At 42.6% G+C, this 121,896-nt stretch overlaps 2 protein-coding genes and 1 long non-coding RNA gene across 14 annotated transcripts; 2 read left to right on the forward strand and 1 right to left on the reverse strand.

The window, feature by feature from the left end:
- Nucleotides 1-15,023: 15,023 nt before the first annotated feature.
- LOC147358405 (uncharacterized) lies at nucleotides 15,024-20,898 on the reverse strand. Its single transcript, XR_015142249.1, has 2 exons — nucleotides 20,688-20,898; nucleotides 15,024-16,540 (listed from the first exon to the last, which is right to left on the reverse strand). It is a non-coding gene; the product is annotated as an uncharacterized LOC147358405 (long non-coding RNA).
- Nucleotides 20,899-42,092: 21,194 nt separating this feature from the next.
- CAPRIN1 (cell cycle associated protein 1) lies at nucleotides 42,093-78,601 on the forward strand. Its single transcript, XM_086341122.1, has 19 exons — nucleotides 42,093-42,238; nucleotides 42,810-43,019; nucleotides 55,656-55,718; nucleotides 55,823-55,909; nucleotides 58,253-58,491; nucleotides 58,568-58,650; nucleotides 62,745-62,882; nucleotides 64,114-64,166; nucleotides 64,244-64,330; nucleotides 65,653-65,808; nucleotides 65,931-66,039; nucleotides 67,916-67,977; nucleotides 68,453-68,563; nucleotides 68,766-68,915; nucleotides 69,975-70,125; nucleotides 73,992-74,186; nucleotides 74,673-74,776; nucleotides 75,173-75,236; nucleotides 76,767-78,601. The coding sequence occupies exons 2-19, from the start codon at nucleotides 42,810-42,812 to the stop codon at nucleotides 76,829-76,831; spliced, it is 2,127 nt and encodes a 708-aa protein (XP_086197248.1). The 5' UTR covers nucleotides 42,093-42,238; the 3' UTR covers nucleotides 76,832-78,601.
- Nucleotides 78,602-82,965: 4,364 nt separating this feature from the next.
- Nucleotides 82,966-121,695, forward strand: NAT10 (N-acetyltransferase 10). Of its 12 annotated transcripts, none has more exons than XM_086341116.1 (31): nucleotides 82,966-83,021; nucleotides 85,304-85,418; nucleotides 85,792-85,914; nucleotides 86,255-86,346; nucleotides 87,772-87,823; nucleotides 88,942-89,602; nucleotides 90,947-91,069; nucleotides 92,738-92,799; nucleotides 94,191-94,305; nucleotides 94,401-94,508; nucleotides 97,476-97,609; nucleotides 99,595-99,688; nucleotides 99,826-99,924; nucleotides 102,658-102,794; nucleotides 105,227-105,351; nucleotides 105,811-105,961; nucleotides 106,245-106,341; nucleotides 107,221-107,337; nucleotides 108,203-108,304; nucleotides 108,400-108,474; nucleotides 109,036-109,152; nucleotides 109,992-110,125; nucleotides 110,292-110,340; nucleotides 113,150-113,246; nucleotides 113,332-113,442; nucleotides 114,372-114,544; nucleotides 115,062-115,181; nucleotides 115,492-115,590; nucleotides 115,957-116,030; nucleotides 116,975-117,058; nucleotides 120,890-121,695. In XM_086341116.1, exons 6-31 carry the CDS (start codon nucleotides 89,399-89,401, stop codon nucleotides 120,999-121,001), a joined length of 2,913 nt encoding a protein of 970 aa, XP_086197242.1. In that variant the 5' UTR covers nucleotides 82,966-83,021; nucleotides 85,304-85,418; nucleotides 85,792-85,914; nucleotides 86,255-86,346; nucleotides 87,772-87,823; nucleotides 88,942-89,398; the 3' UTR covers nucleotides 121,002-121,695. The 12 variants fall into 12 exon arrangements, with proteins under 12 accessions (XP_086197242.1, XP_086197243.1, XP_086197237.1 ...); XM_086341117.1 differs by having other exon boundaries at nucleotides 85,310-85,418; XM_086341111.1 differs by lacking the exon at nucleotides 87,772-87,823 and having other exon boundaries at nucleotides 89,431-89,602.
- Nucleotides 121,696-121,896: the final 201 nt, after the last annotated feature.

The raw sequence follows: 121,896 nt of genomic DNA on the forward strand, positions 1-121,896 counted from the left end.
AGGAGAGAGATGCAAAGGTAACTTCTGAGATCCACAGATTAATCCATCCGATGCAAAACTAGACTACATTTCCAATAAAGAACAGAGGAGACAAGCAGTCACTTTTTGAACTGACAGGATGTATAAAAGATGTGAATATACTGTACATAACAGATGAAAGTGTTCTGTGTCATACTAGTGACCTTTAGCTTGTCAAGGTGAACTGAAACCCAGATCTGTCCAGCCTCTAAGAAGCAACTGCCTATGATCTGAATTCAGCTTTATGGGAAATCACCAAATGTGACAAGTTCCACTGATGCCCCTCTCTTGGTGTGGTGATGGTAGTGCGGTTCTTCATTTCTCCAAGTTGTCTGGCATAGGACTTACATTTCCTAAGAAGGACACAAAACTTACCAACAGTTCTTTTCTTTTCCCCAAATTAAAGTCAGGCATTTGTTAGCTTCATATGTTTAAAGAGGAAGTAAGAATATGTTGCTTGGGAGACTTCTGACATAGACGATCTTTTGCTACATGTTAAAGGGTTTCCTGGAGAAGGCAATGGCACCCCACTCCAGTACTCTTGCCTGGAAAATCCCATGGATGGAGGAGCCTGGTAGGCTGCAGTCCATGGGGTCGCTAAAAGTCTGACACGACTGAGCAACTTCACTTTCACTTTTAACTTTCATGCATTGGAGAAGGAAATGGCAACCCACTCCAGTGTTCTTGCCTGGAGAATCTCAGGGACGGGGGAGCCTGGTGGGCTGCTGTCTATGGGGTCACACAGAGTCGGACACGACTGAAGTGACTTAGCATAGCATAGCAAAGGGTTTCCAATCCAAGTGAAGATTAGAACCTCACTTGTGACCTTCAAGGTCCCAGCAGAGCAGGGAGCATCTCTGTGGGGGAGAGGTTCCAGGTGCATCTCAGTGCACATAGCACGCATCCCCGAGGACTTGGCTGAGCCCAGTACTTTGCTAAACTCATCACAAACATCACCACAGTTAACTATCACAACAACCCTATGAAGACAGGGACTATTATTATGCACATTTTATAGATGATGAATGTGAAGCTTGGAGATATTAACTTTCCCAAAGTTACATGGCTAGTAAGTAGCGGAGCCAGATTAGAACTCAGGGTGGTATGACTCCACGTCCTGAGCTGTTTAACCACTTAGTTCTATGAGCTCTGTTCCACCTCAGTGGAGAACTGAGTTTCACTACATTTTTTTTTTCCACCTCTTGCTCTGCTTTCGTGTAGGCTGACTTTGTCCTCAAATGGGCGTTTTCTTTTCTTTTTCAATTTTATTGGAGTAGAATTGATTTACAATGTTGTGTTAGTTTCAGCTTCACAGTAAAATGAAACTAACAATGTTGTGTTAGTTTCAAGTGTATGTATATATGTGCTTTTTTTTTTTTTTCATTCTATGAAAAAGCAGGCTTTTTCTACATGGTGGCAAAGATGGTCCCAGCAGCTCTAGGTTTCCATGATTCGTGGCATCTGTGCTTTCCTGAAGGAGACTAGATATCATAATTGTCCTGGGGAGGGCTCTGTGGCAGGTTCCCTGAATATGCTCCCCCGAACAACTCTTCCCTTTCCTATGTAAGCACACCAGTCCTCCATTAAGACATGGAGTCTGTTTTCTTTCCCACTGAACCTGAGATGGTTATCCTCAGGCCAATACAAGGTGATGAAAATGACCTTCAGGAATGTCAGAGTTCAAGCCTTTAAAATACCAGCAGCCTTTGTTTTCATTCTCATGCCGTAAAGAATCTTGGGCTATACTACTGGAGAAAGACCACACGGGGCAACCCTGCAGGTTGAGATGTCATGTGGAAGGAGCCCTATGGAGGAAAATCAAGGCCCCAGAGCTGAAGGTCATCAATCACCATGGCCCAGACCTTCCAGCTCAGCCCAGCTGCCAGCTAAACCAGTTGTATGAGTAAACCCAGCCAACACCATGGGGCAGAAAAATGCCCAGTCAACCCACAGAATCATGAGAAATAGCTAATCGTGGTTGTTTAAAGGTGCCAAGTTGGGAGGCATGGTTATGCAGTGATTGGCTTGGCATGGGTGACATCACATGTCCAGGGGCACACGGGCCTCTGATTAGAAAGGTGTGCTTTTCCAGTGTCCTCCCTTGAAACCTCAGTGGCTACTCACAGAAATGCTCAGCAGCTGGGAAAAAACCTATGTCACCTGCTTCCTGTGGGTTTATATTAATGTGGCCTTCAGAAGAAGCAAGGACACTGGGGTCCAGATATTAATACTTGGATGTGAATATTTGGCTCTCTCTCTTTCCAATGAGTCACAATGAAGAAGACATATTGCCTCTCTGCGTCTCTCTAAAAACTAGAAATAAGCTGAATTTTGCATATAAGCTTCTTTTGTGGAGCTGAAGTGAGAGTTATTCCACAAACATTTACTGAGCTCTCCCAACAGACTTGACAGTACCCATTACATTGTCAGCTCATGGAGAACAAGCTCTTTGTATTGTCATGTTTTCTAAAGTTCCAAAATTACTTATTGAATGGATGGATGGTGACAGATCCTAGCGATACAAAGACAAATGGAGAAATGATGTCTGAAAAGTTCAAAGTTAATGGTAAAGAATGTGTGCAAAACTACAAAGTGGGGGAAATGAACACATTTTCAATAGGTTTCCCGTATTTTTCTACCTTTGCTTCTTTTTGTCCCCCTTCTCTACAAGGATAGTGTTTAAAAAAAATTAATACACATTTAATTGTCTTAAAAGTTTTATTTTTATTATTTTAACCTTTTAAATACAATGATTTGCTACCTCAATAATTAGATTTGCTGGATCTTCCCACCTCATTCCCAAGGATATTTGCAGAAGCTTTAAAAAAAGAATCATCAAATGTAACAGGATAAAATGTAAGAAAATTAGGGCAAAGGGAAAATAAAGTTCAGAACAGTGATTTGTTAATCTGTAACTTAAATTACAACACACCTTGGCTTTTTTTTTTAGGCTGGTATCTTCACTTAAGGTAATTAATTTATCACTGGTGCCAAGATTTCTAGAAGCAATAAAATCCATTAAATTAGCCACCTGTAGTTTTGCTATAAAAAGGTCCACTCAAATTTCATTCTACACATCGATTGGTAAGAAAGGTCCTGAGAACTGCCCCTCCTCCAGTTGGGCTAAGTTGACCAGTTCAGCCTAGGAATGTAACCATTGTGCATATGGTGACCAGGAAGGAAGCCGTGGAGACTAGTAGGTGAAAACTAGAAAGCGGCTAACAGCTAAGGCTTCAGGCTCATGACTCTATGACTTACCAGATATATGACCTTGAGCAGTCATCTTTCTAATCTTCAGCTTCCTTATCAGTAAAATGGCTGAATTATAGTACTAAGTGAAGTGAGTGAAAGTCGCTCAGTCGTGTCTTACTCTTTGCAACCCCATGGACTATAGAGTCCATGGAATTCTTCAGGCCAGAATACTGGAGTGGGTAGCCTTTCCCTTCTCCAGGGGATCTTCCTGACCCAGTAATCAAACCAGGGTCTCCTGCATTGCAGGCGGATTGTTTAACAACTGAGCTATGAGGGAAGCAACACATAAAAGATGCTCAGCATTGCTGATAGAGAGATGCAAATCAAAACTACAATGAGGTACCACCTCACATTGGTTGGAATGAACATCATTAAAAAGTCTACAACTAATAAATGCTGGAGAGGGTGTGGAGAAAAGAGAGTCCTCTCATGGTGTTGATAGGAATGCAAATTGGTGCAGCCACTATAGAAAACTGTATGGAGTTCTCACAAAAAACTAAAAATAGAGTTGCCATATGATCCAGTAATCCCACTTTGGGGCATATACACAGATAAAATTATAATTCAGAGAAATAATGCACCCCTATGTTCATATCACTATTCGCAATAGCCAAGACACGGAAGAAAACCTAAATGTCCATTGACAGATGAATGGATAAAGAAGATTTTATATATATATATATATATATAGTTCAGCCACTGAAAAGAATGAAATAATACCATTTGCAGCAACATGGATGAACCTAGAGATTATCATTGTTGTTGTTCATTCACTAAATCGTGTCCAACTCTGTGATCCCATGGACTGTAGCACAGTAGGCTTCCCTGTCCTTCACTATCTCCCAGAGTTTGCTCAAACTCATGTCCATTGAGTTGGTGATGCCATCCAACCATTTCATCCTCTGTTGGCCCCTTCTTCTCCTGCCCTCAGTTTTTCCCAGCATCAAGGTCTTTTCCAGTGAGTTGGCTCTTTGCATGAGGTGGCCAAAGTATTGGAGCTTCAGTTTCAGTATCATCCTTCTACTGAATATTCAGGGTTGATTTCCTTTAGGATTGACTGATTTGATCTCCTTGCAGTCCAAGGGACTCTCAAGAGTCTTCTCCAACACCACAATTCAGAAGCATTTATTCTTCAGTGCTCAGCCCTTATCGTCCAATTCTCACATCCATACATGACTACTGGAAAAACCATAGCTTTGACTACATGGACCTTTGTCAGCAAAGTGATGTCTCTGCTTTTTAATACACTGTCTAGGTTTATCATAGCTTTACTTCCAAAGAGCAAGCATCTTTTAATTTCATGGCTATAGTCACCATCCACAGTGATTTTGGAACTTAAAAAAATAAAATCTGTTACTGTTAAAGATTATCATACTAAGCAAAGTAAGTCAGAAAGGGAAAGACAAATACCATATGATATCACTTATATGCGGAATCTAAAATATGACTATATGAACCTATCTACAAACCAGAAACAGACCCACAAAGAGAGCAGATTTGTGGTTGCCAAGGGGGTGGGGCCTGGGGGAGGGAAGGACTGGGTATTTGGGATTAGCAGATGCAAACTATTATATATAGAATGGATAAACAACAAGGTCCTACTGTATGGACTTCCCTGGTAGCTCAGCTGGTAAAGAATCCGCCTGCAGTGTGGGAGACCTGGGTTCGATCCCTGGGTTGGGAAGATCCCCTGGAGAAGGGAAGGGCTACCTGCTCCAGTATTCTGGCCTGGAAAATTCCATGGATTGTATAGCCCATGGGGTTGCAAAGAGTCAGCCATGACTGAATGACTTTCACTTTCACTTTCCTACTGTATACCACAGGGAACTGAATTCAATATCCTGTGATAACCATAATGAAAAAGAATATGTATATATATATATATACACACACACATATATAACTGAGTCATTTGCTGTCCAGCAGAAATGAATGCAACATTGAAAATCAACTATACTTCAATAACATTTTAAAAAATAGTATTGAAACATAGGATTGCTGTGAGAGTTAAATGAGATAATCTGCCTAGCAGATAGTGCATTTTCTTAAGCATTAGTATTATCACCATTGTAGTAAAGAGCAGATGGATTGTGGAAGGGAGAGGGTCTCTGGATCTTGGGCAAGTGTAATTTCATTTTAAGTCTGAATGAGTGGGTATTACTTAGGACATTTTTGGTGGCAAGTGGAATGGAGGTATTATTGATAGTTTGAAAATTATTAAGGTGCTTTTATATTTAGTTTGTCAGAACACATGATATTCACCTTAGTCTTCCTGGGGCATCCTTCTGCCTAGAGAGATTGAAAGGTTCTTGTTGAATCACGCGAAGACACCGGGATTCTTGGTCCCCGGAGGAGAAGAATTCAATCCGGGGCCAGAGACGAGGCTTGATTGCTCAGAGCTTTTGTGTAATAAAGTTTTATTAAAGTATAAAGGAGATAGAGAAAGCTTCTGACATAGGCATCAGAAGGGGGCAGAAAGAGTACCCGCTTGCTAGTGTTAACAATGAGGTTATATAATCCAAAGAATGTCTGGAGGTTGTAAAGACCTCATCAGACCTACTCCCATAATTTACATTTTAAGATAACACTGTCCTCAGGCAAGATACATCCTTGTAAAGACCAGGTCTACTCCCATAATTAACATTTTAAGATAATGGAAGGTTTAATCCAAAGACTGTCCTTAGGCAGGATACATTATTGTTATATAATCCTAAGGAATGTGGAGAAAGAAAAAAAGTTTGTCCTTTCTTCCTCCTTGAGAATTCCAGACCCCTCTCTCCTTGGGGACCCCTAGACTCCCTATCAACCTGCCTAGGAAATGACTCTCTCAAGATCGAAAGTGTTACAGAGGAATGTAAAGAGGAAATCCAGGTTCTGGCACTCAAAAATGGGATTTTTCTATATTACTCTAGCTTTGCAAGTCAGACTATTATGAGAGAATTGCATATTTACCTTTATCTCCATCTTTATTTTTCAAGCTCTAGTCTTGTTGAGTTCCAAGGAAGAAGAAGGGAAAGCCTGCCCTTTTCTTGGCCCCAGAGGTGTTATAGAAGGGAGGAGAAAGAAAAAGAAGCAAACTGTGTTTAAACATGGGGTCCAATTTTCCCTCTCTGGGCTTCAGCAAGAGGCTTTTGCCCCGCTACCCATTTGGGTCTCTGGAGACACCTTGATCGCGGTTCTAAAGCAATCAGGAAAGCAGTCACATCGCGTCCACTAGATTTGGTAGCTCAGCTGGGTCAGACAGAGGCAGTCCTGAGGTTAAGGCTTTCTGAGCAGCTCTCAAGCATCGAGGGGCTGCAATAAAACTGCCGTGCTGGAGCAAAGCCATTCTCCCTGTCCCCAAAGCTGGTGGGACACCAGAGAGAGTGGACCTCTGGCTGGGGGCCAGATGGAAGCTGAGGCAGAGTTTCATGGGTCTGCAGCTGGGGATGATGAGAGAAAGCCAAGACAGCAAAGAGAACAGACTGTATCCTCACTATAATGCCTCGTCACCACCACCCCAAATAATGTTGAAAGAAACCTCTTCAGTGTGACCTCAGACCCCTTAACCACTCTGGGCATCCATTTCCTCGTCTCTAAAATGAAGAGGTAGTTGGTATAATCTCCAAAGCTCCCTCTAGTCATGAAAGTTTGTGATTCTACCATTTAAATCAATGTCAAACCTCCTAATGCATACAGTTTGCAGTATGAAGACAACCTAATTAAAGTTACAGGTACCCCAAGAGTTGCAAAGGAGTTATAAGGCCTCATACTTAATAAATTTCAGGGATACTACCTTGACAAAAACGTCCTCTGTTATCATATCAAGTAACCAATTAAACAGAATTAATGAGCTTCTACTTTATGAATTTTAAGGTCAGATATTAAAACTCTATATTCCTTACTACTCAGCAATAAAATGCAGGAAACTATTGATATATAAATCAACATGGATGAATCTCTAAATAATTATTGAGTGAAGGAAGCCAAGCACAAAAGATTATGTACTGACTGATTCCATTGTATTAAACTTTCTGTCCATCACAACAGAGGCAGATCAGTGGTTGCTTGGGAGGGCGATTTGCAGAAGGGATTACAGAAAGTGCTTGAGGAAACTTTCGGTAGTGATGGATGTATTCACTATCTTGATTATTGGTGATGGCTTCGTGAGTGTATATATATGTCACACTCAGGAAATTCTACATTTTAAATATGTGCAGCTTTGTCGTTTAGTCGCTCAGTCATGTCAGACTCTTTTGCAACCCCATGGACTGTAGCCAACGAGGCTCCTCTAGGCAGGGATTTCCCAGGACAGAATACTGGAGTGGGTTGCCATTTCCCTCCCCAGTATGTGTAGCTTACTGTATGTCATTTATACTTCAATAAGTCTGTATTTTAAAAAGTTTGCATTTTACAAAGCAAAAGAAACTTTATATATTTTTTCATTTGTCAACTTCAGTAGGAAATATGCACTGAAATAAAATTTTAACTCCGTTATTATATTGATAAAAATAAAACAGTAAGAATATATGAATATAGCATAATATAAATATACACAATACATAATATGTATGTTATATGCACGTGCTCAGTCATGTCCAACTCTTTCATGACCCCATGGACTGTAGCCTACCAGGTTCCTCTGTCCATGGGGTTTTCCAAGCAAGAGTACTGGAGTGGGTTGCCATTTCCTCCTCCAGGGGATCTTCCTGACCCAGGGTTTGAACCCTCATCTCTTGAGCCTCCTGCATTGGCAGACAGATTCTTTACCACTGTGCTAGCTGGGAAGTCATGTATGATTATATGGACTCCAAATAAATTTTGGAGCATATAATCAACATGCTTTGTGTTTTCAGGGTGCTAAGCTAGTGGGCAACAAGATTAAGGCCATATCCATTAGACTTCACGTGTCCGGAGTCAAAAGTTGATTATAGATTCTATCTATATTGTAGATTCTATTTAGATTCTTCTGCTTTAATGGGTCACAACACTGAAATCAGATTTGCTAGACTTGAGTAGAAAGTGGTCATCCTATAAAGCAACAAAATATTAAATCATGAGATGCCATACATGTCTAAAGTATATATGGTCCAAGATCCTTAAGCTTCAAGATTTAAGTAATCATATTGTCATTTGTTTAGATTTTGTTCCATCAGCACTGAGATGCTGTTTACTTCCTTTTGAATGCTTTGCCTGCAACTAAAATATAGTCATCAGTGAGCAGTTATGTCTCAGGTATCATCAACAGGTGTACATGGCAAGTCTTCCATCTCAGGTGTGGGTCACTGAAAGAGAGCAGCAGAGAGGAGCACTCGTCTTTAAAAAACTAAGCAAAAACTCTCTCTAAAATGATATTTATCAATATTGGTTATGTGCATTTGTTTTAACTTCAAAAGCAATTTTAGAAATCAGTATTGAAGTATAATGGGATTCTTGCAAATTCCTAATTGTCACACCTTTTGGTCTTCTTTGGAAAGGAAAGCTTTTTAAGAAACAGGCACTGCAACTCACAGAGAGAGCGGGAGAAAAGTGTGTCAGAGTGGCCAAAAACAAAAGTCCCTTGTTCTGAAGAAATGTGTGGATTTGAAAAGATTAGCAGAAGAACAACTCAATTCACATAATGGCATACACATTCTCCACAAGAATTCAAATGCTTTGTGTTTTCAGGGTGCTAAGCTAGGGTGCAACAGATTAAGGCCATATCTGTCAGATTTTGTGTGTGTCTGGAGTCGAAAGTTGATTTTAGATTCTAAAGTTTTCTTCTCCGTTAGGCAATGAGATTTTCAAAGATGAGTTTCAGGGCACGTGGTGACTCAATTTTTGTGGGGACAGGTTGACAATTGCAGCTATATTTTGAATTCATTGAAGGACCCTTTCATTCTGGAGTAGTTGAGAACTTGAAACTCATCAGGTCAGGACTAGCCATGTCTCATCATTCTGTTGTTAAATGAATAGCAGTGGAGAATGAGGCCAGAATACCAGCAAGGGAGAAGAGTCTGCTGCAATATGGATAAAAGAGGACAAAACACGTGAAATCATCCTGTTTGGGAAGGTGGGTGGGAAGTCTTGGGAGACCAGGACAGAGTGTTTGCAGTGGCCATTTCCTCTGCTGGTAAGAGCCCTCAGGTTTTATTTTGAGGAAAGCACCCCTCTGCCATTATCAGCTATGTGGTTTGCGTGGGATTGACCCCGGCTTCAATTCTGGGATGGACTGTAATTGGTTTAAGCCACCCTCTGCCCTTTGATCACCATCATCTTTCCAAAATAGGCACACAATGCAATCTTAGACTAGGTGCAAAGAGATACCATGATATGGGGGGTGTGAGGAGGGCTGGGTTCCTTCTATTCATTGGGAACTCTCTTCCCCTGAAGAGTGATTATAAGGAATTCCCTGGCGATCCAGTGGTTAGAATTCAGTTTTCACTGCTGTGGCCTGGGTTCAATCCCTGGTCGGGGAATGAAGATCTAATAAGCCACACGGCATTGCCAGGAAAAGAAAAAAAGAGAGAGATTATAAAAGCTAGAGGCCCGGCCCACTTGGTAGTCATTTTCTTAACTGAGTTCGGGGGTGCCCAGAGCTGCCAGGAAGGCCCTTTATGGAGGATAGAGTCAGCCCAGCAGAGGGCAGAGGGAAAACGTGAAGAAAAACAAATCCTTAAAGTCATTTGAGCTACTGGATCAAAATATCCCCAATATCAGATACCACTGTACTTTCAGTTAAATAAACCAATAAACTCCATTTATTGCCTAAATGAATTTTCTATGACTTGAAACTAAAGGGTCCTAACTAATCACTGATCATTTTATAAGGTTTGTGGATATCCCTAAAACATGCATAAGATTAAAATGGTTAAATGGTAAGTTGTATGTTGTGCTGTGCTGTGCTTAGTCAGTCAGTTGTGTCCGACTCTTTGTGACCCTATGGACTGTAGCCCCTGGGCTCCTCTGTCCGTGGGGATTCTCCAGGCAAGAATACTGGAGTGGGTTGCCAAGCCCTCCTCCAGAGGACTTTCCTAACCCAGGGATTGAACCCAGGTCTCCCACATTGCAGGCGGATTCTTTACTGTCTGAGCCACCAGAGAAGCCCAAGAATAATGGAGTGGGTACCCTATTCCTTCTCTGGGAGTTCTTCCCGACCCAGGAATCGAAATGTTATGTATATTTTAACATAATTTTTTACATGCAGCAATATCTAGAAAAAAATGCCCAAGCTTATGAGTCTAGAGCTTCTGAGTGTACCTAAAAATCCCTGGAGAGGTCACCTACTAATTGTTCAAAATTCATCTTTGCCAGAGTCCTCTAAAAAGGCTTTTTTTTTTTTTCCCCCCAGCAGGTCTGTATAGGCATCCCTTCAATGGTAGCAGCTTTTTTTTAACCATTCTTTTTTTTTTATTGAAATATAATTTATAATGTGACAGTTTCAAGTGTACAGTAAAGGGATTCAGTTATATATACATGCATATAAATAAATTCTTTTTCAGATTCTTTTCCATTAGAGGTTATTACAAGATATAGAATATAATCCCCTGTGCTATACATTAGGCCCTTGTTGATTTATTTTATATATAGTATTGTAATATATGTTAACACTAAACTTCTCATTTATCTCTCTCCCTCCCTACAATCTCTTTGGTAACCATACATTTGTTTTCTATGTATGTGAGTCTATTTCTCTTTTGTAAATAAGTTCATTTGTATCATGTTTTTAGATTCCACTTATAAGTGATGTGAAATGATATTTATCTTCCCCTATCTGGCTTACTTCATTGAATATGATAATCTCTAGCTCCATGAATATTGCTGCAAATGGCATTATTTCATTCTTTGTTATGGCTGAGTAATATTCCATGTGTGTGTGTGTGTATGTATACTCCATTGTATATATGTACCATATTTTCTTCATTCATTCATCTGTCAAAGAATATTTGGGTTTGCTTCCATGTGCTGGTTCTTGTACATAATACTGCTATGAACATTGGGGTGCATGTATCTTTTCAAATTAGAGTTTTCTCCAGATATATATGCCCAGGAATCAGGCTGAAGGATTGTATGATAACTCTATTTTTAGTTTTTTTAAGGAACCTCCATACTATTCTCCATAGTTGTGTAGCTTGTATTCTTTTATTGTTTCCAAACCATTTGGGCCCTGTAAAAACACACACATAAACACACAACAACAACAAAATTAGGACTAGCTCTCATTCAGTTGGGTGCTTGTTCTGTACAGGTACTGTGCTGATTAATTTATGTGTATCATTCAATTTTTTAGTAACTATTATTCTTATTATCATAACTACTTTATACATGGAAAAACTGAAGACTGGAGGAATTAAGAAACATGCCATGCTTGCACAGGAAGCAAATTACAAGGCTATGACTTGAACCCTTTCAGGACCATATTGAAGAGTAAAAGCTCCCTCTAACAACGTTAGGTACCACTGGAAGAAGCCAAAGAGGCTGGTCCAAAGCCTCTGAGGCATAGAGATGCTCTAGCCCATGTTTCCTCTTCTCCAGGCAACAAAAACAGAAAAGCCAGCATTGGTTAGCAGCACACACACTTGCACATAAATTACATGAAACCCCAGGATCGTTTATTTCTGATTAGAAATTTCCCAACAAGCTCACTTTGTTCTGCTTTTGTTACTTTTGTACAGTCAGTATATGTGCTAGATTTGTGGTCAGCTGTGGGGTAAAGGAGATGAGCACGGAACAGGACAAGAGCGGGGAAGGGAGACCGAAGAGAATCTTGAAGGGTCCCGAATAGTTTGCCAAGGTTGTGGATTTTGATCACAGTAGTGACTTGGACAATTACCCAAGGACACAGGTGAATTTGAGATATTGCATGAGTTGGGCTCCAAGGATATGAGCTGAGGATGCCTCAAATTCTAAAATGGGCAGATTCTATAGCAGAGAATGGGCAGACCAGTGTCCAGATCTCCAAGTCTCGTTGTTGTTCTTTAGTCACTGAGTCGTGTCTGACTTTTTAGTGACCCCATGGACTGTATCCCACCAGGCTCCTCTGTCCATGGGGTTCTCCAGGCAAGAATACTAGAGTGGGTTGCCATTTCCTTCTCCAGGGGATCTTCCCTACCCTGGAATCGAACCCAGGTCTCCTGTGGCTCCAACATTGGCAGACAAACTCTTTACCACTGAGCCACCTGGGTAGACCCAAGTTTTACTTATCGTGTCTCATTTAATCCTCATCTATGATATAGGTATGGATGAGGAAAGTGTAATTTAGAAATCCATTTAACTCACCAAGTTAACTCAGTTAACTTACCAAGATGTCCCGTCTGTCTAGCTACAGACACCTGGTCCTTGACATAGTCTCCCTCGGTGAGGAACTGAGATGAGGCCTTGGGATTAGGAAGAGCATCTTGGCTATTGGTCTGGGGATGAAAGCTGTGGTTTTCAGTTAATGAGAATAAGTCAGACTCTGGAGGTCCTGATAATTGCTAAAGCAGAATTGATTTTTTGGGTAGTCATAACTTTCATAACTTTTATGCAGATGACACCATCCTTATGGCAGAAAGTGAAGAGGAACTAAAAAGCCTCTTGATGAAAGTGAAAGAGGAGAGTGAAAAAGTTGGCTTAAAGCTCAACATTCAAAAAACGAAGATCATGGCATCTGGTCCCACCACTTCATGGGAAATAGATGGGGAAACAGTGGAAACAGTGTCAGACTTTATTTTTGGGGGCTCCAAAATCACTGCAGATGGTGACTGCAGCCATGAAATTAAAAGATGCTTACTCCTTGGAAGCAAAGTTATGACCAACCTAGATAGCATATTAAAAAGCAGAGACATCACTTTGCCAACAAAGGTCTGTCTAGTCAAGGCTATGGTTTTTCCTGTGGTCATGTATGGATGTGAGAGTTGGACTGTGAGGAAGGCTGAGCGCCAAAGAGTTGATGCTTTTGAATTGTGGTGTCGGAAAAGACTCTTGAGAGTCCCTTGGACTGCAAGGAGATCCAACCAGTCCATTCTGAAGGACATCAGCCCTGGGATTTCTTTGGAAGGAATGATGCTAAAGCTGAAACTCCAGTACTTTGGCCACCTCATGCGAAGAGTTGACTCATTGGAAAAGACTCTGATGCTGGGAGGGATTGGGGGCAAGAGGAGAAGGGGACGACAGAGGATGAGATGTCTGGATGGCATCACTGACTCGATGGACGTGAGTCTGGGTGAACTCTGGGAGTTGGTGATGGACAGGGAGGCCTGGCGTGCTGTGATTCATGGGGTCGCAAAGAGTCGGACACGACTGAGCGACTGAACTGAACTGAACTTTCATAATTTGACCAAAAAGAAATTGCTGAGATGTATCATAGCTAATTATCATAAATTATAGTGCTTTGAAATTTTCCATCTCTTGCATCATATGTAGGTGTATTGATTCATTCAACAAAGATGCCTTGATGTCCTACTGTGTGCTGGACACTGTCCTAGGAGCTGGGGGTATAAAGATTAACAGGATTCGGCCTCTGTTTTCAAGTTTACAGTCTATTGAAGAAAATAAATATTGTAGAAAATAAAATACTATGTGCCAAGTGCTATAATAGAGATATTTGAATAACTCTGCGGCAGAAGCTTCAAAAAGGTAATGCTAGAACTGGACCTTAAAGAATAAGCAGAAATGCTTCAATAACATTGTTGTTGTTTAGTTGCTATGTTGTACCTGATTCTGCGACCCCATGGATCATAGCTTGCCAGGCTCCTCTGTCCATGGGATTCTCCAGGTAAGAATATAGGAGTGGCTTGCCATTTCCTTCTCCAGGGGATCTTCCCAACCCAGTGATTGAACCCACATCTCTTGCATTAGCAGACGGATTCTTTACCACTGAGCCACCAGGGAAGCCCTCAAGGACATTACAGGAAGGAAAGATTCTAGGCAGAGAGGAATTGGGGTCTGCAAGGGTGTGGCAGAACAGTCTGTCTATAGATCAACATCAGAGCTTGTGATACTGGAGTATAGGTTACATCAAGAAGGATTTGCTGGGGGAAGTGGGTAGTATGGAGGAAGTAAAACCCAGCACAATTCAGAAATCAAACAGGGATTAAAATGCAGTGCATGTGTTCATCCTTTTTGAGTTGGCTGAGAGGTAAGATAGCAGGGTATAAGTTATGATTTGTACCAAGGTAAAGCAGTCTGGGTATAATCAAGGGAGATAAACCATATAGTAATTAGTAGGGAAAGCCTAATATAAAGAATTATTAACTATAACAGGAGTTTGGAGTCATGAGGATTGGCTCTAAAGAATATGGAAACAGTAGATTTACTGTATAACAGCATGTCTATTTTATAATATCTAATAGCCCTCACCCCTAGGATTGAGTTAGAGCACTGAAGGAAGACCCCCAGGGCCACCAAGGCTGAGATCCAGATCTTGTTGGAGAGGGCATGACCATGGCTCTCTGGATGGCACAGAGATACTGGGATGCTGCACCAGCAGGACTTTTCAGCTGTGTCATATCATTATGCTGGACACTTCCAACTTACACAGTGCAGGACATTGCTGAAAGAAAAAGATTAAATGGAAAAAAGATGTGTGTCTTGAAGTAAAATATAAACAGGTAGATAGATAAATAGAAGCTTCTTGAAGGCACTAATTACTTGCTGGCTAGGCCAGAAATAGAATTCTGATTTCAAGTTTTAGTTGAATATTCTTTCTACTAAACCCTGAAGTGTGAAGAATGGTCATTAACTCACACTGTGTGAGCTTTTAAAAATGATCAAGGAGGGTAATTTTGCTTGAAAAGGACAATTCGCAGTTATTTGGGCTTTAAATTAATATTCAATTTATTAAAATTATACATCAAAAGCAATTATCTTAGATTTTTTTAAACTTTACCTTGTAAGTGTTATTTTAGTTACAAATCTAGTAATATTTTTTGACACTCAATTACTTAAAGTTTAGCAGGTTTAATTCTCCCAAATAACTAGTTTCAAATTTACCGTGTGTTAGTCACTTAGTTGGGAGAAGACAATGGCACCTCACTCCAGTATTCTTGCCTGAAGAATCCCATGGACAGAGGGGCCTGGTGGGCTACAGTCCATGGGGTCGCACAGAGTCAAACATGACTGACGCGACCCAGCAGCAGCAGCAGCAGCAGCAGTCACTTACTTGTGTCCAACTCTTTGCCACCCCATGGACTGTAGCCCACCAGGCTCCGCTATCCATGGAATTCTCCAGGCAAGAAATACTGGAGGGGGTTGCCATGCCCTTCTCCAGGAATCTTCCTGACCCAGAGATCGAACCTCCCCAGTGCAGGCAGATTCTTTACCATCTGAGCCACTGGGGGAGCACCTCAAATTTACACATGTAATAAATACTTTAAGCAGAATTTGCATAATATCTCCCCAAGCACTTCAAATAATTTATAGGTAAGACTTACAACCTTATTTGCAAAATCTTTTTAAGCACTTAAGCACTTCTTACAAATGCAGTGAATAAAATGCTTTAATGTAGTAAATCATTTTCTCTTGCAAAGAGTAGTTCTGTTAATAATTATCATATCCTTCAGCTTAAAATAACAAGTCTAAAATAAGTCATATATTTCAGATAAAATAAGCTGTCTGATTCTCTGATATGCCAGATTCTCTCACTGTATGAGGCACTGTATCAGTCAGACGTTATTGCTCAGTAGGAAACAATTCCAAAAATCTTAGTGACTTAAAACAAGAATTTGATTTTTCTTTTTTTTTTTTTTCTTAAGGAACATCAGTGCCTGTACCAATTTATATTCCCACCAACAGTGAAGAAGGATTCCATTTTCTCTACACCCTCTCTAGCATTTATTATTTATAGGTTTTTTTCACTCATATATCATGTTCACTTTGTGTTGACTGGGGGGTCTGCTGCAGGCCCTCCTCACTCTTGGACACAGGCTGATGGAGAAGTCACTAAATGCAGTGTTGCTGGTGGCAGAGTGAGAGAAAGGGGCAAACTGTGTCCTAGTTCTTAAAGCTGTCACACCAACGTGACATGTTATTTCTGCTCACATTTGCTTTGCTAAAGAAGTTACTTGGCCACCCCGAATTCCAAAAAGGCAAGAAAGTACAATCTTTACCGTATTTCTCTGCTCTGAAGTGGAGAGCTAGAAACACTTTGTAAGGACAGCATCAGTAGTCATCATAGACACTATAAACAGGAAATGTACATGTGATCCTAATGACTAAAAGCCACAATAGTAAACGTGTTGTTACTGATTTGACTTACCCAGCGGTCTGTTGGAGAAACCAACTTGTACCCACTTTTAGAGCTGATTGTAAAATTTACAGGAAATTTGCAAACCTATAGTTAAACAATCACTATTAAAAATTATTTTTTTAATTATTTAAACTTACCATTAAATAAATTATATTTAAAACAGAAGTAATAAATACTCAAAACACTTTATTTTCAAATTATTTACATATTTTAATGTTATCTCTTTTCTTGAGGTTATTTCCATCTATTCTATCTGTAATGGTAGAAATAATTTATAATTTTGATGTTTTATGGTGCATCCTTTTCCAACTCTGCACTCAGTAACATCTCATTAGATTATAATTGGCCATGGTAGGAGTATATATACCATGGAAATCAGCAAACACTATAAATCAGGGTTTGATTTATTGTTTTGTCAATTACCTAGACTTAAGGTAGTCTAGGGAACAACTGTTAGTAACACAGTTTAAATTTCAAAGCGTATGATGTCTGTAACCATTGCACTGTGACTAGCACAAAAAAACTGAAGAAATATTCCTCCAGTGTTTTAAAACCATTATCTCATTCAGTAAAGATGTTAATCATGTTATCGACATGATTAATAAGAGAAGTCCTGACACCCATCTTTTTTGTTTTGTTTTCATCCTACCAGTTCATGTGAAGGAAAATATTTACCAACATTCATGTTGAAACTGTACTTATCAGCAGCAACCAGTGGTTAGCTGTGGCTGTAAGATTTAGGTAAAAATCCAGAGCGTTTTGTGACAACCCATTGTTATATAGAATTTAAAATAAGTATTATATCTTATTATAGGTTATGTTCTAGCCTTTCATAGCCTTAAAAAATAGCAATAAAAAATATATATCTATGTATATAACATACACACATGCAATCACACACTTTCCTCCAGAGAACTGGTTGTTGATAATTCAACAGCACCATGGGGCTTATCTCATCTCAATACACCTTACTGAATTTGCAGTCTTCTGGAAAAAGTTCAAATCCTCAATTCTTTGAGTCTGACATTGGAAGTCATTAAAATTTACCAGAGGGTTTAAAAAAAAAATCTACCAGGGTGTACTTAGGTAATCCTTGGGTTCTTGTGATAGGAAATTAAAAAAAAAAAAATCACAGTAATAAAATTCTCCATGAAGAAAGACCCTGAACCATGGACTTGCTTCTGTGTTATGCAAAGGAAAATGAAGATACTGGGTCCGTGAGAAGGCCCTGACTCGCCCTCCTAAAGAAGCAGTCTTTAAGAGAATGATGGTGTGGATGACGCTGAGTGGCTGTGGCATCGGGAATTCAGGGTGATCTTGGCCTAGAGCACCTTGGGGATAAAGACCGGCAGCCCTAGCCTTGCCTCTGCCCTGCCAGGGTTTCAGCAGGCCTAGCCCCACGGCAACAGTATTGAGCAAAAACTTCTCCACACAGAGGGCCAGTTTTGATGCTGAAAACTTGGCCTCTGTGCACTGGTGCTGAATCGATTCTTGGAGGCAGAGTTTGGGGTGAAGTAGAAAATAATAGCTTTACTGCTTTGCCAGGCAGAGGGGGACACAGCAGCCTGGTGCCCTCAAAAACTGTGTGTCCCAACCTGGGAGGATTTGCTGAGTTTTCAGGGTGGGATTCAAGGTTCAAGGGTGGGGTTGCTGATAAAGGCCTGCACACCTTTCCTCTAGCCTCAGGTTCTCCTAATCTTGATGCTCTTCTCCGGTTCCATTAATCTTGCCTCAGGTGGTTTCTTGGCTGCTCAGTATCTCCTCCCTTCCCCAACTAGCAACTGTTCCAATCTGCCCTTTGGAACACAGGGAAGATCACGGAGGCTGAAGTCTGTTCCCTACAAACAAGAAAGATAGAAAGGTTTCTGTGCTCAGGAGCCCCACAGTTTCCCTTTTAACTGAGTGAGCAGATAGCATCCAGGAGCAAATGTAGCAAACTTGAGACTCCAGCAGGTCGTCTGACTTTCAGCTGCAAAGCTTCAGAAGCCAAGCTATGCTAATGACCCAAGGCCTGAAGGGTTTTGACTCTGACTAAAGTTTTTGTATCAGATGAGATTCTTTTTCTAGAGATGTAGCAGAAGTTTGACTCTGAGAAGGAAGAGGGGAGGAGGAAAGAGAAAGAAGAGAAAGATAAGCAGGAAAAACTTGGTCTTTAAGACCAACATGAAGTTGGGATTGAAATCCAGCACCAGGGCAAAGGGCAAGATATTCACTCTTTAAAAAAAAATTTTTTTTTAATTATTTATTTATTTGGCTGCACCTGGTCTTAGTTGCAGAATGTGGGATCTAGTTCCTTGACCAGGGATCAAACCCAGGCCACCTACTTTGGGACCATGGCGTCTTTGTTAGCCCTGGACCACCAGGGAAGTCCCAAGGACATTCACTATTAGTAGAATGGGAATGAAGGTACTCCATACATAGACAAATCCTGGTAGGTTGCCAAACGGCAATGTCCCAGCCTACAGGGGAGCTTGCTACCAAAGCCAGAAGTACAGAAATATAATGTTTCTTAAAGAAAGAAGTACTTTAAAATATATAGTCTTTTAAAAGAACTGTTTTCTTGCTCTCTAAAGTTTAGGCCCAACATCAGACAAAGCCTCAGTTACTCTGACCTAAATTATAGCTCTAGATCTTGCCTGAGTGCTCAGTCATGTCTGATTCTGTGTGACACCATGGACTGTAGCCTGCCAGGCTCCTCTGTCCATGGGGTTCTCCAAGCAAGAATACTGGAGTGGTTTGTCATTTCCTACTCCAGGGGATCTTCCCAACTCAGGGATTGATCTTAGTCTCCTGCAGTGGCAGGCAGATTCTTTACCACTGAGCCACCTGGGAAGCCTAACTGTAGATCTTAGATAAGTCATTAAACTCTCTGATTCTCCATTTTCTCATATTGATAAAAGAACACCCACCTCGCTGAATTATTGTGAAGATTAAGTGAAAACACATATGAAGTGTTTGGGCATTGTTAAGTGGCCAATAATTGGTAACCATGATTATTTCTACTTAGGCCTTTCAATCAGAATTAGACTAGCAGTACTTCATACTACATATCTTTTTTAAGTCGAAGAAAGTACTGGATATTACTCAGGGCTTATTTTTTAATTATTTCCTTAAAATTTATAATTGCTTCATTAATGATTTGTAAAGAAAAATTTATTAAGAAATCTTGATTAAGGACTTCCCTGGCTGTCCAGTGGTTGGAACTTCGGTTTCCAATGAAGGGGGTGCGGGTTTGATCCCTTCTCTGGGAGCTAGGATCTCATGTCCTTGTAGCCAAATAAACCAAAACAGAAAACAGAAGCAATATTGTAGCAAATTTAATTAAGACTTTGAAAATGGTCCACATCAAAAATCTTAAAGAGGAAAAAAAAAAAAATGATTAGAGGAGGTTACCTGGGACTTGGGAAAACAACCCAGTTTGACATATAGTCCTATACAGGTACCATTACATCTTTTTTATGTTACCTAAATTTCAGGTATCAGAGAAGGCAATGGCACCCCACTCCAGTACTCTTGCCTGGAAAATCCCATGGATGGAGGAGCCTGGTAGGCTGCAGTCCATGGGGTCGATAGAGTCAGACACAACTGAGCAACTTCACTTTCACTTTTCACTTTCATGCATTGGAGAAGGAAATGGCAACCCACTCCAGTGTTCTTGCCTGGAGAATCCCAGGGACGGGGAAGCCTGGTGGGCTGCCGTCTATGGGGTCGCACAGAGTTGGACACGACTGAAAAGACTTAGCAGTAGCAAATTTCAGGTATAGTGTATAAACAGAGGGTGACAGAGGATGAGATGGTTGAATGGCGTCATCAACTCAGTGGACTTGAGTTTGAGCAAAGTCTGGGAGATAGTGAAGGTCAGGGAAGCCTGGTATGCTGCAGTCCATGGAATCACAAAGAGTCGTCGGACAAGACTCAGCGACTGAACAACAATAAGAAGGAAAAAGTAGCCTCTGAAGGACTATGCAGAGCAAACTCATTAAGATGTGTGATTTTGCGGAAAAAATACTCCTGGTGATTGTGATGTGTGCTCATAAATATTAATTTGAATGAATGGATTTCCAGTCCCCTAGACTCCACGGTGTAGAACCTCTGGGAGCAAAGTCAAATTCTGTTGCCAAGTTGTGCTTAGTTGCCCTCATTTCCAGTTAACTTTATCATGCCCAGAGGGTACACGGCAGACTTCAGACCTTTTAAAGACTTATCAGACAGGAAAAAAAAAAAGACTTACCAAACAGATATTTTACTTCCTGGTAGGTCCTTGCCTCTGCAAGGGCTTGTCCTGCCCTTGCCTGGAGCCAGAGTACACAAAGGTACTCCGGAGTGTCCCCTTTCTTTCCCATAGCCAATCAAAGGGAAGGGAGGGCCCCATATAAATCCAGTCTTGTCTGGAGAAGTTACACAAGTAAGCTTATTTTTTCTCTTTTCATGGAGACTAACAGACTAAGTTAGTGTAGCTTTGGGTCATCAGTCTCCTCTAAAGACCCCATGGAGGTTTTTGTTCCCCTTTAGAACACTGGTGTCAGAAGTGGGGGATTCTACCCTCCATCCCCAGAGAGTTGGTTGGGCTCTGACTCAAAATGCCACTCCTTTCTCTACTGTACTTCCTGCTCTGTGCTCAGACTGAACTTCCAGCATTAGTTTGACTCGCACTCCAGTGTTTCGGTTTGAAAGAACTCACATGACTTTTCCCTCTACCTAGCAGCAAATGATGGCCAGGAGTGATTCACAGACATGTGTGATTTTTCCCTGGGAACTTCACAAGCATTAGGAGAGAGAGGGAAATCTGAGAAGTACCATACCATCTTCATACCAACTATTAATAAGTTAGGGCTTGGAGATTCTGGAGTTTAGGATCAAAGGTGTTGCTAGAATTCAAGTCAAGTGTCAATGAGGTTACTCTTACATGAATATTCCAAATATCACGTCTCCAATCCTTCTCAGATAGTTTCAGGGAAAACATTAGAAACTATTTGGGTCCCTGCCAATCAATTAGGTAAGGTCTTGGAGCATCAAGATAACAGTTATTGGTGTAATTGTGACTCCACTTATATAATTCAGCTTGTGAAGTCTGAGATCTCAAGAGTTATCAGTAGTTCTTGGTGGTTCAGGCAATCTCAGTGCTTCTTAGTGGAGCCAGACGCCTGATTCAATCACTGCTGAGCCTTCACAATCAAAGCCCAACAATTCCACTGGGATGCGGCTTTAGGCCAGCCTCTAATTCTACTGGATGCAGTACAAATCTTTAATTCATTAGGTAGTGCTGCTCTGTGCTAGGCTCCTGAGGCAGTTGCTCCAAAATGTATTTCTGGGCTCCATAGTATATTCTCTGGAACTAAGCTGACATCATTTGAATTAAGACCAGATCCTCATACTGCCCCCATGCTGAATGTATTAAGGTCACTGGCATCAAGTTGATACCATCTAGAGTGAGTGGCACCAAGCCCTTTGTGCATTCAGTCAGAACCTGACATCCTCTGGGAGGTGGCTGGGACTAATCTACTCTGCACTTTCATCCCTGTTTTCACTGCCACATTAGTGACTGGTCTTCCATTACATCCATAGTCTGAGAGTGTGGTCCTTGGATCAAAATAGCCACACCAGCTGGGAACTTGTAGTTCGAATTCTCAGCTACTCAATCAGAAACTGTGGGAGTGGAGCCTGGCAATCTGTGTTTTAACAAGCCCTCCCCCTGATTCTGATGTACTGGAAAGTTTGAGAATGACTACACTATGCCGTCACCCCCATAATCCTCCCTATTTTCTTGTTCCTGTATTGGTTCCCCACTGTTCTAATACACACCTCCCCACCCAAACTTTTCAGTGTGCCCTCTGGAGCACCTGCCCTATGATCAGAAAATCCCCCTGTAGCTACTACAGTTTCCAGGAATGTTCTCCATATCTCCTGGCATCAGTTGAAACCTGCTTCCTTCTAGAGCAGCCCTCTGTGATGGTGGATCAAACTCATATCTGTTTACTCTGGGACAGGCCCTTGTCCTCCTTCTCCCCATCACCATCTCTAGGCCATTACTTCTACCCCATCCTCTTGTAAAATCTCCTATTCCTTTGAGGCTCATGCCCTGTGGTTAATCCACCCTTCCCCTCCTCATCATTCAAGTCTTTTGTACCAGGTTCATCCTGGGCCACTTCAAAGTCCATAGTGATGGCTAACACCCAAGCCCCTCAATTTCTTGACCATCTTATCTCCAATGACCTTCTCCTTTGTCCTATACTACTGACTTCCACAGTTACACTGAGAACCTTTGCACTTTGAAATTGCTTTCCCTCTCAAATCACAAATATAAGCATCCCATTCCCCAACCACAGATTCTTGCGTTACAGTTTGCTTGGTCAGGTGTTTCCATTATGACCAGTCTCTAACCTCTTTGGGATACCTCGGCCCAAAAGCTCCCCTTTAACTCTATTTACGTTGTCAACTCCTTGGTTCCTTACCCAACTTTGATCGGATGGTCTATCACTGCAATCAGTCTCTTGCAATTATCTTCATTTGCTTTGTTTTTCTGATCTTTTATCACTACTCTGGTCAAACCCAACATGGTTATCAACCATCGATACATCACATATTGAATAAGCATCCACTTTGTGACGGGTGCTTTTATAGACACTGAAGATGCAAAATGAACAAGACAGATCATGGCCCTGACCTTGTGGAATTTATATCCTGCAGAGGTGGGGGGTGGGGGTTGCTGGTGGTGGCAGAAAATAGACATACAGAAGTTTGATGCACTTTAGCTCATGATAAGTGCTTCGAGGAAATATAAGTGCAGGGAAAGGGGACAGAAAGCAATGAGGATAGGAGGGCAGAGAGTGGATGGGCAGTGCTATTTTAGATGTAATGAAATACATTTCATTAAATGTACCACCATTCATTAAATGTTCATGAAAAGAACCACCAAAGAAGTGGCTTTTAGCAGAGAATTGCAGTGAGGTGAGAACCATGGCGAGGGAGGACATTCTCAAGAAGACCGGGTGCAAACAAAGACCTTGCAGTGGGAGTGTGCTTTGCTGTAAGAAGAGCAAGAGGACAGGTTGCCTGGAATGCAGAGAAGAGTAGAAGATGAGGTTGGAAAGACACCCAGAGCCCACATCATGAAGGCATTACAGACCCCAATGAGGACTTGGGACTTGGTTTGTCCAAAGAAGCCACTGAAAAGTTTTAAGCAGCTGATCAAAATTGTCTGACTTTTCTTTGAAAAAAATACTGTGTAGAAAATATTCTGTGGGGAAAGCATGGATGTAGCTGGGACATAGTGATGGGAATGTCACTGTGGTCCAACCCCAATTGGGAGATAAAGGTATTCAACTGTGGAGGTAACTGATGAGGCAGTCCCAGCGTGGGCTGGAAAAGAATTACCAGACACAGGGCATTTCAGAAGGGAGTGAGTCAATTAAGAATAAAGAGCAGAGATAATGTGGGCACTGTGAGGGCAGTGGGCCAACCTCCTGACAGACCAGGGAGAGTCAACCATCTTTGTGAGTTAATAGTCAGTTTTTATAGCCTCAAGACAAAGAAAATTCCTGCTTCAAGCTTGGCATCAGGTGCTTGGTTGGGGCACTATAGGTGTGTACTGGAGTGGGCATCTTTGCCTAATTGGGAGTCAGGAAGCTTGTTAGTGATTATCAGAGGGCTTTTGGCAACAGTTACAGAGGGGTTCAGTCAGCTTTGGAGGTGTCCTTGGTTCTGGACTCCTCTTCTGTGCTCTTGGTGCAAGGCCTCGCACCTGTGGCTGGGGCAGGACTCAGCAGTACCCATGTGCTTTCTCCGTACTGCTCTCTGAAAGTGCAGGCCCTGAACTAGCATCATCCGTATCCCGTGGAAATTTAGAAAGCAAATTCCTAAAGCACCCCTAACTCATTTACCTACATTTATTAAATTTCTGATCTCTTACCTCTCCCTTCATTCTCAGCAATTAGCCCTCACTTTCTGCTTCATGGTGGGGAGGGGGTGTGATAAAAGAATCTATCATGCAAAAATTCCTTCAATTTGTGGCTGCTGCTGCTGCTAAGTCACTTCAGTCGTGCCCGACTCTGTGCGACCCCATCCCTGGGATTCTCCAGCAAGAACACTGGAGTGGGTTGCCATTTCCTTCTCCAGTGCATGAAAGTGAAAAGTGAAAGTGAAGTTGCTCAGTCGCATCCAACTCTTGGTGACCCCATGGAGTGTAGCCTACCAGGCTCCTCCGTCCATGGGATTTTCCAGGCAAGAGTACTGGAGTGGGTCGCCATTGCCTTCTCCCAATTTGTGGCTACCATATCTATAAAATTATTTCCTTCTATTCATACTAAATAGGTATCCCTCCTTCTAACTGTAGCCTTTCCTTCTACCTGTGAATGGCATTCATGAAGCCTTGTCTGCCAGAATGTTAAAAGTAAATAATTTCCCTCACTTCGACCACCAGCCACTAGTCTATCTCAAAGCCAAATATCTTAGAACATGTACTCTCTCTATCCTACAATCACCTTACTTTCTTTTTTTTTAAATTTTTAAAATAATTTTATTTATTTATTTTTGGCTACACTGGGTCTTCATTGCTGCACATGGGCTTTCTCTTAGTTTCAGCAATCGGGACTACTGTCCATTGCGTAGGCTTCTGATTGCAGTGCACCTTACCTTCCTAACCTGCTTGAACCTGACTTTGATTCCCACCATTCTTCTGAAAGATCTCTCACCAGGGTCCCCAATGATCTCTTGCTGCTAGAACAATAGAGAGCATTCAGCCTTGTCCCACAAGTATGCCTGTATCTCAGATTAAATTATTAGAATAATTTTGTATCAGTTTTATAAAGAGCTGCCACCCCAACTCCACCCCAATACTTCCACACTTCTCACTCAGACCCTTCCCCTTAGTTATCATCATCTAATAACTAAGAGGTTAATGCCAGGACCAGAAAGAGTCTCCTTACCCAACTCCTACGTCAGGCTAATATGCATTCTCCTTGGTTTGTGCCCAGCCACACCAGTTGTTAAACATTTAAAAAAAAAAAAAAAAAACTCATCCAAGTTAAAATCAACACGTTTTCAAGACCCCATCATCTTCACTGTTTAGAATTATTTAGCACAATCAACTATTTAAAACAATCTCTTCCTTTGATTTCTGTGATGCTACATTCTCCTGGTCTTCTTCCTGTGCCTCTCAGTTTCCTATTTTGACTTTCCTTGTTGACATCACCTTTATTTATTTATTTTTATTGGAGTACAGTTGCTTTACAGTGCTGAGTCAGTTTCTGCTGTATGGCAAAGTGAATCAGCCATATGATATATATATGTTAGTCACTCAATCGTGTCTGACCAACTCTTTTCAACCCCATGGGCTGTAGCCCGCCATTCTCCTCTGTCTATGGAATTCTCCAGGCAAGAATACTGGAGTGGGTAGCCATACCCTTCTCCAGGGAATCTTTCTGACCCAGGGATCAAACACAGGTCTCCTACAGTGTAGGCAGACTCTTTACTGTCTGAGCCACCAGGGAAGCCCATATGTATGTATGTATCCCCTCTTTGGGGGACTTTCTTCCCATTTAGGTCACCATGGAGCACTGAGTAGAGTTCCCTGTGCCGTACAATAGGTTCTCGTTATTTATTTTGACTGAGTGACTTCACTTTCACTTTTCACTTTCATGCATTGGAGAAGGAAATGGCAACCCACTCCAGTGTTCTTGCCTTGAGAATCCCAGGGATGGGGGAGCCTGGTGGGCTGCCGTTTATGGGGTCACACAGGGTCGGACACAACTGAAGCGACTTAGCAGCAGCAGCAGCAGTGTATATATGTCAACCCCAAACTCCCAAGTCATTCCATCCATCTTCCCCTTTGGTGTCCATATGTTTTTTCTCTACATATATGTCTCTATTTCTGCTTTGCAAATAAGATCATCTATACCATTTTTCTAGATTCCACATATATGCATTAACATTTAATATTTGTTTTTTTCTTTCTGACTCACTTCATTCTGTATGACAGTCTCCAGGTCTATCCACATCTCTGCAAATGACACAGTTTTGTTCCTTTTTATGGCTGAGTAATATTCCATTGTATATGTGTACCACAACTTTATCCATTTCTCTGTTGATAGAAATTTAGTTGCTTTCATGTCCTGGCAATTTTAAATAGTGCTGCAATAAGCACTGGAGGGCATGAATCTTTTTGAATTATGGTTTTCTCTAGGTATATGCCCAGGAATGGGATTGCTGGGTCACACGGTAGTTCTGTTTTTAGTTTTCAGAAAAACTTCAATACTGTTCTCCATATTGGCTGTATCCATTTACATTCCCACCAACAGTGTAAAAGAGTTCCCTTTTCTCCACACCCTCTCCAGCATTTACTATTTGTAGATTTTTGATGATGGCCATCCTGATTGATTGAAATTTCTCAAAAGATATGTTTGTCATTCTGATCATTCAGGCCTCCTTTATTCTAATGATACTATCCACATGAATGGGCAATTTCATAACGATTTAACCTTCCTTTCCTCTCATGCAGTGGCAGGCTGTGGAGTCATCAAGCTTTAAGGAATAGAAGAATAATACTGACTTTGTCTTACTTCTACAGGTTTACAGTATTTCTGGTGAGAAAGGGCATAGATTGTATTCCTTAGCCGCGAGACATCATCTTTAAATGTTGGTATTGTCCTGGGTTTTCTTCTCTTTCTCAATAGATCTCACTTATTCTTACCTCAGAACTTCAATTAATATCTGTACGTGAATGAACCCCACATTAAACATTTAAGACCTCTCCTCCAAGCTCCTGACCTAACTTATATATGTGCTTAGCAAGTCATTTGGTGTCTCATAAAACCTACAAATGAAATGTATGAACTTGAACTTTCTGTCTTCTGGTTTCCCATCTGGTCCTGCTGCAGAGATGGTTCTATATCCACCTAGTTGCACAAAGCAGAAACCTGGGAGTCATCTGTGACTTCTCTCCCTCACCATCCCCTCATATTCCATCAATTACCACATTCTATTTGTTCACCCTCTAAGATACATGGAATATTTATTAAATCCATTCCCCCTTTATCCACTACCAGTCTCTGGTTCAACCCATGATCACCTCTCGCCTCACTGATTAAAGTAGCCTCTTGTATTCCTACATATTTGCCTCCCTCCAAATCCATTTTCTATAAAACAGCCAGAGTGATCTTTTAAAAATGCAAATCTGATTAAACCTATATATCCGGTTTCACTCGCCTGGGGTTCAAAATACGGTCACATTCCTCTTCATGTTCAAATCAGGTGACTGGGAGCCTTCAACTTGTCTCTCTTGTGTGATAACTTCACATTCCAAAGGTTCAGATTGTCTTAAGAAATGGAACTGGAAAACCTGATCATATTCTTTTTTCAAATTTTATTTATTTATGGCTGTGCTGGATCTTTGATGCTGTGTGCAGGCTTTTCTCTAGTTGCAGTGAGCAAGGGCTACTCTGCAGTGCTTGGGCTTATTGCGGTGGCTTCCCTTGTTGAGGACCATGGGGGTCTAGGGCACATGGGCTTCAGTAGTTGTGGTGAATGGGTTCAGTAGTTGCGGCTCTCAAGGCTCTAGAGCACAGGCACAGTCACGGTGCACAGGCTTACATGCTCTGTGGCATGTGGGATCTTCCTGCATCAGGGATCAAACCCATGTCTCCTGCATTGGCAGGTGGATTCTTTACCACTCAGCCGCCAGGAAAGCCCAGCTCATGTTCTTTTTGACTGCTGTGACTGTCAGTGAAACACCAGACTCCACTGGTCCTCTGTCCTTGTCTAGTCCTTATCTGTTGTTGCATGATCTGCAGTGACTAGGCACAAATGTCCACCAGATAGCCCAAGGTAAGCCTTATTCAGGAAAAGAGAGTATTTTGATGATCTAGGTTCAATAGTATTTCAGTTCTGGAAATAGGGGAAAATATCTTTCTTTCCAAGTGTTATATTCATCTATAACAGCACAATGACATGGTGGGCCTGGGACTCAAGTGTTCAAGCTCTTCCCTCACACAGCTCATTTTGTTCACAAACATGGGTTAGAAGCGCTGCTGCTGCTGCTGCTAAGTCACTTCAGTTGTGTCCGACTCTGTGCGACCCCATAGACGGCAGCCCACCAGGCTCCCCCATTCCTGGGATTCTCCAGGCAAGAACGCTGGAGTGGGTTGCCATTTCCTTCTCCAATGCATGAAAGTGAAAAGTGAAAGTGAAGTCTCTCAGTGGTGTCCAACTCTTAGTGACCCCACGGACCACAGCCTACCAGGCTGCTGGTAGGTGTCAAAAATTGCTTACATTTCCCTGGGGCAAAACGTTAATGCTTTTATGAATTGAGTTCAGTTCAGTTTAGTCACTCGGGTCTGACTCTTGGTGACCCCATGGACTGCAGCATGCCAGGCCTCCCTGTCCATCACCAACTCCCAGAGTCTACCCAAACTCATGTCCATTGAGTTGGTGATGCCATCCAACCATCTCATCCTCTGTTGTCCCCTCCTCTTCCTGCCCTCAATCTTTTCCAGCATCAGGTCTTTTCAAATAAGTCAGTTCTTCGCATTAGGTGGTCAAAGTATTGGAGTTTCAGCTTCAACATTAGTCCTTCCATTGAATATCCAGAACTGATTTTTCTTTAGGATGGACTGGTTGGATCTCCTTGCAGTCCAAGGGACTCTCAAGAGTCTTCTCCAATACCACACTTCAAAAGCATCAATTCTTCAGCGCTCAGCCTTCTTCACAGTCCAACTCTCACATTCATACATGACTACTCGAAAAACCATAGCCTTGACTAGATGGACCTTTGTTGGCAAAGTAATGTCTCTGCTTTTTAATATGCTGTCTAGATTGGTCATAACTTTCCTTCCAAGGAGTAAGTGTCTTTTAATTTCATGGCTGCAGTCACCATCTGCAGTGATTTTGGAGCCCAAACAAATAAAGTCTGTCACTGTTTCCACTGTTTCCCTATCTATTTGCCATGAAGTGATGGGATTAGATGCCATGATCTTCGTTTTCTGAATGTTGAGCTTTAAGCCAACTTTTTCACTCTCCTCTTTCGCTTTCATCAAGAGGCTCTTTAGTTTTTCACTTTCTGCCATAAGGGTGGTGTCATCTGCATATCTGAGTTATTGATATTTCCCCCAGCAATCTTGATTCCAGCTTGTGCTTCTTCCAGCCCAGCATTTCTCATGAGGTACTCTGCATATAAGTTAAATAAGCAGGGTGACAATATACAGCCTTGACGTACTCCTTTTCCTATTTGGAACCAATCTGTTGTTCCATGTCCAGTTCTAACTGTTGCTTTCTGACCTGCATACAGATTTCTCAAGAGGCAGGTCAGGTGGTCTGGTATTCCCATCTCTTTCAGAATTTGCCAGTTTATTGTGACTTATGAATTAGTGTATGCAAATTGATTTGTTCCTGCTCAAGTTTACTCCTGTAACATTTAAGGCCTAAATGCAAAGGATGTCACCAGAGGCTGGCAGTGTGACGTCCAATGCTAATCAGGATGCACTTGAAGCTAAGGAGTTAGTTTAAGGGTCTACTTATTTCTGAGAAGTATTATATAAGTTTAAAGTGTACAGCTTAATGAGTTGGCTTACAAACATCATGAAATGATGATTTTAGTGAATAACCATCATCTCATATAGGCACAAAATTGAAGAAATAAAAGACAAATTTCTTTCCTTGTGATGAATATTCTTAGGATTTACTCTCTTTCATGGATAACATACAGAAGTGTTAATTATGTTTATCATATTGTACATTACATCCCTAGTACTTAAAACTGTAAATTTGTACCTTTCAACTGCCTTCAAATAATTCCCCCTCCCTCCAAATCTCTGCCTCTGGTAACCACAAATTTGATGACTTTTTCTTTTCCTTTTTTTCGGCCATGCTGTGAGGCATGTGGGATCTTAGTTCCGTAACCAGGGATTGAACTCATGTCCCCTGCATTGGGAGCATGGAGTCTTAACCACTGGACCATCAGGGAAGTCCCTTTAAGTTTTTTTCTCCAAGTTTGTTTTTGAAATACAGTTGACCTACAACACTATACTAATTCTTGTATACAACATAGTGATTCGATATTTCTTTCAAATATATATATCTTTCAAATATATGATATACCTTTCAAAGTGATCAACAAGAAACTCATTTTTAACCAAAATGTTCCTGTCACCTTCTAGTTCCTATCTTTGGTAGGCTGTCTGATAATTAACTCACAGGAGAATCCCAGAAGCTATCACTTCCTAACTCCTCATATCTCATCAGCCACTAATCCTTCCTTGATGATTCTATCTATGAATATCCTTAGAATTCAGCTCTGACATTGTTTTAGTTCAAGCCTTTATCTGTTCCTGCAGGTCATATTGTCTCAACTTCCAATCCAACCTCCATGCTGCATTCACTGATCTTTCTGAAACATGAATGGTCCCACCTCTGTTCTCTTTAAAACTTTTTAATTAACACCCAGTGCCTATTGCAAGGATAGGATTCTTAATCCAAGAAGCATGAAGTGAAGTCCAAATGAATGGGCATCAGAAGAACTGTGGATTATATACATATTTTATGTGTGCATTTTCCCAATGAGATGACCCATTTTAATCAGAACTTTAGGGGAATATATTTCCATAGAAAAGCTAAGACCTACAGTTTGAGCTCAAGTTGTTTAGCTGAGATGAAAAGTTTTTTCATGACCTGGCCAGTCTTACCATCTGTATCTCCCTCCTGCCGTCTCTCCCCAGTTCTACTCCAACCATGTAGAACTGCTATGATTCCTAAAACATGCTATATGACTTTATGCCTCCATGTGCTTTTGAGCAAAGGTCCGTCTAGTCAAGGCTATGGTTTTTCCAGTAGTCATGTATGGGTGTGAGAGTTGGACTGTGAAGAAAGCTGAGCGCCGAAGAATTGATGCTTTTGAACTGTGGTGTTGGAGAAGACTCTTGAGAGTCCCTTGAACTGCAAGGAGATCCAACCAGTCTATCCAAAAGATCAGTCCTGAGTGTTCATTGGAATGACTGATGTTGAAGCTGAAACTCCAATACTTTGGCCACCTGATGCGAAGAGCTGACTTATTTGAAAAGACTCTGGTGCTGGGAAAGATTGAAGGTGGGAGGAGAAGGGGATAACAGAGGATGAGATGGTTGGATGGCATCACCGACTCAGTGGACATGAGTTTGGGTAGACTCTGGGAGTTGGTGATGGACAGGGAGGTCTGGCATGCTGCAGTCCATGGGGTCACCAAGAGTCAGACACAACTGAGTGACTGAACCGAACTGAACTGAACTGTGCTTTTAAGCATGTCGATCTCTTTGCAATGTCTTTCCTCTTTCCTTTATCAACTTTTGTCTGCTTGTAAAATTTATCTTTCAAATCCAGCTCTGGCAACATTTCCAGACAGCCTTCCCTGGTTCACTCCTACAAAGAGTTAACCAATCCCAGTTATAAGCCACCTTTCTTTGATATACAGGCATCCAGTTTTGCCTGTATTTTTGATCATAAAAAATGGAAATATTTTAAGGAGACATTTTTTATGCTATATAACATACCTGCAGAAGTGATCAAACCATAAACATGTAGCAGCTCAATAATTTTTACAAAGTGAATTTTACCTGTGTAACTACACCTATGATCAAGAACTAGAACATTTCCAGGACCCCCAAAGCCCCTCTTTTGCTTCATCCTAGTCATTGCTGCTGCTGCTGCTAAGTTGCTTCAGTCGTGTCCAACTCTGTGTGACCCCATAGAGGGCAGCCCACCAGGTTTCCCCGTCCCTGGGATTCTCCAGGCAAGAACATTGGAGTGGGGTGCCATTTCCTCTTCCAATGCATGAAAGTGAAAAGTGAAAGTGAAGTCACTCATTTGTGTCCGACTCTTTACAATCCTATGGACTGCAGCCTACCAGGCTCCTCCATCCATAGGATTCTCCAGGCAAGAGTACTGGAGTGGGGTGCCACTGCCTTCTCCGATCTTAGTCATTACCTAACCCCTGTTCTGATTTCTGTTCTGATTTCTTTTCATCACAAATTAGCGTGCTCATTTAAAAAAGTCTCATACTCTTGTATCTAGTTTCCTTGATTCAACATTCTGGATATTAGACTGGTCCATGTTGTTTCTAATGGAGGTGGCTTGTTGATTTTCAGGGCTGTATAGCACTTCTTTGTATGAATATACCACTTATATAGCCTTTTTCATTATTGATGGACATTTGAATTGTTTCCATTTTTAGTTAGTAAGACCAGTGTTGCTCTGAACATTCTTGATCATGTCTTTCAGTTACCATATATATGCATTTCTATTAGGTGTATGTCAAAAAGTGAATTTTCTCCTTTAAAGGGTATGTGAATATGCAGCATTAGGAGACACTGCCAAATACTGTTCTAAAATGGTGAGGTCAATGCATATTCCTGTTAATATTGTATAAGTATTCCAGTTTCTCTACATTCTCATCATTATTCATCCATTTCAGTTTCCAAATTTTAGCCACTTTAGTGAAAGTATAGTAGTACCATGAGATATATTACACTTTTATCTCTTTATATGTCTGTCTACACATTCCCCTTTTTTTCTGTCTATCCTTTTCAATCCTACTTTCCTTGAGGTCATGAGACTATGTCTCATTCAGCATTGTGTGTTAACATGGACGGTTTCTGGCACACGCAAAGTACTAAGGAAGTGTTTCCTGAGTGACTACACTGTTTTCTGAGAAGTAATAAGGATCTGAGAAGACTTTCAAATGCCAAAATCAAGTTTTTAGGTAACCATCCATCTACTCTGCCTAAGTTTAAGTCGAGTGCTAATCATCATACATGTTTGAGTGTCTGTCCACTGCTAGGACTATTCTTCTGGTACTTTCTCAAGGATTCCCTAGCTAGGTACTTTATAGCATTGGCCAGGAATGTAAATACCAGAACTGTGACAGTTCTAAACACAGAGTTAAAAGAGAGCTTGAAAATTGAAAATACAATTGTATTTTCCCTGCTTTCTGGCAAAATCTGAGCCAACCAAAGCAGGGAAGAAGCTCTTCTTGTTTAAAGATACCCAATGAAGCCAATCAAACCCACAATGAGATACCACTTCTCACTGAGACACATTCACTAGGATGACTATAATAAAAAGGATGGATGATAGCAAATATTGGCAAGGATTGGAGAAATTGGAAATTTCATACCAGACACGTAAGAGCATAAAATGATGTGGCTGCTTTGGAAATCAGTTTGGTAACTTCTCAGAAAGTTAAAGGTAGAGTTACCAGAAGACCCAGAAATTGTACTCTACGTATATACCTAGAGAATTGAAAGTATGTTCACATAAAAACTTGTATGTGAATGCTCACAGCAGCATTATTCATAATAACCAAAGAGTGGAAATAAGCCAAATGTGCATCAGCTAATGAGTGATTAAACAAATTGTTATATGTACATACAATGGAAAATCATTCAGCCATTAAAAGGAATGAAATGCATGCTACAACATGAATGAATCTTGAAAATATTGTGCTAAGTGAAATAAATGAGACACAAGGCTGCATATTGTATGTGTGCTAAGTCACTTTAGTCATGTCCGACTCCTCGCGACCCCATGGACTGTAGCCTACCAGGCTTCTCTGTCCATGGGGTTTTCCAGGCAAGAATACTGGAGTGGGTTGCCATTTCCTCCTCCAGGGGATCTTCCCAACCCATGGATCAAACCAGCGTCTCTTAGTTCTCCTACATTGGCAGGCAGGTTCTTTACTACTAGCACCACCTGGGAAAGTGAAAATTGCTCAGTCATGTCTTACTCTGTGACCTCCATGGGCTGTACAGTCCATGGCATTCTCAAAGCCAGAATACTGGAGGGGGTAGCCTTTTCCTTCTCCAGGGGATCTTCCCAAGCCTGGGATCGAACCCAGGTCTCCCGCATTATAGGCAGATTCTTTAACCCAGCTGAGCCACCAGGGAAGCCCAGCACCACCCACGAAGCCCCACCTATATTGTATGGTCCCATCTATATAGAATATCCCAAAAAGGCAATCCATACAAACAAATTAGTAGTAGCCAGGGGCTGGAGGAAGGGAAAATGGGGAATGATCACTTATGAGTACATGCTACCTTTAGAGTAATACAAATATGTTAAAATTGGATAATGATGATTGCATTACTTTGTGAATACACAAAAAACTACTGAACTGTACACTTGAACAGGGTGACTTATATGGTGTTTTAATTACACCTCAATATAGCTATTATACAACACATTAAATTTTTTTGCATATTTTACTTATTTGAATCATTTGTATAAACTTCTGTAATTTAAAAACGTTTAAAAATATATTTATTTGTATTTTTCCTCTTGTGAAGATGTTGCACAAACATATTATCACATTAACACCTCTCCTTTTCCTCTCATCAACCCAGCCTAGAATCCTAAAGCACTGGTGCCTTTCTTTTGTTGGTGGTTATGTTTATAATTAACTAATTTTTGGTTGTGCTGGGTCTTTGTTGCAGTACTTGGGCTTCTCATTGCGGTGGCTACTCCTTGTTGCAGAGCACAGGCTCCATGGGCTTTAGCAGTTGTGGCTCATGGGCCCTACAACACACAGGCTCCAGAAGTTGAGGTACTGGGCTTCATTTGCTTTGAGGCATGTGGAATCTTCCCAGAACAGGGATCGAACCCATGTACCCTGCATCAGCAGGTCGATTCTTATTCACCGTACCACCAAGAAAGTCCTGGTGTCTTTTTTCTTTAGGTGAATGTTAATACTGCATTCATGAAGTGTCACCAGCTCTATCCCAGATGAATGCCAAGGAATGTGATCTTGCAGTAGGACAGTGTAGTGAGCAGCATTTGGTTTATACAAGAGCAGCCTAGGCAAAGGAGGGGCTGGTTCCTTCCCTCAGTGTCCTTTGGAACAGTGGCTTAATGGAGTTTGACTAACCTGTCCAATATCCCCATCTATTTAAAAAATTTTAAAACATTATTTAAAAAGGATTTTATTGGAGTATAGTTGATTTATAATGCTGTTAGTTTCAGGTATACAGCAAATCGAATCAGTTATACACATAACCATTCTTTTTTAGATTCTTTTCCTGCAACATCTATTTTCTTCTGGCCTGTTAAAGAGGAAAATACAAAACAAACAGCAGCAGAAACTGTGATATTCTGATATATTAGAATATATTAGTTATCATTGATGACTTTTAAAAATTTGTTTTTATTTGCTCCAATCTTTAAAGAAAAAATTCCTCTAATCCTGTGCTTCTCAAAATGTGGTTTCTAGACCCACAGCAGCAGCACTAGAGGACTTGTTAGAAATGAAAATCATGGGCCTGTCCCACATCTGCACCATGCTTCTGACACCGTGGGGGTGAGGCCCCATGAGCCCAGTGTTGGGAAGTCCTCCTAGTGATTCTGAAGCACAGCCCATGCTGTAGTATCACTAAATCGTGCCCCGCCTTTTTTAGCCAGCAGCTTTTCAGTATAATATACAGAAGTAGGCAGTATAGATTTGCTGAGTCACCTCCCTTTCCCTTAACCCTGAGCAGTCCATTCACCACTCTGGATTCTCTCCAGAGAATGTTTCCTCAACATTTTCTCTCCAATCTTGGAATCCGATTGCTCCTTTCTGAATAGAATTTGTGGTGCTTTCCATTGTTTCTGGGGATTGCCAACAATGCCCTACTTAAGAGATCCTCATAGCACTTCCTGGCAAGAAAGATAAGAGGATGTCATGAAAAGAGGTATTTTTGTTTGAATCTTTATGAAATGTTATGAAACATTTTTTTGTGAAAATAAGTGCTCCACTTCAATTCACAAACTTGAATGTGCAAAGGGGAATTTGATTTTTAAAATACATATCCCTAAGTCTCAGATTCTGGGATTTAGATGTACTATCTGGGGTGGAGTCCAGCCTGTCTTCACACTCACAAGTGACCCTGGTGATTCTGAAGGTGGTGGGCCTTGTTGCCTTTGAGAAACACCACACAAAGCAGGAGATTTAGGGTGGGGGTGGGGCTTCCAGAACTCTCCTCTTTGCAAAGTTGACACTCACTGGAAAATTCTACAGTTAAAAAAAAAAAAGTAACACAGGGCCTATACCTTTTCAGGACCTTTTCCATATCTTTAGTGACTTAATGTTTAAGAAATCTTTTAGTCAAGTTCTTTGACTCTTAAGATTAAAAAAAAAAATTAACACCTGAAAAGTAAACCATTAATGTAGCAGCTGTTTGATGTGAAAGTTATTCTTGAATAATACATATCCTGACCAGTTGTAGAAACTATCCTGAATAAAGTACCTTTATTCTATACTTATATTCTCTTAATAACTTTGAGACATGGAAAGTTATATTCCTTCTAAAGTTTGTGTGGCAGTTGTCACTGTGAAGGATATTCTTTTTCTTAGATTATTGTTCAAAGTGGATCATATATATCAATATGAGTGGGTGAAATGAATACAGTCTGAAAGAGACCATGATTATGCCTCAATTGCTAGGATTCAAGGTGATTATCTGTTCCCAGTTTAGCGTTACATCCTTTCACACTTTCTAAGGATTTTTTTCTGCCAATGTCATTTCAATATTTTTACTTGTAAAGCACTGCAAAAACGACTGCATTTTAAGTCTCATAAAATAGAACAGAGTTGCCAACCTCCCCATTATTGGCATTTGGACTTTGATAATACTGCAGGATATTCAGAAGCATCCGTGGGCTCCACCCACTAGATGTCAGTAGCACCTCCACCTCAAGCTGTGACAACTTATACTCCAGACATTGCCAAATATCTTTAGGGGGGCAATATTACAAGTTGAGAACCATTGAAATAGAAACATCAAGTTAAAAGAATGTACAATTCACTTAAGTAGCCATACAGAATATTTTAATGCCCGTGGTCAAAGTATTTTTGCTTTTATGTTGAAAACAGTGTCGCGTCTAGGAGTGTTCAATAAGAAACAACACTATTTTGTGAAATCTGAAAAAACTATTCTGGACACATTGTACCTCTGTTAAATAAGAAGCGGATTTTGAAACATAACATTACAATTAAGAAAAAGCGGACATCAGAAAATGTAAGTGGAAAAGAAGATTATCACAATAGAAGAGGGAAAAGAGCAGTATGGACCAGTGATAGCAATGTTGCAGTGATACAATGACATACTAGTAGGCAATACTTATTGACAAAATATTTGTGCCAGGCATGCTATTGCTTCTGCAGATAGAGATGAAAATGTTTTCTTCCATTGAAAAGCTCAGAGTTCAGGGACACAGACAAATTATATTATCATAAAAAAAGAATGTACTGCAAAAATTATGATAGAAATGTCTACTTCTGACTTGTAATAAGATGACTGAAAAATAAGAATCCTAGCTGTGTGAGCAGGGTGGTTCACACTTGGCCAGGTTTCCGTCAACTTGACACAGAAAATCAGTTAAAATAATTCAGACAAAAGTTCTCTTCTGCAACAAAGAAGCTTGAAACATTAGCTTACTGGGTGATGTGAGTTGAAGCAGCTGAACTATTTTGCCAAAATGATCAGGGTAAGTGGTTCAATTATTCACTTCTCTAGACTGTGGAGATGTCAGAGTGCTATTGTCTAATGAATTAAACAAATAAACTTCAACTTGGGAGATTTGTGTTTTTAAAACATATTAATATTGGGTATAACTTTAATACCAGGGTTTTTGGAGAAAGTATTTCCATTTATAGACATATTCTGCTCTCCCACTGGCTTACTGGGAAAACCCTTTAATTTTCCTATTTCTTCAGTGATACTATAACTCCAAGTACCACGTGGCTCTTCAGCAGAAGAAAAGGCAAAAAGACAAAGTATTAAAAATTCACATAAATGTAGCTTCAGTTGCCTTTTTGGCAGGTGGGATATAGGCAAATTTGGTTTGCTGGGATGGTGGCTTTGGGCTGAGTGAGGTTAAAGACACTGCTTTATCTTTCTGGACCTGCTGACCTGAATAAACAACTACAAGAATGTCAGAAAACCAAGGACATGGGACTGGGATAACACTGTTGGAAGTGAGAACACAACAGCTATTATGTCTACCAAGTATTTCTGGTTCACCTGGCTTCCTTTTGGGCATCTGATAGGATAGCATCTCTTGGTTGGATGGGGTCTTGTGATTCTTTTTAGCTAATGAGGTGTGAGCACACAGGACCCAAGTCTACTCTCTGGGGTATCCAACTGCTTGAGAAACCCTTAAGCTCTTTCTCCTCGTGGCATGCTGCTGCTGCTGCTACTAAGTCGCTTCAGTCGTGTCCGACTCTGTGCGACCCCAGAGATGGCAGCCCACCAGGCTCCCCCGTCCCTGGGATTCTCCAGGCAAGAACACTGGAGTGGGTTGCCATTTCCTTCTCCTCGTGGCATAGTAATTAGCAATAGTTGAGACATGGTTTCTCTATCAGCTTCAATCTGAGTGCTGTGAGCAGAGCCCTCTGCTGAACCATGATGGGTATGGGTCATTTGTTTTAAGCCAGAGTTTGGAAAAGTTCTTCTGTAAAGGATGAGACAGTATTTTAGGTTTTGCACGTCATAATGTCTCTATCACTATTCCTCTACTCTGCGGTTCTGTGGCATGAGAGGCCGTAAAAAAATATGTATAAGAATGGATGTGGCTGTGTCCCCTACCTCCCCAAACTATTTACAAAAGCAGACAGAGGGCCACTTGGTTCAGGGACTATAGTTTGCAGATCCCTATTTTAAGTCACAGTTTTCAGGACTATTCAGTCAGTCAGTTCAGTCGCTTAGTCGTGTCCGACTCTTTGCGACCGCATGAATTGCAGCACGCCAGGCCTCTCTGTCCATCACCAACTCCCGGAGTTCACTCAAACTCACGTCCATCGAGTCGGTGATGCCATCCAGCCATCTCTTCCTCTGTCGTCCCCTTCTCCTCCTGCCTCCAATCCCGCCCAGCATCAGAGTCTTTTCCAATGAGTCAACTCTTCGCATGAGGTGGCCAAAGTATTCGAGTTTCAGCTTTAGCATCATTCCTTCCAAAGAACACCCAGGACTCATCTCCTTTAGAATGGACTGGTTGGATCTCCTTGCAGTCCAAGGGACTCTCAAGAGTCTTCTCAAACACCACAGTTCAAAAACATCAATTCTTCGGCGCTCAGCTTTCTTCACAGTCCAACTCTCACATCCGTACATGACTACTGGAAAAACCATAGCCTCGACTAGACGGACCTTTGTTGGCAAAGTAATGTCTCTGCTTTTGAATATGCTATCTAGGTTGGTCATAACTTTCCTTCCAAGGAGAAGCGTCTTCAGGACTGTTACTGCAGCATAATAACCTAGCCTATCATGATATCCTGTGGGCTGAGATGAATCCCCAAATGACAGTCTTTATCATGTGTTGTCATCTATCCTCTTTCAACAATCCACTTTCTCTTTTCTTGAAGCCTAATTTAACTGACCAGTCTCTTCATGTTCTTGTAACTGCTATTTCATAATGTGCCAAAGAAAAGCAGAAAAGGCGTTTCCTTCTTAATACCTAATCACAAGACTTCTTCAGCTCAAACCTGAATCACCAAATGTCTCCAAGGCACTGGTTCTCATATTTTAGCAGGTATCAGAATCACCCAGAGGGCACAGATTGCTGGGTTTTACCTTAAGTTTTTGATTTTATAGGTTTGGGAAGAATTTGTCTAGTAGTTCATGTCTGATCTTAAAGGCAACAATCAAGTTCTAATAAAGCAGTAAAAAACTTTTAGATTTCACTGGGCATACAAATTGGCTGAAAAGCTTGTTAAAATGCAGATTACCTCTGCAGATTTGGGGTGGGGCCTGAGATTTTGATAGTGATAGTGGCCAGGCTGAGGACACTAATCGCTGCAAGAAGCTAAAAGATTCTTCCTTTATAGCACTTAGCATAGTGTTTATATTAGAGCCAAGCACAGTTCTGTGCTTAAGTCTTGAATAACCTCAGGTCAACTTTGACTTCACTCACACCTAATGAATTAGCAAATCCTTTTGGTTCTGCTATCATAATGTATTTATAAAGCATCCAACCACTTGTCACCACCTTTACTGTAACACCCTGACCTTGGCCACCACCATCTCTGGACTGGATTATTTCAACAGCCTCTTAATTGGGCTCCCAGCCTCCGTTCTTGCTCCACCCTCCCTCTCACTTATCCCATTTACTGTAAATTCTTTACATAGCAGCAAGAAGGTTTCTTTAAAACCCAGGTTGATTAGGTTACTCCCTTGTTTAAGACTATGCACACAGTGACTCCCCATTTCATTCAGCAAAAGCCAAAGTGCTCAGTGGTCTATCAGACTTTACCTGCTGGCTCTCTTTTATATCTTAGACTTCATCTTCTACTCTGCTCTTGCCACTCTGGCCTCCTTGCTGTTCCTTGAACCCACCAAACACACTCCCATCTCAGACCCTGGCACATGGCTTTCCCTCTACCTGGAAAATTCTTCCTCCAAGATAAGTGAGTGACCTTTTTCCTTCAGTCTTGGCTCAAATGTCACTAACGCTTTTCCTGACCAGCTTTTTTTTCCTCTACCTCTTCACTCTGATATCTCCTCCTGACTTAGAATGAAGCTCCATGCACATAGAAATTGTTTACAATCCCTAGCGTTAAAGAGTTCCTAAGGCATAGTAAGGTGCCCTATAAATATTTGAATGAATAGACAACAGACTGCAACTAACTGGAATATCTTGAGGATGTAGGCTGCTGCTTCTCCAGGCTCCCTCAGGATACACGTTGCCAACCAGTATTACTCATTTTATTCTCCAGTAAACAGTGGGTTTGGTAGCATCCTTTCCTAAATCCTTTTCTTGGAATTTAAATAATAAACTGGGTCATTTACTGTTGTCATACATTGTGTTGCTGAATTTTCCACTGCTTAAATTCCTTTTAATACATTTTCCTCCAGCATTTGGCCTTTCTTTTGTTCACCGTCCACAACCTTATTCCAAGGCTGGAATATTTCCCTTGGAGGAAAAAAAGAATCTCATGTTCATTTAACATTCGCTTAAAGTTTTAGGTAAATCTAAAACAAAACGAAAAAAGTCTGATCCATAATACTCAGGCCTATTGGGTACATGTTATCTTAAGACAGCTGAAGATTATTTGTAACATGAGTCCAGAGTTTTATAACTTAAAACCATCCATCTTGCTCATTTCCAGCGCGTTCTACAGAGAACTCCTAGGTTACCAGGTGATTGTGTTGTAGGGGAAGCGGCAACTTCTCTTTAGACCTTTTGAGGTGTGGGTTTGCTCGCTCTGCATATAAAGGAATTCTAGAAGCTGGGATTGCACCACCCACCCCACGCACCCCTTACTTGCAGAAACCTTTTTCTCCCCCCCCCCCGAACCCCCCCGCATAAGGGCTCTCCGTGGGGCAGTTGCCAGCTCCAGATACAGCTGCTTGACACCTATTGTCCCAGTTTGGACGTCCAGCGATTTCGCCTGAAGGACCCTAGCTTCGATTTCGCCCCAAACTCAAGCAACCGCTCCGGCAGCCTCCCTGGGGCCCTGCCGACCTGTACCGGGCGGCCGCCCCTCAGGCCAGGGCCTCGGGCAGGGCGGACCGGCGGCCAGGCGCGTCCTTCCTCGCAGGCGTTCGCGCCGGGCAGCCCGAGCGGCCACGAAGGCCCCCGCCCGCCGCTTCTCCCGCCCCCTCCGCCCCAGAGGGCTGGCTGCCTAAGTCCCTCCCGCTCCCGGCTCTCCGCCTCACTAGCAGCGGCTCTCGGTGCAGCGGGGACCGGGCGCAGAAGCCTGTGCCCACGGAGCGCACGACACTGCTCGGAACGCACCACCACCCTTGTCCCCTCAGCCGCCCACTCGGGATCTCCAGCAGCCTCCGCGCGCGCACGGTGAGCGCCACCCCGGGCGCTGAAGGGGAAGCGGGTCGCTGCCCCGAGTGTCCTTTACCTCCGGATCGTCTGGACCTGCGCAAGGGGCTTGCTCCTCAAGTCTCCTCTTCCCCACCCCCACCCCCGATCATTTCCAGTGCCCTTCACCCTACTCCGCCTCTCAGCCCCGACCTCTCTCTTCCCTCCCTTCCTCGCAGGGAGGCGAGGCCCGGGTCTCCCCAGTGGGGACCGTTGCTCTGGCCGTTGGCGGCCGGCGCTGCGAGGCCCCGCCCCCGGCGCGAGTCTTGGTGCCCCGGGGCCGGTAGGCCGAGCCGGAGGCTCGCGCGGGGGAGGGGCGGGGCGGGGCGGGGGGCGGTGCGAGGCCTGTCCGGGCGCCCCGCTGGCGGGTCGCGCGCGCGCCCGCGGCCCCTTCCTGCCCCGGCGGCGCGCGCCGGCCCCGTCCCCACCCCCACCCGCTCGCGCAGGCTCCCGCCCGCTGCGCGTTTTGTCCCGCGTCTCGCCCCGTCCGCCGATTGACTCGCCGCTCTTGTCCTTCCTCCCGCTCTTTCTTCTCTCCCCTTACGGTTTCAAGATGCCTTCGGCCACCAGCCACAGCGGAAGCGGCAGCAAGTCGTCCGGACCGCCACCGCCGTCGGGTTCCTCCGGGAATGAGGCGGGGGCCGGGGCCGCCGCGCCGGCTTCCCAACACCCCATGACCGGCACCGGGGCTGTCCAGACCGAGGCCATGAAGCAGATTCTCGGGGTGATCGACAAGAAACTTCGGAACCTGGAGAAGAAAAAGGTGCCAGGAGCTGGCGGGGAAGGGAGGGTTTGGTGCTCGGACCCTGACTTGCCGCAAGCAGGCTTTACCCTCCCAGCCTCGGACGCTTCCCCTTCGCCCAGGCCCGGCCTCCGCAGTTAAGCGGAGCTTCGAGCCCAGGAAACGGGCTCCGCGGGGAGGTGCTTGTCACCTGATGCGGACGCGGCGCTGGCCCCCAGGCCTCTTTATTACCGTCCTCCCGCAGGGGCCAGGCCTCCGGCCTCGGCGACTGGGTTGTGTGAGGGTGGGGGCCTGTCCCGTCGCCAGGCATTTAACTGTGATGCCCTGCTCTCGCTGGCGGAAGCCCTTTTTCTGTGACGGGTGTCAACGAGGGGAAAGGAAGAGGTCCCGGGGCGGGGGGCGTTCAGGGTCCAACCGACTGCCTCGTGGAGTCGGGGCGGCCTGCGTCCTGGAGCCTTGGGGCTGGTCCGCTCCGTTGCCGCGTACTTGAGGCCTGCGCAGCGGCCCCTCTGCTCCCTCGGGAGGGAAGTGCTTGGGGTTCTTAAACGAGAGTCGCTTTTCCCTCAGGCCCCTCTCAGGCAGGCTTTGGATTTGCTACCCCTGCCCCCCCTCTGACGGGCGCCCCTTCCTTCTTTGTTTCAATTGTCCGGGTGTCCCCCCGAGCCTCACGCTTCACCCGACCCCGAGAAGATTTTCTGCAGCCGCTCTTTGCCCCTTGGGGACGCACTCAAGAGGGCTGGGAGGGAGACTGCACGGGTCGAGACTCGCGGTGGGGTGGGTCCGGGTTGGACGGAGGGGCTCTCTAGGTCTCTGGGCACATGGAGAGCGCGTCTAACATGGCGGCGGCTGCGGGGAGAGGGAAGCGCTGTACGGGAGCTGCATTGTGAGCACAAAGCGAAAGAGGGGGAGGGCAGAGGCCAGGCAGTCGCCCGGCTGGCCTCCCTCGGTCCCCCCTCCAAAAGAAAAATCGAGCCACACCCACAAATTTTGGATTGAATATTTAACCATTCCTAGGTCACACTGTGAGGTTTATCTTCAAGTGGGCCTTTTGTTTTATGTTTTCAGCGCAGGACTGTGCCAGCTCTGTTTAGAGGGACACGTGTGTGTGTGTGTGTGCGCGCGCGCCTGTGTGTGTTTGTGTGTACGTGTAGAGAAAGGGTCTTAGCAGAATGAATAATTCAGCCTTCAGTAAGATTGGAGGTGGAAAGGGAAAACAAATCAGTAGTACAAAAAAAAATGGAGTAGTTACATCTGTAACTATTATGCAAACTTTTGCCTTTTACCTTAAAAAGGAAATAACTTGGTTTCAAACAGATACAATAAATCATTTAGTAGCTTTTGTTTATCTGCCTCTAGTAAAACATTTATTGTAACATCTTGAATTTTGAAGAAGTTACTTTAAAATGTTTATTTTGCCAGCCACCAAATAGTGTTAAGATGTAATAGTAACTACTTGGCTAAAATTTGGGCTGTAGGAAATAACTTGAAAACTGGTTATATTTAGGCCTTCATTATTTTGATCGCTTGTTTAATGATTCATTTTACATTTTTCGGGGGAGTTTTAAAGCATTTTTAGAGTTTTAAAGACTGTCTTCTATGTTTGGAAATTTACTTGAACTTTATTTGAAATTGAGAGATGTGCTAGTTGTGGATTTCTACCTTTTGCTGATCCTTTATTTTGATTAAATAAGTGTGATTTATTATAACTTTGAAATAATAGTTTTATCAGTGCTACCAAAGCAACAAAAGCATTTTTATTGTTAAGGAGCTACATTCAAGTATGTAATAAGATAAGCGTGCTCCAGACCAGTGTCGTTTGTCTGCCATCTTTGTAAACTGTATTTGAAATTGAGACTTAACTACATTATAAAAACCTCTTAATTCAGTAAATAACCCTGTCAATCTGGTATTTAATACCCAAATGAAGAACAGTATTAATGATGTAATATTTTAAGACATCTTAATATAGATACTTATGTTTTAATGACTGAAAAGTGATTCTTGAAAGATATAATATAAAGTCATGCACTGATTACCACATAACTTGGTTGTGAGGTAGGTTGGATTCTAGTGTTCAAGTGTATCTGAAAAAATTAGTAAGCTAGTTTTATGAACCCTGTGAGGGCCTGAGCTGTGACAGGTCTTTCCTGTGTATAGGTTTGTAGTACTATACATTGCCTACCCCCTTTCCCCCAATTATAAAGGAGAAAATAATGTAGTTATTATTACAGAGATTATAGACAAGGCTAGCAAGTAGTGAAAAATTCCCTTGTAATGATGGAGATTTAGTACACTACACAAAGCAACAAATGCTTTTCTGTCTTTTTTCCCTGTCTTCCCAGTGTTAGGGTGCTAGGTAGCAGAAAGGTCAAATTTCAGTTACGTGAGGCTTTTTGGTAACTCAGAGACTGAGCTACCTACTTGTTAAATAGTTGAGTTGGTAGTACCAATGTTGTGACTTACTATTAAAACTGTAGGTTTTAATTTTTGAGAAACTCGGGGCATTCGGGTTTTCCTCTATAATTTAATGACATCTAGTTTCTAGTTTAAATATAAATTTTCTATATCTAGATGATTACTGTATGAATGGATTTAACTAGGATCCATTTTTTAATAGTGTTTCTAATACACCTAAAGTAGGATTTACGTTACAAATCAGTTTTCAGTCTTCAGCTTCTTGAGCAAGTTAGATTTGAGTCGTATTTTAGTTTTGACCTTTTCATAGGTGCCTTCTGGACAAAATGCCTTTTTCCAGGGATTCTGAAATTAAGTATCCCGATAAAAATTAATGCTTGATAGGTAATACCACAAGACAGAGAAAATTGAAATAATTTTGTTATACTTCAATGAAAAAACAAAGTTATTTAGAGGAAAGCTAAGCATCTGTTCAGTGAGAATGCATACTTAACTTTGATGAAATATGATCCTATTATGTAATGCAACTAAGTGGCCTGGTGGTTTTTTGAAATTTGGGCTTTTAAACTATGTGAGTGTTCAGCAAAGAGAAGAAACACAGCTATAATAAACAGAATCGTGTCAAATTCCATTTACCAGTCTTTCAACTGATTAAAGCACAAGTAACAATGAACTGAGTGATTGTCTAGTTCATCAATTGGCATAGAACTGGGCCCTAGGCTATGCAAGATGATATTTTGAAACCAAGTCTTAATTTTAACTTAAGGTGGTGGGTTTAGTCACTAAGTTGTGTACAACCCTTGCAACCTCATGGACTGTAGCCTGCCAGGCTCCTCTGTTTATGAGATTTTCCAGGCAAGAATACTGGAGTGGATTGCCATTTCCTTCTTCAGGGGATCTTCCAGACCCAGGAATTGAACCCTGGTCTCCTGCATTGCAGGCAGATTCTTTACCAACTAAACTACCAGGGAAGCTGCTTTAACTCAAGGGGGAGCTCTTTTATATGGTAACAGGTAATCATTTTTGAGATAGAATAAAGGATGTTTTAATAGATGACATTTAAAATTGTTAAACTCCATTGCAAGTATAGTAAGTTTAGACAGTAGTGAGTTTGGTAGGTGAAAGATTAATCAGTGCTGTCTAGCAAAATGACCTGGCAGTTTTTAACCAATATGACCAGAAGTGATAGACAAGGATACTGTTTTTCATACCTCCTAAAGTCTTTTTGTTCTGTATTTCTTTGCAGTTCATATTATTCTGAAAAAAGGATTGCTTATTGTTAGGATAACATTTCTTTACAGAGCAATGCAGTGTGCCTCTCTTAAGGATTTTCAGTGCAGGTGTTGTACAGAATTCTCAGTCTTTTGAAATAAAAACGTTATAACTTGTATAAGCAAACCCTTTTCTTGGGGATAACATCTGAAGTTTTTCTTGACAGTTAAAATCTCTGAAGTGCTAGTTTTTCCATTGGTTGCATGGACTATTCCTCTGCAATGCAGAGAGCAAGATTACTTTGTTTTGCATTCACCTTGTCACAGAAGAAAAAGTATAATGCTTAGTTTGTTTCCCTCTGCTTGTCTGGGTGTGCTCTGTGAGTGTGTGACATAGAAAAGTATTTAAAAATTGAGTTTGAAAAGAAAATGATGTGAATTATCTCATGTGATGACGCAAATACCTTTTTCTGCAATGAGAATAGAATCCTAAGTATGATAATAAGAATGTGTTGTTTTAAGCTGGCCATATTTTATTCTAGGATAATTCCTATGTTTGTATCAGAATATTTGTATCAGATATTTATATCATAATAAGTTTTGTCTGAGTTAGAGGTTAAGCATACAGTTTGTCATAATTTTATGTAATTTCTTAGTTTACGTTTAGAACTAGACAAGGACTAACCTAGTACTACTTCATCTTTTAAAAAATTAATATTTGCAAAAGTTTAAACTTAAAAAACAGTGTGGTCTTTTATTATCATACTGTTATAGAATCTTTGAAATATGTTAAGAGCTTAAAGCCATTTTAGAATTTATTCCAGTTCATTTTACAGAGGAAGAAATTGAGGTGCTCATGTGAAATGACCCAGGTTAAAATAGGTGAACTCCAAGGTCTCTCGTAATGTTTTAGAGGGGTTAATTAGAATCTGTAATGCTTTGCAACATAGTGTAGTTTTTCAAGTTACAGCTGATCCTGTGGAACCAAGCCTTTTACTTCAAATAACTGAATTTTATTATTATTTTTAAATTTTTTATGTATTTTTTGGCCACACTGTGACATGCCAAATCTTAGTTCCCAATGGGATTGAACCCTTTCCCCTTGATTTGGGATCATGGAGTCTAAATCACTGGATTGCCAGAGAAGTCCCCCCACATACTTTATTTTATTTTATTTTTTTTCCCACATACTTTAATTTTAGAGTTTCTCTATTTAGAAAAGGTGAAAGCAAAAGAAAAAGGCTTTTTTATTCTTCTGTAGACCTATATAGTAACATCTCATTGCTAAATTTGTGTTTGTAGGCTGTCTAGGTAATGGCCTCCAGTGACTAGCAGTACAGGTGAAGTTCCATTTAAAGTCTGTCTTCATGCTTGCTTAAGCCCCAGATGCACATTTGCTAGTCTCTACTCAAGCTTGGTATGTTATAGGCCAGAAAATCTGGGGATAACATTACCAGTAGAGAGAAGTAGGAGATGTGTCAATATTTACATCTTAATTCTTGTATTCCAAGTTTCTGGATTTTTTTTTTTTTAATAATTTGTTCCTTTGGGGAGAGGAAATGAATAGTATGTATGCAGTAGAGGAGAATGAGAGGAGTAGCAAAAGAGAAAGTCAGTCAAAGTTGAAATTGTAAGGTGCTTGACTTCTCATCTTTTTATTTCTCCAAGTAGCTGTATACTGGTGCTTTAGTTGGACAGAGTATGAATATAAACACACAGATGACAGAGACCTTACTGCACCTCTGCTCAATTGCTATTTCTGAGGAAAGAGTAAGGTGTGCTTCTTGACCATGCAGTCTGTTTCCTTTAACTTCTTGTGCTACCCGTTGTCTGTACACTTTCTTTGCATTTTTATATTGTCTTATGTTCTCACCTTATGTATTTTTTCTAATAGGTAGTAAACTGCTGGAGGGCAGAGACTGTTACTAGTATCATACTGTGCCTTGTACATGGCGTATGCTAAATAAATATTTGATAGATTGACTAAATCATTACATAGCAATACTTGTATTTTCATCAATAAAATCCTGTTAAAATGGATTAATCCATGAGGGGGAAAATGCTTTTTTGTATAGAGCTGTTTACTTGCACTTTTTTTTTTTAATTGGGTTTTTTTCCTGAAGGATTTTTTTTTTTTTTAAGTGAGTAGAGTTGATGAATAAGCAATTAGAAAACTCCTATCTTAAAATCTAGGTAGTGTAAACAAGATTTGTTAATAGTCTTAGGAAGGAGGACAGATGATTTTTGGTATTTGAACTATTGTAGATTATTAGAAATTTCACTGCATTCCCCTTAATACTCTTATCCAAATACAGAGATAGCTGAAATATACTAATCATTGGGGAAAAAAATTTTTGGTCTCCATTTTAAATGAATTAAAAAGTTCACATCTTTCTATCAATAATTGAAGTCCCTGCTGAGTATATAAACCATTTAGTTGTACCAACTCATTGGCTGAAGCAACTAATAATTCAAAAGACACTTGTTAAGATTATCTTTGTCAATTGTTTCTTTCTTTTTTGGATCATTTGTTTTCAGGTTCACAAGCTTTATACTTTATAAGAATATAAATCAAAGTAGGTGATGTTGGAACTCTAAACTTTTTCATTTTCTTACTAAGGTTAGGTGCATTCTTTCATTCAGACTTAACTACATAATTACTGCCATGGACAAGGAATAAGTTTTTATAGGATTGTCTTTTTTCCCCCTCCAGTTGAACAAGTGAAAGTGAAAGTTGCTCAGTCATGTCCGACTCTTAGCGACCCCAAGGATTATATAGTCCATGGAATTCTCTAGGCCAGAATACTGGAGTGGGTAGACTTTCTTTTCTCCGGGGGATCTTCCCATCCCAGGGATAGAACCCAGGTCTGCTGCACTGCAGGCAGATTGTTTACCAGCAGAGCCACAAGGGAAGCCCAGTTGGACAAAAGTCTTGTCAGATTATAACTCCTGGTTAGGTACTTGCCTAAAAAATTATCTTACAACGGGACATTAGATAACAACTGATTTAGCATCCTTTTACTGTTCTTCAGTGTTAAGGATTCCTGCAGTCTTGATACTCAGTGAGCTTCTGTATTAATCAGTCTTCTAGGGCCTGGTGAAATGCTCATTTCTCAGTGAAAGTCTATTTCATTTTTGGACAACTCTTAAGTTCATGATGTTGGAGTTACATCCCTGACACCACTGTTAAATATTTTTTCTGTAACAGCTCAGACTCCTGCAACATGTGAAGGCTTCTAGCATTTGGAGAGAGCTGCTATGAATCTTCTATGAATTGTACTCTATGTTATCTATACCCTCCTTTTAAAAATTGAAGGAACTTGATTCTTGATGCCTTTCCTGTCTGCTGTGAATTTTACTAGCAACTCAGTCTCAGTTGAATTGAACGTTTGTTGGAGGCAGTCAGGTGCCTACCACTATGTAGGCAAAGTCAGAACTCATGTTTCTAGATGAAGAACAGGAATGCAGGGATTAGGGACTTGAAATGTCTAGAAAGGGCCACTGAAGATTATGGAAAGATGAGAGGAAAAGAAATCTTTGTCTTGTTGTATTTACATTATCACTCTACAAGTTCTTTCAGTACTACAGAAGTGATTTATTTGGCCTGGAGAGAAAGTAATATGAGATATAGCTAGGTATTACTACTATTTTTGTTATTTTAAGCTTCATTTTTAAGTAATCTCCCACAGTTTAGAGATTTCCTTAATTGAGAATGAGAATAACATAGTTTCCTAGGTAGTCAAGCTAAAGATGTTGTCTTTGCTAATTTTTCTTGTTGTTACTGTTTACTAGTTGTCTACTAGTAACTAGTTGTTATTGTTTACTAATTGTCTACTAGTAACTAGTTGTTACTGTTGTCTAGTTGGTAAAGAATCTGCCTGTAATGCAGGAGATCCGAGTTTGATTTCTGGGTTGGGAAGATCTCCTGGAGAAGGGAATGGCAACCCACTCCAGTATTCTTGCCTGGAGAATCCCACGGACAGAGGGACCTGGCAGGCTACAGTCCATGGGGTCACAAGAAATGGACACGACTTAGCGACTAAACCCACCCCCACACCACCACAGTTGTCTGGTTGAAGAATTAGTGGTTTTTTGAGTCTCTCATTTTTTTTACTATTTCTTTTTAACTGTCATTTTTTTCCAGTTATTCACTTACGGAATTTGTTGGTTATAACAGGAAGGAAGGGAATCTCTGGAGAACAGTCATTTTGAATATCTTATGCCGCCCTCATAGCTTCCCAGGTGATGCTACTTGTAAAGAACCCGCCTGCCAATTCAGGAGACCTAAGAGATGCAGGTTCGATTACTGGCTTGTGAAGATCCCCTGGAGGGGGTCATGGCAACCCATTCCAGTATTCTTGCCTGGAGAATCCTCAGGGACAGAGGAGCCGGGGGGCTACAGTCTATAGGGTTAGAGAGTCTAACATGACTGAGCGACTTAGCACACAGCCCTGTAGCACCTAGTGAATTTTTTAAAAAAATGTTTAGATAAAGCAGCTTTGCTGATGAAAAAAATCTTGGGGGGGGGTGATGGAAGATCTGGGTGTACTGCAGTTCTGGAGAAAGGAAGAAGATAGCAGCAGAAGGGCAGAAATGAAGTGTAGCAATAGCTGGAATAGAGTGGAAATACAGTGCTGAGGCACAAGTGGTTTTTCTGGGATAGGTGACCTTCAGTTCAGTTCATTCGCTCGGATGTGTCCGACTCTGCGACCCCATGGACTGCAACACGCCAGACTTGCCTGTCTGTCTTATTATCACCAACTCCTGGAGCTTGCTCAAACTCATATCCATAGAGTTGGTGATGTCATCCAACCATCTCATCTCATAGATGACCTTAGGCAAGTTATTTAATTGCCCTTTCAGTTTCCATTTAAATGAAATGTGATTGATAATAGTGCCTGCATGATACTTTAAATTTGAATGCCTGTCATAACAAATACTCTGAACTGTTACAGGCAACAAAGAAACCGAAGAGTGGGACTGGTTTCTCGGTACTACATAACAGTATAGTCTTAGTCTTTGACATGTACTGGGTATCGTCTAATTCCATGGTTCTGCTTTAGAGATTCTGATTACGAGTAACCTGGAAAATGGCCCGATTTTTATCTTGCTCATGTGTGCTGTGCTCAGTCACTCAGTTGTGTCCAACTTGTTGGAGCCCCATGGGCTCTCTGTCCATGGAATTTTCCAGGCAAGAATACTGGAGCGGGTTGCCATTTCCTATTCCAGGGGATCTTCCTGACCAAGGGATCAAACCTCCATCTCTTATGTCTCCTGTATTGGCAGGCAAATTCTTCACCACTGTGCCATCTTGCTCATATGTGGTGCTATAAATGAATTTTTAATACATTAGGGATGCTCAGTTGAAAAAGGAACCCTGAATTGAATTTTCAAGATGGATATTTCAAGATAGAATCTAAGAGGGCAGGTTTTCAGTTATATCAGTATTGTGGTAGGCTTTCTGACGAAGATATCTAATGCTAGAAAAACAACTCCATTCTGCTGGGAAAAAAACTTAATATTCATTTTATGTGGATGATACGAATATTTAACAAATTTGTAACACTATGTTAGAAACTGTCTTGGAGCTTAGGGAATGAAAAAGCTGTGTTTGTCTAGAGTACTTTATTCCTGTCTTTGCCCCTCTGTTTTTGTGGGGGTTAATGTTGGACCTGTCAGTTTGACAAGCAAATCCTTATTTATGTAATGATCTTAGTTTGTACTGCAAATTTTAACCCCAAGTGGGCAATTTTTCTATTTGTATTTAATGCATAGATCTTTATTTTGGCTACACAGAGATCTTGTGGGTGACAGTATTTCAAGAATTTGTGTACCATGAAGCCCAGTTTGCATAGTAGCTGCTTTCTCTTGTCATTGACCTCTTAACCGTCCAGTTATTGCTGTGTGACAGATTACTCCGGGACTTACCTCATTTTATCATGCACACAGATGATGCCTGTTAGGGATTTAGGGCATACAGTGGAGCTGACCTGCTCTGTGATGCCTGGGGTCTCAGCTGGGAAGACTCAACCTTGTTTCCTCACATGTCTCATGCTTGGGCTCGGATGACGTAACGCTAGAATTGCTGACCAGAATTCTTAATTGAGACCTCTCTTCATAGCTTAGCTTCCTCATAGCATGGCAATCCCAGGGTTATTGGACGTGTTAAATGATGGCTCAGGGCTCCAAACATGATTGGTTTTAGTGACCAGCAAACAGGGCAGAGATGCATTGTTATTATGACTCAACCCTGGAAGTCACATAGGATCATTTCCACTGTTCTCTTGGTTGAAGCCCGCTCAGTACTATGGCAGAGGAATTAGACTAGTTTTTAATGAGAAGTGCCAAGGTCACGTTGTAGAACAGTACAACGTGAGTTGTCTTTAGAAAATGTAATCTGACGTAGATCTTGGGGTTGGATGAACAGCAAATTTCCTGCTGTGTAGAAAATTGGAGCTTTTCTGCCATATCTCGTCCTAGGATAATATAGATGCATACTCAAGGATTCTTGTAGGTGAAAGTCCTGACAGTATCCTGCAATCTGACAATCTTAACATTTTTGTGTAGCACAAGATTTTAATTTTTTTTTATCACTATTATATAAGCTATGTCTTTGCAAAATAAGTGTACAAAACAGAAGGAAAAGATTCTGCCTGTAATTCTACCACTCAGGTACCATTCTTAACACCTTAAAAAATATTTATATATATGTGTACATATACACACACACATACACACACAGTTTTTAGGAGTTTTAAGTTCTCCAGACATTTAATGGTAATGCTAGGTATGTGAAACCATCCCCTGTGGATTTGTAGAGCATTCATTATGTGCTAATGTCCTGATTTAGCAACAGTTTTCTTGAAAAATGTATAATGCTATTAAAAGGGGGAGATAATAAATGTATAAGCTAACAGCAGTTTTTCTTTTGCCTAGGTGCTAGAACTTTAACTGTGTACTGGCACTAAATTTCAGGCATTCCTGTTGGCATATCTTTATTTGTATATTTCTAAGTACTGGAATACAGATTATAATGCTATTATTACATCATAAATCATAATTAAAAGCAAATCTTTAACTTGTTTAGTTTTTTTTTTAAGTAGCCTGTCCTTTTAAAAACATGAACTGTCTTTGTTCATCCTCAGTGTTTAAGGCAGTTTAACTTCTCTCTTAGGGGTTAGGTGTACCGTATCAGTGTAAAAATCTTGATTCATTTTCTTAAAGATTAAGCTTTCTTTTTAAACAGAGTAAGTACCACAAAGTCTCTCATGGTTGGAAGAAATTCAGAATAATATGGTTCACTTTCATAAAGTGTCAGATTTTTTAGGTAATACATGGACATGTATTAGTAAAGTTTTCTTTCGTCTGATTACTAAAGAAAATCTCAAATTGTTGACATTGTAATTCTAGACTTGAATTTTATATTAACTTAGTTGGAGGCTTATTTTTTTAATGTATATATTTAACGTTTTAATTATATAAACGTATTTATTTTTGGCTGTGCTGGGTCTTCATTGCTGTGCAGGGGCTTTCTCTAGTTGTGGAGAGCAAGCTTTCCTTAGTTGCTGAGAGCAGAGGCTGTCCCTAATTGTGGTGTGTAGGCTTCTCTTGTTGCAGAGCATAGGCTCTAGGGTGCAGGTTCATTGGTGTGGTGCCTAGGCTTGGTTGCCCTGGGACATGTGGGATCTTTCTGGACCAGAGATTGAACTGGTATCCCTTGCATTGCAAAGTGGATTCTTAATAACCATTGGGCCACCAGGGAAGCCCTGGGGGCTTACTGTTGTATAAATAGTTCACCTAAGTAAGATTGAATAGTTTCATCATCCATTGATGTTTTAATGATTGTACTGATTTTATTTACCTTTAGTATACCTAAAGTGTGATAAACTTTAAAGTAAAATGATTATGAAAGTTGAATACTGTTTTCTGGTACAAACAAAATGGATCATTTGAAAACAACTTTTGAACACTGCTTTTAAGCTTGTTTCTGTGCCTGAGTTTTATCAGAACCTTAGTTTGTATCTGTTTTCTTGATTTCTTTTTTTTTTTTTTTTACTGTTGCCAAGGGTAAGGAATAACTACGTATGTTTGTAATTTATTGTGATTATTTAAGGTTTTTCTTCCTTAATTTATATTTCTATTTATTTCTCCTCTGACCCTTAAAACAATTGAATTTTTGACTATACCTTATTACCTGAGTATGTTTGTGGGGGAGTTTTTTAAATTTAAGAATAGTAGCCTAGGAAACCTCCAACTTTGGGCGGGTGGAGGGATAGGAGAATGATCTTAAACCAGAGGCTTAATTTTCTTCCCCCACTCTTGCTCATTTAGTTACGTTTGTGAGAAAATAAAGAGCAAAGCTGATGACTAGTGTACTGTGACTGTAAGTGATAGCTTGAATTTACTTCATTTTTAAGGGGAATGAGTGGGGCACATCAAAGACAGTATGCACATGTCTTGAGAAAAACAAATATACAACGTACATGAATTCTTTGGCGAGGAGGGGAAGAACAAAAATTTAACACTTAGTAAAATAAGGTATCTGATATGGTCACTTGAGTGTAAGTGGACTCCTCATTGAATTGTGGCTGTCACTCATGTGGATGGGTATCATAAGCTTGGGCCATCTGGTGCACATCTTATTTGAGAAGCCCAAGGATGGGGAGGGACACACGTATACCTGTGGCTGATTCATGTTGATGTATGGCAAAAATCATCATAACATTGTAAAGTAATTACTCTCCAATTAAAATAATTTTGAAAATAAGCAGTAACGTATCATTGACTTATAATACAATATTTGGTATCAGCATGGCAGGGATATTTAAATTCATTTTTTAAATTCACAATTAAACTAATGCTATTTTACATACTAACTTAAACTGTAGTTTATCTAAAAAGTATGTAAAAAGTATGTTTAGGGCAAGATTTCAGACAAACTTAAAGAATTATATGGGTTTGTTATTTTAGCATTGTTAAGCTGGTATATACTTCCAGTATGGAATATAATTATTTTTTTCTTTTAATATAGGGCAAGCTTGATGATTATCAGGAACGAATGAACAAAGGGGAAAGGCTTAATCAAGATCAGCTGGTAAATATGTTATATTTTATTTAGATTTTATGTAACTTAATAAGATTAATTTTGTGTTTCTTTGTGTTTCCAGTAAAAGTTGGATTTCCTTTTTGTTATTTTAGGATGCCGTGTCTAAGTACCAGGAAGTCACAAATAACTTGGAGTTTGCAAAAGAATTACAGAGGAGTTTCATGGCATTAAGCCAAGATGTAAGTAAAAGGTGGCATATCTGTTTATAAAATATTAAAAATGAAGGCAGAAAATTTTGTTGTATTTTTTGAGTTTTAGTTTTTGCATTACTGTTGATAAGTTCTCTGCAAGGCGGAGAGGATTGGATCCAATTATATCTAAGTTTCTTTACAATTTTGTAAAGTTTAATGTAACACCTTGAAGATGCCCTTTAAAAGGACCGAGTTTCATATATGACGGACATGTATCATTGGTCTAAAAATTATCTGTGCAAATATATACAGTCAGCCTTCTGTATCTGCAGGGGTCTGGATCCGAGGATTGAAATCCTAGGTTGGTTGAATCCACAGATACAGAGGGTGTACTATGAGGCGCTTGGAACACCTATAGATGTTTTGGCATCCATGAGGTGTGGAGTAGTGTGTCCCGGAGTTGAGTCCCCTTGCATACCAAGAGATGGTTGTATAAACGTGATAGACTTCTGTCTTTCACGTATTCCCTTATGCCTCAGGACTATCTTACAATACTGTTAACTATCAGAAAATAAAGAGGCTTGTTTATATAATTGGTTACGACTTTCTCCATTAGGGATCTTAAGGTATGTGGCCGGCTGATATGTTGCACTTGTTTCAGCTCTTGATTCAACGAAGGGGTGTGTTTTTCCCCAACATCTTTTGATGTGACCAAAGTCTTTGGGAACAGGATAAAAAGTACGAGCAGAGTCAAATACTTTTCTTGATAGTTTAGACCAGAAAGTTAATATCCTTCTGAATTAGTGTTGGCTCCTTGGAGAAGGGCTTGCAACAACTTTGAAATATAAAGTTGCCTCTGATTTGTTGAAATAGTTTATTATGTGATGAGAGACAATGTAGTACGTAGATGAAAAGTTCTGATTCTGGAACCAAGCTGCCTGGTTTGAATCCTGATTCTGCCACTTTTACTTAATAGTTGTAAGACTTTAGAGAAAGGATTACTTAACTTTCCTATACCTATATCAGTCAGGGTTTTCCAGAGAAAGAGCCAGTAGTTTAGAAAGGAAAGGGAGAAAAAGAGGGACAAGGCTGTCACATTGCTTCAGTTTTCTTATCTGTAAAAAAAAAACAAAACAATTAGTGCCTACCTCATTATAGGGTTGTGCTTAGAACAGTATTTGAAACGTAACTAATGGTTCATGCACTTAATATAATGGTTCATGCACTTAATATTATTGTTACTTATTAAATTTTATTGAAGGTGGGAAATATTGATGATACTCCTGAAAATGGAATGGGGTTATTTGATTTACATCCAAGTAGGGATTTGTTCCATTTAACTTAGGTCAAAGCCTCAGGCTTGAAGAACCCTGCCCAATTTCTTGTTTCTGATTTTTTTTTTAATGAGTCATAGAAGTAGAATTACCATATACAATTTAATATAGAGTATCTATTTCTGAAGCTACTGTCACAGTGTAAATGAAGATACTTATATCTTCCTTTGATTTTTTTTTAACACTGGTTAAAAAAGGAACTTTTCACTGGGCCCTTAACTTCCTTGGCAGTCTTTTAACTCTGATCCTTTGTTGCATTTTCCACAGTTATTAAACATGTTTTTTGTTTTTTATTCAAGAGCTTCTTTAACCTAGTTCAAGCCTACCTTTTCTAGTCTTTATAGTCTTCCCTACTTCTCATTTCATCCAAAGTGTCTTTCTTTATTGTCATACTTCTTTTGCTTTCTCAACTTATTTTCTCATTCCTGACTTTCTTCCTAGAATGGAAGTGGTGGATTATTTGGGATAAGAGGGTAGTAGTGTGTTTGACATCTCCGTTTAAGTCAGTAGTAGGCAATTGAAATTAGAATTTTGAACCATTTTCTATTAAAGATAGACATAAATTTTTTTTTTTTTTAATTGTGGCTGTGGTAGGGTTTCTTTTTTAAAATTGGCTCTGAACCTTAATGAAAATTTTTAGTTTTTATACTTTTTATTATGGAAAATTTTAAGAACTAAAGACTAATGAACTTACATTTACCTATACCTAGCTTCTACAGTTAGCATCATTTCATGAGCAATTATATTTTACCTATACGCACACTTATGTCCTCATTTCCTGTCTGCTAGATTATTTTGAAGCAAATATTTGCTTCATTGGTACCATTTCCATAGTGTAATACCTTCTAGGAAAACATGTGTTTTGAATTTCTAATAAATAACTACTTAAAACAGTTCCATTTGTTAAACTTTTAAAGTTGGGAGTCATTCTTTTGTATGTCAGAGTCACATCTAACTCAGTGAGTGAAATGTGTCTTACTTACTTTGGACCTGAAATTGAAGTAAATGAGTTTTTATAAAATTTATTTCTATGTCTTATGTTTATGTCTTTATGCAGATTCAGAAAACAATAAAGAAGACAGCACGTCGGGAGCAGCTTATGAGAGAGGAAGCTGAACAGAAACGTTTAAAAACAGTACTTGAGCTGCAGTATGTTTTGGACAAACTAGGAGATGATGAAGTGAGAACTGACCTGAAGCAAGGTTTGAATGGAGTGCCAATATTGTCTGAAGAGGAGTTGTCGTTGTTAGATGAGTTCTACAAATTAGCAGACCCTGAACGAGACATGAGCTTGAGGTATAGTGGTATAACAGAAACTTCTAAATGTTGTCTTGACAACTGAAAAGTAATTAACCAGATGTTTTATTATTAGGTTGAATGAGCAGTATGAACATGCCTCCATTCACCTGTGGGACTTGCTGGAAGGAAAGGAAAAACCTGTATGTGGAACAACTTGTGAGTATCACTGACAACCTTTGATTTTTGTGACTAAGAACCTTTAAAGTTTAATTTCCTATTTAATGTTAATTGAAGAAAACTTTAGAAATATGTAAGTAATATTCATCCACTGTTTACTTTTTTACTTTTTTGGTTTGTTTCCTTTTTGTATGTTTTTATTTTTTGCAAATTTTTTTTTTGTGTATATAAATCAAAACATCAGCTCAAACAACCAAAAATTGGTAAAGATGGGAGTCCTAAATTAACATAGTTTTGTTCTTAACTTATTCTGTTTCAGGGGGACAGATTAACACCAAATTGGCTTTCATTGTTTTTGGTGTTAAATGGGGACTGGTTTTTCCTTATGGATGAAATCTTGTGAAAAACATTTACTCCACCCCATGCATTCTATTCATGGTCATTGCCTTAGTTTTTTTTTTTTTTTTCTTAGACTTCTGCTAATTTCGGATATTCTTTTGTTTGTATTTTGAAAAAAGCTAATTAATTATCTAGACCAACAATCTATATATGAGCTCCTTAACTGTAAATATGTAGTTTTTTTTTTTTATATAAGATATTTTTAAGTTATACTGCTGCTGCTGTTAAGTCGCTTCAGTCGTGTCTGATTCTGTGCAACCCCATAGACGGCAGCCCACCAGGCTCCCCCATCCCTGGGATTCTCCAGGCAAGGATACTGGAGTGGGTTGCCATTTCCTTCTCCAGTGCATGAAAATGAAAAGGGAAAGTGAAGTCGCTCAGTCATGTCTGACTCTTAGCGACCCCATGGACTGCAGCCTACCAGGCTCCTCCGCCCATGGGATTCTCCAGGCAAGAGTACTGGAGTGGGGTGCCATTGCCTTCTCTTACTTCAGTAAATTAGGAATTTTAGATTTTAACCACTTAGTAAAAGGGACTGGATTGTTAGCAGTTTTTAATGTTGATTTACGGAAGTAGATATTTGAATATACTTAGGAGAAGGAAATGGCAACCCACTCCAGTATCCTTGCCTGGAGAATCCCAGGGATGGGGGAGCCTGGTGGGCTGCTGTCTATGGGGTTGCACAGAATCGGACACGACTGAAGCGACTTAGCAGCAGCAGCAAGGCAAAAGTATCTGTATGCCTTGTTTTTTAGCTATTATGATTGAAAAGAAATTACAAGAGTTTTTGGCAAAACTGTATGATATAATTTGGGATGTATTTGCTTTAAGGAAACGGGTAAATCAAATACGAGGAGCCAATGCTTGTGTATGTTTTCATGTAAGAAATCCGTTTTCTTGATTTGTTGACCCATGTTGTTTGTATTTGTTGATTAAAAAAAAAAACAACTTCTTGATTTAGTTTTGCTACAAATATGTACTGAATTCCCCACTTGATTAGAAAGTAATTGACATGGGTGTAAATTTGTTAGATTCAAAAGTAGCTTCTCGTCATGTCTGATAAAATTTTCATGAACTCTGTTGAGTAATAAGGGTTAAAGTCTAAGCCTGTCCCTTGTTTTGATGTTATTTTCTACCTAGCCTCATTCTTGCATCTTAGGAATGTACAGTTAATAGAAAGGTGTAATTTACTCAAATTAGTATGGTTTTTGCATTCAGCTTTCATAAGTTTTTAAAACAGCTCTGAGGCAGGAGATTCTGAAGGAGAGGGGGAGAGAGCACATGAAGTGTTCTGTTCAGTATTCAAAAAATCGTTAAATAGTTTATTTGGTCCCGACCAGGGATTGAACCCACGCCTTTGGCAGTGAGAGCACAGAGTCCTATCCACTGTATGGCCAGGAAATTCCTAATAGTTTTATATCAAAGGAGTATAGGATTAACTTTATACTCCTTTGATATAATGTCTCTGAAGTTTCATTTTTATGTATCAGATCAGATCAGTCGCTCAGTTGTGTCCAACTCTTTTTGACCCCATGAATCGCAGCACGCCAGGCCTCCCTGTCCATCACCAACTCCTGGAGTTCACTGAGACTCAAGTCCATCGAGTCAGTGATGCCATCCAGCCACCTCATCCTCCGTCGTCCCCTTCTCCTCCTGCCCCCAATCCCTCCCAGCATCAGAGTCTTTTCCAATGAGTCAACTCTTCGCATGAGGTGGCCAAAGTACTGGAGTTTCAGCTTTAACATCATTCCTTCCAAAGAAATCCCAGGGCTGATCTCCTTCAGAATGGACTGGTTGGATCTCCTTGCAGTCCAAGGGACTCTCAAGAGTCTTCTCCAACACCACAGTTCAAAAGCATCAATTCTTTGGCGCTCAGCCTTCTTCACAGTCCAACTCTCACAACCATACGTGACCACAGGAAAAACCATAGCCTTGACTAGACGAACCTTTGTTGGCAAAGTAATGTCTCTGCTTTTGAATATGCTATCTAGGTTGGTCATAACTTTCCTTCCAAGGAGTAAGCGTCTTTTAATTTCATGGATGCAGTCACCGTCTGCAGTGATTTTGGAGCCCCCCAAAATAAAGTCTGACACTGTTTCCACTGTTTCCCCATCTATTTCCCATGAAGTGGTGGGACCGGATGCCATGATCTTCGTTTTCTGAATGTTGAGCTTTAAGCCAACTTTTTCACTCTCCACTTTCACTTTCATCAAGAGGCTTTTTAGTTCCTCTTCACTTCTGCCATAAGGGTGATGTCATCTGCATATCTGAGGTGATATTTCTCCTGGCAATCTTGATTCCAGCTTGTGTTTCCTCCAGTCCAGCGTGTCTCATGATGTACTCTGCATATAAGTTAAATAAACAGGGTGACAATATACAGCCTTGACGAACTCCTTTTCCTATTTGGAACCAGTCTGTTGTTCCATGTCCGGTTCTAACTGTTGCTTCCTGACCTGCATACAAATTTCTCAAGAGGCAGATCAGGTGTTCTGGTATTCCCATCTCTTTCAGAATTTTCCGCAGTTTATTGTGATCCACATAGTCAAAGGCTTTGGCATAGTCAATAAAGCAGAAATAGATGTTTTTCTGGAACTCTCTTGCTTTTTCCATGATCCAGCAGATGTTGGCAATTTGATCTCTGGTTCCTCTGCCTTTTCTAAAACCAGCTTGAACGTTAATAGTTCTTGATCTACATCTACTATAGAAGGCCAGGAAATTAACTCCTGACATAGACCTTTACTTGCTGCCCTGACAGCTTTATGTACCAAGTTCTGACAGTTATATTTGCCTTTTAAATTTCTTTTGAATCTACTTCTTTCTCTATTTTTCTGCTTTTTCTCTTCTGTAATGCTCTCACCTGAATTCACCATCCATCCCTTTTTAGAATCTTTTAATGGTTTTATTTTAATTACATTTTTTATATATATAGTTTGTAAGACCTTACAAACTCTGGCCCTTAACAGTCTTTAGACATATCTTCCTTATGCTTGTTCCTTATTTCCTTTGCTTTAGCCTCAATGCATACTTAAATTGACTTGTATTTGGCACCCTTCTTTGTACAGGGCTTTGTAAATGCTGTTGCCTCTGCCTTGAAATACTTTTTCCCTCTCTACGACTCATCTTCCAGATCTCAGCTCTTGTAATCCTTACACCAGGAAAGCCTCTCATGGTCTCTGCTTGATTAGGTCCGGTGCATGTACTTCTGTGTAGTTCTTTTCACAGATGGTATTTTACAGTTTTTGTGAGTAGTTGAGAGCTCTTCTCTATTGGACTGTTAGCTTAGGGAAGGCAAATACTACGTGTTTCACACACCTTTCTGTAGCCCCAGTGCCTAGTACACTTTTTAACATATAGTTAGGTGCTAAATAAATGCTTAGTGAATGAATAAATGATAATCGGGAGGGCAGATACTGTGTCTTTTACATACCTTTCTGTAATGCCAGTGCCTAGTACATTGAGTAACGTATAGTTAGGTGCTAAATATATGGTTATTGAAAGAATTAATGATTTTATTTTGGACTTTTTTTTTGGACTAACTTATTTAAAATGCTTAAAATTTAATACAAATAATTTCTTGTTCACTTATTCTGTAATAAATTTCTTTTGGAATTTAATGTTTTAATTTTTTAAGTAACAGTTGATGGGTTTTGTTTTTTTTTTACTACTATATCTTATAGAATGTTTAATCTTTTAAGTCAGATAGTCTAAGATTATAATTCATAATGTGTTTTTAGATAAAGCTCTAAAGGAAATTGTTGAGCGTGTTTTCCAGTCAAACTACTTTGACAGCACCCACAACCACCAGAATGGTCTGTGTGAGGAAGAGGAGGCAGCCTCCGCACCTACAGTTGAAGACCAGGCAGCTGAAGCTGGTGAGTACTCAGGTGGCTATGAACTTTAGTTTAGGGTCTTGATTTTACTTTCCTTTGCCACAGGTTCAAGCTAGACATTTATTTAGTTACATTTGTACACTTAGATTTTTAGAGAAACTTGAAGCATGACCAAATATTGACAAAACACATTAAGAATAATTCCCAGAGGTATTAAATATCAGTTATTTATCTTATTGCTCTTTATCCCTGTTACAAATGTCTTTCTCTTGCTACATTATTGGTCAGTTGGAATATGGATAAGGGGGCAACTATTGTATATATGGCTTTTCAAATAGAGTTTTGACTTATGTGTGCTCATTTATTGTGGCTTATTACCATGCCAGTATTTGAGGAGAATGGTATGAGGTTTGGTTGTTGTTTTCTATGATGGAGAGTTACAACTATAAATGTCTCAGGCACCAGAGATCTATTCTAGCACCCAATGTATCACTAATATATAGGTAAACAGTTACTATGTGGACTTTTACGTTAAGTTGATGAATAAAATTTTGAGTACTATTGGAAGCATTATCTAAGGAGTATTAGTTTTGTTGTGATAGGTAAAAGCATGGATTCTAGAATCAGATTGCCTGGATAAAATCTTGGCTACAACACGTGTTAGCTGTGTAAAACTTGGGCAACTTACTGAACTTCTATAAGTTCAGTATTCTCAGGTTCTTCATTTAGGAAGTAATATGTATACAATGGTAAGCATTTCATACAAGTGTTAGCTATTAGGTTGAAACTAGACGGGAACATTGCAGATTGGTGGAATTTACGGTTGCAGATCAATATAAAGCAATTTAAGTCAGGGTTTTTTTTTTTGTTTTTGTTTGGGGGGAAGGGGCTTGCAAGATCTTGATTCCCTGAGCAGGGATTGAACCTGGGCCCTGCCAGTGAAAGCACTGAGTCCTAACCACTGGACTGCCAGGAAATTCTTCAGTAGTCTTTACCACCCCACCACCACCACTTTTACGAAGTAGATTAGTGTGGAGACTAGGGTGCTGGTTTATTGGCATCATATTTGATCCAGAATAATTACTGTTGAAATAAGCCTGGAATACATGGTAAAAAAAAGTTTTCTACTATTGTAAGAGTAATAAAATACAGAAACTTACTATTAACTATAACTTTGTAAATTCAGACTATATGATGGGGAACTGGATTTAAATGAATTGTTAACTTTTAAAAATATATTTTACACTCTTTGTATCATTTTTCAACCTTTTAGAACCTGAGCCAGTGGAAGAATATACTGAACAAAATGAGGTTGAATCAACAGAGGTATGATTTTTATTTTATGCTAGCTTTTTCTTTCTGTCTTTCAAACAGAGGTCTCAAACATTTACTTTGCTTTGCAGTATGTAAATAGACAATTTATGGCAGAAACACAGTTCAGCAGTGGTGAAAAGGAGCAGGTAGATGATTGGACAGTTGAAACAGTTGAGGTAAGAGTTCTCGATTACAAGGTTGTCTTTTGTCTTTAATTAGTACTTTTTATCTCTCCTAAGAACAAATTTAGATTTTTAAGTATTTTGCATTATAAGTACACTTATTATAATAACAGACTCATTATATAAGACTGTTCTGTTTAAAAGGTGATTTGTTTCTGTTGATATTTAATATAATCACCGCTTGACTGTTCTAATTACAAGAAAATATACAAATATCTATGTGGTTTATGTGCTCAATCTATTAAAGTACACAACCTGTTAATCAGGTTGCACCATGAAAATCTGGTCTCCATGGATAGCCTTCAGAAAGACTACCTAACGGGATACATTGAAGTGTCATCTCAGACTCTTCCTTCACCCTGATGCTGTTGATTACCAAGTTCTGTTAGCTCAGTATTGCGTATAAAGGAACTAAGGTTTTGACTTGCCCAATGGCACCCCACTCCAGTACTCTTGCCTGGAAAATCCCATGGATGGAGGAGCCTGGTGGGCCACAGTCCATGGGGTCGCTAAGAGTCGGACAAGACTCAGCGACTTCGCTTTCACTTTTCACTTTCCTGCATTGGAGAAGGCAATGGCAACCCACTCCAGTGTTCTTGCCTGGAGAATCTCAGGGACGGGGGAGCCTCGTTGGCTGCCGTCTATGGGGTCGCACAGAGTCGGACACGACTGAAGCTACTTAGCAGCAGCAGCAACAGCCAGGCAGAGAATTTTGTAAATTGGCAATAATAACAGTTAGTGAGATTTCTTAGCAGAGCAGGGAATTACTTAAAACAATAATTAGGAGAAATTATTAGGAAGATGATAGGTAGAGTGAAATTTGGCTTCTGTAGCAATTTAGACAAGGTGTGATAGAGCTTGATCCTATGGTACTGGTGGAGAGTGAAGTGATAGGAACTCAAGTTTAATGATAATAATAGCTAACATTTTCTTGAATGCTTAGTATATATCAGGTACTGAGATAGATATATATTTATATATAGATGTATAGGTTTACTTACTGTAGAAGGGTTAATAGTTTAAGCAAAATACTTGGTTTTAGGACGTAGACACGGTATTTTTTTTTTTTTTTAAAGCTGTTTACAAGGTAAACCTGAAATGCTATTAATATGTGGCAACCCTGTGGAATTGGGAACACTGTAGAAGTGAGAGCATTGATCAGAATGTTAACTTCAACTTAATTTGGTCAGGTTGATGACATTCAAATCTGTTACTCTGTTTATAGTATACATGGTATGTGTAATTTGGGGACCAGTCATGACGGTGATGGATGGAGCTCTGTCATTCTACCAACCTGTCTTCCTCTTCTGCTTTAGGTGGTAAATTCACTCCAGCAGCAACCTCAGGCTGCATCTCCTTCAGTACCAGAACCCCACTCTTTGACCCCAGTGGCTCAAGCCGATCCCCTTGTGAGAAGACAGCGAGTACAGGACCTTATGGCACAAATGCAGGGGCCCTATAATTTCATACAGGTAGATACTAGTCAAACACTATGATAGATAGGTTAAGTGTTTACATTAACTTAATTACATTATATCCTACCTAAACTTTATACATTATATCCTACTTAAATATGAATTGCATTATATCCTAGGATTCAATGTTGGATTTTGAAAACCAGACACTTGATCCTGCCATTGTATCTGCACAGCCGATGAATCCAGCACAGAACATGGACATACCCCAGCTGGTTTGCCCTCCAGGTTGGTAGTGACATGTTTATGTGAGAAATACAGAACCAGTGTTTTTAGGTTATGTAAAGTTTGTGAAAATTAATCTTTTTATTTTTAATGTTTACTTTCAGATCTTGTGTCTTTTAATTTGGTAAGAAATGTTAACTCTTTTTTCCTATAATAAGAACCATAAATGTAGTAGTTCCATTGTTATTAGTGGTGGGTTTTTTTTTTTTGGTAACTTTATTGGCATGTGGACATACAGAAACATACATGCAAATTTAAAGTGTGATGAGTTTTTACAAATTTGAACTCACCAGCACCCAGAAGTGGAAGATTACTAATACCCCAAAAGCCTACTTGTGTTCTCTTGTAGTCTAGTTACTACCTCTTCCCTTGCCCTATAGCAGCCACATCCTGACTTGTACAACTATAGATGTGTTATACCTGGTTGTTTTTTTTTTTTTTTGGTATGATGAAATTTTGCTTGGCTTTTTAAATTTCAAAATTAACCTAGGAATGGACTTCCCTAGTGGTCTAGTGGTTAAGACTCTATGTACCCAATACAGGGGGTGCGGGTTTGATCCCTGGCGAGGCAACTAGGATCCTACATGCTGTGTGACAAAAAAACGTTATCTATATTTGAAAAAAGGAAACACCAAATTACTTTTTAAAAATTAATCTATAAAAGATAGGTGTCTTTCTCTGAAGGATGATTGCAGCTTTTTAGGAGGATTTCTGAACATTTTATTACTTTTAAAAATGAGATGGAGTAGTGAGTGGGTAAGGAAATGCTTAAGAGGAAAGTGGAAGAGATGGACTAGAAGACAGCTGAAGTTTCCATTTCTCACTAGTCTTATACCATTATTTGAAACAGCACAATAAATAGCGTTGGTGCTTTTGTATTGGGTTAAGTGGAGCATCTCTTAAAGACCATTAGTAATTTTGAGTCTTGTTTTTTTCCTACAACATGTCAGCATTAAGGGCATAAACGTGGAACAATATGAAGTAACACATTTAATGTTGATCTTAAATGTTATAAAAGGAGTTGCTGGTGAAAGCAACTAGTAAACTATGTTTGATAAACATAGTTAATATGGTAAGTTAGGATTTTTCTAAAGGAAAGGGAGCTCTTATCTCTACCAAGAGTTAGAAAACAGATCAGGGACTCACAAAGTTATTAGTGTTCACTTTTTGAGCTCTACCAGAGGAAGAAAATACATAGTTTTCTTAGCTATGCCAGTCAACACATGCACCACTGATATAACCTGTAAAGCTATTTAGATTTTCAGGTGGTGGTAAGTCAACTAGACTCTCCAGTGAAAATGGATGATTTCCAAATGACTAACCAAAGATCCTGTATTTTTGATGATCTGTTTAACCATGATTTGGAAGAGTAGTGGAAGAATGATGAAAGTTGACAATAACATGCACACTGAATTGAATATAGGCTTTTTAAAGATAAATTTTTATTTTTTCCAGTGGAAGCATTTGAAATTATATTGAAAGTAGATAGTTAAAATACTTCTGAATATTATCTATCTCAAAATTTTGACTATGCTCCTTTGTAGTTAACTGCTTTAAAAAGCTCTTTTTCAGGGATAATTCTAGCATTGATTCTTATTCTGCTTTACACCTATTTGTTAGTATTGTTTCACTAACACTCCAAAAAAAAAGTGAAAGGCATGTGGTAGTTGATTAATAATAATGAGTATCAGTTAATTGAAAATGCTCACTTGAAAGCTAAAATCCTTCCTGTACTTCCCCATTTATTTTCCTAATTGCTAAATAGTTTATTTAGGATTTGGCTATAGAAAATTGACTTTAGAGACTAAGTAAAAGATATTTATACATCTCTGAAGAAATTTTATTTTGTATGACAGTATTTTTTTGGTCAATTTTACAGTTCATTCTGAATCTAGACTTGCTCAACCTAATCAAGTTTCTGTACAGCCAGAAGCTACACAGGTAAGACTGAAATATTTTTGTAGTTTTTGTTTTTAATCTGTTCTTTGGTCTCTTTCTTAGCTAGCTTATGAAAACCAAGTGTGAGTTTGATCACTGTCAAGTCTGGCATGAGTAGCTATCAACTTTTATTTCCATGTTTACATTTATTTTTCTTTTAATAAACTAATAAAAACAATTTATTTGTTAATCCTTATGGTTTTTAATTATAATGAAGTTTTTAAATTTCAAACTGAGAATTTGAGATGACATAGTTTAGATTTCATAATTTTAAAATTTAGTGTAGATATTATCTGCATTTATAGGGAACTTCGTAATTGGGCTTGGGTTTATTAACTTTGAGCTTTAATAATATATGTATTTTCCCAGTTGTTAGGTTTTATAGTCTCTTTAACATGAATGTCTATTTCTTAGCCTTATATGTAATGAAGTTGGTTTATAACAGAATGAAGCTTTGATTTCTTTACTTCTTTGTTAGGTTCCTTTGGTTTCATCCACAAGTGAGGGATATACAGCATCTCAACCCTTGTACCAACCTTCTCATGCTACTGACCAACGACCACAAAAGGAACCGATTGATCAGATTCAGGCAAGTTGTGTTTCTAGGTCATATAAACTTGATGAGGCACTTGAATTGGGTGGAGGCAAATAACTGTTAATACAGTATCTCTTTATTTTGGACCTAACGCATTCACTATATTTTTATTTCATAAGATAGTTGCGTTTATTAACATACGTATGGTCTTAGTTCACTGCATCTGTTAAAGTGCATCTGTTCACTTTGTGTTTAGGCGACGATCTCTTTAAATACAGACCAGACTACAGCATCATCATCCCTTCCTGCTGCTTCTCAGCCTCAAGTGTTCCAGGCTGGGACAAGCAAACCTTTACATAGCAGTGGAATCAATGTAAATGCAGCTCCATTCCAATCCATGCAAACGGTAAGCAGATTAAGTCAGTTGACATTAAGTGCCTGGTGTGTACTATCTTCATGTAGAGTCTCAGCAAAATGTCACAAAAACTTTGTGCTTGAGTCTGCATCTACTGTAACTTTAGGTTATGTTTAATTGAACATAAAACTCATTTTTTTCTGTTCACAGAGATCAACTTGAATCTTAGGAGTTATGTGCCTACATTTTGTTTTGTAGTTTCACCCTTTAACAGAATTTTAAATTTGAAAAAAGTAGACTGATATATATCATTGGTCTTCCCTTGTGGCACAGTGGTAAAGAATCTGCCCCCCAAAACAGAAGATGTGTGGGTTCGGTCCCTGGGTCAGAAAGATCCTCTGAAGAAGGAAATGGCAAATCACTCCAGTATTCTTGCTTGGAAAATTCCACGGAAAGGAGCCTGGTGGGCTACAGTTCATAGGGTCCTAAAGAGTAGGACACGGTGGAGCATACACACAACACAGATCATTACCTAGAGATCAATTGTTTACACTTTACCATATTTACTGAATCTTTTAATTTACTGAATTATATCTCAGAGTAATAGATGTTATGATACTACTCTTTGGTTCTTCAGTGAGCATCTCTAAATTGCAAGATTTCTAGAAAATAATGATAATGAAAATCCTGTGATCAATGGAATATAGCTAAAACAGTGCTCACAGGAAAATTCATAGTCAAATGCTTAAAATACTAATTTTCGATTAAAATATAATGAAATAGTCAACTTTAAGTTCATAGATTTAATTTATCGAAGTGATAATGTCTCAGGGGTTTGCATCTTTTAAGATTTCTCATTTATAATAGCATTTCCAAGGATTCTGATTCTGTGTCTTCTCAGATTTTTAATCCCTGTTTATACTCTGCTAAAAAGTGCTGTATGACATGTGTGTGTGTGTATGAGAGAAAGAGAAATAAATATCTTTGAGACTTTTGTGATACTTGTTGTTTACATCTCAGTTAAAACCAACATTGAAATCTGCCACGTTAAAAGTAGGTAAATGATTAGCATAAAGGGAAGAACTAATCATTTACTTTATTTACTTATAGGTATTCAATATGAATGCCCCAGTTCCTCCTGTTAATGAACCAGAAACTTTAAAACAGCAAAATCAGTACCAGGCCAGTTACAACCAGAGCTTTTCCAGTCAGCCTCACCAAGTAGAACAAACAGAGCTTCAGCAAGAACAGCTTCAAACAGGTAGGAAAACCAGTGTCACTCATTGGCTTCTTGCTTTCCACTGGAGTGATTGACATTGTTAGGCGAGTTTGGATTTGACAGTGGCAGTGACCAAGAGTTTTTATTTTGGTAGTAGTCCAAAACAAATTAATTTTTCATTGCTGATTCTGAGTACAATCAAGTCCATATTTGTTGTATGTGAATTATGTGCAGGTTTTGGAGACCATATGCCCATTTTCCTTTGGTCAGTGAGTTTTCATAATAGCCTATGTCATTGGTGATTTTAGTGGAATTAAACTTGCTATTTGAATTAGGATCAACTTTGGTTTTAATTGCTAATTAATTGAAGCCTGGTAGCATGATATCTGGCAGCAAATCAGTTATACAAAGTTAAGCAGTAAAGGCATGGTAAGGCTACATTTAGTAGACTAGGTTAAAACAAAGTCCTTGCCAGCAAATAAGGTCACAATTTGGCTGGTTACCATATCTCTCACAATAGTAGGTTTTTTATATTTGTAAGACATAAATATATATATATTTTTAGGTCTTTGCTAATTCAATTCAAATAATTAGAGATTTAATTTGAATCCCACAGCAAACTAGTAAACCTGACTGATGTGAATAACTCTTCTGATTTCTTGACAGACTTGGGTCAACAATAATTTTTCTTACATATCCCTGTGGTAGTTAGCATCACTAATCAGTAGAGTTTGAATCAACCATACTCTGATAGAAATTTGGCAGTTATGCAGTCTATGCTTCTGAATGATAAAATTGGACTTCTCATTCTCAGGCTTCTTTAATTATTCAGTGCCATGTAAAGGCATACCTTGAGGTTTGGTTCCAGACCACTGCAATAAAGCAAATACCTCAAAGTGAGTCATATGAATGTTTTGGTTTCCTAGTACATATAAAAATTCTCTTAACACTATACTATAGTCTATTAAGTGTGCAGTAATAGCATCATGCCTAAAAAACAGTGTACATGCCTTAATTAAAAAATACTTTATTGCCCCAAAATGCTAACCATCCTCCAAGACCTCACTTGAGTTGTAACATCAAAGATTGCTGACTGCAGATCACCATAACTTATCTAATAATGAAACAGTTTGAAATATTGTGACAATTACCAATATATGATTTATCATATTGATAAATTTATCAATTTGATTTATCATTTGATTTGGTTAGTTTTGCCTTTCATGCCAGTTGAGTTCAAGCTATCTTACATTCTACTCAACTTCACTAATTGACTATGAAGCATTGATGCTAGATAATCTTTTTTTACCATGTCAAAATATATGTTATTAATGAAAATTAACTTCAATACATTTACAGAGATTTTCAGTACAAAATAAATCAGCCCCATATGCTTTGTTCAAATACATCCACACTACCACTAGATAGCCATCAACTCTTATCTAGAATATTGCAACTCTCTCCCTCGACTCTTACGTTAGCCCAGTCTGTTTTCTACACAGTAGCTAGAGTGATTTTAAAATGTAACTCAGATGTCTCTCTTCCTATTCAGAGCCTCCCAGTGACTTTCAATTATATTTAGAAAAGAAACCCAGTCTTTACCTTAGTTTACGAGATCCGTGATCTAGGCCCCTACCTTGATCCTGTTGTATGTCCTATTTTCTTCTTTATGTGCCCAAACAAACAGCCACAGACACACATTCTCTTCTTTCTTTAATGTAAAGAAAAAGTCGTTTATGCTTTGTTTTCTTTTTGCCTGAAACTTTATTCCACTGTTTGCATACCTTGCTTTGTGACTTTTAAGCCTGTGCTCAGATACCACCTCACAGAGACCTCCCTTCATTGCCTTGTCCAAGTATAATGTGCTTACTTTAGTTATTCACTTACCCTACTTGGTGTTTTGCTTAATCTCTTATTACCTGAAATAATATAGATGTTTTTACTTGTATGTATGTTTTATTCACTTATTATTTCCTACTATTAAAACTTCCTTATGGGCAAGAATTAGGCGTCAGAAACTATCTCATCCCTTGTGTCTAGGACCTGGCTTGGCATGTTGAGGGTGTTAAACGATATTCATTGATTAAGTCAGTGTATCCCATCGTTTTAGACATTTTTTTTTTTTTTTTAAAATTTATTTGGCCACACCGGGTCTTAGCTGTGGCATGTGGATCTTTAGTGGCAACATGTTGGATCCAGTTCCCTAACCAGGGGGCTGGCCCCCAACATTTGGAGTGTGGCGTCTTAGCCACTGGACCACCAGGAAAGTCCCCTATCATTCCAGAAGTTTTGGATTAGTATCTCATCAAGAATGACCTGAAAAAAAGATCTGGCAAGGATATTTGACTTTTTTTTATGGACTAAAAGTGTGTGCTTATGCTTTATGTGCACTTAACTAGGATCTTTAAAGATCACACTAATTGTTCTGCTTTGAGTTTCTTGCAGTGAGATTTGACCAAGGATAATAAAGTTCTTACTGACAAAGTCGAAAATTCACTTCTTCTGACCATTTTCTACTTGCGTATGAATGAATCTTTTTATTTAAAAAAAAAAAAAAATTTTTTTTTTTTTTAGCCACACCATGTGGCATGGCAGGATCTCAGTTCCCCCACTAGGGATCAAACCCGTGTCCTAACTGCTGGATCGCCAGGGAATTTCCTGAGTGAATCTTTATGGATAGAAAATGTTACTGGTACTTCTGATATTTGCTTTATAATTATGTTTTGAGAATGTAGTAAAAGATAATTTATATAGAAAGATCACATTGTGCTTAGGTGTGTTTGGTCCATTACATAGTTCAAAAAAAGAGCCTTTTCTTCCTAGGCATTCTCTAGTTTTTTCATTGCAAAATAGCATTCTGAGAACTCATAAACATGGATTTCTTGAAGATACAAAGTAGGTCAGATAAATTTTCAAGACTCAAACTACCTTTTCTCTCTGCCCAAACATACGAGATTTGGGCTGACTGGAGGCTGCTGACTTTTTCTTCCTTGAGTATGGCTCTTCCTTTGGTCTATACCTTCCTTATCTCCCAAAGTTACTGTTAGCATTGTTTTTTCTCTCCTGTGAATTATGAACATTGGGGTAATACCAGGAATGTACCTTGCTATTTTATTTTTGAAGGTTTCTAGATTTTAGGCTTCTCCCCATTGTGGAAGGAGGAGGGATCTAAGAGTATGGACAACCTTCCATACTAGAATACTTCCATACTTCCAATAATAGAACCTTCACTTCAGGGGGTTAAGTGCCAGTGTGAGTACTATTTAATTCTTTTCTAAATTGGCTGTGCATTAAAGATACTTGAAATGTACTCAAGTATTATGATAGGGTATATGTTGAAGGCCTCTGCTGATTTATCTTTGTAACTGAGTATTCTAGCTATAGCTGCTTAGCTATGGGAAGGTATGTTTTTGTATGTTTTAACAAATATCAAGGGAAATTTCGAGGAATAAGAAAACTAGCGATAGGAGCTTTATTATAATGAAAAGAAATAATTAAATGGTACAGAATCTAAGTATTTCAGTACATAAAATCTTTTGATTATTGTAGGTCATTTGTGTTATACAGAGGTGCCTCTCAGAAGATGTTTAAATAATACAGCCTTTCAAGTCACTTGGAAGGGTAGAATGGTGTGCTTTCACACAACGTGTGCTCTCAGAGGTCTGGAATTATTGTTGGAGAATTTCATTCTCTTAGCTTAGTACAGGGGTAGGAGCAAGACAGGGATTTCATTAAGTGTAGTTTTCTCTGTTATTAATATGAAAATTTAAGGACAGAATTAAACTTTGAGGAGACTGTAAGACATTTCTTAAGCGAGAAAGCATATAGGAAATCAGGCAAATTGTAATGGTGTGTGTATCTGTGTGTGTGTATACATGTATATATGTATTTTTTTCTTTCTGTTATAGTGGTTGGCACTTATCATGGTTCTCAGGACCAACCCCATCAAGTGACTGGTAACCACCAGCAGCCTCCTCAGCAGAACACTGGATTTCCACGTAGCAATCAGCCCTATTACAACAGTCGTGGTGTGTCTCGTGGAGGTTCCCGTGGTGCTAGAGGCTTGATGAATGGATACAGAGGACCTGCTAATGGATTTAGAGGTAAAGACAAAACCCCCCAAAAGAAAGTTCATATTTTCTGATTTGCACAGTATATAGAAATACGTCATGTTGTTTATGAAAAAATTGTATCTCTCTGCATTAGCTTCTTATGTACAGTGTAAACCAGTTTTTTTTTTTTTTTTGTATGTGTTGATAAGAGTTATTTAAGTTGGCAGAACTGGGACTAAGTATTTTGTATCTATTAAACCCATATCTACCACTGTCCTGTAAGGGATAGTGCTTTCTATAAATTACGAGACCTTATGGAGATTTGTTGTTTTTGTGTGTGTATGTGCAAGGATGGGTAACTAGTTTCATCTTCTAAGGCAATAGAGACAAATAGATCAGGGTAGGAAATTAGAAATTAGTTTGAATAACTAGCATGGCTTACAGGTTTCAGTTCTTCCTTGGTCAGTAGTGAGAAGGTAAAAACTCCTTAAGATAAAAAAATATATATATTCTTTTTCTTCTTGTCCTAAATTTTAGGAGGATATGATGGTTACCGCCCTTCATTCTCTACTAACACTCCAAACAGTGGTTATACACAATCTCAATTCAGTGCTCCCCGGGACTACTCTGGCTATCAGCGGGTAGGTGAAATTGTTTAAAAATATAAACCTGACCTAAGTACCGCAATGAAAGGGACTAATGTAGTTGCTTGACGAACTAGAATAAGTAATGTGGGGCTAATTTTGAACCTCTGTACAAGATACTTCTTTGTGGAGAATGATGACTTTTGCTTTCCTTAGCACTCAGTATAGGGATTCATTTAATAGAGTTTTATAAACACAATGATTTTTATGAGCAAAGAAGTGTATCTCGTTGATCTTGAAAATAAGAGAAGTACTACTACGGAATATCTTACAGCAATGCTATGTTTAAATGTCTAAAAGAATAACAGAATTTTGTATGCTATAAAAGACTGTAAGAATAGAGTAAGCATTAAAAATTACCTTTTCTTCAGTACTAACTAGCTTGTCTTTTAGGATGGATATCAGCAGAATTTCAAGCGAGGCTCTGGGCAGAGTGGACCACGGGGAGCCCCACGAGGTAATATTTTGTGGTGGTGATCCTAGCTCCTAAGTGGAGCTTCTGTTCTGGCCTTGGAAGAGCTGTTCATAGTCTGCATGTAGGTTACATGTTAGGAATACATTTATCATTTCCAGAGTTGTTGCTAGGGATTAAATGAAATGCTCTGTTTCTAAAACTTACCTTGAACCCAAATTTAATTTTTTGAATGATTATCCCTGTTACTATATAAACTGTCTTGAAAACTAGAACATTTCTCCTCCTCAGAAAGTGTTTTTCCAACTGCAAATTATTTTTCAGGTCCTAAAACCTGCTAAATGTTTTTAGGAAGTACTTAAACTGAAACATTTTTGTAAGACATTTTTGGAATGAGATTGAACATTTATATAAATTTATTATTCCTCTTTAATTTTTGAAACATGCTTATTATATTTTAGGGCCAGAAACCCTTTAATGGCCGGATAAGCCATAGTTACATTTAGAGAACCATTTAGAAGTGATAGAAAATTGAAATTTCAATGACTTTTGGGCCACTATTAGTGATATAAATGTCATTATTTCTGACTTTTAAACAAAGCCTCCAAATTCATAACCAACTTGCAGGACTATACTTAAAAATTACAGGTTTAAGAGTTTTTTGTTTTGTTTCTTAATATAGGAAACTACTTCCTATTTGGGTAGGAAGTCAATCTGTGTAACAATTAGAGGTAGCATTTCATACGATCTGAAGTTCTAAATGGTTCTCTGATTTGAGGGAAGTTGAATTGATTTCCTCTAGATATTGGCCATAATATGTATACAAATGTATATTAAGGAGGAATTACAAAATTCTTTAATTTCAATGCTAGTAGAAACTGGCCAGCAAAAAAGGTGCATTTTTTTTTTTTTTTAATTATGGATCACTTGGGAATTACTGACTTGAAGTATCAAAGGATATTTGCATGTGAATGTGGGTTATGTTCTTTCTCACCTTGTAGCATATTCAATGAAAGTTGAGTTGACTGGTAGCTAAAAATCTGTTTTAACAGCATGTAAAAAGTTACTTTATCTGTTACAACTCATTATACAATTTTGAATGTTATGTAGTTTCTTTATAACAGTTTAGGTAATAAGGTCTGTTTTTCATTCTGGTGCTTTTATTAATTTTGATAGTATGATGTTACCACTGAAATGTAAGCTAGCGTGTGTACTAGAATGTAAGCTCCACGAGAGCAGGTACTTTGTCTGTCTTGACTGCTGTATCTATTTCCAACGCCTGGTGACAGTGCCTGGCACATAGTAGGCACTCAATAAATACTTGTTGAATGAATGAATGAATGAGTACTGGTGGAATACTCCATTAGCTCTACTCTTCTTTTAACTAGAGAACATGAGCAAATTTGCGCATGACAACTTCCAGGACAGGTGAAACTTGAACACTGAAGAATTGACCTCTTAAACCTAATAATGTGACAAGCTGCCCACATGCTTCTTGACTTCACATGAAAATCTGCTTGAAGGCAAAACAAATAATATTTGAAAGAAAAACCAAATGCCATTTTTGTCTTCTAGGTCGTGGAGGGCCCCCAAGACCCAACAGAGGGATGCCGCAAATGAACACTCAGCAAGTGAATTAATCTGATTCACAGGATTATGTTTAATCGCCAAAAACACACTGGCCAGTGTACCATAATATGTTACCAGAAGAGTTATTATCTATTTGTTCTCCCTTTCAGGAAACTTATTGTAAAGGGACTGTTTTCATCCCATAAAGACAGGACTACAATTGTCAGCTTTATATTACCTGGATATGGAAGGAAACTATTTTTACTCTGCATGTTCTGTCCTAAGCGTCATCTTGAGCCTTGCACATGATACTCAGATTCCTCACCCTTGCTTAGGAGTAAAACATAATATACTTTAATGGGGTGATATCTCCATAGTTATTTGAAGTGGCTTGGATAAAGCAAGACTGACTTCTGACATTGGATAAAATCTACAAATCAGCCCTAGAGTCATTCAGTGGTAACTGACAAAACTAAAATATTTCCCTTGAAAGGAAGATGGAAGGAGTGGAGTGTGGTTTGGCAGAACAACTGCATTTCACAGCTTTTCCACTTAAATTGGAGCACTGAACATTTAGATGCATACCGAATTATGCATGGGCCCTAATCACACAGACAAGGCTGGTGCCAGCCTTAGGCTTGACACGGCACTGTTCACCCTCTGGCCAGACGACTGTGGTTCAAGACACATGTAAATTGCTTTTTAACAGCTGATACTGTATAAGACAAAGCCAAAATGCAAAATTAGGCTTTGATTGGCACTTTTCGAAAAATATGCAACAATTAAGGGATATAATCTGGATGGCCGCTTCTGTACTTAATGTGAAATATTTAGATACCTTTCAAACACTTAACAGTTTCTTTGACAATGAGTTTTGTAAGGATTGGTAGTAAATATCATTCCTTATGACGTACATTGTCTGTCACTAATCCTTGGATCTTGCTGTATTGTCACCTAAATTGGTACAGGTACTGATGAAAATCTAATGGATAATCATAACACTCTTGGTTACATGTTTTTCCTGCAGCCTGAAAGTTTTTATAAGAAAAAGACATCAAATGCCTGCTGCTGCCACCCTTTTAAATTGCTATCTTTTGAAAAGCACCAGTATGTGTTTTAGATTGATTTCCCTATTTTAGGGAAATGACAGTCAGTAGTTTCACTTCTGATGGTATAAGCAAACAAATAAAACATGTTTATAAAAGTTGTATCTTGAAACACTGGTGTTCAACAGTTAGCAGCTTATGTGGTTCACCCATGCAGTTTAGTGTTACAAGTTTTATGGTTATCTCCAGCAGCTATTTCTACAGTACTTGCACTTACCTTTTGTCTAACCCTAACTGAATTATCTGTTTCACATGGAGGTATTTATATTCAAAGTGGTGATCCCTCCCCTAGATGTATAGGGAGAGTCCCAAGCCTGATGACGGTGGACAGTTTAGTAATTTATGTGCGATGCTGAAATTTGTGCCAGCAGTTGGAGCACTAGTTGTGTGTGCCTGTGAACTTAATGCTGCTTGTTGTATCCCACTTTGACTTCATGGGAAATGAACCCCACCTTATATTAAGCAAAGGCTACTAAGTTAATGGTATTTTCTGTGCAGAAATTGAATTTAGTTTTCAGCCTTTAGCTAAGGACTTTTTCCAGTAGGTGCTCAGCTACTTAAACCCATAAAACTATTCTCAAACATTCATCATTAGACAACTGGAGTTTTTGCTGGTTTTGTAACCTTCTAAAATGGATAGGCTATTGAACATTCCACATTCAAAGTTTTGTAGGGTGGTGGGGAAGGGGGGAATCTTCAATGTTTATTTTAAAATAAAAGAAGTTCTTGACTTTTCTCATGTGTGGTTGTGGTACATCATATTGGAAGGGTTATCTGTTTACTTTTGCAAATAAGTATTTCTTCTGCTAGCACCTCCCCTTGTGTGCTTTAAATGACATCTGCCTGGGATGTACCACAACCATATGTTTGTTTTATTTTAGGCAGATAGATAAAATATTTGTGGTTTACTGGGTAATCCCTAGATGATGTGTGCTTACAATCTTTCTATATATAAAACTAACTTTGCTATCTGTGTAGAAAATAATTTCATGACATTTAAAATCCGAATTGAAATAAGTTCTTTATACAGTGGTCTCTCTGAATCAGTTCAGAGATGGGATGGGGGAGAAATGCTTTCTAGGTTTCAAACTTCTATGCATTAGTGCAGATGTTGTGAATGTGTAAAGATATTAGTAATTTGATTATTTCTATGTATGTTTTTAAAAGAATCGTTTGTTCTTTTTGAGATATTATACCTTTTTTTTGGCATTCTACCATTGTAGTCTAAACCTAAAACTTTTATGCCTCAATTTAGACTATATTTTTTAAAGGAGCACCTCTCTGTGGTGCAGAGAACTTTTTAAAAAGTCCCATTAAGATCTGAGTCTTGGTACTAAGTGTTCTGTATAATTTGTGGATGCTTGATGCTTGTCCTCCCTGCAGGAGGCCTTGTGTGGGCAAATGCATATTCTAGCAGAGTTGAAAAGAGATGGTTGTCACATGTGGCACTGTGGCTTGGTATAGCAAGATGCCATATATAAAGTACTTTCATTTAAATGCACAGTATCAATCATCTCATGTGGATAATGAGACTTCTGTTTTAAAGCTTTACAGTGTCATTGATTACCTTGGCTAGGGCAATTTTATTTTCAGATCTTAATATCCCTAAAGAATATTATTGAAAGAGGTTTTCTGATCATCGTTATCTTCATATTAAAACAAAATCCGTTAAGTATTTTTAATCAGCTAGCTTCTGCTGTTCTTTAACCTCCTATGTATATATATATATATATATGACTCCGTGATGTGGGAGACGTCACTTAGAGACATGAGAATGTGTATTTATTCTCAGAAAGTTAATTAACAGATGTTCTGTTAACAACCAGTTCATAAAATGTAGAAAGTAGTTGAATATTCAGCCTCCTAAGTGTCTTAGGAAATTTGTATTGTTCATTATATTTTCAATAATATATCTTAGGGGGAATTGGATACAGGTAAGCACAAAGTTAAAACCCATCGTTTCATCTCATCTGAGTTTCTGAATCTCATCCCATTTGAGTTCTTATTAAGCACTCTTTGAAGTTTTATTGACTGTAAGTTATATTAAAAAATCAGTATTGCTCTTAAGCTTATTATCCCTTCTAAAGAGTTAATGGGGGGAGGGAAAACCCTCAGGAATATGAAAATAATTTGTTAAGGCTCATTCTATACCCTTTCCCATTTTGAATTCTACAAATATACTGGAAAAGACTAGTGAATGTTTTAAATTACATTAGATTAAATCATATTAAAACCTGATACCTTAATTGTCCTTGAGTGAAGTTTGCTTTAGTTGTTTATACCACTGAGCAAAGCTCTAAGTGAAGAAGTGCTACTTGTGAGAAGAGAGGAAAAACCTTAAATTTCTGTTAGCCTCACCTTGTTAGACTACTACAATTCTTCTCAATTGGGATCTTAATACCTTAAACAGTGGTTCTGAAGCCTAATCCAGTCTCATGCAGAAGACTGGCTCCTTGAGTATGTAAGTAGTGAAAGATAACCTGATTCAGTGAAGGCAGTTTTTACTGTTCTTTTAGTACTGGTTTTCTTTAAGTACTGTATTTAGATGAGGGAGTCACTGTATTAAGTCAGTACACCAAAGCTTCATTCAGCAAATTTGGGTCCTCTTTGCCAGGTCACCATTCCAAGCACTAAGCATTCAGTGGTGATAGAATCGCTGGTTCCTGCTCTCATCAGTCTGATCAAAGATGTTGATGTGATGATACTAAAATACAGCAAAAGCCATGATGCAGCAACATGGTTGATGATAGATATTAAGGCTGTGATAGGATATGACCTAGTCAAAATGATCAGGAAAGACATTTTTGATGTGAATAGTTAAGACTTGAAGGATGAGGAGTAGTAAACTGGTAAAGAACGGGAGAGAACTGCATGTCCAAGTCCAATCGCCAGTGACTGAGAAACTGGCTAGAGTGAAGTATAGGTTTGATAGAGCTAGAGAGGCTGAAGCAACAGGTAAGGACTACTCAGAACAGCTTTGTGGTTCTATTCCATGGTAAGTTTTGTTTCTTGGGAGTTGGAAACCAGTAAGTTTTAAGCTGTGTGTATAGTGGTTGGGATTGGGGGAGGAGAGGATGGTGGGTCACCTAATAAAATTGCCATTTAGTATCACTCAAGGCAGGGGATTTCCTGGCAGTCCAGTGGCAAAAGCAAAGACGACAGTGTTGAGAGCAAAATACTATGGTGCAAGAGATGATTTGGTGTAGCCCGTGTAAGAAACGATTACAACAAAGTGCAGGGTGGTTGTGAATGGGTTCTGCACATTTCTATCTAACTGGCCACTGCTCAGTATCCTTTACTGAGTTTTCCAGGACTTGGTTGCAGACTCCATCTCTAGCAAACATTCTTCCCTAGTTGATCTTAACCAATCCCATTACTGACTACAGTCATCATTTTAGTCACTCTGAAGTATTTCTAGGTCCCAAACTCCCTCAAACACACCCAAACTTCATGTCTCGATTTTGAATGTCATGAGTATTTCAGATTTATCTGTTCATGGACGTATATCCAGTGGCTCAGGGCAAATACCTTGGATATCATTGGTTTCCTTTCATACCTTGTATCTATAGTCCTTAAGCAAATGCATATGATTCTACCTTAAAAATAGGATATGTCCTAAGTCAGCGAGCACTTGTGACCACCACCACTATCAGAACAGGTAACAATAGTAGCTTATGATGGTTCTGTTTCTACTCTTGCTCTCCTGTAGTATAGTTTTCTTGCATAGCAGTCAGATTGAGCCTTAGAGGGCAAATCAGGTTTTGTCACTTCCCTGTTATTCAGACTCCAGTTTCCCTAGAAACCATGCCACACTTAGAATCCTAAATCTGGTCCATGTGCCTAATGTGTCAGGCCTAATTTCCTACCGTTTTCTATCTTGGTTACTGTACTCTGGCCACACTGAACGCTTTGCTGAGCCTTTCACCATCCTGGAAACTTCATGTGTGGAAAGCTTTCCACTCAACTGTTTAAAAGCTCATTCTCTTTAAGGTCTTTGCTCCAGGTCACCATTTCACAGTCCTTCCATGTCTTCTGTGTGTGTTAGTTTTTAGTCACTGGATACTTTTTCCTGATCACCTTTTTCTTACCTAGACTATGTTAAACTTAAAGAGGGATAGGAAAATTTTGATCACTTTCATCTCGTCTAGCATATTGACATTTTGTTGAGGGAATTATGAAATTATGGTTGTTGGACCTCATGGATGGTGCTGATTAGGTTTGTAGCTACAGAATTACATTTTGATTTGACGGAGTTTAAGGTAGAAAGGGAAATTAGTTTGGCTGATAGAGGCATCAGAGAAAAGTCGAGCAGAATGTGTTTAATTCAACCTTCTGGCCCCCAAATTCATGACTATATATGGCCTTTTAAGTGAACTGCTTGACAGTTCGCTTGGGGGTGGGGTAGAGGGAAGTAACCAAACAGCAGAACCCTAGAGCTGGTTTTCATAAGAACTCCAGCGTTTGACAGCCAGGTACAGGCCTAAAGAGCCTGCGAAGTACAGCGGCAATAATGTTGGGTAGAAAACTTACGGACTCCCAGACAAATCTACGAGGTCATGACAGGATGAGAAGGGTCAAGTGAGCTGAACGAGAAAGGTCTGCTGATTGAGACTCCCTCTCTTGTCACATTAGGACGTTATTTAAAATAAGAGGACTCCAAATTATGCGCACATCTTGGGAGCCAGTCATCTCGCATAACCAGGCTAACACTCAAAACCTAGGCCTGTCTGGGAACCCGAGCTAGCTCCACGCAGTGACAGTCCATGCGGGTGCGAACATCTACTTATTCTGCCCTCCGTAGCCACGGTATCTTAATTCTGACCTGAAGAGGCAAACGACACTCCCAGCACCACTGCTAAAGCCCGCGGAGACAAACCATACAGCCGCGGTTGCTACAGCTCAGCCCCGCGAGCTCGGACGTCATCACTCAGCGACCGGGTTGAAAAGGTCCCTTCTCGCCGTCGCCGCTCCTTTAGTGCGCCGGCGCACGCCCCGCCTTCAAGCGCCCGAGCGAGACGCGCGTCGCGGAGGGGTGATCTGTGAGAGCCGGCGGCCAGGCATCCGCTAGGTTGCGCCCGCCTCTTCCGCAAAAGTTCGGTGTCCCCACGTGCTTCCGCTTTGCTGCTGGCTGGAGTCCGCCGGGCTCGGGGCGCAGGTATCCTTCACGGGATGGCTGGGGGCGGGTGCCGAGGTCGGCGTCGGCGTCCTTTTTGGGCCCGATGAGACTGGCTCCAGGACGAAGGCTTTGCATTAGTGCTGGTGCCCGACACATGCCGACTGCCGCTCCATCACAACTGCCGCCTCATCCGGGTGCTCGCAGAGGGTCCTGTCATCTAAGCGCTCTTGGGGGTTGCGTGACTTGATCGCTTCCCTCTAGGGGCTATAGTTGGGGTGGAGTGGGGTAGGTTGAGTGGGTGAGTGACAACACTTTTGGTTTCCGCGGAGCTTGTCCACAGTTCCTGATGGCAGCACCTGGCATTGAACAGAAACAATCTCATTTCATCCAGATCCTCCCAAGCTGGTAGCTACATCACTATGCTCATTCGTTTATACTCTGTATTCAGCAGGAACACTCAGGACTTTATTTTGTTTACCAGTGCACCTAGAATGATGCCTGGCGCATAGATAATATGTATATTTGTTTGACTGATAAATGAATACTGAAAAATAACTATCTTTCTCTGCCATCAAGGCCTTCCTCATCCATTAAGCCTTCCTTAGCAACTGCAGCCCACAGTAATCTCAGACTTTCACCTGTCTGTAACAATTAGTTTTACATCTAATTTTATCTGTCTTTAGGCAGATTATCCCTCATTTCTTTCTCTTAAATATTTTCTCTAAGGAAAATGAAAACTCTTTGAAGTCAGGACTTTATTTGGTACTACTTCGGGGACTCCCACAGTAACTAGAACAAAAAGCAATAATTGGTTGTTGGTTGGTGGTGGGGTTTTTTTGTGTGGCTGGCAACTGAGCTCACAAGCTGGTTGGTGAACTGGAAACAGTTCATACTTTGAAATCAGGAGGGCGCCTGAACGTGAATCATGTCTCCCATCATTTTTCTTCCTTGGTGGTATTTGAGTATTTATACTGGGTCCTTTCTTCATAAAATAAGAGCCATTGGTTGTGACATAGTGTTTTACAGTAAGAAAGAACTGCTAAAATCCATGTTTGGATTGAGAGTTTAGGAAGACAGTACAGGGTTAAGTTTCAGTTAATGAGCTTTGTGTGTAGAATGCAGCTAACACTGGAGAATCTAAGTAACATGTCATTTCTATTTTTAATTGTAGAAACATAATTGATATTTCTGGTGTTTTTTGGTGTGTCTATTATGGTAATGATGCAATGTTCTATCATATGTAATCACAATAACTTGAAATCTCTTTGTACAGGCTTAGGTATAGTTTTCCTTCCCTTGAGGAAGCAATTGTACACATTCCATCATAGTAATATTCATTGATTTCTTTTTCTGATTTTGTTAGTAATATATGTTAATTAGGAAAAAAAAAACAAACTCAAACTCCCCAAAAGAACAAAATAAGAATCATCCGTTATCTCACTGTCCATTAATAACTACATTTCAGTTTTTTTTAAAAATGTGTGTATAAGATATATACATATACATATCTTGCTGTGTTATCCTCTAATAAGCATCTACATCCATATCCTTAGATGAATCTTGAAAGTGATTTTGAACAAATATTTTTGAAAACTTCCTTATTTTCCCCTGGATATATCATAGGTTTTAATTCTTTTTTTTTTTTTTTTAAACATTATTTCTGATTTTTAAAAAACTCCTCCAGAGGGGTGTGAATTATAGCTTTCCATGCCTATGGGAACATTTTCTTCACCTTTCAAGCCTAAGTGAAGTGAAAGTTGCTCAGTCGTGTCCAACTCTTTGCCACCCCATGGACTTTGGCAGTCCATGGAATTCTCTAGGTCAGAATACTGGAGTGGGTAGCCTTTCCCTTCTGCAGGGGATCTTCCCAACCCAGGGATCAAACTCAGGTCTCCTGCATTGCAGGCGGATTCTTTACCAGCTGAGCCATGAGGGAAGCCCAGGAATACTGGAGTGGGTAGCCTAACCCTTCTCCAGCGGATCTTCTGGACCCAGGAATCGAACCTGGGTTTCCTGCATTGCAGGAGGACTCTTTACCTACTGAGCTATCAGGGAAGCCCAAGGGGACATACCCTAGGTCAACTATTTGGTAATGTTTTTAAGCTAAATCTTAAATGGCTTATTATTAAGACTATCAAAACAGCTATTTCAAAACAATGTTATCAGAATGTCCTTAGCATTGTGATTAAGATTAAAAGCATGAAAATGTACAAAAGATACATAGCAAAGTCACACAGTTCTTTTAATCTATACATTTCTTGAGGTATTTTTAGAAGTTCTGTTTCCTGAATTTTTCTTCCTTCATCTCTTTTTTTTCTGAGCCTCAGTCATGCTGTGATGGAGTCAGATTACATGTTCGCAGTTCAGTCGTGTCCGACTCTGTGTGACCGCATAGACGGCAGCCCACCAGGCTCCGCCGTCCTTGGGATTCTCCAGGCAAGAACACTGGAGTGGGTTGCCATTTCCTTCTCCAATGCATGAAAGTGAAAAATGAAAGTGAAGTCGCTCAGTCGTGCCCGACTCTTAGTGACCCCATGGACTGCAGCCTACCAGGCTCCTCCATCCATGGGATTTTCCAGGCAAGAGTACTGGAGTGGGGTGCCATTGCCTTCTCCGGTTACAAGCTTAAGTTTCCTAATATAAAAAACGAGGCTGATGTCTTCCCTAGGGAGCTGTTTGAGGGTTAAAAAAATAATACTTTTAAATGTGTGTAGTTCAGCTCCTATCCCACAGGAGGCAGCCAGCTAATGGTTTTCACCCAGAACCTGAATGTTCATGTCCAGTCGTGTTTCCTTTCCTTCTGTTTTAGTGATAATTTTTCACCATGCATCGGAAGAAAGTGGATAACCGAATCCGGATTCTCATTGAGAACGGGGTAGCTGAGCGGCAAAGGTCTCTTTTTGTTGTGGTTGGAGATCGAGGGAAGGATCAGGTAAGACCTGGTAAATGCTTCCTGGCTTTGTGTCCTGTTCCGGAGAGTCAGCATGTTATGGACCATCTGGGGTTTTACACATAATGACATTAAGGTCTCTTTGGTTTTCTTTAAGTGAACTGCCTAGTGGGAACATTCCTTTGTTTCTTGAAAGTGATGAATACTCAGTATTTAGAGTTATTAGCAGATAGGTTAACAGCTTTTGATACTGAGCACAAGAGTAAGTGTATGTGATCTGGTTTCTAGTCCCAACCTGGGTGCTGCTTGCCTTGTGGTCTTGGGCCTGGCCATCCCAGAGGTCTCTTTTGTCCTTAAGATTCTGTGGCTTTTTTCTTGGCAGGTAGTCATACTCCATCACATGTTGTCCAAAGCAACTGTGAAAGCTCGGCCTTCGGTGCTGTGGTGCTATAAGAAAGAGCTGGGCTTTAGCAGGTAAGTCATGTCCCTTTTGAGTGTCCCATCCCATTTCCCATCCTTAGTTAAATGCCAGGAAATGATTCTTTGACCTAGGTTTTAAGGGATTGTTAGTAAAGGTGCTGTCTCTGAGGACACTTCCCAGTAGAGAAAATAATAGAACTGATGTTCATTCTTCATTCCTGACAATAAATTTCAAAATCTTTTCATGCTTTTTTATGTTCCCAGCCCAGTTCCTTGCTTTCTGCATGCCATTTTTCTTCCTAGTTTTCTTGGCTGATCGAGCTCATCTAATAATGCTGGTTCCACCTGATGCCTAATGCAGCAGCTTTTCTCTTCTTTTCAGAGCTCTTCTCCTAGTCTGCTGTCTGACAATTGGCTAGTTTTTTTTTTTTTTATTGTTGAACTTAAGACTTCTTATAGTAAATATGAGACCTCTAACACAAACATACTTAGGCACAAATGGGATCTGTTGAAGTACAGTTGTCCCTTGAACAGTGTGGGTTTGAACTGCAGGACTCCACTTACATGTGGATGTGTTTAGTACTCTGTGGTCTGTGGTTGGTTGAATTCTCTGATACAGAGGAGCTATGGTTACAGAGGGGCCAACTCTAAGTCAGACATAGGTTAACCCTCAGTTTTTTCAAGGGTCAGCAGTATTCGGGTTAGCTCCTGAAGCCTACAGGGGTGAGATTTCAGCTTTGCCTTGGGGGTGGTGAACAGCCGCAGTGCTGACACCCTGGTCCTTGCCCTGTCCCCCGTCTTTGTGTCATCCCTCGTATCTGCTCTATTCTTTCCCACTTCGGGACAGCTCTCTGCCTTCTGTGGTCCCCATTGCAGAAATTGCCCTTGAGGTTTACATGGTTTGGGTTCAACAACACAGAAATCCATCTTTCTCCCAAATTCTTTTGGAAAGATATCCAGCCCTGGGCCAGAGGCAATGGGGTGGGCCACCGAGTAGGAGCCTGGCAGTTCTACCTACGCCCGTGTGTGGGGAGGAGTTTGGGGTGCGGGGTGCTGATCCTTGGCAGATACCCCACTATAGCACCACCTCAGAAACGCTCTCCTTTTACTCCGACCACCTTCCTAAGCGCTTCCCTCTCTCTGCTCTCATCTCCCCCCACAACCCGTTCACCTGTGTGGTTCTGTCCTTGGGCCTCTTCCCCCTCCATTATCCCCAGATGTAAAGCTTGTCTCTGGGGTGGACTCCGAGGGTGCGTCTCCAGCCCCGGCTGCTCTCTGCTCCGGTGAAACCCCCTGCCTTTGCCCCTGCTCCCTCCTCCACTTGGGGTGCCACTTCCACCTCTCTGTACTCACCTGCTGAGGTGCTCCCTTCGGGTGCGCCCCTTTGTTCAGGGCCTGTGTCCTGCGGGAAGCTCTTCCTAAGGCCCTCAGACTTAGTGCGGCCCTGCTGCCCTCTTTAGCCCTTGTCTCTTTGTACAGTGCTTGGCGCCTTACCTTCTCTCTCCCTCAAGATGTGATCACTTGCCCACTGGTAAGTAAGTTCATTTAGCGAGGAGGCCTCTCCTGCTTATCTTTATATTTTCATATTTTCAAAGGATCTGCCATGTTTTACTAGGTGCTCAGTTACTATTTGTTGAGTGTATTGTTAACAGGCTCTAACATTTTAATTTTACTTAAGTACCAAAGGCTATATTTGATTAGTTCTTATCCTTTGGTCTTTAAGAGACTTGATTCTGCTTAAAGGAAACTAGATTTTGAATTAGATAGTTTTGCTTTAAAAACATTACAAAAGCTTTATTGTAAGAATATGAAAAATACAGAAAAATCTTAAAGGTGAAAATAAAAAGCACCATATTTTCAATACTTAGGCATTGTTAGCATTTAGCTGGATATGCAGTATGTATTTTTAAGCCATAATTGGTATATTCTTTCATAATTGGGCAGGCAACCATTTTTAATACAGATTGAGAATAAGGCCTGTTGCCTCTCAGCAGAATTTTAAGTTTCTGGTGCTCTGATTCTCATTGCTGTACACTTGGTAAATGTCAGAATGGCAATTCAGGGTATTCTGGGCAGATTTGCCTTTGAACTTAACCCACCTGATCTCACTTTTAAAAAAAATCCCTCCTGTGCCTCTTGTAGCTCTCCCAGCCCTGTCTAGATGTGGCAGAGCATCAGGTTAAAGCTGATGCTAAGTCACAGGCTGAGGAACTGGAGGCCCAGGGGGAAGAAGGCCTTGGCCTTCCTCTTCAGTTAGAAAGCTGTGATAAAATTTTGGTCTGCTGTACCCCTTGGTTCTGGAGTTTTCTTGTTCTCTGTTTTCTCTGAAAGAAAGAGTTGGGACTTCCCTGGCGGTCCAGTGGTTAAGACTTTGTCTTCTAGTGCAAGGGCTGGGGGTTCACAGCCCGTGGTCCAGCAGCTAGGATCCCGTGTGCCTGGAGGCCAAAAAAAACAAAATGTAAAGCAGAAGCGGTATTGTAACCGATTCAGTAAAGACTTTAAAAACGGTCCACAGCAGAAAAAGTCTTAAAGAAGTTAACTGACACTTGGGTATTAAGAGATGTTTAGGATGAGAGAGAAGTTCAGGGATGTCTAGGAGATGTCCAGATTCCACTCTAACTCATGTATCCTCTGTCGGTGTTGTCTTAGATTAGAACTGCCCTTGAGGACTTGATCCAACCACCTGGGAAGGAAGTGGATGAATTCATTTAGGAAAAATGAATAAAGTAACCCACCATCATGATGCCTCTCCGGTTCTCTGGGAAGGAGTGCCATGAAATTGAAGCATTGGCTTGAGACTGAGATAATGAGTCCACCAGGGTTTAGGTTCAAGCTCTGGCTAAATGTGGGGTTTAGGGACTCCCATTACCCTTCTTGTTAAGTGAAGTATCAAAATGGCAGGGTTCACAAACAGACTTATACTATCCTCCTCTGAAGCCCTTCTCTTCTAATGCTTCTCCAGTTTTGTTTTATTTTTTTTAGCTTTAAAGCAAGGGAATTCGCCCTACAATTTCCAAGTTCCCTTCTAGCTCTGAAAGTCTTAAGTGGGGGATTGTTGAGTCTATTCCCCTCTCCCAACTCTAGCCTCTCCAGTTAACTGACTCTCATGGGGTTGGGGGTGGGGTGGGGTGATTACAGTCATCGGAAGAAAAGAATGCGACAGCTGCAGAAAAAAATAAAGAACGGGATGCTGAACATAAAGCAAGATGACCCCTTTGAGCTCTTCGTAGCTGCCACCAACATTCGCTACTGCTACTACAGCGAGACCCACAAGATCCTGGGCAACACGTTTGGCATGTGTGTTCTCCAGGTGGGTGACTTCCCCAGCCCGCAACCGGGGGCAGAGCACTGAGGGGTGCTCAGGCCGCCTGGTGACCCACGAGAACAGATGGACAGAGAGGAGAGAAGATGCCTGTGTATTCTCCTTCCCCCAGAATTTATCATTTTCCCAAGGAACTTGGTAACTCACCACCATAAAAAGAGCATTTGTGTCTAAAGCAGCACTTGTCCAGAGATACCCAGACTGGTCGTGACGCTCCGTCACACCTGGGTCTAACCAGCTTGATAGAGCACAGAACTTTGCATGACCCTAGAACCCCAGACCTTGTTAGAACCAACTGAAGGCTTTTATTAGAACTTATTGTCTTCTTAGAACTAACTGAAGACCAGACAGGAGTCAGACTTGTTTTAATTCACTGGGTACAGACCTGAGCACTCTTATATCCTATCCAAAGTGCTTGACTGAACAACCAGCCCCCACAATCAACCGTCTAATTCTTAAACTCCCCTCACTCCACCCCCCCACCCCCAACCCCCCGCAGAAAACTCTGGTGAGTTTCTTCACTGGCATATATTTTCTCTTGCCTGGCAAGTTCATATTGTTTCACATTTTTGTTTTGAGCTCTGGTGGTCTTTGTTTTATTCTTTGATTTTTTGACACCTGTGATTTCATCCATTGCCCCCTCTCCTGCCCCCGAAAGAAAACATTCAAGCACAAATCTCCACATTTAAGCTCAGGTTCCCACTGTTTCATCATGTATTTATTATATGCATGCACTGCTATAATTACATGTATTATAAAACATACCTTATAAAACATAAATTAAGAAATGAGATGGGAAATTCTGAATAGAAGTTCTGGTTTTTTCTTTCTGCAGTCCAGTGGGTTGTCCATGCATTGTTGGGTTACATCCCACCTTGGAGGCTGAGGAGAGCGTTTTGCCTGTTCTCACCCCATACTGACTGCTAGGGAGTTGCTTCTGCTCACCAGTTACCAGATGCAATGATGATGGCTCCTTTAGGCAGTGGCTCCCCCGTGTGGTACAGTAGAGTTTTGTCAGTTTCCACCTATGAACATAGCAGAAAATGAATGTGAGCTATTTCTGAAATTCATGTGAGAATTAATGAAGACTGGAGAACTTCTTTCCAAATAAGATTTTATCAGGGATGATGGGAAACACTTTGACATATAAAACCAGATACACTTGTTCTAAATAAGTCCTAAATAAGCACTGTGTGTGTGTATGGGGGTCCTGGTGAGTTGGTAGGGGGTATTATCTTGAGTTTGTACTCTAAAGCCTTCTTTGCCTCCTGGTTAAGCTTTCCCGCCATGCTCTTTGCATCATCAGCTAGTTCTAAGGTCTCCTCCTTCCAGGATTTTGAAGCTTTGACTCCAAATTTGCTGGCCAGGACTGTAGAAACAGTGGAAGGCGGTGGGTTGGTGGTTGTCCTCTTGCGGACCATGAACTCACTCAAGCAGTTGTACACAATGACCATGGTAAGTCCCTGCTTTTTTAAACTTGATTATGGGGGTTCAAGTTAATCTGTGTTTTTCTTTCTTTTAAGAATTCTTACTGAGCAACTCTAGTGGACAGTCAGCATCATCTCTGGGCTGGGAGCTCTTTAACTGCAACTAAGGAAAAAGTGACTGCAGAGATGTCTCACTGGCCCTGGGTCTGCTGGGGAATGTGAATTGTGCCTTTGCTCTCAGGCATTTGCAAATATTACACCCGCGAGATGCAGATAGGATGCGGCTGTTGTGTAGTTAAATTTCTGAAGTAGTATTCCACAGAGAGCCACGCCAGGGCCTGCACTTGTGTACTGCGGAAAGGGGACCATGTCCTGACGTCCTCCCCTGCCCTCTCCTTGGTAGGTGATGAAGGAACACTGCCATTCCACTCCCAGGTTGGCAGAAACTTCGACTCCAAGTGGTGGGGTGGGGGGAGTATTTTCTGCCCAAGCTTTGGACCTGGCTGTAAGTGAGGAAAGTGTCCCCCTGGATGCACAGCTGGTCTCTGACTCATCGGCTCTGCCACGTGGGTGTCGTGTTCTGCGCGGCAGGTTTTGAATCATGTCCATGGCCAGCTGCTCGGGAACTGTTAGGATTTGCCTCGGGGTTTCATGAGCTGCCTTCATCTGGTGAAATGGGCTTTCCTCAGATCTAGAGCCCACTTCTTGTCACCTTTCCCCACCACCGCTTCTCCTCACCCCAGCCCCTCTGGCCTCCTCAGAGGTCCTCAGATGTCCTCTCCCCTCATCACACTCTCACCCGAGGCCCTTCCCACTGGCTTTTCTCACGGGAATGTCTGCTGGCTCACTTCCTCACTGCAGTGCAGTCCCTGCCGAGATTCCACCTCCTTAGCATGGCCCTCTCTCTCACCCCCTGTAGAATATGTGTTTCTCCCATCACTCCTCAGCCTGTTTTATTTTTCTTCAAAGCATGTTACAGACCTCTAAAGTCAGACAGTACTTGCTTATCATCTGGCTTCCTGTGCTAGTCTCCAGACTTCATGGGAGCAGGGACTCAGTTTTCCTCCCTGGTATATTCCTCGACCCTGGAAGAGTACCTGGCCTTTAGTAAGCCCTCCTTAAAATATCTGTGAACAAAGGTGTCTCTTTATTCTCCCCCTGCTCTTACTTGGCCGCCTGCTTACCACCTCAGAGGGCCTTCCCTCACTACCCTGTGTGAGGAGTCCCCCTTCCCACCCCACCCCATTAGCTGTCACTATGCTCTGTTTCTCATTCGTAGCATTTGCCAAAATTTCTATTGACTTGTCTCCATCCAACCATTTCATGATAAGCTTCATGAGAGTAGGGGTCATGCTTTACCAAACTCCAGTGTGTACCCCTCATGTCTGGTGTTGGCATGTGCATTTTGTTGAGCAAATGAATATATTTTGAGATGCTAGATAAAATGTGGGAAAAGCTAAAGATAAAGTGAGGGGATGTTTGTTGTGATGAGAAACACTGCATTTAGCGTCTGATTCCAGCTCCAGCAAATTGCATTCAGCCAGGTTAGCACAGCAGGTTAGGTGGGAATGGATTTTGATTGTAGCAGCATCGCTGGTGCCTCTTTTATCCCAGGGTTGCTTGCTGAAACTTCTTCACATCTGGACGCTGAGCCTCAGTGCCATTAGCCTCTACTAATGGGCGTTGTCTCTCTTAGGACGTGCATTCGAGATACAGGACAGAGGCCCATCAGGATGTGGTGGGAAGATTTAATGAGAGGTTGGTCTGAACACATTTTCCACTTCCTCACCTGTGGGAGACATGGGGGTTGGGGGGTGGGCGCGTTTTTGTCTTGGATGTGGCTGAAAGCCATGCTGTATGTGAGGGAGGGTGGTACAGGAGCCCCAGACGGTGAGGTCCCCAATCACAGCTGTAGTCGTGCAGCTCACTGGAAGCAGTAGAGTGAGTGGAAGGCTGGGGCCTGGATTCTGTCTTGCTTCTGGCCCTCACCAAGTCGCTGTCCACTCTGGCTTTTCGCCTGTGCAGCTGTCAGAGGGGTAATCTGTCTGGATCCTGTTTCCCCAGATGTGTTTCACAGAACACTGGTGTTTAAGAGGGATCTTATGACAAAAGGGTTTTCTAGCCCACTATGTCTAGGAAATGGCTGATACAGTTTTTCCTTTCTGAAGAATCATGTGAGCCTGTTGTAGCCTCTGAAAAGTCTCACAGCACGAGGGACCCCAGTTTATTTGACCCAGAGCCCCGTTTAGGGAATACCAGTTAGCAACTTTTGACAGCTTTAAGAAGGAATAAGCCATGGTCTAGAGCATTGGTTCTCAACCTGAGCAGTCTTGCCCTTGGGGAGACTTGGCAGTATCTGGAGACACTTGGATAGTGGGACCTGGCTGGGCGGGGCGGGGTGGGGGGTGTTGGAAGGTACAGGCCAGTGATGCTGCTAAAAAGCTGAAAGGGGGCCAAAAAGCACCACCACCACCCCCTAAGAAAAGTGGTCTGGGCCACAGTGTCAGTACTACTGCAGTTTAGGAATTGGTCTGGGGGAATTGTGGGGCCTCGTTTCAACCCCTCTGAAGCTGCTCAGTGGAAGGTGCGGGTCTGGAAGTCACCCGGTGCTGCCGGATGGGAGTGAAGCCCTTGAAAGTAGAGCAGGAGGCCCTTTTCTTGCAGCTGTGGATTTTACAGCCAAACATGTTTTTCTACACGCAAAAATGTTTGTGCACTACAGCTAAAGGGAGCTGTCCTCTCCACCCTTTTCTTTGTTTTTCCCTCACTGTGGCAGAAGGGTGTCCATTTGTGTGTGTGTGTTTGCCTCTGTGGTTGGTGAGAATACATGGGGTGGCTTTGGGGTTCCCAGCTCAAGGAGACAGTACTAAAGGGTGAACCTGGAGGATGTGGGAAGGGCCAGGGGACCCGGAGCTGAGGGGCTCTGCACAGAAAGAGCACTCATAATCAGTCTCTCGAGAGAGCTCCCTGTAACTGGTCTCCTCTGCATAGCATGTTCAGGTGCCTTGTAAAGGAGGCAGGAATCATCCAGCCCTGTTCTACAGACGATGGTGTAGAGACGTGGGCTGGATAATTTTCCTAAAGAAAAGCCCTTCCTTGTCGTGTTGACATTGCTCCCAGCACCTCACAACGGTGGTTTTGTTCCTCAGGTTTATTCTTTCTCTGGCCTCGTGTAAGAAGTGTCTTGTCATCGATGACCAGCTCAACATCCTGCCCATCTCCTCCCACGCCGCCAGCATTGAGGCCCTGCCTCCCCAGACGCCGGTGAGCTGCCAGGGCCCGGGAATCTGGGGGAGGCTGTGTTTCCTGGCGGACTCTCCGACGGCAGCGGTGAACCTTCTCCTCCTCCTCTCTGGCAGGATGAGAGTCTCGGTCCCTCTGATCTGGAGCTGAAGGAGCTGAAGGAGAGCTTGCAGGACACCCAGCCTGTGGGCGTGTTGGTGGACTGCTGCAAGACCCTCGACCAGGTGACATGTGTTCGGAACACCCCCATCCCTGTCTGAAGCACACAGAGGGAAAAGACAGCGAGCAGAGAACAGAAGCCAAGTTAGGATGAGGCTTGGCTGCTCTGTGGGGCAGGGCCTTTTCTGTTGCTCACACGTGGGCACGCAGCACCAGCATAGCACAGAAGTCTGGGCTTATCTGCCCCTTCCCCCTGGTTTGTTGTTTGTAGCTGTTGTTTGTTGTTTGTTCAAGGAGCTGGGGTCGGGAGGAGACGGGTTGTGTTTAAAGAGGAACCCCTCCAGCACAGGCTGATGGACCTGCATTCTTTCATTCTCACTGAGTGTTGATGACATAGGTTTTTGCTTATGCCTTGTTCTTAACTGAGGAGGGCTGGAGGCACCTAGTACTCAGCCCCACTCCAGTGTGAGTGCTGAGGAGGGCCCTGTGATGAGGGTACCCGGTCCACCTGGTCTGTAGGTACAGACAGCAGGCTGGGAGGGAGCTTCCAGGATGCATTTCTGTGCTCCCGCAAGTGACCAGGGCTGGTAAACTTGGCTTCTCTGGTGGTTCCTGGATGGCGGTGGGAGCTGAAGAGACATGGCCCAGAGACCTGCAAGCTGTCAGGTGTGTTCAGAGTTCTGATCCAACTTGAGCAGACAAGCAGCACGGGCCTGTCAGCCCTGGGATCTTCCCTCGTGATGGAAAACAGCTGCAGTGACACCGCCCACTTGGGGCTGAATCCCAACAGGCTGATTTCCCTTTTCTTTCTGGAAATAGAATCACCAGCTATGCAGCACTCTCTGCGGCCCAGGCTGCAGGCTCCAGGTTGCTTTTCAGCTACTTCCTGGTACCTTCTTTATCATCAGAGAGGGGGAGTGAGAGAGAGGATGGGGAGAGGGCAGAAGTGACCACGACTGGCAGTGCCCCTCCCTTCTCCTGGCGCCCCTGCCCTCCGTGCTACTCTTCATGTCTCCCCATGGGCACCTTCTACATTCACGACTGGGCAGTGACACTTAGGCGCAGGCAGGAGGAAGGGGTGGGGCTTGAGGAAGCTCAAGTCTCTCCAGCTGGAAACACTCAGAGGGGATCCAGGTCCTACTCACCCTAACCTGGCCTTTGCTGAACCCTGTATCAAATCCTTTGCTTGTTGCTCTAGAATAGAGAAGTGAAGCACTCTGATAAAATGTACATGGAAAAATCCATGAACATAATAAAAGGGTATGAAATTTGGACAAAAAATGTACTCTAAAATAATATTCTAAAATAAATGAAAAAAAGCAGTCCAAAAAAGCAGAGTAATTTACAAACAAAATAGATAGCCAGTAATTATATCGATTTGAAAAAGTGCCTGCTTTCTGTCATAACTGAAGTAACACAAATTGAAACAATGATCCTACGTTCCCATTTCAGGTTGGTCAAGACTTAAAAGTTTAGCAGTACCCAGTGTTGGCAAGTGTGGGGAGAGAGCAGATTAGCCAAGATGGTGGTCATCAGACCCTCTTGCCCCACAGCCTCTCACTCTCGCCCCACGTTTTGTAAATATACAGTTATATAACTTGGCTTTTCTGGTGGTTCCTGGATGGCGATGGGAGCTGAATAGACATGGCCCAGAGACCTGCAAGCTGTCAGGTGTGTTCAGAGTTCTGATCCAGCCTGAGCAGACAAGCAGCACGGGCCTGTCAGCCCTGGGATCTTCCCTCATGATGGAAAACAGCTGCAGTGATGCCACCCACTTGGGGCTGAATCCCAACAGGCTGGTTGTGCATCATGGTGTATCTGCTTGGCGACAGGCCACTTTTGCTCTGTAAACATACATAAGCTTGGAGAACGCAATGGCACCCCACTCCACTACTCTTGCCTGGAAATCCCATGGGCGGAGGAGCCTGGTAGGCTGCAGTCCATGGGGTCGCTAAGAGTCGGACATGACTGAGTGACTTCACTTTCCCTTTTCATTTTCACGCATTGGAGAAGGAAATGGCAACCCATCCCAGGGATGGGGAGGCTTGGTGGGCTGCCATCTATGGGGTCGCACAGAGTCGGACACGACTGAAGCGACTTAGCAGCAGTAGCATACATAAGGTCCACCTGAAAAGCCTTTGCCACTCGGTTGTGTCTGCATTATGGCTGTCTTATGGCTGTGTCCACGGGGTCAACCATGAGAGGAGAGCGTAGCGAGTCTGCTGCTACGGCTTCTGTGCCAGTCAGAAGAGAATAAACATTTGCAGTTCCTATGACTCCTTGAGTTTTCTTCCAGCTTCCCTGCTCACGCCTTGCCTACCACGGGTTCAGCAAACAATGTGCACAGTGTGAACAGGGAGACAGTTGGCATAGTTGCAGGATTATACAGCAAGACAGCAAGGCTGCAGAGAAGAAGGCCTTTCATACATGGGTGGGGGTTCCATAACTGGGCATGACACCCATTTTAATGCACACATACTCTAACTCAGCAGCTCTTCTCCTGGAAATGTATCCTAGAGATAATGCCCACTGCTGTATCTGTAGAAATGGTGGCAGGACACAGTGGTGGTGGCTTCGACCATAGTGGTGGAGGAAGAGGATAGTGAGGAATGTGGGATTTTTATGTTTTGAAGGACAGGATTTGTTGATGAGTCGGGTATGAGGAGAAAATGGAGGCAATTTTTGGCCTGAATAGTTGGACACTAGCTGAGCTGGGGAAGATGGTAGGTGGAGGAGGACTGGGGGGACGTTAGGTATTGAGTGTGAGATGGGTGGTGGACGTAGGGGGGCAGTTGGGTGTGTGGGAGAGTCTGGTGTGGGGGAGGAGGTCTGGATGGAGATGTGAACTGCGGGGTTATCAGCATCTGGTTGGTGTTAAAAGCCTGGAGACTGAGAGGACATGATCACGGGAGTAAGAGTCTAGGTGCTGGTCGGCGAGAACGGCCCCCTGTCCCCTGCTCCCCCGCAATTCCAGTTTAAGTGGCTGAACCTCAGCCTTTCTCACAGCTCACCCAATGTTTCTCTTTCCACAGGCCAAAGCTGTCTTGAAATTCATTGAGGGGATCTCAGAAAAGACCCTGAGGAGTACTGTTGCGCTCACGGCTGCCCGAGGAAGGGGGAAATCTGCAGCCCTGGGACTGGCTATTGCTGGGGCGGTGGCTTTTGGGTAAGGGGGATCCCGGGCTTCAGGCACCCTGAGCTCTGCGGGATCTGTGTGCAGGACGAGGGGTCGGGGGGCTGTTCCTGGTGTAAGCGAGCTCCTGAGTGATTTCTCTAGATCTTGGGCACCTGTCTAGAGAGAGCAGGTGTCTCTGGGGGCTCAGTGGTAAAGAATCCACTTGCCAGTGCAGGAGATGCGGGTTCAATCCCTGGGTTGGGAAGAGCCCCTGGAGAAGGAAATGGCAAACCACTCCAGTGTTCTTGCCTTCGAAATCCCAGAGGAGCCTGGCGGGCTACAGTCCATGGGGTTACAAAAGAGTTGGATACAACTTAGTGACTTGTTCAGTTGTTGTTCAGTTGCTAAGTCGTGTCCAACACTTTGCAACCCCATGGACTGCAGCACGCCAGGCTTCCCCGTCTTCACAACCTACCAGAGTTTGCTCACACCCATGTCCGTTGAGTCGATGATGCCATCCTACCATCTCATCGTCTGTTGCCACCCCCTTTTCCTCCTGCCCTCAATCTTTCCCTCAGTCTTTCCCAGCGTCAACTTAGTGATTAAACAGCAACAGCTTGAAAGAACAATGCTGTTATCCCCAGATCCCAAAGGTACGCGTATATGTGTCCTGGCATACAGATACCAGGGCCTTCGTGACAACTATTTAGAGTTGAACAAACACACAAGAGCAAAGAAATGGTGGTAAGGAACTTTAAAACTCTCAGGAAATGAGCCTGTGTATGACCAGCTTTGCTGACCGAGAAAAATACAGGTTTGTCATTTTAATGATTTGATCAATAGAAAATCTTGTTTGCATTGAGGAGCTGCCTTTGAGTGTGGCATCACTTGCCATTCTTTTGTCCTGGACAGAAGATTTATGCAGCTGCCAGGAAAGCATGTGTTTACAGCTTCGCAGATACAAATAATGGACTAGGATTTACCGTGTCCTATATACATGATCTTCCTTGGTGCTCCTGAGAGTAACGTTAGTGTTTCATAGATGGATAAACCCAGGCTCAGGGAGTTTCAGTGACTCACCCAAGGTTCCCCCAAGTCAGTGCTGGTTGTGCTGGGACTGAACTCAGCTTCTGACTCTGTTACTCTGGCTGCTCTAGTGGTACCACCTGGCCCTCTGCCTTTCGCATCCTTTATACTGAACAAGGATCCCTCAGAGGCTCACTGTGGCCTTCGCCTGCTCACGACGGAGCACTTTGGCTGCATGATTTGAAAACCTGTCAGCATAGCTAGTGATGAGCGTGAGGCCCTCTCTGGGCCAGGGGTGCAGGACTGGGGAGCCGGTGCCATCTCTGACACTGAGGGAGCGGTCCCCAGGGCACCCTCCTGCTGTTTAGTCGCTCAGTTGTGTCACACTAAGTTGTATGCGACCTCATGCACTGCAGCACACCAGGCTCCTCTGTCCTCTCCTGTCTCCTGGAGTTTGCTCAAATTCATGCCCATTGAGTCGGTGATTCTCTCTAACCATCTCATCCTCTTTTCCTTTCGCCTTCAATCTTTCCCAGCATTAGGGTCTTTTCCAGTGAGTCGGCTCTTTGCATCCGGTGGCCAAAATATTGGAGCTTCAGCATCAGTCCTTCTCATTCGTATTCAGGGTTGATTTCCTTTAGGACTGATGGGTTGGATCTCCTTGCAGTCTAGGGGACTCTCGGGAATCTTTTCCAGGACCACAGTTTGAAAGCATTGTGCCCTCAGCAGTGTGCTTTCATGGATGCTGGTAGCTAATTGCTGGGGTGTGCTCCCTTCAAATTGGCAACTTGTTTTCATTAGGTTGGGAGCAAAAATACCCTCAGGTCTGCAGTTATTTTACTTTTCCTCCTCAAAATGTGTGTCCTGATTTTTTTATCCCCCACCACTGTCTCTTGTTATCACCTGTGTAACAGGGGCAAACAAAAATATTTTCTTTTTTTAAATTCTCTTAACATTTCTTCAATTTCCTAATTACTTAAAAGCAAAAAAATCCTCCTTTTGTTCAACAGGTACTCCAATATCTTTGTTACCTCCCCGAGCCCGGATAACCTCCACACTCTGTTTGAATTTGTGTTTAAAGGATTTGATGCTCTGCAGTATCAGGTAGGAAGTTAGGATAAGAGCTTATTTTGATTCCATGCTGAGTATAAATCCAGGTGAAGTCTGTAGAATGCAAACTTATTTTCGTTTCGAAAGCTTGTTTCTGATGTTTGGCATTGGTTTGGCTTTTTCCCCGTCAGGAGCATCTGGATTACGAGATCATTCAGTCTCTCAATCCTGAATTTAACAAAGCAGTGATTAGAGTGAACGTGTTCCGGGAGCACAGGCAGACCATTCAGGTGAGGCTTGTTCCGAATCCTGCCACGTGGGGCCAGTGTGCCGCTGTGTGTAAGTGTTCTAAGATGTCTCCTTTTATAGCTGTTTTATGTGATGTGTAATTATGTATGTTTTAGACAGTGTTGTTGCTTTACGGTAAACCTGTTCCATATTTTCAGCCTCTTCTAAAGAAAAACATTCAAACGAACTAACAAATGTATGTAAGCCAGATCGAAAAGTTGTAGTTTTGTCCCTTGAAAACTGAGTGAGTATGCTAATCAACTAAGAGAAATGGAATCATTTTCTCTGACGTCATTTCTAATTCTGCTTAGTTACAGCAGGTTTTGAAACCATGCATCTATAGCTAGAACAATAACCTTACCGTTTGAAAGAAGAAAAGGTCTTTGTGAGATGTACTCTGAATCTTTGTGGTTTAGCCAGTGGCCTACTTTCCTTTTTAAACAGTGTTTCCCCGAAAGCTCTATAAATCTCCTGTGCTTTGTAAGCCTGAATGGTCTGTACTTGTCCAAAGGCTACAATTTTGTTAAATCATGACAGGCTTGCAGAAGGGATGGGGCCCTATGGGCGCCTAATGGAGTAGGTCTATTGAGAATTTTTTGGAGCTGGGCTGGGGTGGGAAGTGGGCCAGGTAAACGTGGCAGGTTACACCCTTGACCTTTGTGTATATGTCTGTCAAGTAGGTACACCTTTCATCAAAGATCTAGGCTATAAATAATGTTAAGTGCTCATGCCTTTTTCCTCAAGGACTGTAATTTTTTTTCTTGCTGAGTCTCTAGATTGTTCTTTCCGTAATTTCTTCCTACTTTGGTCTGGTTCTCTCAGCTTCGAGGAGGAAAGGCCAGTGTTGGGGTAGGGGTGAGGGGCAGGCTGCAGGCCGTGAGAATACAGAGATCTGTTGAAACTTGAGAGAAATACACAGACCAGAGAAGGGAAGCCTTGCCCTGAAATGCCTGGCTCAGCCCTCACTGCTCCTGGGGTCTGTCTTCAGAGACCCTCTCGTATTACCAGAGTCATTTTGTCTCTAGGCTGGAGTTGAAGTGCAGAAGAGGTGACCTGATTTTATGAGGCCACATTTATGTCCCTTTGAGGCCTCTTCTTGTTGGAAATTGAGATATAGAAGAATATTAGGTTTAAAGTCAGCTCCGCCTCTCCAGGGTCTGCTGCTTTTATGAGGTGCTTGTTTAGTTCTTCTCTGTAAAAATCCAAGACATGGGACCCCATTGAGGACATGTATCCCACTGTTGGAAATGAGAGGGGTCTCTGCCTCTTTGATCCCTCAACTTCTTGCAAAACAGTTACAAAATCTTATTTGTAATGAAATAGTTCAGACTACAGAAAAGCACAGAGACCGATGTAACATAATACCGAGGTGCCCAGCACTCAAGCCTAAGAAATGCTGGCATTTTGCTGCTTGCTGTGTTTGTTTCATATCTTAAAAGCCATTTATATTTGTGTTTTAAAGATCTAAAACCTCAGTGTGGAAGTCTCTCTTGTACCCTTCCCCATCCGTTCCCTTTTTTCGCTCCCCTTAGATAACTGTGCTCTGAGATTGCGTATCTCCTTTCAATTCATGTGTTTATATTTTCCTACGTAATTATGTATCCATAAATGGTAGCATACCGTATAGACATACTTTTTCAGCATGCCTTTTTTCACTCAACACTTGTTTTCGGGTTTGTCCACACTGAAGCTTGAGATCTGATTGATTCATTTTTAAGCACTGTGTGAGTACATTAGAGTTTATATGTGTCTAGAATTGGAATTGTTGGGTTTTAGAATATGCATGGCTTTCCATCTTTCTCGGATTTTGCCACATTCTCCTTTCAAGTGTTTGTGCGGGATTACCTTCAACCCAGCACTTTGCTGAGTTCTTGTTTCCCCATGTCCTCACAAACATTGGTGTTTTATTGCTAATTAAATTTTGCCCGCATGCATAGGAAATAGGATCTCCTTGTTGTCTTCAGCATTGTGCTAATTACCAGTGAGGTTGAATACTGTTGTTGAAGTTAATTGGCTCTTCAGGTTTCCTTTCCTGTAAAATACCTCTTCGTGGTCTTTTGCAAACTTGAAAGAAGCAGGAACCCCTGAAGGGACTGAAGAGGTTGTTGATGGGCGTAAGGGAGCCAAGTTCGTGGCGAGTTTGTGACAGGCTAATAACACAAGTGTGCGAGCAGTAAGAAGACCATGAGTCTTAGAAGTGCCCCCACCAGTGCAGGAAGAATTGGGCTTAATAGAGACGGTGTCACAGCAGGACACACAGTGCGCAGCGTGTCGGAGATGCTTGGGAACCTGAAGTCTTCCGCTTCAGCCATCGCTGGAGCCAAGCTTGCCTCTGGCCCACAGGTCAGAGTGAGGCTGGGGGAAGCATGAGAAAGAGGGGAGAGAAAGGAAGTAGAGGCATCACCTGTCACTCGCCAGGTCCTAGGCAGAGCATTGGTGCAGATTTACTTAATTTTACCTAATTTTTTTCTCAAGCAGCCATCAGTATTTCCTCCATTTTCTGGAGAGGAATCTGAGGCTCTGAGAAGAAGGGCCGCACAGTCAGTGGTTGAACTGTTAGGCCCCAGGCATCTGACTCTAAGCTGTCCCTGCTTTGTCCTACCAGGGAAGGAATGAGAGAAAGAAGACGGAGGACGGGGGAGAGGGGAAAGAGAGGGCCTTTATGGTGATTCACCAGCGACTGCAGCCATGGTATCGGTGGCCAAGCTAACAATGTACATTTTTCCTTCCTGCAGTACATACATCCTGCAGATGCTGTGAAACTGGGCCAGGCTGAGCTCGTTGTGATTGATGAAGCTGCTGCCATCCCCCTTCCCCTGGTGAAGAGTCTTCTGGGCCCCTACCTTGTTTTCATGGCATCCACCATCAATGGGTGAGCACCGGGCAGGAGCCGTTGCCTCCTTTACAGGATGTTGCCAGTTAGGTGGGATTTTATGCCTGGGTGGATAGGGCTGATACCTAAAGTTTGAGTCTTTGGGCCCGCTTCACTCTCATCGGCCTTCTCTTTTACCCTTTCATAGTAAACTACAGCTCCCTCTGGTGTGAGCTATAGCCCACCAGAACAGGCAACACCAGACAGGAATTTCATCACCCAGTTGACGAGCGTCTGCTGTCTAGGTCTGACCAGCTCCTAGGGAGCACATGGACGGCGATACCAGTGTGTTGGGCTTCCCAGGTGCCGCTAGTGGTAACGAGCCCACCTGCCAGTGCAGGAGACGTAAGAGACTTAGGTTCCATCCCTGGGTCGGGAAGATTCCCTGCAGGAGGGCATGGGCAACCCACTGTAGTATTTTTGCCTGGAGAATCCCATGGACAGTGGAGCCTGCAGTCCATAGGGGCACAAAGAGTCGGACATGACTGGAGTGACTTAGCACACACACGCACCAATGTCTTATCCCCTGGAACTATGTGAAAATGTAGTATTAAAGTAACTGTGTAATTATCATAAGAAAGCAGACTCAAGAGCTTTTTCAAAATTTTGAAATATTTAGTTGTTTGCTATGGGAAAGTGAGAAAGGGAAGGTAAGCAAAAAGAAATCCAGTGATCTGACTCTCTAGAGATAGCTTGTTAGAATTTTGGTGTACATTTATTTTACTTTTTCATTTTGAATAAGAACATAAGCATAGTTTCCATAATGTTTTGCGTTTGCTTTTTCATGTAAAAATATACTGGGAATTCCTTGGTGGTTCAGTGGTTAGGAATCTGAACTTCCTCTGCAGGTGGCCTGGGTTTGATCCCTGGTCAAGGAGCCAAGATCCCACAAACTACACAGTGTGGCCAGAAAAAAAAAAAAGAATATACTGTGAAATCTTCCCAGGTCAACGTGTACTTGCCTTCATTGTTGATTTCTATATGGAAGTCACATTTTGAAGAAATGATTCTATATTTTAGATTTATTATTTGACTGCTTTACTTACACTGAAAATAGTTAAATAAGATGGATTTTACTTTTTCTGGTAACATCTTTATTGAGATATTATTCACACACTATACAATTTACTCATTTAAAGTGTGTAACTCAGTGATTTTTAGTATATTCATAGAGTTGTGCAGCCATCACGACAATTTAGAACATTTTCATTTTCCCGGAAAGAAACTCCATACCCTTTAATTATCATCCTCCATTCCTTCCTTTTCCTCAGTTCTAGGGAATCACTAATCAACTTCCTATATGTATGGATTCGCCTAGTCTGAACTCTTGATATAAGTGGAATCTTTGAATATGTGGTCTTTTGTGATTCTAACCATAATGTTTGCAAGGTTCTTCCATGTAGCTTATATCAGTACTTCATTCCTTTTCTTGGCCAAGTAACATTCTGGTGTGTGTTTATGCACATCTTGTTTTTCCATTCGTCTGTTGATAGTTTATTTCTCTCTCGGCTAGTACAGTGCTGCTGTGAACATTCGCGTGTAGGTTTTTGTGTAGAACGTTTTCTGTTCTCTTGAGGGTATACCTAGAAGTCAAACTAGTGGGTCAAATGGGAACTTTCTAACTGAAGAACTGCCAGCTTGTTTTCCAAAGCAACAGTGCCATTTTGCATTCCCACCAGTAGCGTGTAAGGGTTCCACGTCTTTGCTAGTATTTGTATGTCCTTTTTGACTGTGCCGTCCTAGTGAGCATGAATGGTGGCTCGTGTGACCTTCATTTGTGTGTCCCTGTTAGTTGGCTGATGTGGGGCGTCCTGTCATGTGCTTTTTGGCCACAGTGTATCTTCTTTGGAGAAGTATCTATTCAGGTCCTCTGTTCATTTTTCTAATTGAAAATTAGAAAAATTTTCTAGTTTATGTCCTCTTTCAAGGGAAAGTAGTCATGAAAAAAAAGATGGTGGATTTGTTTAATCTTGATTTTTCCAAACTGGAAATGCTCTCTGTTCATCTTTCAAGCATGCAACTTCTCGTTAATCGACCATTCATCTTTGCTGCAGTTCCATTATCCTACAGGCTTTATTCACGTCATCTTTTTGATCTTTCTCTTTTAGTTCGTAGTACAGCCCTGTGAGCTGTGTACACTAGTCCCCTTTTGAGGAGGAGGCTGAGAGAGGTTGAGTTCCTGGCCCAGAGGTACTAAACGGACATGCCAGGACTTGAGCCCAGGCCTAGATGGCTCCGAGCTGAGCCACCATGCAGCCCAGCTTCCTTTGGCCATGCACATGCCCTGCTGGAAGTTCAGAGGTGAAGGGCTGTTCTCAGCAAGCAGGAGTCTGGGGTTTCATCAGGTTGAGGACAGAGAACTACTTTCTCTGTCCCCTCCTGGAGAGGTGATTCGGCACCTCGAGCCTAACTGCCTTTGCTTTTTCTCCTAGCTACGAGGGCACTGGCCGGTCCCTGTCCCTCAAGCTAATTCAGCAGCTCCGCCAACAGAGTGCCCAGAGCCAGGTCAGCACCACCGCTGAGAACAAGACCACGGCGACGGCCAGGCTGGCATCAGGTACCCCCGGAGCTCTGGATGGGCCTGCGGTGCACAGCAAGTCACGTCACACTTTTCCTGGATCCTTCCCCTCATGACATTGTGGGTGATAGCAGACCTGATGATCAGGCAGAGAGGCTGAGTCCCCAAGAGATGAAGTTGCTTTTCTCTGAGGAACAGCAAACTAGTGACCAGACGGGAGGCTGACCTGGGCCTTCTGGTGACTGGATTCCTGTTTGTGACCATCTCGGGGCATTGGTTGCCTTGACGTAGTGAGACCTTTGGGGGTTGGTGTCCAGACAAGTTGAACATCCACCGGAACAATTTATTTATTTATTTTTTCCACCGGAACAATTTAAAACCACTCAGTTTAAATTCTTGAGCCATATTTATGTGGGTACCACGTGACAGAGATAAAGTAGAACATTTGCCTTGGTCTCCTGGACAAAACGTATTTAGTCTTGCGTGTGTTTTGAACAGTGCGAACCCTGCATGAGGTTTCCCTGCAGGAGTCGATCCGATACGCCCCTGGGGATGCCGTGGAGAAGTGGCTGAACGACCTGCTGTGCCTGGATTGCCTCAACATCACTCGGATTGTCTCTGGCTGCCCCTTGCCTGAAGCGTGTGAGCTGTATCCTCCTGGGTTCCATTCGTCCTGTGAAAGGGAGAGGAGATGATGGGAGAGTTAAACTGAAGGTTCCGGCCCTTTGCCTCATAGGCTGCTGCTCTGTGAAGAGGAGAAGGTGGAATGTTCTCGATTTTCCTTCTCTTCCTTCCCTGCTGTGTTTCTGCTTAGAACCAGGGCCTCCTCTTCCCAGGCTGAGGGAACCCACGTATCCAGGTTGTCCTTGGAAGTAGCGTGCCTTGTTCGGGGCTCTCTCTGATATGTTTTGGTTGCTTAACCTCAAATCCAGCTACTATGTTAATAGAGATACCCTCTTTTGCTACCATAAGGCCTCCGAGGTTTTCCTCCAACGGCTTATGGCTCTCTACGTGGCTTCTCATTACAAGGTAACTGAAACCAGCCCTCACGTGGACTTCAGCGGTGAATTGCAGCTCTTGGCGGTGCCTTTTACTTGACTTCTTGCATCTTTTGTTACCCAGTGGCTCAGGTGACCAATCCACTGGGACTAGAATGTCCTGATGTTGGCAGGGGCCAGGGCTTCTACTTCAGAGTTGCATTTCCCGTTGTTCAGGCTTGTCTTTTGCTCCAGCTTTGTATACGGAGCATGGGATTTCTGCATGTAGCTCTGTGTGTGGTGGCTGGAGAGGGTGGTAAGTGTTGCCCATTTTAAAAGGGGTACTTATATTTCTTGCCAGTTGGCTGAATGGATGGGCTGAGATGACATAGCAGTTGTAATCTGGGGGGTGCTCTGTGACTTGAGACCAGCCTTACACCCCCGGGCTATTTTCAGGGATCAGTGAGTGAGAATTTAGAATATTTGGAAGTCTTAAAAACTAAAAAGATAACATTGGAAAGGACACTTTGTGTGTGTCTAGGTAGCATTTTTATGAATAATAGCCTTTAATAGAAAGCTGAAGGGTTGGTGTTAGAAGCCCTGAGAGGTTTTCCTAAAATAGCAGCCTCTTATCAAGAGGACCTTTGCTTCCCAGATGTGAGGTGCGTAGTGCTAGCTAAGCAGTTGTCCGCCCCTGCTCTGCAGCCTCAGCACTCATGGTGAGGTGACCGCGAACATAGGAGGCGCCTCGCACTGAAGCCCTTGTGGAGAGTATCAGGCTGCCCAGCCGAGATGCTGGCATGTGCTTTCCTGGGCGTCAGCACTTCACTCGGCTTCGGGAAGGCAGTTCTGTAGTCATGACTCTGGAGTAGCCGCTCGAATAAGGACGGGATGAGGAGGGCTTCTCACTGACCCTGTTTGTGCTCCACAGAACTCTCCCAACGACCTTCAGATGCTTTCTGATGCCCCTGCTCACCATCTCTTCTGCCTCCTGCCTCCTGTGCCCCCCACCCAGAATGCCCTTCCAGAAGTGCTTGCCGTCATCCAGGTACAGAAGCTGAGGTGTCCTTGTAGCATCATTTTGGGAACCGCTTAGGCAATCAAGGATTAGTGGCTCAGTAACGGGAGTGCAGAAGCAGAAGCTGTTGATTCCTGGGCTGGAGCCAAGTGACTGGGTGTATCCAGGCAGGCAGTTAGGGTGCAAAGGAAACCACCACCCTAACACACACCCAAAGCTTCACTGTTCACGGATGGCTGAAAGGCAGAACTGGCTTTGCATATTTTGACTTATAGCTCCTGAAACAGAACTTTGTTTTCCTCTCTATTTCAAAAGCAATCCATGGTACTTGTAAAATTAAAAGGCAGATTGGAAACATGTTTGTAGTGCCTGGCATGTATTTATGCATTTCTTTATTGTTTTTCTTATTCACAAACATGGGATCATAGTATTTGGCAATCTTTTTTTCCAACATGTCAAATATTCATAATTTGCATAATTTTTAAGGGTTACAGTTGTATTTCATTACATGCACATACCGTGTTTAACTGTGTTTACCCATGCATGAGTCATTGTGAATTTGCACAGTTCTGTATAGAGCCATATGACCCTCCCGAGTCTTAATCGATGAGCTCACGTGTACACCGTGTGTGGAGACCCTCATCTAGTGTGGTTTTGCTTTCTGGGCCAGGAGGATGTCAGTATTCTGCCTCCTTAGGTGACGGTGTCAGGATGCCCACAGGACATAGTAATGAAACTTCCCTTAGAAACAGATGAGTTGATTACAGGGTTAAGTGTGGGCGGGAGTGGAAACAGCTGGCCTGGGCAGAGCAGGGGTAGGGCGCAGGTGAGGTTCTGTGGGTGGGCGCTCCACCTGGAGCCGGCCTCTCTCTGCACCATCCTACTTTCCCCACAGGTGTGCCTTGAGGGGGAGATTTCTCGCCAGTCCATCTTGAACAGCCTGTCTCGGGGCAAGAAGGCCTCAGGTGACCTGATTCCATGGACAGTGTCAGAACAGGTGGAGTGCTTTCCCTGGTGTGTCTCGGGGGGCTAAGCTGGTGATGCTGGAGGCTGTCTTTGTTGCTAAGTTACTGGCTTGTGCCTCCCTCACAGTTCCAAGACCCAGACTTTGGCGGTCTCTCAGGTGGAAGGGTGGTTCGCATTGCTGTTCACCCGGATTATCAAGGGGTAACGTGTCCTTGTGCCTTCAAACCTGGTGCTATTATTAGTTGCAGGCGTGTTGCTGGCTGCTCAGTGGGCCAGGTGTACTTGGTTGTTTACAAAGGAAGCTGGTCAAGGAGTAGCAGACCCAGTGCTGTGGGCGGTTTGCCTGGGGCTGGATGGGCAGGCGGGATGGTTGTACATGGTTGCTGTTCCCTTTGTGAGGACAGAGGGCTGGGGAACCAGATCTTACTGTCATGACTGCCTGTCTTGGAAGCCTCCACTGAGGAGTTAGCTGGAGAGTTATCAGTTTGGGGCTGGCTGAGCCGTGGATCAGAAAGCGTGGCCGGCCGGCCTCCCACCCGGGTGGCAGATGGGCGGGCTAGATGGTGCAAGAGCAAGGGTCTTGCTACACGAGGTCTTGAGGGTCTCTGCTTTGACCTTGTTGGGGGGTTTCATTGGTTCTCTTTGCCAAGGGCGGGGTGACCCGGAGTGAGGCTTTCTAGAAGCGGTACAGGGGTGCAGAAGTGCATGGACGCTGAGGACATCTCTGCTCCCCTTGCCCGTTTCCCTCATGTGTGCTCACAGATGGGCTACGGCAGCCGAGCCCTGCAGCTGCTGCAGATGTACTACGAGGGCAGGTTCCCTTGTCTTGAGGAGAAGGTCCTGGAGACATCGCAGGAGATTCACACTGTCAGCAGTGAGGTAAGCGTCTTCTGGCTGGGCTACCGGCTCCTGGTAGAGACCAGGTTTCTCTCTGGGTCTTCAGGATCATCCTCAAGAGCAGTCTCATGGTCTGGGCTACCGTGGGCTGCAGCAGCTGAGCTCCTCTCTGGCTTTGGAGATGCTTCTTTCTCTCCAGCTAACACTGAAACCGAGGCCCTCGGATCAGCATCATCAGCCTCATCTGGAGACGTGTTAAGTCTATCCCCCCTGAATCGAGGCTCTGGGGCAGGACCCAGTAATCTGGGTCTTAACAAGCTCCCAGGTGATGCTGATGCACCTTTGAGCTTGAAGCCCTAGCTCTGCAGAGTCTCCTCCCCTCAGTACTGAAGCCAGACCCAGGGAAGCTCTGTCTTTCTGGATATAACACTAGGAACTGGGGTGGCTTTTCATGCGGGTTCATTTGATTTTTCACAACATGCCTGTTCAGGAGGTGGGGAAGGCTTGTATTTAAGGTCAGGCTCAGAGGTTTGTCACTTCCAAGACACTGCAGCCATCTGGTGGCAGACCTGCGTCTTCAACCTATCTTGAGAACCCTGCCTCTGTCTTTGTGTTCGGTGTTTCTAAACATGTGGCTGTTTCCTGAATTCTGGGTTCTGAGGAGTGTGATTCCAGGCTCGTCTAGGGGTTTGGGATTCTTGGGAATGATCACTGGGCTTAGTGGTGTGTTTTCATTTTTAAAACCATGGGAACAAACCTAGAAACCCGCCCCAGTTTTTGGTGTGTTCGTCCAGAGCCTGGTGTGGCTGGGGTGCTTGGGCATGTCGCTAACCTTCCTCCTCCCCCGCTGGGTGGATATGCCCTCCCCTGGCGTCTGCCAGGCCGTCAGCTTGTTGGAAGAAGTCGTCACTCCCCGGAAGGACCTGCCTCCCTTACTTCTCAAGCTGAACGAGAGGCCTGCTGAACACCTGGACTACCTGGGGGTGTCCTACGGCCTGACCCCCAGGCTCCTCAAGTAAGTGTCCTCTGGGCCCTGGTGTCCTGAGAACTCGCGCTATATGGGCTGTGTCTGTCTGTCTTGGGGCAACAGCGTTCGAAGATTCCCCATGGCCCTTCCCAGCCTTGTATGCCAGCCGCTCCCAGAATGCACACGTGGCGACCTGCTGTCTCTGTCTTTGCAGGTTCTGGAAACGAGCTGGGTTTGTTCCTGTTTATCTGCGACAGACCCCGGTGAGTGAGGCCTGTGGCAAAGAAGGGCTGGCGACAGGTGTGTCCTTGCAGAGCCCTGGTTCCTCTGGCTGCACTCTGAGCAGGCGTCCCTGAGCTGCCAGGAGGTTGGCTCTGACAGCCCCCAGGGCAGCCGGCCTCACTGAGACGCCACGTGGTCACACCCATTCCTGCCCCCATCTCCGCCTCACGCAGTCGAGCGGCTTTGTGCTTGACTGAGATGGCAGAGGTGTACATGGACTTGTTCCCCTGGTTCTGGAATCCTGTCACTGGGGGCCTTCTCGCATATGTACTTTTTAAAAAAACAGGAAGAAAGTGGTTTTAGCAGTGCTTGGGGTAAGTTGGTATCTGAAGGAGGGATGCGATTGTGTGGTCAACAGAGCCACAGAGAATAAAGTGTTAATGTGGGAGAGCTAGTGAGACAGGTTATCAGAAAAAATATGTAGCACCTGTGGTGAATCAGGCAGTGAGTAAGATAAGCCAGGAAAGCTTGTTTTCTGATGAGTGGAAATAGGCAGCACAAAGTGAGCAAACAAGAAACGCTCAGGTGGCGATGGCGTGGTCAGTGGCCAGGCTTCCGGGGTGACTTGTCACACTGCAGCCTCAACGGCCAGAGTGGGCCAGCCGTGTGACAGCCCTGCCCTCAGAGAAGAGCATTTCCAAGCAGAGGGCACAGCAAATGTGAGGACCTGAGGTGGAAAGGACATTGGTGATTTGAAGGAGATACAAGGCCAGTGTGGCTGGAGGACCCTTGAAAGGATGGTGGTTCATGGTCCCTCTTCTGGTGGAGGGAGGGGTTAGAGGGAAGGTTCTCGGGCTGCCATGTGGACAGTGGACCACAGTCGAGGTGGGGAGATGAGCGGATGAGAGGGGTGGCGTGGCTCAGGGGGACATAGGGGAGAGAAGGGGCCAGATGCCAGGGGTGTTTGGAAGGTGAACTGAGTAGAGTCGAAGGGTGGAGATGTGGAAGATGAGTGAACAGAAGGCTTGAGGGTAGTGCTTTGATTTTTGGCTTGAGAGACTGGGTGTTGGAAGTGCTGTTTGCTGAGATAAGACTCAATGGGGAGGACCAGATTTGGAGGTGGAAGTGAGAACTGTTTTGGGGTCTAATAAGACCTCCAAGTGGACATAGGGAATAGGCAGTTGACCACAGGAATCTGGAATTTGAAGAAGAGGCTAGGCCTGGAGACAGAGAGTTGAGTCATCAGTGTGTTCTTAATAGAATATACTCCTGGATAAAGGATCTTGGAGGGGGTCAGTGTCTGTTTTCTTCACAGCTGTAACCCCAGCACTTAATAGCGTCTGCTGTGTATAGCGTGTGTTCAGTACATACTTTTGTTCAGTGAGTAAGTTTTTAAAGCTGTTGAAAGTAGGGGCTAAGAATAAAGGTGAGTCCTTGGACGTTCCAGCATTTAGAGGAATGAGTTGGAAAATACATCAAGGTGGGGAGCTGAGGAGGAAGAGCTGTGATCCGTAGGAGAAGGGCAGGGTCTGTGGCTTAAAGAAGGGGAGTCATTGCCCTCAAGAGAATGAATAAGTTGAGGACATTTGACCAGTGGACTCTGGCACTGGTGGTTGGAGTGAAGGTGGCTTCTGTGGAGGGGTTACCCTGACGGGAGAAGAGAAGGAGGTGAGGAGATAGACTGAGTAGGTGGTTCCTACACGAGGCAGAGGGGCCAGAGGAATAGGTCACTGGAGGGAGATTGGAGTTGGGGTGGGCTCGTCAGCCGGGAGATTCCAGAACCTGCTCGTCGGCTGCAGGCGGTGGTCCTGCAGAGCTCATGCAGACACAGGTGAGGGGGCTGATGACAGGACTGCAGGCCCGGAAGAGGCCGGAGGGCAGGAGAGGGGCCAGCGCATCCCTCGGGCAGTGAAGAGTGTAGGCACAGAGGGCGTCGGGCGGCTGGTGGAGGTCATGCCAGGAGGGTGATGTTCTCCTGATCGCTCTGTTTGGCTGGAGAGGGGAGGCCAGCAGCTCAGAGGGAGTGTGGGAGGTGTGGTTTTGGAGAGCTCAAGGTCAGTATCCAAGGGAGATGCTCATTTGAGTGTTCAGAGCTGGACTGGTGAGGAACACTGGGTGTGTGGCTGCTTCCACGGGGCAGGGGCGGCTGTGGAGGGGCTGGGTCCTCATCAGCGAGGCTGGTCGAGGCTGGGGTGTGGCCTTGGCCATCTACAAGGGATGGCTACAGTCGACTGCAGGAAGCACACTGGAGCCAGCGAGTTCAGCACAGTCCGCGGTGCGTCCCTGTGTTCTGGTGCTGTGCATTGCTTGCTTGTGACTCGGTGGTGGCATTTTGTTACTTGAATGCCCTTCAGTTGAAATCCGTTAGATATTTTTATGGTGTTGGGCTGTGTGGTTGTTGTGTAGTAAAAAATCTTAAAACCTGTGGCCACTGTTTCAGAACCTAAAGGAGCCTGCCCCTGTAAACCTGTTGCCAGCATGAGAGCCCTCGCCGTCCTGTTTGCTGGCCATGGAGTGTTTGCTGTGAGCGCCCAAAACATGTTGACTGGGTCATGTGGTGTTTAAGCTGTAGTGCCTCTCGGCTCATAGTCTGACCTGGTGTGAGCCAGGGGCTCACAGCAGAAGGCACGCTCTGAAGGTTTGAGCAGCTTTGCTCCATCGCAGGGGCCACCAGGACAGAGTAGCCTCTGGAAGCTGTCATGTAGGCAGTGGGCCCTGCGAGAATGAGGGCGAGGCCGCTCCTCCCTCTGGGGAGGAAGCAAGAGTCCGTAGAGCGCGCTTACCCATGCGTGTTGACAGGGGCTTCATAAAAAGGGGCCTTGGTACCAGTCAGGGATATGTGTTCCCCAGAATGACCTGACCGGAGAGCACTCGTGCATCATGCTGAAGACACTGATGGACGAGGAGGAGGCAGACCAGGGCGCCTGGCTCTCCGCCTTTTGGAAAGGTGAGTGGGGAGTGGACATAGTGGGCAGCCAGGTGATGGGCCCTGGGCCCTGCAGACCTCTGACTCCATCTGGTTGGACCCGCAGATTTCCGAAGGCGGTTCCTAGCCCTGCTGTCTTACCAGTTCAGCACCTTCTCTCCTCCCCTGGCTTTGAATATCCTTCAGAACAGAAACATCGGGAAACCTCTGCAGCCGGGTGAGCTGGCTGGGCGGCTGGAGGGGCTTGGTTGTGCGGAACGTATGGGAGGCGGGCGTGTGGTCCAGGACGCGGGCTAGACTAGGCTTGGAGGGACCAGCTGCAGGCCTGTATCCCCCGCCGCCACCTCCACTTAGCAGGCCCTGCCCCATCCCAGGGCCTCTGTCATGCGCTGTGCCTGTCATCCCCACGACAGGACTAGAGGCACGTGTGACTTGGCTTCAGAGACATATGTAAGGCCTGCAGCTAGTCAGTTCTGGAACCTGTTCTAAATTCCGTGAGCTAGGGCAACTAGCTCGATTCTGAGGCTCCATTTCCTCATTCATGAAATTGTAATAACAATCTGCTGCCAACCTTCTGTAGCCAACACACAGAAGTGCTCTGGGCACACAGATTCTGTTTGAATACTTAAAATATAAAAAAGGTGTAAAGGATCATTAGTGCTAACAGCTGTGGGGATTTTTCCCCCTGTTGGTTGTTATGTGAATGTGTGTCTCTTTTGGGATCAATTATATTTGGGTGGAAAAATCTATTTCTGGAGCTGAGGGTGGGAGCCTGTGTGCTGCCTGCGAAGCTGGGGCCTGAAGAGAAGTGATGAGGTTTGGAAAATGCTCAGAGTCCCATGCCAACACGAGGGTCACACACCACCCACCCCGTCACACAGCCCGGGCTGCCTCTCCTCTGCATGAGGAGGTCAGGGCTGCCTGAGGCGGGGTGTTGTATGGGTGGGCAGCACTTGCGGGTGGTCCTCCCCTGCTCTGGCTGAAGGCTAGTGGAGGAACAGCTGCTGGGTGCCACCCGGGGACCCTTGTGCGTTCCACGTGGGAATTCTGGCAGGGGCGTCGGGCTGCGCTGACCCTTCGGGCTCTGTTGCACGCCCAGCCCTGCGCTGGGCTGCGCTGACCCTTCGGGCTCTGTTGCACGCCCAGCCCTGCGCCGGGAGGAGCTGGAAGCACTCTTCCTCCCCTACGATCTGAAGAGGCTGGAGATGTATTCACGGAACATGGTTGACTATCACCTCATCATGGACATGATCCCAGCCATCTCCCGGCTGTATTTCCTGAACCAGCTGGGGGACCTGGCCCTGTCTGCGGCCCAGTCGGTAGGTTACCCGCTGCTCGTGTGCTGGCTTTGTGGAGCAGTTTATATGCTGGGAGTTGATCGGCTGCTATGACATAACTTTGGGCATTTAGTTCTTCGTGGTTCTGATAGCATTTACTTCTTCATGGTTCTGATGAGGGGGTAGGGGTCCCCTTTTGTAGGTAGGGAACTCTTGGGCTCTCCAGTCAAGCCATGCACCCAGCAAAACAGTTAGTAGAAGAGCTGTTGTCTGAATCCACATTCTTCTACCCCACCATCTGCCTCGATTCTTTCTCTGCTTATCAGAGGTCCAGGAGCACCCTGTATTGTCACACAGCTGTGAAGCGGCTGTTTGCTGGGATAAGAAGTTAGTCTGGGGATTTCAGGAGGAAGGCGTGCTTCCTGGTGGATGAGCGGGAAGATTTCCCAGTAGTGCCAGTCGACGTTTTGACCAAGGGAGAGTAACTCTGGTTCTCAGTGCCATTTTAATGGATAAAAGCCTGTTCTGGCAGCCACTCCAACAGATTTCCTGTCCCCAGGCTCTTCTCTTGGGGATTGGCCTGCAGCACAAGTCTGTGGACCAGCTGGAAAAGGAGATCGAGCTGCCCTCGGGCCAATTGATGGGACTTTTCAACCGGATCATCCGCAAGGTTGTGAAGGTAACCTCAGCCGAGGGCAGGGTTTTGGCCCATTTTCTGCCCAAAGATGCAGAAATGTTAACATTTGGTTCTGATTGCCTCAGATCTTCTCTCTCTCACACACACGCAGAAATGAGGGGCTTCAGCTGTAACATTCTCTCCCAGAGGCACCCCTGATTGGAGTGTGCCTTGTCTCCACTCTGTTTTCCTGCTCCTCCACGAGTGCATGGACTCCTAAACCACGCGGAGTGTGTGCTAAATGGTTTAGTAACTAGTGGCTGGGTCTCAGCTGCTCCTTCATCTTCTGCTTCTCGGCCTTGGTCTTTTGTAGCTGTTTAATGAAGTGCAGGAGAAGGCCATCGAGGAGCAGATGGTGGCAGTGAAGGATGTGGTTATGGAGCCCACGATGAAGACGCTGAGCGACGACCTGGTACAAACACCGAACCTCCTCTCTCTGCCCTGAAGAAGAGCCCTCGGCGCTGGCCCGGCTCAGGGGCGCTGGGGTCCAAGGGGTGTGAGGAGCACACTCCCCAAGTTTCCCTGCCTTTGTGTGTGCTCCCCGCCCTGGACGAGGCCTCCCGCTGAGTGTGTGTGAGAGCCGGCAGTCAGGCCGCTTCTGTTGCAATACTTGTTTGTCCTTTTAGATTTTTCAGAAGGCATGTTTTAACGTTCGTGTACACTTTAGCAAGAGCTTCCTCTGCAGGGGTGGGAGGTGGTGCACGTGGTGAAGGAGAGGTGTGACGGTGTTCCCCCCCTCACCTCTCTCTGATTATCCCCTGCCTGACTCTGACCACAGGACGAAGCGGCCAAGGAGTTTCAGGAGAAACACAGGAAAGAAGTGGGGAAGCTGAAGGACATGGACCTCTCTCAGTAAGGCCCCTCGGCTGCTTGCGGGAAGCACAGAGGCTCTGCTCCTTTCTTCTAATTCACATCCTGCGTGCCCTGAAAGCTGTGTTTCATGGGATTGTTCTTAGAAGCACTAATAGCTAAAAACCTCCCCATTCACCATTTGCATAATCTTGAAAGATTTGTTTTCCCCAGATCTGCTCTGCCACTTTATAAGTCATGACTTGCAAATGGTATTGTGTCCCAGGCCCCTTAGGGGAGGGGGCTGCTGATCCATAAGCACCCACTTTCAGTGACTACTTTTTAATACTTGGCTTTTGATGTGAATTTGAAGAAAGGGTTCTATGGCCAACATTCCAACAAAACTCCCTTGCTCTCCAGCCTTCTATGCCCTGGAAGTTACAGCTCTTTTTGAGCTTCAGCTACAATGGTGGTGTCCTCCCCATAGATTGTGCATAATGCTCCAGAATTTGGTAGCCTCTGAGCCTTTTTGACCCTTAGTCCTGTTGCTGGGTCATTAGGGATGGTGGTTGGACATCAGATGGAGGCAGCCTGGAGGTCCGAGAGCAGGGTATTGAGCTTTGCCCTTGGCTTTGCAGCATCAGACCCTTGACTTGCCAGGACTGCTAGATCCCAGAGGTGGGGGGGCAGGGCGCAGTCTAGGGGCTTGTGGGCTGTGGAGGTGGGGGCGAGCAGGGAGATGGTGGGGGTGACAGGAGGCTTCTCTTGGGTGGTTGCTGAGTCAGCTGGGAGAAGTCGGGTGGCTGCCTTCCGTGCCCGTGACCCCTGCTGGCCCTGCTTGCTCCGGTGATGTTCCCGTCCCCTGCTCTCTGATGTACAGACGCTGGCGTATCTCAGCCTGGCTTTCATGGCAGGACATGTGTGATGAGAACATCACCACCCTCTTACTTTCTTTTAAGCTGTCTTCTCTTCCTTTGAGCAGGCTTTGATATTTCCTATTTTTTTAGATATGTAATCCGTGGGGACGATGAAGAATGGAATGAAGTTTTGAACAAAGCCGGGCAGAATGCATCAATCGTCAGCCTGAAAAGGTGAGGGCCCGGCATCCACCAGGCAGGGGAGGCCTTCTGGCCTTCTCTCTGCTTCCCTAGTAGCTTTCACTTGGGAAAGGAGGCTGGAGCAGGTGCTTTGAGGAGTCACTGTTCTCTGCTTTGAGGGTTGCTCCTTTTGTATCGTATCTCCTACTGATCAGTTGGAGGCTTGGATCTCTGTGTCCCTCATGTTCCTAGACATGTCAGGAAGCTGGGCTTGAACAGCCCTGGAGTTGCTGCTGACTGAGCACTTCCTGGGGGCTTTAATGCTGCTTTCCCTTCATGCTCAGGACAGCAGAGGTGGCTTTGTTCTTACATAACTGCTTTTCTTGTATTGGAGTGTAATTGACTTGCAGCATTGCTGTACCGCAGTGAAATGACTCAGTCATACACACGTGTACGTTTCATGTTCTTTTCCGTTACGGTTCGTCACAGGATGTCGCCTGTAGTTCCCTGTGCTGTATAGTGGGGCCTTACTTGTCCATCCTGTGTGTACCAGCTCGCACCTGCTAATCCCAGGCTCCCACTCCATCCCTCTGCTGCCTCCCTCCCCCTTGGCAGCCACAGTCTGTTCTCTTTCTGTGACTGTCTCGGAGAGAGGCTCATTTGTGTCACATTTTAGATTCCAGATATCGTGATGTCATATGGTATCTGTCGTTCTTCTGACTTATTTCACTTAGTGTGATGATCTCTGGTTGCATCCATGTTGCTGCCAATGGCATTATTCCATTCTCTTTGTGGCTGAGTATTGCTCACTGTGTATGCGTACCGCATCTTCTTTACCCGCTCATCTCTCAGCGGGCACGTAGGCTGCTTCCATATCTCGGCTGTTGTGAGTGGTGCTGCTGTATACACAGGGGTGCATATACGTTTTTGAATTATAGTTTTATCTAGCTATATACCCAGGAGTGGGATTGCCGGATCATTTGGTAATTTTTAATTTGCCGAGGAAACTCCACGCTGGTTTCCGTTGTTGTTCAGTCCGTCTCTTTGCGACCCCATGGACTGCAGCACTCGAGCCTTCCCTGCCTTTCGTCATCTGGTGGAGTTTGCTCAGATTCATGTCCATTGAGTCCGTGATGCCATCCAGTCATCTCATCCTCTGTTTTCTATATTGATTGCACTAACTCACATTCCCACCAACAGTGTAGGAGGCTTCTCTCTCCTCCACATTCGCTCTGGCATTTGTTAATTGTAGACTTTTTAATGATGGCCCTTCTGACCAGCATGAGGTAGTACCTCTGTGCTTTTGATTCGCGTTTCTCGAATACTTGGCAGTGTTGGGCATACTTTGGTGTGTCTGTTGGCCATTTGTACGTCTTCTTTGGAGAAAGGTCTCTAGGTCTTCTGCCCATTTATTTATTTATTTTTTATTGAGCTATATGAACTGTTTGTATATTTTGGAAATGGAAATTAAGCCCTGGTTGATTGCATCATTTGCAAATGTTTTCTCCCATTCTTTAGGTTTCTTTTTGTTTATGGTTTCCTTTGCTGTGTGGGGCGTCCCTGGTGGCTCAGAGGTTAAAGCATCTGCCTGCAATGTGGGAGACCTGGGTTCAGTCCCTGGGTCGGGAAGATCCCCTGGAGAGGGCAATGGCAACCCACTCCAGTATTCTTGCCTGGAGAATCCCATGGACGGAGGAGCCTAGTGGGCTGCAGTCCATGGGGTCCCAAAGAGTCGGACATGACTGAGCGACTTCACTTTCTTTCCTTTGCTGCGTGAAGGCTTGTAAGTGCGATTAGATCCCATTTATCTATTTTCGTTTTCGTTTCTATTTGGGAGGCCAACCTATGAAAACACTGGTATGATATCTGTCACAATGTTTTGCCCGTGCTCTCTTCTAGGAGTTTCATGCTCATATCAGCGCTTTAAAGATGAAGTAACAACCAAGGCTCTCTGGTGTTAAGTGGCCTCCCAAGAAGCATATAACTCGTAAGAGACAGAGCCAGAATCAGGACCAGGTCTTTCCACTGCAAAGCCCGTAGTTTACCTGCTGTGCTCTCCTTCCTCTAAGCCAGTGGTTCCCAACGTTTTTGGTTGTGGACCCCAGATGGCTTTTGTGCATGTTGGTTGTACCTATCAATATTTCCCATTTTAGAAATGAAATACTGAGAAGTTTAAAAAAAATTTTTTCTCATTCAAAATTAACAGTCAGACTCATTATGGATTTAAAAACTTTTTTAAAATAGTCTTTTCATAAAAACTTCAGTGAGAAGAGTGGGAATGTTTTACATTTATGTTTTGCCAAATCTCTTTAATATTTGGGAAACTAGAAAGCAGCTGGATTCTCTAGTCTGCTTCTGCTTCAATCTGCTGTGCTATCATGCGGCTGGTAGCCCCTGGAAAATAGAATAGTTGGGAGAGAATGAAAGTGGAAAAGGCACATTATGATTAGGATTGTCTTGAAAATAGTTTTGACTTTGGGGTCCACCTGGAGGGATCTTGAGCTCCAGGACTCCCTGGACAGTTTTTTGATAAACCCTTGCCCCAGCTGCTTCTCTGCAGAGCCATGTGTTTGAGGATGGCAGCAGTTCCGTGGGCCGGAACGTTCACTAGAGTGTGCCTGGGAACACGTGAGGCCTCCCCTACCCTGGGCCTCTGGAGATGAGGCTTCCAGGGTTGGCTTGGGGGTTCGTGGAGAGGGTGAATTGTTGGCATTGCCATCAACAGGGTCCACTGAAAAGTTTATTTGGAAAGAGGACATCTTGTGACTCTAGAAGCCATAGACCCCTGAAATCAGGATATCCTCTTCTGCCATCTCCATAAATCACTGTGCAGCCTGGAAGTTTCCACCATCAGTGCTGGCCTCGTTTTCATGATGGTCTCTGTCACGGCACAAAAGCCCACTGTCGGTGTGTCCTGATTTCTGGTTTGGATGAAAAAGCAGACAGCCCAGGGCTGATAGTGGCTTCCGCCTCGACTGTGGTGGCTTTGGAGTGAGGCTGGCTGAGCACACAGTGTGTGACGGCCTAGCCCTGTGCTGCGCCTCTCCTGCCTCTGGTTGGCTGTCACTGCCTGGAGGAGTCTCTGCATTACTGTGCAGCCCATGTGGCTGTTCGTGCATCCATGGTTCAGTGTTGACGTCAAAGCTTGTGCTTTTGGAGGTGAAAACACTGACTGTCATTATGTATGCATTTGAGGCATCTTTTCTTTGGTTTATTAGCAGTCATTTCATTCAGGTGATGTTAATGGTCTCCGGACAGAATTGTTCACTCTCTTCTTCTAAGGAGGTGTTTGTTTCCAGGGCAGAATGAGACTGGAGAGAAATTTGTAACCTGTAAGATGGAAGGAAGGTGGCCGTTTCTAGCTATTCTCTTGTTAATCTGTCAGGGACCAGTGGCCAGCTGAAGTGTGTCCCTATTCCTTTGGGTTTTCTTCTCACTTAGGAAAGATAACAGCACATCAAGAAGAACTGTATGTTTTTCTGGGAATTCCATGCTCTGTATTATACTGGGGACTGTCCTCACGGTCACTGGGATAATATGGCTGGTTTCCAGGGTACTCCTCAGTGGTAATTGATGGGAATGAACTCTTCTTGTGATGCCTTGGATTTTTCTTAAGTTTCAGGAGGGGAAATTTCAGGAGTTCAGGTGTAGGTTTTTTCCCCTCCACAGACTAAGCCTGGTCAGGGCGGGAGCTGGGTTGGTGCGTTGTGTCCTCAGCCCCCAGCACAGCGTCCCAGAGGCCTACAGAGAACACGTCTGTGTGACTGCACATTCTTACATCAAGTTTCAGATGACGGAAACCCTTTTTCAGACAAAGCAGAGCAGTCTGAAAGAGGTAACAGATCCAGCGTGTTTTTCTTTCGACTCTCGTTTTTTCTTTTCCAGTGACAAGAAAAGGAAGCCGGAGGCCAAACAAGAACCCAAACAGAACAAAAAGTTGAAGAAAAACAGAGAGATGAAGAACAAAAAAGATATGAAACTGAAGCGGAAGAAATAGTGGACAGACACTTGGGTGTCGGCGGCTGACTCGTAAGGAAATACCCTGACTTGTGGGACCGAGTAGCAGCTGACTGGACTATTAAAAGCAACAGGATCCCCAGGAAACCCAGAAGCTGGCCAGGAATTCAGTCTATGGGCTGAACACGGCTTAAGGCAGAGTCGCTTCCGAGGGGGTCTGCTTAGAGCGCGACGGTTGGCACACGGTCCGTGCCGTCTCTCCTCCCCGAGTCCAGGCCTGCCTTTCCCGTGCGTTCATATTTCGCTTTGGGCCCAGCTTTCTCCATTCCTTCCTGCACGTGTTGAAGCCGTGCTGGCTCTCGTCTCTTCTCAAGCATCAAGTACTCGGCTGTCTGGAGACCCCAGAGGCTGTGGGGGGAGCATCAAGGCCTGTCGTCATGAACTTGCCCAGGCTCCCTGAAGCCTGGAGTCCCAGGAGCTCTAGTCCAGCCATACGGCCGTGTCAGCCACGTTTAAGCGCCGCGACCCACACTGCCATGTTCCGACCCTTTCCTCCCCCAGCAGTGACCCAGAAAAGCTTGACTTCTCAACTTAGGGAACGATATGATATCTGAGTCCCTGAAACCTGTTATTTCATCCATTTGGGGAAAAAATGTTGGGAAAGACCCCTTTGCTAGCAGGGATGACGGGAGATAGAGAATCTATTTTTAATAAATAACATCCTAGAAAGACCAGCGGCCTGTGTGCTCGTCGATTGCACCTAGATGGGAGTTGCCTTTGCCCGTTTCTTCTGGTGGATCTTGGCTGCAGGTGCACTTGGGAGGGTGCCGGCATCGAGGCTCAGGGTGGCTGGGGCTTACCAAGCTGGGAGCCTGGGGGGAATTGACTGCGCCGACCCGTGCTTCCTGTGGTCATTCCACAGGGCTTGGTGCAGC

The sequence above is a fragment of the Bos grunniens genome, chromosome 15, assembly GCF_055505025.1.
Source record: "Bos grunniens cultivar Pamir isolate PY7600 chromosome 15, Bosgru_T2T1.0, whole genome shotgun sequence".
Classification (NCBI taxonomy): domain Eukaryota; kingdom Metazoa; phylum Chordata; class Mammalia; order Artiodactyla; family Bovidae; genus Bos; species Bos grunniens.

Excerpts from the sequence above, each read along its gene's own strand:
- CAPRIN1 (XM_086341122.1), top strand. The coding sequence starts at position 42,810 with ATGCCTTCGGCCACCAGCCACAGCGGAAGCGGCAGCAAGTCGTCCGGA. Across the intron at positions 58,492-58,567 it reads GAACGAGACATGAGCTTGAG|GTTGAATGAGCAGTATGAAC; the intron begins GTATAGTGGTAT and ends TTTTATTATTAG. Across the intron at positions 67,978-68,452 it reads TACAGCCAGAAGCTACACAG|GTTCCTTTGGTTTCATCCAC; the intron begins GTAAGACTGAAA and ends CTTCTTTGTTAG.
- NAT10 (XM_086341113.1), top strand. The coding sequence starts at position 85,807 with ATGCATCGGAAGAAAGTGGATAACCGAATCCGGATTCTCATTGAGAAC. Across the intron at positions 89,603-90,946 it reads TTGGCATGTGTGTTCTCCAG|GATTTTGAAGCTTTGACTCC; the intron begins GTGGGTGACTTC and ends TCCTCCTTCCAG. Across the intron at positions 109,153-109,991 it reads TTCACACTGTCAGCAGTGAG|GCCGTCAGCTTGTTGGAAGA; the intron begins GTAAGCGTCTTC and ends GGCGTCTGCCAG.